We start from the raw sequence: 106,548 nt of genomic DNA on the forward strand, positions 1-106,548 counted from the left end.
GCAGAAGGGGGCGCCTGTCCTGCCTGGATCAGGAGACGACGGTGGAGGGGCCGTTTTCTGCTCAGAGGTAGCAGATGAAAGAATGATCGGCCACACCCAGGGGGCAGGGGTGGTGAGACCCTCGCCACCCGAGGTGTGCAATCCGGGCAGGGAGGTCGCTCCAGGGGCCCAAGGAGACGACACCGGAGGAGTCACCGTCTTGTGGCTTCTCTCTGTCCCCAGCCGCGGAGTCTCCGGCCACCTCCCCAGTCCTGCAGGGCTCAGGTCAGGGCCTTGCCCAAAGACGCCAATCTGAAGCCACTCTGACTACAAGAACCCACTGGGCCTGCAGGTGCGGCCTGGCTGGCTCCACGCGTGCCCGCGGGACCCACCCCTCCAGCAGAGGGCGCACTCGTGTGCCCTTGCTCGCCCGTCTCCCAAACTGGATTAAGAAGCAGGGGCATGAGAGTTTGCTGGGCGCCTGCTCCCCGCCAGGCCCTGGGCTGAGTGCGGGAGAGGCTGTTTGCATCCTGTGTGGTGTGTCCTTTATCCCCAAGTCACCGTGGACCGAGCAACCTAGGGCCCGGGGGTGGTAAGGGGCCTGCCCTCTGCCCTCTGCCCTCCGCCTGGAAGCGGCAGAGCTGGGTCAGTGCACTGTCCCCCAAAGCCCTGCCTGCCAGAACAGGTGGCCCCAGAGCGGGCTCAGCCGCGGGGCGATTCCCCACACTGCGCCTTCTCCAAGCGGCTGGGGAGGGTGAATGGGTCAGAGAAGGCGTCCCGGGCAGGGCCGGGAGCTGCTGCTCCCCAGAGGAGCGGCTGGGCCATCCCTGGTCTGTTCTCTCCACCAGCAAGAGGTCTAGAGAGGTGCCCAGCACACAGCAGGCGCTCATTAAATGCTTCCCAAGCCGCAGGAGAGTGGTCCATTGGACCTGTGTCTGGGAGGGTCTTGAGCCCTTTATTGTGTTTAGCAGGACACAAAAGGACAAGTACAAGGGGGCGATGACCTTGGATGCTCCCTGACCCCCACGCATAGCCCTAAGAGGGAGAGAAGTGGTTTAGGGGCCTGGCACCGGGGGCTGGGGTGGTGGGAGCACAGGGCAGGGTCCTGCCTGCTGGAGGCTGACCGCTTAGGGTCCTGTACCCCAGGCTGCCCCGGGGTAGTGCCCTGGGCGCCTTCCTGGAGGAGGTGGACTTTCTGTTACGCCTTGAAAGGTGAGAAGCAGCAGGGGTGTAAACGCGAATCGGAGAGGCAGCGGGTTGCGCCTCAGCCCCGCCATTCGCGAGTTGGCGGCCTTAGGTGGGTGACCTCTCTTTGGGGCGGTGCGGGACCCCCCCCCCCCCCACCCCGCACAACGCCACCTCGCCTCTCCTCTCCGCGAGAATCTGGGGTCAGGTTGCCGGGACCCGGGGCGGTCGGCATCGGGGTCCCCTTTTGGACGCATGGCGCAGCCCCCGTGCGGGTTGGTCTGGACCTCCCCCAGGCACACCCCGGAATTTTTAGGGGCCCCGGGCTTCCCGCCGTCCGGGGCGGGTGGGGGCTCCAGGCCGCTGCCGCCGCCGCCTCCCCCGCCGGCGTCCCGCGCCTGCAGCTTTCCCCGAAGACATTTGGTGTCAGTATAAGGACGGCTTTCCTACCACGCGGCGCGGCTCGGTCTCGCCGCCGCCGCACGTCCCCGCACCGCCCGGCGGTCGGGCTCCTCCGCAGCCCCCGCCGCGCGCGCAGACCCTGCGCCTGGAGCCCGGGGCCCGAGGCGCGAGCGCAGCTTCGGCGCGCGGGCGGGCGGGCGGGCGGGCGAGGGACGCGGCCCCGACCCCGCGCCCGCGCCCGCGCCCTCCGGGGCCCTCGCTCCGCCACCCCGCGCCCCCGGCCCCGAGCGCCGCGCTCCGCCCGCCGCCGCGCGCTCCAACCCCGGCTAGGTCCGCGGCTGCCCGCGCCGCCGGCTGCTGCCGCCCCTCGCGCGAGCCATGGCCCGGGCCCCCGGGCCCGTAGCCCACCGCCCGCCACCCCGCGCGCCCCAGGGGCTCAGCTGATCCCGAATTGGCGGCGGGGGCGGGGGGCGGCGGCTGGAGGGGCCGGGGTCCCTCCGGGCTACCGGCTTCTGGGGCCGCGTCGCCCCCCAGCGTCTCCGACCTGGACGACCCCCCGCTGCCCTGCCGCGTCCGTGCCAAGGTAGGGGTGCGCTGCGGCGGGGGCGGGGGCTTTCCCGCGGGAGGCGACCGTGGACGGATTTCGGGGCCGGGGCGCGCGCCCAGCAGGTGGGCCCCCCGTGCGTGCCTTGGGGCCGGTGCCGCGAGGGAGGCCGGGAAACTTTGACCGGTCCCCTCTCCCAGGCCACGAAAGTTCTCTCGGTGCCAGCGCCGAAGCCGGCTGAACCAGCGCCGCAGGAATTTATTCAACAAGTCGGGCCGGCGGCGGGGCCCAGCCTGTGTCCGTGGGTCCGTCCCGCGCTGCTGCTGCGGCTCTGCGGACGGCGGGCCCGGGCCCGGGGCGGGGGTCGGCGGCGCGGAGCTGGGTGCGGGGGCGCCGGAGAGCGCGTGGGGAATCCCGGGCTGGCGCAACTTTGCGCCGAGCCCCCTCCCGGGCCGCACGCCGGGCCCGTGGGTGGCCGAGGCCGCGCTGCGGGACGCCAGGCCGGGGTCAGCGCGGGACTCGGGGGTGCCCCGGACGGCCCGCAGCGCTGGGGCTGGTTATGTAATGAGTGTTTGTGATGATTGGGTTTTAATTGTCTCCTGCGTGCAGCGTGTGTGGGCTGTGGGCGCAGGAGGGCTTGGCCGGGGCTGGGAGGGCCTCTTTGGGGGAGGTCAGGATGCCTGGGGGGCGGGGGCTGAGGCGCTGGGCTGTCCCCTGCTGTGTCTTGCTGCGTGCTGGGTGAGGGGTGGGGAGGGGGTCCTGAGCCGGGGTTAGCTTGGGGTCTCAGGAGGCCACTGAGCTATAACCTGGTCTTGGGAGTCAGTTTTGGGCCAGGTGTGTGTGTGTGTGTGTGTATGTGTGAGAGAGAGAGAGAGCGAGAGAGCGAGGGCGTGAGTGAGCCTGCGTGTGTCTGCGTGTGGTGTGTTGGGGTGTGTGTGTGTGTGTGTGTGTGTGTGAGTGTCCCAGGCTGGAGCGCCCAGCTGGCCCCCAGCTGGCGGTCAGTCTGTCCTCTGCCTCCCATGCAGGTCCTGGCACCCCTGTGGGCAGGATGCCCTGCAGCCCGGGTGTGGGCTTGCTTGGGGGAGCCAGGCCCTGCCCATCCTGTCCAGTGGTGTCTTGGCCCGAGGGCTCCCCTCGGCTCCAGGGATCTGCTCCCTGGAACTCGTCCACCCTTCGGGACCAACTTTCCCTCAGGCTCCTGGACCCTGGGCTGGGCTGCGGTCGGGCGGGGGGGAGTGGGGAACCCAAGGCCCTCCCTGTCCCCTTCCCACCTTCTGCCATCACCACGGAGACGAGGGAGGGGAAGCCAGTGGGGACGGGTGACGAAAGGATAGGGTGACGCTGAGCAGGGCCAGAGGCCGGGGCTGACATCCCGAGGGGCGAGGAGAGGGAAGGGACGGGCCCTGGCGATGCCCTGGGCAGGCCTGGCCCTAAGCCCACGCGCCTCCCACCGCCCTGGGGAGCCGGGCCCCACGCAGTGTCCTTCGGCTCCTCGGCTTCTCTGCGCTGCCTCCGCCGGCTCGGGGCACCACCACAGACGGCTAGGGGGAGGGGCTGGAGGCTCCTCCTCCCTGCCTTGGCCGCGTTGCTGCCCCCTCTCCCCTCTGCCCGCCCACCCGCCGCACAGAGCCCTCCCCTTCTCCTGCCCCCATTCCCGGAGCTTCCGCGAGGGCTGGGGGTGCCAGCAGCCCCCTGCGCTGACCCTCCCTTGACCTTGGGTGCGGAGGAGCGGGCGGAGGTCGTGTGAGAGACCCCCCACCCCACCCCGGCCTGTCCCACCCGCTCTCGCTGGCTCTGGACAGCCTGCCCCGCGTGAGTAGTTTCCGGAGGTGCTGGGATGCAGCCTCTGTGCTTCTGGGCCCAGGTTCCACCTGCCCTCCACCCCCCCTCCCCAGCCCTCTCTCGCCTTCGGTGTGCCCCCCCCCCCGCCTCAGCCCTCAGGAGGGGGCTCCCCGGCACCCTGCCCCTGTCCCCAGCCCGTCCCAGTGCGACTAAGGCAAGGGGCCAGGCTCTTGAGCCATTTCTGGGCTGGCGTCTGTCTCCCCATCACTGCCTTGTTCTGATTCCTCAGCCCCCTGCTCCGGGTGCTCACAAACCAAGTCTGGAAGACCCCACTGGGCTGCGGGGCGAGCGAGGGGGGCACCCGCCTGTCTGCGCTCCCCGCTCCCCTGCCTCTCCTCTCTGACCCCTTCCTCCCCTGGCCTCTTTGTTGAACCGGCTTTGCTTCCCGCCTGTCCCTGGGACGCGCCCCTGCCTTAGCACCCTCACCAACCCTGTGCCCCTGGAGTCGGGTGGCTGGGCTCCGTGTCCGGAGACCCCCCCCCCCCGTATCGGCCTGTGCCCTGCCCACCGTGGGCGCGTGGACTATGGGCCTCCGTGAATGGCCGGGCGTGGGTGTCTGTGGGGCTGGGAGCCGCAGACCTGTGGGTGTGTGCCTGTGGCTCTCGGATGGGCGGCTTCCTGGGTCTGAGGATGTGCCGTGGGCCTGTGGGTTCTGTGATCCAGGAAGATGCGGGTTGACTGGCTCCCTGCGGCTGGCAGCCGAACGAGGGAAGCAAACAAGGCTCCTCCTTGTCTCGCCGCCTCCCTCCTTCCCTGAGCACCTACTTGAGTCTTCATTCGCTCTCCCCCCACTGCCTGGCCCGTGTGTGCCCAGCCCTGTGCTGGTCACTGTGGGACACAGATCCGTCCCCTTGGAGCCTCAAGCCTGTAGGAGAGGCCCTGGGCCTCCCCTGGCAGGTGCTTCCTGGGGACACGGCCATGAGTGCTGGCTTCCTCCTGTGCGTGGGAGCGGAGAACGCAGGCTGGGTTGGATCCGAGGCGGTGACACAGGTGTGTGGACACATCTGAGCTGGCACAGGCACACTGGAGCTCGCTGAGCGCGAGGGGAGTGGAAGGTTGTGCCGCAGAGTCCTCTCCGGGGCAGCACCGGCCCTGCCTCCCGGCGTCCTCCGCCCGCAGAGGCCCTGTGTGTGGCTGGGCACCCCTCCTGGACGCTGGCCACGGCCGTGTGGCTACTGACGCATTCTGAGGAATGCATTAGGGTCCCTCTGTGCTGCCCGCTGCCCGTGCTGTTCCCCCCTGGGCTGGGGGCTCGGGCAGCTCCTGTCCCCTGTTGGGACAGAGACACACAAGGCCACGGCCATGCCCTTGAGAGGGAGTCACTTTGCAAGACAACAGCAGCCGATTGGTGCAGACTGAGGATCTTAGAGGACCCCTGGGCGGCTCTTCCGTGCCCGGTGTGGGGCCTCGGACGACGGCAAGGCTGGTTTTGTTCCGTTAGGGAACTGCGCAGATCTCCAGCCCGGTTTGTGAGGGAGCGAACGCAGCCTGTTGGGGCTGTGTGCCGTGGGCCGGGACCCTGGGTCCCTGAGCCAGTGCTCCTCCCGCGGGAACGGGCTCCCTCCCAGCACGCTGCCCCTGATTTGTCAGCCGAGGTGAGACCCAAGGCCCTAATTACTGCAGAGGGAGTAAAACCCATCAGCGAGGCGCCTGCCGGGAGACGCTCAGACACGCGGGTGGGGTGCCAGCGCTTGTCACAGGGCCAGCAGCTGCCGGGGCAGGGACAAGCGGCCATGGCGGGGCACAGACACGTCCAAGGGCACAGGCATCCTGGCCTCGCAGCCCTGCAAACGACGACCTGGAGTCAGGCCACCCAGATCCAAATGGCAGCTCCTTCCCGAAGCAGCTCCTGACCGGAACCTCTGGGTGCCTGAGTTTCCTCATTTGTCGAGTGGATGGGGGCCATGCTGAGGCGCCTGGCGCACCGTGAGGGCTCGCATGCTGTTGCGGTGACTGTGGTTAGCACGGTGGGAGGGGCTCCCGGTCCAGGAAGGTGGCTGATGGGCCCAGGAGCGGCGGGAGAGGGAAGGAGGGAGCCGAGGTTTGTGTCAGGTCACGAACCTGGAGCCTACGTGTCCCGTGGCCGCTCTTTAGGCTGGAGAAGCCGTAGCTACTTGGTTCAGCATTTCTGAGGAGGGCCTGAGGGGCCTGGGGACCCCCGTGCCCCAGCGTGTGCGTGTGTGTCTGCATTCTGTGTGCGCGTGTGAGCGGGGTGTCCGTCTCGGGGGCTCCCAGTCCCACTGAGAGAGGCCTCACCTGCAGCATCAGGCAGGTGACCTGGCTGTCCTACCCCTGTGGCTTCCTTCAATCTGGTCCTTCCCTGGGCCCTGGAAGGTGGGCGGACTCGAGCCTGCCCCGGGGAGGGGGTCCCAGGGAGGCAGACGGTGTGGGATGGTTGAGGGAGCTGGTGACAAGAGGCCCGGGGCAGATGCGGCTCGGGGTGGGCGGGCTGTCTGCAGGGCTGTCATGCGGAAGAGGGAGCAGACAGGGGAGGTTCCCGGGGCTCTGAGCTGCCGGCTGGGAGCTTCCAGGAGGCAGCTCTGCTGAGGACCACCAGATGCAGGCGGAGCCTCGGTTTGTGTGTGGGAGTGGGCGCCATGACGTGCCTCGTGTGAGTGTCTGTGTGTGCATGTGAGCAGGTGTGTGTGTGCGTGTGTGCATGGGACCCTGACCTCTGCTTGTGACTCAGGGTGGTGGTGGATCAGCCTCTTCCGGGGTCCCTTTCTTTCCTGAGGTTCCCTGTCTGAAGCTCTGGCCCTGTGTCCCCGGGATCCTGGGAGCCTGCGCCGCCGGGGCTGCTGGGCGCAGGGGCTGCGCGGAGCCTGGCGTCGGGTGGCGTTGACCAGCCCGGCCACTGCAGGAGGGCTGTGGCCTCACGCTGGAGGCAGGGCAGCCAGGGGCCCCCAGTGCTGTCACATGCCAGCGTGGCTCGGTGTCAGAGCTGGGATTGGACACGGTGCCCGGGCCCTGGAGGGCCACGCCGTAGGTTCCAGGAGGAGCGCAGCCGGTGCTCCCATTCCCTGAGGCTCCGACGGCTGTGAGATGTTCTGATTGTGAGAGTCCCGGTCCTCGCGGTCCCCAGGGAGTCGCTGCTTGTTCTCCCAGCCGCGTGGGAGTTGACAAAGGGGTAACCAAGTTGCTGTGCGAAGCCTGGGGTCCAGGCACCTTCCCTGTCACTGGACGGTCTGTGTTAGGGCTTGGGAGTGGACCGACCTGAGCTGGGACTGCAACTCTTCCCTGTCCCAGCCGAGGGACCTGGGGCACTGCTGGCCTCCTGCGCTGGGAGGGAAGTGAGAACGAGGATGATGTGTGAGCCGTGGGGCTGTGGTGACACAGATCGCGCCCAGAAAGCCCTCTGGTGTTGCCCGATGGCGGTGCTGGTGGTGGTGATGATGGTGAGGATGGTGGTGATGGTGGTGGTGATCATGGTGGTGGTCATGATGGTGATAATGGTAATGGTGATGGTGGTGATGATAGTGATGACAGTAATTTGATGGTGGTGATGGTGATGGTGATGGTGGTGATGGTGATGGTAGTGGTAATGGTGATGGTGGTAGTGGTGATGCTGGTGATGGTGGTGGTGATAGTAATTTGGTGATGGTGATGGTAGTGGTGGTGGTGATGGTGATGGTGGAGATGGTGATGATGGTGGTGATGGTGATGGTGGTGGTGATGGTGGTAGTGATGATGGTGGTGATGGTAATGGTGATGGTGGTGATGATAGTGTTGATAGTAATTTGATGGTGGTGATGGTAGCGATGATGGTAGTGGTGATGGTGATGGTGGTAGTGGTGATGCTGGTGGTGATGCTGGTGATGGTGGTGGTGATGGTGGTGATAGTAATTTGGTGATGGTGATGGTGATGGTAATGGTGGTGGTGATGTGATGGTAGTGATGGTGACAGTAGGGATGGTGATGGTGGTGATGGTGATGATGATAGTGGTGGTGATGATGGTGGTAATGATGTTGGTGATGGTGGTGGTGATAGTGGTGATAGTAATTTGGTGGTAGTGATAGTGGTGTTGGTAGTGATGGTGATGGTGATGGTGGTGGTAGTGTGATGACGGCAATGATGATGGTGGTGGTGGTGGTGATAGCAGAGGGGCGACCTGGCCAGGAGTCCCTGGCCGTGGCATAGCTGGTCCCATGCACGCGGGGGCACCGGCCTTCATGGCCCAGCAGCGGCTTCCCACGCACTTGCATTACGTCGCATCTCCAGGGGCCTGCTGAAACTGAACTTTGCAGAGAGGGAAAGCGGGGCTCCGGGGGCCGGTGCAGTCAGCAAGGGGGCTGTGTGCATTCTAGACACAGCGGGCTCCGCCCCGTTCCTGCTCGTGGCGGCCAGTCCAGTTGCCACACCTCTGCCTGGTGTGGAGGGAGCACTAGGATTAGGTCCTAGGAGCACCTGCCAGAGGAGACTCGGCCCTGGAGGCTCTGAGTGCGAATCCCCTGATGCCGCCCCCCAAATCGAGGCCTCCCCTCTCTGAGTCTGCGTCTGCAGGGGGGGCCCAGGGGCACAGGCAGCTGAGGTCTAGCTGGGCCACAGACACAAGAAAGAAGGGATTCAGGGCTGGCCTCGGGGGCTTTGGCATGGGGAGTGAGTCAGAGGGAGGTGGCCTGGGCAACTGCTGGGCAGCAGGTCCGAGGGTGGAGGCCGGGTGGTGGAGCTGCTGGTGGTCTGGCTGGTGATAGTGTCCAGAGGCCTCTGGTCAGAGGCAGGGACACAGAGAATCTGTTTTGTTCCGGGGCGAGAGAGTGAGTCCTAGGTGGGCCGAGCTGGCGTGTGGTCCCCCAGGCCTGGGCAGCTCTGGGCACCTGTCGGCTGCAGGAGGACTCTGGGGCCAGCGCCAGGTTGACTCTGACCTCTGGTGTGTCCCCTTGTCCATTCTGCACAGCAGCCAGGCCAGGCCACCCCAGGGCTCCTGTCTCCTCCTGGTCCCCCCTTCTGTGTCCCTGCCCCTGCCGCGCCCCCTCCCCGCTCTAACCCCTCATTGGCCCCAGGGCTCCTGTTGCCCCCTCTCTGTGGCTCACGTGGGGCCTGTCACTCTCTGCAGTCCCTGGCTGCTTCACCTCCCAGCACTTTCTTATTCATTTAATCAACAAATATTTACTGAGCACTTAGTATGCTCCATGCACTGGGGATAGGGCAGTGAGTGAAACAAACCATAGTTCCTGTTCTCCTACAGTCCCCCCATCCCGGATTGAGGAGACAGACACCTGGCCATAGAGATAGAAATACATAAATTATGGGGTATGTCTGATGGCGACGAGAGCGATGGAAAAGCGGAGAGGAGCTGACGGCTCGTTCTCCTACATAGCCCGGAGCCTGCTCCCTCCCTGCACATAGTCCAAGCTCACTGACCACATGGGCAGGGAGGGCCTAGGCGGCTGGAGGGGAGCGTGGGACAGCCTGCGGGGAGGTCCGGCTGCCCTCGGACCAAGGAGGTCCACTCCGGCCGGTGCAGCGAGTGGTGGGCCCTGAGGCCGCACAGCAGTGGGCAGACCCAGACCCCCCGTGGAGGGTGTCAGCAGCCCAGGGTGATGGACACGCAGTGGCCGGAGCTTATATAAGGCCGCGTGGCTGGGTTTCTGGAACCAAGAGCAAAACCTGGAGCTCAGGAGAACTCTGGCTCCCTGGCCGGCGGGCGGAGTGGCAGGAAGGACCAGGGAGCCACAGCAGTGGCCCAGAGCAGCAGCTCTGGGCGGCTCGGCTGGGTGGGCGTCAGGGCTGTGGGCCTCATCTCGCATTCCCACTGCCCAGCCTGGCACTGTTGGGCTCCAGGGCTCAGGGCACCCCAGAAGACACAGCTGCAGCGACTGGTAGCCTCCTGGGAGATGTGGGGCTTCTCCCTGCACCCTGCTATGAGCCGGCTTGGCAAGGCCACCACCAGTTGTCACCCAGTGGGTCTGGGGGCTAGGGCTGGGGCTCTGGCCTCTCAGCAGTGCCTGGTTCTGCCCCGGGCTCAGGGTGTGACCTTGTCAGGCCACTTCATTCTCTGGGCCTCCGTGTCTCCATCTGTACAATGGGCTTAACAGCCCTGCTGAGCCGAGCAGGCCTGGACGCGCCTCGAGTGGGAGTCAGGACCGCTGTGTGGCGCGTGGGTCCAGCAGAAGGTGAAAACGCGGGGCTCCCGGATGCAAAGCTAAGAATTTCAAGTCGGTGACAGCGCCGCCGGGGTGACACAGCCGGGAAGCTGGCCCTGACCGTAGTTCGGCTCTGCCACCTCTTGGCCGTGGGTCTGCCCTGTGCCGCCGCTGGGCCTCACTCTCACCTTCTCTGGGCTGTCAGCCCTGGCAGGCGGGGGGTGGGTGGGAGGTCCGTGCGTTGAGGGCTCAGGTGTGCCTTCCTCCGGGAAGCCTGTGGTGATTCCTTCCCGGCTCCAGGGGTCCCACGGTGTCTGATTCCTCAGCGCCCAGCCTTCCGGCTGTAGCATGCATTGTCCTGGCATTATCTGTCTTTGCAATAACCTTCCTCTCTTTGCTTGCAAGTTTTCCTTGCTTTTGATGATGCAATAAATACACAACTCCAGTCTTGTTGGGAAAATAAAAAGGCCGGTCCCAGGGTTGTCCCAAGAAGGGGTTCCTCCCCCCACTCCTCGTTAGCAGAAACCGAGGTCGACCAGATCCACGACCACTGGTTTGGGAGCAGATTCCCCCCGGGGTGTGGCTGGGCCCCCAGCTCCTCCCTGCTGGCTGATCCTGCAGCCTGGGCCCGCCCCCACCACGCACCCCCTGTCTGTCTCCCCAGGGCTCCCTGCTCAGCGCTGACATGGCTGAGAGCGCCTTGCCGCCCTCGTCTGCCGCAGCCCCGGCCGCTGAGCCGGAAGTCACGGAGCAGCCGGGGCCCCGCAGCCCCCCTCCGTCCCCTCCAGGCTTGGAGGAGCCCCTGGATGGAGCCGATCCTGACGTCCCACACCCAGACCTGGCTCCTGTGGCCTTCTTCTGCCTGCGCCAGACCACCAGCCCCCGGAACTGGTGCATCAAGATGGTCTGCAACCCATATCCTTTGCAGGGCCGGCCTTGGCCGGGGGCTGTCTGTGCACGCCGGGGGACCCGAGGCCTGGGTGAGGCTGCTGGGGCCTGGTGGTGGTGAGCGAGCTCGAGGCGCGGAGGTCCGACCATGGAGGACCTGACGCCCACTGATGCGAAGGTTCTGGAAGTTGCTGATGGCTGCGGGGCCGGGCCGGTGGCTGGCAGGCTCGGAGCCCTTGGGTGTGAGCCCAGGTCTGCTGTGGGGCTGGGGGCACAGATAAATCAGAGCCTGAGCCATCCGACGGCGGCGACCACAAGGGTGACGGGAGCAGGGAGGAGGGAGTGAGGGCTGAGCTGTTGCGCCTCCTCACGCCTTCCTGCCTCCCGGGCTCCTGTCCCCGCCCCTCCCGCTCCGTCTGTCCGTGTTGTTCCAGGGCCACGGACTCCTGAGCCTCGCCCGGAACAGAGGTTGCTCTCTGGTGCTTCTGGGAGCCGGGGCGTGCAAGGCGGAAGGGGCTGCGTGTGGCGAGGCCCCGGTGCTGCCTCATCCCCCGTGGGGAGCGGGGGGCGAGTGAGGGTCACCTGAGACGTCCACGCCCACCCATTCCCGAGGGTGGGGCCCCGTGACGTGGCCCCCTCCTAGAGGCCCCCCTCCGAGTGTCCAGCTCACGAACTCGGCCACCCACTCGGCCCTAGCCAGCCCCCTGATGGTTTCTCACCGGCCTGGAGGTCAGAGCCAAGTGCTGACCCAGCCCCGGGCCCACTTCCCACCGCTGTGCTCTTCCAGGCCGTGGTGCCCCCTGCCCAGGGAAGCCTTCTGTGACTCCCCCTCAGGCTCTCTGTTTTCTGGCATGTCTGGTTGTGAATTTATTTATTTATTATATATTTGAAAGGCAGAGTGACGACAGGGTGGCGAGAGAGAGAGAGAGAGAGAGAGAGATCTTCCATCCACGCGTTTACTCCCCAGGTGCCTGCAATGGCCAAGGCTGGGCCAGGCTGAAGCTGGGAGCCGGGGACTCCATCTGGGTCTCCCAGTGGGTGGCAGGAACTTAATTACTTGGGCCCTCATCGGCTGCTTCCCAGGCGCAGTGGCAAGGAGCTGGGCTGGAAGCAGAGCAGCCAGGACTCGAATCTGCACCGGTGCTGGGTGCGGGCGTCACAGGTGGCTGTGCCACAGCGCCACCCGGTGGCTGTGGAATTCCTTCCCCTGATGCTTGCTTCCGGGGCGCTGCCAGGTGACCAGGGCAGGGACCGAGCCTCTCCTGTGCACCGCAGGACCCCAGCCCCGGCTCAGCGGCTGGCGCGTGCTGGGGGCTCCCTGCAGGGTGGTGGGTAGGGGCGTCTGGCTGAGCCCTCACTCAGGAATGGTGGAGAGGGGAGAGGGAGGGGAGGCGGGAGGGCATTGCAGGCTTGGGCAAGAGGGCACTAGAGGCAGGTGGTGCCATGTGGCGGGCAGGCCTGGCCCGCTGTGTGAGGAGCCGGGCTGTCTCCAGGGCAGTGGGGAGCCGCCTGTGGCTTGGACCGTGGAACGGAGCCCGGCCCGAGTGCTGGGGCTTGAGGCTTCCCAGGGCAGGTGGGGGCGGTGGTGAGTCAGCCGCCCGGGATGCCCGGGACGCTGGCGGGGGAGTAGCAGTGCCCGAGCCCTGGCGGTGCTGAGCCCTGGATCTCCGACTCTTGGAAGCCAGGGGGTGCCCCTGGGAGTGGGCGGCGTGCACGGCCGGGTGTCCCTCGGCCGCCCTGTCTGTGAGACGGTTTGGCGGTCTCAGGCGTGGCCAGGGGGTCCTCGTTAGTGGCTGAGTCTCCCCAGCACTCACTCTGGCGCTTGCCCTTGGGATGCAGAGTTGGTGTGGCCTGGGGAGCCCTCCCGGGGGGGCAGTTTTAGGACAGAGTGCTGGGGAGACCCCCAGGGCCAGGAGGGTGGCCAGGCTGCAGAAGGGCCAGGAGACAACAGAACAGAGACAGATCGTGGGGCAGGTCCGGCTCTGCAGCTTGGTGCTGTGTGGCCTTCAGGGAGTCACTTGGCCTCTCTGAGCTGGGTCAGGATGGGGGGTGGTGTTCTGGGCTGGAGGCAGGGGCAGGGCTCAGGCAGAGCTGGCCCGGGGGTGACAGAGAGCCCCGTGGATGAGTTGGTGTTGGTCCTGTCTGCTGTGTGTGGCTTTGGAAGAGGGAGTGGATGGGACGCTGGGCACGGCCAGCCGCACTCGCCGGGGAGGGAGGTCCCCACTGTGGCACAGCAGGCACCCTCAGGCCTGGCTACCACGTCAGCCCCGGGGGCCCCCCTGGTGTGTCACCTTTCTGAGCTGCTGGGCAGTCCCAGGTCACTCGCCTCCACCCTCAGGGCATGTGAGTCGCCCGCCTGGCGCCTGGCGTTGGGGCTGGCCCGGGGAGGGGTCTCTCCACACCAGGAGCTGCTGCGGGACGGGGGCTCCCACAGAGCCCCGTGGCCCGAGGCTGCCGAGGCGGGGCTGGGGGGGGGGTTCAGGTCTCGCTGGGATCCCTGGGATTCAGAAGCGGCAGGGGCTGGACACTCAGGCTGCACACTCAGGGTCTGGGTCCCAGGTCCCAGGTCCCAGGTTCAAGGTTGAGATGCGAGCCGCAGCAAGACTGCAGCATTCTGCCTTGCAGGGAGCCAGCGAGCCTGAGGTCGGGCGGCGGAGCCGGGCTGCAGGGCTGAGGCGCGCGGCTGAGCTGGGGCGGGCGGGGAGGCCCGGGAGCTCAGGAGACCTTGGCGGTCACGGGTGTGGGGGAGTCAGGCTGGCTTTTGGGTTTGGAGACGGGGTGTGGCGGTGCGTCTCAGGGGGTGGGATTGGCCCTGGGGGTGCGGTGGGGTTCAGGCTGTAGGATAGCCGTGTCCTTGGCCGCTGGGAGGGAAGTATTAGTGGTATTAGCCCCTCCATCACCGCGACCCTCTCTGCGTGTGCAAACTGGGCAGAGGGCTGTCCCATGGAGACGGGAGTGGGGCCCCTGTGGATGTCAGGGTTGGCTGAGTGGGAGCAGCCAGGCCGTGGGGGGAGTCCAGCTCTGTCAGCTTCCCTCCCTGTACCCCCCGCCCCCCGCCCAGCGCATCCCCGGTGCCGAGGGGCCCTGGCTCGGAGCCAGCCGCTTTTTGGAGCTTGGTGCTCCCTGACTCAGCTCCTCACCGGGCCCTGAGTCACGTCTGACTCACTGGAGAGCCGGCAGGCTGCCGCGACCCTCGCTGGGTGTCGGGCCTGCTCCTGCCCGGCCTGGGCCTCAGGCCTGTTTGACATGCCGGGGCAGGGGTCGGGGGAGATGGCGTGTTTGACTCATGGCGGGGCGGGGACCTGAGTCAGACCCGGGGGCTGGTTCTGCCCCCTGCTGGCTTGCTGTGTGACCACGGGCTACTTCCTTAACCTCCCTGAGCCTCACCTGTCCAGCAGGGGTGGCACTGGCCTTCCACGGCTACACAGCACGGGAGGCGAAGGGGCGGTGGAGCTTTGTAGACCGGCAGATCGGCCACACTTGCAGTTATCACCACGCCTGTCCTAGAGGTGACCAGGGCCAGGAGGTACAGCTGAGTAAACACGGCTGGCGGTAGATTCGATAGGCCTTGGGGACAGGTCCCTGGATAGAACGTATCACCTTCGGAGCACATTGTCTCCAGGGAAAATCAGATTCAGTCTCTGTTCCTTAGGTGAATCCGTGTGGGTTTTGTCACTGGTGTCCCTGCCCTGGTCACTGCAGACATTGCTAATCAATCATGGCAGCCTCCAGCAGGGTGGCCCTGGCAGCCATGACTAATCCATCAGAAGCCTATTTTCCACCCTAGATGAGACTTCCAGAGCTTTTCCTGAGCCTCAGTCTTCTCATCTCTACAATGGGGAGATTAAAGAGATGACTCCTGCAAGGCATCCCGCAGTGCGTCCCCCCCAGAGGAGGCAGGGACGATCGGGGAGCCGCATTTGCTGTTCCCAGTGCTTTGCCGTGTGATGGCCGTTAACCCTCATAACCACCCAGGGAGGGGGGACGCCCTCATAGATCCATTTCACAGATGAGGAAAGTGAGGCACACAGAGGCTGAGTAGCTTTTATCCAGGGTCGCACAGCCAGGATGTGGCAGAGCTGGGATGAACACCCTGATTTCTCTGAGCCCCCAGGCCTGGCTTTTGTCCAGGCATGGCTGCCACCCAGAACAGAGGGCTTGCTTTGCTGCGGCCAGCAGCCGGGCAGGAGTCCCCGGTCCCCAGCTCTGCGGCAGCCTCTCTGTGGCCTGCCTGGGGCCGTCCCCAGAGGCGGCTGCAGCCCCTCCCCTCCCCAGACTGCTCCGGGCGGAGCCAGGCTCCTGCGGCAGTGGGAGGCAGCCATGCGTGTGGGGCAGCCAGTGGGCTGTGAAGGCCTCCTGGCTGCTCCAGGGAGGCCGGGGTGCCTGCGCCAGCCTGGCCGGGAGGCGGGAGCCACAGCCGCCGAGCGACCTTGGACAAGTCCGCCCCCACTTGTGCCCTCGGTCTCCCTGTCTGTAGGATGGGGAGAGCCGGCAGCGAGGGCTGGAAAGGGCTTCCTGGGCCCCCGTCCCCGCCAGCCCCCTGGGGGCTGTGCTCTGTGCCCCTGGGTCTCACCTGTGCTCCCTGGCTGGGCTCCGGCATGCGTCTGCCGGGGCTGGGGCCGGCAGGTGTTCCGGCATCCACGTGGCCGTCTGGTTCTGGCTGAGCACCTGGCCGAGGCCGCCTTCTCTTGGGCTCGGTGACCTGGGCTGTCGCTGGGCAGGAAGGGGCCGGGGCCGATGGCCTCATCACAGCCGAGTCTTGTGCTGTGGGGGCTCAGCGTGTGCGTCGGGGGTGTGCACGCTCTCCTCTCCCCCAGTCCCGGGAGCCTCACCGAGCCGCCCCCGAGTGTGCCGTGTGCCAGGCACTGGGCGGGGGGTACGGCTGTGGCCATTTTGTCGTGGGGCCGGCACGAGGCGCCTGTGGGTTGTGTGAGACGGGTCGGTGGCCCAGGCACAGGTCCCGGTGCCTTGGGAGGAGGGGACTCAGAGGTGTCCCTGGGACCTGCAGTTCATCATTGCCCTGTGGATGACGGTCTGCTCCTGGCTCCTCCGCTGGCTGGGTGTAGACCAGCCCCGTGCCCTCATCAAACCTCTGTTGGTCCGTCTGTGAAATGGGGGCCACAGAGACCCTGGGTGAGGGGGTTCAGAGGTAGGATGAGCAGGCCGGGCAGGCACAGGCAGGTGCTGGGTGGCAGTGGGGGCTGGCAATGAAGCTGGCAGGGGCCTGGGCGGCCGGGCAGCTGGGCAGCTGGGTAACTGTGTCCTGGCCATGGTCTGAGAGGCCTGGGGACCGCTAGGGTGGGGATGTGCTGTCCCTGGAAGTTGGCAGACGGCGGAGGGGGACCTGGGAATATGGTGTGGGAGCGATGAGGCCACCACTGCTCCCCTGCCGCAGTCATGTAGTCCATCCCCCTGCCTCAGTGCTGCACCACGGGTCTGAGGCCACGGAATGAAGTCCTCTAGAACCCCCTGGAGCATCTCCCTTTAAAAAAAATTGTTATTTTTTATTTGACAGGCAGAGTTAGAGAGAAGAGAGTGGCAATGGCCGGGGCTGGGGCTGGGCCAGGCTGAAGCCAGGAGCCAGGAGCTTCCTCCGGGTCTCCCACGTGGGTTCAGGGGCCCAAGCACTTGGGCATCCTCAGCTGCTTCCCCAGGCGCATAAGCAGGGAGCTGGATGGGAAGTGGAGCAGCCCGGTCTCGAACCAGCGTCCATATGGGATGCCCTGGGGGCTCCTCCTTCATCTGTCCTTGGTCCCTCTTGGCCTGAGCCTTCTCTGCCAGGCAGTGACGGGGGCACCGCCCCTCCTGCCCTCCCCTCACAGTAGAGAGAGCCCTGGACCAGGAGACCGCAGCCCTGCCACCTGGGCCCTGGACCCACCGCCCGCTCCTGCCTCGGGCCTGGGCTTCCTGTGGTTGGTGCGGGAAGTGGAGTTTCTCGGGCTGCGCGCAGGCAGGGCTGTGCAGCCCTCGCCCTGCCTCCTTCACTCCTTAACCGTTTTACTGCTTCTGTGCCCGGAATCATCTCATTTACCTGGACTCGAGGCCCCTGTGGCCACCCTGATTCTCCCCAGCCCAGGCCTGTTTCCTGCGTTTCCTCACTCACTCCTGGGCCTGCACCTGCCGTGCCCTCATCTCCACCCCAGAAGGCCCAGCGTCCACGCCGCCCTCGGACCCCCTACCCCAGCCCTGTGCCAGCCCCTCCCTGCCCTCCACTGGTCCCCGTGGCTCCTCTCCCGGGGCTGGGAGGGCAGGGGGTTCCGAGGAGGGGCGAGGGGCCCTCCCCCTCCAGCCCTGTCCTAACGGCCCCGTCCAGACGGACGCAGGCATTGCTGGAAGCAGCCGCGTGTGTGGGAAATTGTCCTCCTCTCCATCTGGTGTGGAGAAGGTTGTTTTTCTCAGAAATAAAAGTCAGCACCAAGCGCGTCTCCCAGGGTCCGCGGGGTGGCCAGAGTGGACGCTGCACTCTCATTGGCCAGCAGGGCGGGCCAGGTGACCAATCGGAGGAGGCTACCCGGGCCAGGGGGCGGGTCTGACCCCAGGGCTCGGAGATTTCTGTAGAAAGGACCCCTGCAGGTGGGGAGGCAGCCTCTGGCCCAGCCTGGGCACCTTGCTGAAGCCCACCAGGGCGAGGGGGTGCTTGGTTGGGTCTTGCTGCTTGCACTTGACCTGGCGCACCCTGGCGGGGCACTGAAGAGCACCCAGCAGGGATGGGACGTGGGCACGGTCACTCCTGGAGCAGGAGGGAGGATGCCTGGGGGGGGGGCTGGGCGGGAGTTCCTGCTGCTGCTGCTCTCCGTGGATTGGTCACCGAGTGACTCAGTGTGGGGAGGCCCCGCTCTGTGCTGGACAGGGTTCTGACCCCAGGCGAGGCGAGCCCAGGGCTGCTCAGCCATGTCGGGTGGAGCCACAGCGCAGCAGGCCTGGGCACCCAGCGCTGACCGCAGCCTGAGGGAGGAGTCCCCAGTCTGATGGAGGAGGCAGAGTCCACTCTTGAGCGGTGAAATGGGGTACAGGTGGGCAGAACAACCCTTAGGGGACAGCAGGTCCACTCGTCCTGGCTGGAGTGCGGTAGCCTTGGCCGGAGGGAAGGGGGAGACGTAGGGGGGCATCCCGGCTGTGGGAACAGCTGCGTAAAGGGCTCAGCCGAGTGCGGGGTCACTGGGGATGCCGAGAACAGCCTGGGTGTGGGCTGGGGCAGGACAGGGACGGAGGACAAGGACAGGGCACTGGGGCCCAGATTCTGGAGAACTGGGGACAAGGGACCTACTATGTGCAGGGTGCACCGCTTCTTCCTGGCAGCTCAGCCGGCTCGGGACATGGCCCACCTGGCAGACCAGGGGCTGGGAGGTGACCAGCCAGAGTGGCCCTCAGCCTGGGGCGAACCTGGCAGGAGTCTCCTGTCACTGACCCGGAGCTGGAGAACTGGGGGGCAGGGGGCTGGTTGAGGGTGAGGCAGCTGCTCCTGGGGGCCGGGGCTGGCGACGTGATGGGATTTTCTCATCTGTCCTTCCGGGGCGGAAGCTGGCTCTGACCTGCCCCTCACAACCCTGCACGGAGATGGGTGGCCTCGTGTGCTTCTCCCAGGGGAGAAATGGGTGCAGCTTTCTGATCGGTGGCGTGTCTTCCTGCCGGTCTCTCCCCACATCCCTTTCTTTCTTTTTTTTAAAATTTTTTTAATTTTTATTTTTTTTGACAGGCAGAGTGGACAGTGAGAGAGAGAGACAGAGAGAAAGGTCTTCCTTTGCTGTTGGTTCACCCTCCAATGGCCGCCACAGCTGGCGCACCGCGCTGATCCGATGGCAGGAGCCAGGTACTTCTCCTGGTCTCCCATGGGGTGCAGGGCCCAAGGACTTGGGCCATCCTTCACTGCACTCCCGGGCCACAGCAGAGAGCTGGCCTGGAAGAGGGGCAACCGGGACAGAATCCGGCGCCCCGACTAGGACTAGAACCCAGTGTGCCGGCGCCACAAGGCGGAGGATTAGCCTAGTGAGCCGCGGCGCTGGCCCCCCACATCCCTTTCACGATCCATCCCCTTCTGGGTGTGTGCTGTGTGATGCTGGGCAAACAGCCGGGCCCCTCTGAGCGCTGGCTTGCATCCATCGGAGAAAGGAGGGAGGCTTGGCCCACAGTGGGGGAGGGTGGGGGGTGCTGAGCCAGGTGGAGGTGGGGGGGCAGGGTGCCACGGCTGCCCCGTGTCCCTGGCAGGACCCCGCTGTGTCGCCGGAGGGCGCTGAGGGTGGCTCACCATTCCAAGGGCCAGCTTGGTTGGCCCCAGGCCGGTGAGCCCTGCTCTCTGGGTTGGGGAGGGGTGGGGCCGTGTCTGTGGTTGTCAGTGGGGGTGATCTTGCCCCCTGGCCCTCCGGGGACACTGGCAGCGTCTGGGTCATTGTTTGGTGGCCACAACACGGGCGCTGTGCTGCTGCTTTGCAGTGGGGTGAGCCCAGTGTCCTGCAGCACACAGCACATCCACTCCCCGCAGCGTGGCTGGGCCCAGGGTGGAGAGAGCCGGGGCTCGGGCTCTCTGAGGTCAGTGGAGTGTGGGATCGGGCTGTGCGTGTCGGGGGCCCGAGACGAAGCGGGCATCTCTGGGGGAGGCGCAGTCAGGCCCGCCTGTCGTGCCCTGTACCCAGCCACCCACCCGTCTCCCACACAGCAGCCACTCGGCCATCTACCTCGGCTCCCTCATTTGCCTTATCTGCTCATCCATCCGTCCATCCGTCTGCCTGTCCATCCATCTGTCCGTCCATCCATCTGTCTGTCCATCCGTCCATCCGTCACCCACCGAGCTATGTATTTAGCCATGGTTCCATCTCCAGCCACTCCCCTGTCTCCCACCCCTTCCCACCCAACCCCTGCATTCACCTCTCCCGTCCATCTACCCATTCACTGCCTATTGGCCCCTCTACCCCAAAGGCCCATCCGCGCCTCCTAGCTGCTCACTGATCGACCCATGCCCTGTCCAGGTGTGCACTTCTTGAAATGCTGGGTGCTCACTCCCTCCCCCATTTGTCAGGCACCCTGCCACCTGCTGAGTGCATGGAGGTCAGGGACCAGTGTCCTGGAAGGAGAGGGCTCAGCTCTGCCCAGTGCTGCCGGCCCGATGGGCGTGCGTGCAGACGCCTGGTGCCTTGTGTGTGAGTGTGTGCGGTGCACGGGGGCTGAGTCTCCATGTAACTGCACATGCGTGTGCAGGGATGGTTGGTGGAAGACAGGGTCCCCGTGGAGGCTGAGGGACAGTCCCCCTCCCTGTGTCGCCCTCACCCGCCCGTCGGTGTCTGCTCGTGGCCTTGCCTTCGGCCTGGGTGCCCGGAGGCCCTGGGCCAGGTGCCGAGCCAGGCCTCAGTGACGGCGGTGGATAAGGGAGCGATGAGTGATGGGTGCTCCGGGGGAGAGGAGAGGGCTTGCAGGGTGGGAGGGCGGCTGCTTGTTGCCTCCAGGTGACAGGGACCTCACTCCCCGCGGAGGCTGCCGATGCCACTGCAGACAGGGCTCTGAGTGTGAGAGGGACGGCTGAGTCCTGCCCCTGAACGACACAGTCTGTCTGGGGACAAGGGCCTGTGTCCGCCAGTGGCTGCTGGAACGCGGGCCACACAGGGCACTGTGGGCGCCAGCACGAGGCGTCTGTACCCCTGCCTGCACGAGGTGTCTGTACCCCTGCCTGCACGAGGCGTCTACACCCCTGCCTCAGCACTGAGGTGTCTACACCCCTGCCTCGGCACTGTCCCATGGACCCCTGCCGGGGGCTTCTTCCCGGCCGGCAGCCCATTTCCTCCCCACCGCCTCCCCCGTCTGCTGTCCGCGCTGGGCACCGCAGCCCGCTGGGCATCTGGGACTCAGAGACTTGGGCCGGGTCCAGTGAGTTTCCACGTGGTGGGAACACCAGGAAATGGGGTTGGGCCAGGGACAAGGAAGGAGGGGAGGACGCGTGAGCTCACCGCCCTGTCCCCTCCCCGCCCAAAGGGATCACAGCCCACTACGACCCACAACCCAGGAGCAAAACCGGCCAGTGCTGGCGGGGCCCTTGCATGTGGGGATCGGCCCGTGGCTGGAGGTGTGCAAGCAGAGGGAGACCCAGGCCCGCTCGCCCCTAGGGGGCCGCTCACTCGGTGGGCTGGTTTTGGTCCCTGCTCGTGCTGTGTCCTCTTGGGCAAGTGCTGCTGTCTGGGCCTCCCCACTGCAAAGTGGGTGTGATAGTGTTGGCCACACCCATCTCCCACGGCTGCCGTGGGCGTGGTGACCACCGTTGCCCAGGAGGCACTTCCTCCTCCCCCTGCGCCACCCAGTGACCGCTAGCTGAGCTGCTCCACTGAAGGTCGCTTTGTCTGGCCTTGAACTTCATGGGATTCGGAATCATCTGCTCTGGCTTTTACAACTCGAGGAGACTCACCCATGTTGTGGGCGTGTGTCTGTGCAGTTTGTTCTTTTTCTGGGCCGAGTAGTATTCCACCAGCAGATGCTCCCCCCAAGCCGGCTTCTCACCCTCAACACCGATGACATTAGGGGTTTGGGTAATTCTTCACTGCGGGGGTGTGGGCTGCCCTGTGCCTGCTGGGATGTTTCCCAGCGTCCCAGGCCACATCCCACCAGAGGCCAGCTCCTGGCCTGGTCAAGTTGTAACAGCCAAGATGTCCCCAGACACAGGTGTGCCCTAGGGGACAGCTGCACTCCCCGCTGGACTCCCTGCCCTCTGCCTTCTCTTGTTGATGCACCCGTGGTCGGGCTGTTAGCAGCGATACGGCCCGGAGTGTTCCGGACCGTGCCTTTCTGGGGATTTATTTATTTATTTATTTGACAGGCAGAGTTAGACAGAGAGAGAGAGAGAGAGAGAGAAAGGTCTTCCTTTTTCCGTTGGTTCACCCCCCAAGTGGCTGCTACTGCTGGCGTGTTGTGGCCGGCACACGGCGCTGATCCGATGGCAGGAGCCAGGTGCTTCTCCTGGTCTCCCATGGGGTGCAGGGCCCAAGCACCTGGGCCATCCTCCACTGCACTCCCTGGCCACAGCAGAGGGCTGGCCTGGAAGAGGAGCAACCGGGACAGAATCCGACGCCCTGACCGGGACTAGAACCCGGGGTGCCGGCGCCGCAGGCGGAGGATTAGCCTAGTGAGCCGCGGCGCCGGCCCTTCCTGGGGATTTGGGTTAGTGTTTCTCCTGGACACACACCCAGGGCGGCCTGCGTGTGGCTGTTGAGGTCCACACGGCTAAGCTCACCACAGCGACTGCTGTGATGGGTTCATGAGTGAATGAGTGAGTGAATGAGTGAGTGTCCTCTGAAAGCCCCAGGCCCAGAACACAGCGGACGTGCCTCTGTGACGGCAGCACACGGGACACGGTGGCACACATCGCCGCGGAGCCCTGGACTGGGACACACTCAGGCATCTCGGGGCCTCGGTGCGCAGGCCGGGTATACAGCAGGTGCTCCACGGATGCCTGTGGAGCTGGCCCGTGAACTGGGGAGGCCTGCGCTGCTTCCCAGCTCGCGGTCTGGGCGGGGGCAGCCTTAGCCCCTTCCTCCGCTGGGGTTCTTTGGACAGCAGAGATGGACCCTGGGAAATGCATCAGATTTCAGATTTGACAAAAATAAAAACAAACTTGGCCGCCTCTGCCAAGCCCGGCACTCCCGCCCCCACTCCCGGGGACCTGACTGTCAGCCGGCCCGCAGGAGGAGGGCAGTGGTCGCCATGGTAACCGCAGGCCTCTGGCTGGCTCCTGGAGAGGCGGCTGCCCCGAGGGGCCCTCCCTGGGCACCCAGCGTCGGAGGCTGCTCCTCCACGCGGCCACTCTCTGGGAGCTGGCGGGGCGAGGGGACCGGGGGTCAGGGTGCTTCCTGCCGGCCCTCCGTGTGTCTGGGGGCCCCTGTGGCAGACACCCCCTCCCACTGCCTCCTGCTGAGTCGCAGCACAGCAGGGGCCGGAATGTGCCCCCTTTGGGACCTCACTGGATCCTCCCTCAGCAGGGGCACAGCCAGGCTCATCGTGACCCAGGCTGACCTCCCCTGGCCTGGCTGGGGGTGCTCGGGCGGAGACAGGGTGGGCGAGAAGAGAAAGCCAACACTCCATGTGTCCCAGCTCCCAGCCTGCCGGCGGCCGAGCGCGTGGTTGACAACCACGCCCCTGCTGCCCGCCTGACCCTGGACTGGCGCTTGCTGCCTCCGTTTCTTCATCTGTGAAATGGGGGCAGCAGTAGGATCTGCCAGTATGGGGGACTTTGCTGCGGTTCCAGGCCGACCCTGCTCATAACATGCCTGAACAGGTTGGCGGATTTTCGTTTCATTTTTTAAATGTTCATTTATTTATTTGAGAGGCAGAGAGACTTCCATCCCCCGGTTTGTGCCTCAAAGACCCGGCCGGAACCAGGAGCCCAGTCCAGGTCCCCGACGTGGGTGGCTGGATCTCACTGCTTCCGCCATGGCCGCTGCCTCCAGGGCGCACAGCAGCAGGGAGCTGGGACGTGGGCTGGGACGCGGGCCCTCGCCTGCCTAGGGGGTGTGTTTGGAAAGGCGCAGTGAGCGGCACACAGCCAGGCAGACGTCGTCAGGAGGGCCCGTCGCGGCCTCTCTCTGTTCTGCTCCAGGGGAGAGCACGTGATGGGCGGGTGCTGCCCGCGAGGGATTCTCGCTACCGGCCTGGCGAGGTGGCTTTTTTTTTTTTTTTCCCTGAGAAATGTGAGACCCCTGGCCTTGTTGTAAGAGAGGTGGACAGAGAGAGGGGCTCTCTCTGCCGGGTGCCACCTGCCCAAGGGCCGATGGCTGCTGGGCTCCGGGTTCCGGGGCCTCCTGGCTGCGTGCTCGGGGGTTGGCTGTAAAGTTGGAGTGAGATGCTGCATGGCGGGTGATCATGCAAACGAGCTCTCGAGAACACTGGAGGACCCGTAAGAAATGTGTGCGCGCGTTGCCATCATTCCTGTTAACTTGTTGCCTGGCATACAGCAGGCACTCAATGTGTGCTCATTGATAAATGCTTGGCCCCAAGGCCCAGTTCTGAGGACCTTGGGAGGTGTGAGCTGGGCTCCGGGGCTGGGAAGTGGGGGGTGCAGGCCGCTCGGGAGGGCTTCCTGGAGTGGGGTGGGGGCCGAGACGCTGCCGGGGCTCTGCAGCCACCAGGGGCCGTTTGGTGGATTTTCCTGAGGCCTGGCTGCTGGGGCTGGCGTTGCCTGCACAGGCGGCTGCCCGATCGATCGGCTCGCCGTTGATCTCCGTCTGCACCCCTCAGGGCCCTAGACAGTTGGAGACGAGCACCGTGTGGCCATTCCCAGGTGCAGTGTGGCCGTGGCGCTGGGACCCCTGGTGGGGGAGGAGTCTGCTGTGTCGCCTCTGCTCTGGGCCCGCTGGGTGCTTGGGCAGCTCCGTGCCCCTGTGTCTCCCACGGGTGCCTTGGAGGCTCGGCCAGGCTGCTGTGTGACAGAGTGACGCTGACAGGAGGGTGACGTGAGCTGGGAGGGGGCTGGGCCCCGATCGCACGGTCTCAGGTGCCAGGCGGGGGTTTCGAGCCTCCCCGTGGGAGGCAGTGGGGGGGCACTGAAGACGCCCTGCCCTCCCGGGTGGGCACTCGCACTCCCAGATCTACTGTACTGCCCTCTGGGCTGTCTCCCCACCCCCAGGCCGTTCCGGGAGCACCGCTGTGCCAGCCCGTGCTCCCCAGGGGCTCCTCCCGGCTCGTGAGTGATGCTGGGGTGTTTGCCGCTGGGCCTCCCCCCCAGCCTCCTGCCCATCACGCCGTGGCTGCTTCCACTTCAAGGAGGGCTGGCGCCTTTGATCCGGGAGCCTGTGGGGAGCGTGTCAGGAGCTGCGGGCAGTGACGCTGGCTCTGGGCCGGCTTCTGAGCCCCGTGGGCTCTTGGAAGGGGCCCAGGCGCTGCCAACTGGGATTCCGCCGCGGGCCTCGGGGCCGGGGCTGGGGCCGTGCGCTGAGCAGTGCGGAGATGAAAGCTGCTCCCTGCCCCCTCGGGGGACTCCAGGCCGTGGGCGGCTGGACGAGCCGCAGAGGCAGCAGCGCGTGGCAGCTCCCAGTGACAGTCGGGGCTGCTCGTGGGGCCGTGTGACCTTGGGCAAGTCACCTCCCCCTCCCGGCCCGTGTCCTCGTCTGCCCCGGTGCGTTGCGAGAGCTGAGGCCACGTCTGCGGGACACTTGGCGCGTGGTAGGCGTGGCTCCTGCTAGGTTCATTGCTATGATGGGTGCTCCATCAGGAGGGCAGGGAGCGCCCCAGAGGGGAGGGGAGGAGGGTGCTTCCGGGAAGCCTGGAGGCAGCAGTGGGGCTGCCTGGAGGTGGAGCCGGAAGGCGCAGGCGAGGGGGTGCCCGGGACAGCAGGAAGCTCACCGCCCACCAAGGCCGCTGAGAGCCGAGACCCAGGCCGGGGAGCCGCAGGAGGTGTTTGGTTGTTTTAAAGACTTGTGAAAGGCAGAGAGAGAGAGAGAGAGAGAGAGAGAGAAACATGAGAGATCTTCCTTCTGCGGGTTCATTCCCCAAATGGCCCAGCAGCTGGAGCTGGCCAGGTTGAAGCCAGGAGCTTCTCCCGGGTCTCCCACGTGGCTGGCAGGTGCCCAGGCACCCAGGCCGTCCTCCACGGCTTTCCCAGGTGCACCAGCAGGGAGCTGGACGGGAAGCAGAGTGGGCAGGACTCTCCTCTGTGGGATGTGGGCGTCCGAGCTGTGGCTTAACGTCTGAGCCACCGCGTCCGGCGCGCGGAAGGTTTCCACTTACTCGGAGTTGGTTTCAGGCACCTGGCAGGGAGGAGAGGTGCGTGGCGTGGGGACCGGACACTCCCGACTCGTCCCGCCTCGGCCAGTCTGGTCTGATTTCCCTCCGGCTCCTCGCTCCGGCTTCCTGCTGGCGCAGACCCTGGGAGGCAGGGGTGATGGCTCAAGTCGCTGGGTCCCTGCCACCCACGTGGGAGCCCTGGACTGAGTTCCCAGCCCCCATCCTTAGCCCGCTGGCTGTTGTGGGCGTCTGGGGTGTGAGCCAGCAATGGGGAGTGCCCTGTGTCTCACTGTCTCGCAAACACTTAAGAAAAAACCAGGCACTGACCAAGTAGCTTGGGGGCCAGAAGAGCAGGCCGTGGCTTCGTGTGAGCTCTGCCCGTTTCCAGCCCGTGACCTTGGCAGATCTGCTTCTCTTTGGGTCTTAGTTTCCGTCCTGGTAAGTGGGGCCCCTCAGAGGACTGGGGTGGGGGGGGGCGACGCCGGCAGCACGCTCGCCTCGCGTCCGGCATAGCGAGTGCTGGTTGTGGGGGAGGGCAGATTGCAGGGCCCGAGACCAGAGCTGCAGGCACGGGAAGGCTGCAGGAGAGAGACCGGGATGGGCTGAGGCCCCCAGGGCCGGGGGAAGCCACAGGCAGCGTCCAGCAGGCCTGGGGTGACTCTCAGCTCTGGTGCTTCCCCCCTGTGGGACGCTGGAGAGGCTTCTAATTTCCCTGAGCCTCAGTTCTCCTTTTCTGTGAAATGGGCCTGCTGACCTCCCACGGCCCAGGACCCCGGGGGACATCAGGCTCTGGGGAGGCACCTGCTGAGAGCACGCTGAGCTGAAAACCGGCAGGAAGGGCAGCGGGATCAGAGGAGAGGGAGCAGGGCAGGCGGGCGGGGGGTGCTCGCTGGTAATTAGAGCGTTTGAACTTCAAAAAGTTAATTAATGATGAAGCGGCTGCCGGAGTGATGCTCAGACCAGAAGGGGTCCCTGGCAGCGACTGAAATTAATTACAGGCTTTGGCGGGAGAGCGGCAGTGTGTGTGGGGGGGGGGCAGGAAGGAGTGGGGGCCAGGGGGAGGGTCTGGGGGAGGGAGAAGGAGAAGGCAGCATCCCAAGGTGTGCAAGGGCCTGGAGATGCGAGGGAGACTGTTGCCGCGGAAACCAGGTCCAGATCCCGGTAGGCCGGAGGGGCTCGCCACACTCCGGGTGGGGTCTGGCTGGTGCAGCCATGTCCAGGCTGACAGCCGGGGCCCAGGCCCTGGGGTGGAGGCACACGGGAAGCACTGGGTGTCGGAGTTCAGCCAGCAGACACGCGTGGTGTGCAGTTAGTGGCCTGTTACGTCAGGGCTGCCCTGGGGGAGTAGGTTCTGGCAGTGGATGAACACGATGAGCTTGTCGGGATTGGGCGGAGTGACAGGTGCTTGGAGGGAGGTGCGGCCGCGGGAGGGCCTGCAGGGGGAGGCTGGGCGGGGACTCCAGAGGGGGTGACAAGACCCTGGAGCGTCTTGGCAGGGGTCTCCAGGTAGGCAGACAGCGTGTGCGAAGGCCCTGAGCTGGCGTGTGCCTGGGGGCTCTTAAGGAGCCACAGGCGGCAGAGAGGCTGGAGGTGGGTGAGCCACGGCAGCCTGGCTGTGGTGAGGGCCAGGGAGCCGGGCGGGGCGCTGAGCTGGCAGCAGGTGGTTTCAGCCCTCACTGCTGGCCAGTGAGGCCCGGTGGGTCCTCAGCGGGAGCCTCCCGTGGTCAGGAGGTGGACGGGGCTTGCCTGGGGCCCCGAGCGGGTCAGTGCTGACCACACGAGAGCTGCGTGTCTGGTGCAGGAATGCAGGCTGTGTGTGGTGATTTCTGCCAGCGCCTCCCCTCTCGGAGAAGCCAGCGGGGCGGCCTGGAGGTCCACCTGTGAGTCTGACTGCGGGTGCTCATGCTGCCTGCGGCTCGGCCCACGGTACCTTGGATTGCCCTCCCTTCACGGAGACAGATTCAGCCGCGGTGGAGACACAGGCTTGGGTGCCTGAGTAGTCCTTCGCTTTCTCATCCATGTGCTGACCGGGGGGAGGGGGCTGGGGGTGACCCTTCGAGCTCTGACCTCCCTGGTTCTGTGACTGGGCGGGTTGGGAACGGGGAGGGGGGACCGGCCATGCTCTGAGCCTGGGCAGGAGTCAGTCCAGGAGGGAGGGGGTGTTTGTGGGGTCGCTCTCAGCTGTCCAGACTTAGGCTGGCCCCTGGCTAATGGCGCAGAGGGAGTGCCCTGGGCTGGTTTAAGAGGTGGGCTCTGGACCCCTTGGCTGCAGACTTTCTGCCTGAGCGGGCGTGAGGAGGCCGAGCCCACGCTGCCTGGAGCAGGGGTTGGGGTCCGGCCAGCCTCAGCCGCACAGCGGGGCCCTCTGCAGGCTGTGGACGGGGCCTCAGCAGAGCTGGAGGGGGCAGCGGGTTGGGGAGGGGCAAGGTAGTTGGAGAAGGGAGGTGGGGACAGGAAGACGTCAGGGTGGAGCGGCTGGGGGAGCCCAGACCTGCGGGAGGGTCCTGGGGACCTCTGCTTCCTGGGCAGGGCCAGGGGCAGCCTGTGGGGGCTGGGTTTGGCCCTCCCCTGTCTGTTGAGGTGGGGGGGTCGGCTCCAAGGCTTGGAAGACTTGGGCGTTGACCCACTCAGGACCGGGGCGCCTGCCTGCGTCTGTGGCGGCTTTGCCCTTGACCCATGCACGTGGTTCGAGTGTGTCAGCATGCTGGTGATCCTGCTGAACTGCGTGACCCTGGGCATGTACCAGCCGTGCGACGACATGGACTGCCTGACGGACCGCTGCAAGATCCTGCAGGTGAGCCCGCCCCCACGCCCACCCCCACCCCCACCCACGAGCGGCCTGCTCCCCCGCTGTCCTCGTCCTGACCTGTCTCCCTCCAGCCCTCCTCTCCGTGTGGGGGCCTCTGACCCTGTGCAGGCTCCCATCTTCTCTGTCCTGGGCTCCCACCTGCCACGGTACAGGTGCCCTCCTCTGCCGCACCTGCCCTGTCCCCCAGTTCTCTGCAAAAGGGTGAGCGGGCGTCCAGGCGCTCCGCAGCGCGCGTCTCCCTAGGTCCCAGGTGGGGGCCTCGCCCCTGGTATCTGCCAGGAGCCGGTGCAGGCGTGCATACCTGTGGTGCAGGATGCTGGGTCACACCATTTGACAGATGCGGGAACACTCAGTGCCTTCCCCTGGGGAGGGCAGGTCCCCCGGGAGGAATTGTCCCTGCTCTTGGGGCTCCCCAGGACTCTGGTTTCCAAGCAGCCCTGAGCGCAGGGCCCCCGGGACCCTTGTTAAACTCCCAGACCCCTGGGCTGGGCCTCTGGCCTTGGCGATGCCCGTTGGAGCGCCTGGGTTCACTCCCAGCTCCGGCTCCTGACTCCAGCTTCCTGCTAACGCAGACCCTGGGAGGCAGCAGCGACAGCTCAGGTGACTGGGTCCCTGCCACCCACGTGGGAGTGCTGGGTGGAGTTCCTGGCTCCTGGCCTGGTTATTTCAGGCATTTGGGGAATGAACCAGAGGATGGGAACGCTTGCTCTGTCTGCCCATCTGTGTGTCTCTTTGCTTCCTGAATAAATGAACAACAAAACTAACAACAAGAAGTCCAGGCCCCTGGCCCCATCCTGGACTAGCTGGATCCCGACCTTGGGGCGGGTCTGAGTCCAGTGGGTGACAGCCCTCCACCAGCCCCAGGCCCCAGAGGTGCAGAGAGAGCGGTCTGCATGCCCCCGGCCTCAGAGCCCTCAGCCGAGAGTGGGCTGCACCGGACCAGGCCTTGCGGGTTCTGCTCCTGCCCAGCTCTGGTGCCCGCGTCCCCAGCGACACCGTGGCCCTGACCCTGGTCCTGCTCTGCCACCCTCTTGTCCCTGTAGGTCTTCGATGACTTCATCTTCATCTTCTTCGCCATGGAAATGGTGCTCAAGATGGTGGCCCTGGGCATTTTTGGGAAGAAGTGCTACCTCGGGGACACGTGGAACCGCCTGGACTTCTTCATCGTCATGGCAGGGTGAGCGGCTCGCACCGGGACCGTCTCGCTGGCCCGTGGGGCTCTTGGCGCCGGCGAGGCGGCCGTGTGGTGAGGTGGGCTGGCTTGGCTGAATGTCCCTGGTGACGGATGCGCCTTCCTCCCCTCCTGCACTGCCAGCGGATACTGGGGCTGTTTGAGCTAATTTACTGTGTGACCTTGAGAAAGCCACTTAACCCCTCTAAGCCTCTGCTTTCCCATCTGTAAAGTGGGAGGAACCTAATAGCTACCCCAAAAGGAGCACCCGGGAAATGGGAGCTGTTGCTGTTGTCACCCAGATCCCTGAACGTGGCAGACACAGAGCCCAGACTCAGCCCTGACTCCAAACTGCTCCTCTCTGCTGAGACCTGAGCCCCAGTCCCAGAGGCCCGGTGACACCTCAGCCCATGTGCACTGCTGGACCCTGCTCTGTGCCTTGTCCCTGCTTTCCTGGGGCAGAGCCATCCCAGAGGCCACCCAAGCAGGGCTGGCAGGAGCTCCCATTCCGCATCCATGCTGCCACACACGCCGAGGGTGGGAGGGTGGCAGGGGGCAGCCCCGCCCGCTGAGGCCCTGTGCACCTGCTGCGTGATAGATGGGGCTTGGAACGCTGGGGCTGGGGCTCTGGGCTAAGTGCTGTGGTTTGCCTTGGACACAGGAGCCAGACTGAGCCAGGCTGGGGGACTTGGGGACTTTGGTGCTTTCCTGGGTAGGAGGACAAGAAGGCATGGCCCGCAGCCAGGGACGGGCCCACACGGCAGGGGTGAGGCGGGCAGGGGACCAGGCTGGAGGCCGTGCGTGTGTGGGAGAGGATGTATGGGTGCTGTGCGAATACATGCGTGTGTGTGGGTTCACATCTGTGTGCATCCGTGTGCACATGTGTGTGCTTGCGTGGACAGCCCAGCACCTGGCTGAGGTGGGGGCTTGGGGGCGGGGGTCCCCTTGGGGTTTCCAGAGGCGGTGCCCTCCCCTCGGCATCCCTCCCGGGAGCTGCGTTCACTTTCACGGCCACGCTGTCCCCAGCGGTTCGGACCCCACTAGCAGCCAGCCGGTCTCGTGTTTCCCATCACCCCCTTGGTCAAGTTCATGCTAGATCTCTTTTTGGTTTGGCGGGAGGCACCTGCCCGCCCACCCCCGTGTTCTGTGGTCCCGGTGTGCAGGCCGTGGGCGTGGACGGTGCAGTGGTGCAGGGCGGCCCAGGTCTGCTCCTGTTTCTCGGGAGGTGGCCTGCCGTCTCCTGTCTGCAGCCTGCCGGTTTCCTCTTCCCTTAGGAATTCAGACCTCTCTCTGGGCGGGCCTGGGTGGGGCCTTGAGAGCTCAGGTCTTGTGTGTGTGTGTGTGTGTGTGTGTGTGTGTGTTTGTTTCCTCGGCTCAGAAGGAGGCCTGTTGCTTCTCTGCTTCTCTGAATGCATTTCCCATGACATAAGCTTTTTTTTTTTTCTTGAAAGATTGATTTACTTATTTGAAAGGCAGAGTGATAGACAGAGAGAGAGGGAGAGACAGAGAGAGAGGTCTTCCATCCCCAAATGACTGCAATGGCCGGGCTGGGCCAGGCCAAAGTCAAGAGCCAGGAGCTTCTTCCAGGTCTCCCACGTGGGTGCAGGGGCCCAAGCACTTGGGCCGTCCTCCGCTGCTTTCCCAGGCCACAGCAGGGCGCTGGATTGGAAGTGGAGCAGCTGGAACTGGAATTGGCGCTCCTGTGGGATGCTGGTGTCACAGGAGGAGGCTTAAGCTGCTTCACCACAGTGCTGGCCTCCTCCCATGAACTTTTAAAAATTTCTTTATCTGAGAGGCAGAGAGAGAGAGCGAGAGAGAGAGAGAGAGTAAGAACACACAACCATTTGCTGGTTCACTGTCCAGATACCTCAGAGGGCTGGGACTGAGGCAGGAGCGCCATCCAGGTCTCCCATGATGGTGGCAGTGACCCAGCCGCTTGAGCCATGGCCTGCTGCCTCCTCCCGGATCGGAGTGGAAGCCGGATCGGCAGCAGAGCCGGGTGCTCGGATGTGCGCCGCGGGCGTCCCAGCGGGCGTCTTCATCGGCAGCGCAAACACCCAGCCCTCCCTTTGTGCCCCTTTGGTTCTCGCCCTTTCTCTCTGCTCTCTGCTCCCGGAGTTGCTGTCAAGTGGGCCTTCCCCTCCTCTGCCTTCCCCCACGACCTTCGGGAGGGCCTTGCCTGGGTCCCCTCTGCTTCCCGCCCCTCCCCTGCTGCCTGCCCCTGCGTCCCTCCGTCCCCGGGAGCTGCTCGCCCTTGCTTTCCGCTCTCCTCCGAGCAGCTGTGCCTGGGCTTGGTCTCTGGGGCAGACTCTGGTTCCGGAAGTGACCTCGTGGCAAGGTCGCATTTTCAGAAAGTTGCAGGTTGTGACCCTGGCCGGCCGTGGCGTGGATCGCAGATTCAGTGCGCTCCGTGAGGAGGGACCCGGCGGGCGGGCACCCAGGAGGAATTCAGAGAGAGAACTGGAAAGGCAGTGGGCTCGGAGCCAGGGCGCAGCAGCTGTGGCCTGGGGGCTTCTCTGCTGGGTGGACGTCCTGTAGGCCCCTGGCAGGTCCAGACCCACACGTCACCGCGTGATTTCCCAGCATCCACAGCTTGAAGGAGCAGGAAACGGTCGATCAAACCAAGGGGTGGTCTCCTGGGTAAGGAAGCAATGCTAGGACGAGTCTGGGTAACCACTCCAAAATGGCATCGTAAGAAACGCTCCCCGTGCCTTATCCACACTCCGGGTGATTTTTTCCCGGCTCCTGTGGCCCCACTCACTGCCCCCCAGGAGCTGCCCTGTCCTTGGGGGGCCCTGGCTCCCTGTAGCTGACGGATCCCCCCACTCATCTTCCCGAATAAGGACGATGGGGGTGCGAGGGGCTGGCCTGGTGTGGGCAGTGTGGCGGGGCTCAAGAGTGAGGACTTCTCCTGGCATGGGAGGTGGTGGGGAGGGCCTGCCACCGGCATCCTCCCCGGGGTCAGGAGGGCTGGGCGTGGGGCTCCACGCTCGGTTTCCTGCCTTGCTGTCACCCTCTTGAAAATCCTCGGTCATCTGGGTACGAGGGGCCCTGCACTGAGCCCACGGGGTGTGGGTCGTCCTTGGCGGGAGGTCAAGTTCAATGGAGACGGTCTTGCTGCAGTTGTGTGTGTGCCCAGCCCTGCGCCGAGCGCTGGAGACTTGGGATCCAGACCGGCCGCCCCTGACCTCCAGGGCAGAGTCTCGCCCGGTTCCACACCCATGTGAGACCCCCGCCCCTGCCCTGGGCTGCCTGCTTATCCTCCCAGCCCCCCAGGCTTCATGCTATAAATGCCGGTTTCTGAGTCACAGGCCTGACATCCCAAATGTGTTCCCTCCCTTCCTGCCCCTCCCCTTCCCCACATTAGTGAGTCCCTTGAGCTCTGGGGGGTGACATGGGAGCTGTGAGTGGGAAGGTTCCTTAGAGGTCGCAGCCTTGCTGTGTGTGGCAGGCCCGAGACCAGAGGCCAGCCCTGCTGTGTGCTGCCACCGCAGGAGCCCCCTCCTCCCACGGCGACCAGTCTCAAACCGGAACAGCCTGCGCACTAGCAAGTCCTCTCGCTGATGGCCCCATTCATTCACTCAGTCTGCATCTATTGAGCACCTAATGCATACGGGGCCTTGGGCTGAGCAGGAGGGCACGAAGACAGATGAGGCAGCCATGCTGTGATGAAACGGGTCGTCACAGGGGTCAGTGCTGGAGCAAAGCGGGGTCCGGGCCCCGGGGTCATGGGTGAGGGGCCCCCCTTTGATTGGGGGGGTCAGTGTGTGCGGTGCTGAGCAGGAGAGGCTTGGCGCCAAGTCAGGGCTGGCCAGGCAGCGGTGGGGACAAAGATGTCTCGTGGGCCACGTGCAGAGGCCCAGGGGGGCGCTGAGGAAGTTGTGGGGGACTGGAGGGAGGTGTGGGGGCCCCAGGGGCCCTGGTCAGGCAGGGGCCATGGCCGGCCGGGAGCTTTTGACCCGCAGTCTCAGCTCCGGGCTGACTCAGCCGCTGGAAGGCGGCTCCTGTCCTCCTCGAGTCCGGCCCGCGGGTGAGGGGTCCTCAGTCTGCCCACCGCTTATCAAAGAATGGTGTCCCCAGGGGCCTCCCTCGGGGCTGTGTCGGCCCCTGGCCTGAGAACAGGATCCCAATGTCCCAGTGACGGCTTTTGGGATGGGGGACTGGGTGGCCTTGGCCCAGCCAAGTGCAGGAGTGTGGTACTGTCCAGGGGCTGTGCTCCTGCCACCCGCCGGGGTCGCCGTCACCCTCCAAGCCGGGGCTCTCCCATCTTGGAACTAAAAGCAGGTGAATGTTAAAAACCCAGACAGTAAGCTTGTGCATTGCTGCTCTCAATGCTGTCTTGCAGGGACCTCTGGGAGCGCGGATTTAGCCGCTCTCGCTACTTGCGCTCCCCGTGCTGGCTGGGCCGCGGCGCTGAGCCCTGCGGCACATCACCGAGGCTCTCCTGCAGGGCGTGCCCGCGCCTCTTAGGGCACAGACCAGCCCACCTCACCGTCTCATCTAAGCCACACTTTCCGCCTTTGTCCATTAGGAGGTCATGATGTTGCTGTTGAGCTTGAGGTATTCCTGGCCTCTTGCTCGCCCTTGGCGCACTATGCGGGAGATTCCACCTCCTCCCCCAGGTGGAAACACTGACTGGCCACTGCCGGCCCAGGCTGGGCCCCTTGGTTAAAAGCTTCCCCGAGAACCTGACTCCTGGTCTCTGGGGGACTCAGGCCGGAGGCGTCTCCAGAATGAGCCCTTCCCAGGGTGTGGCCTGAGTGGCTCTGCCTCGGATGCGTGTGGGGAACGGCAGCTGAGTCCTTGCAAGCCTCCGCTGGTGTCGGGGTCTCGGGGGCGCCCGGGAGAGGCCTCCGTGTGGCCGGTGGAGCAGCTGAGGGCGGCGGTGCAGATGGTGAGTGGGCAGCCTCCCGCTCCTCAATCGCACGCCCAGCCCTTCACCGCTCGGGGTCCCCTAGGCACCTGTTAGAATGCAGATTTGTGGGCCTCAGCCCAGGGACCTGGACCCTGCAGGTGGGGAAGGGCCTGGCTATCTGCATTTTCTCTGGACGCCCTGATGGCCCTGGTGCAGGTGGCCTGCAGGCTGGGCTTGGCGAGTTGTCTGTTGGCGCCCGCCCAGGGCAGCCCTTCGGCGAGCACTGCAGGGTGATGGTGGCGATGCGGCCATCTGAGAGCCACGGCGGGGCGGGGGAGGCGTTTGGAGGGGGCTCTGGCTCCACCTCTGTGACCAGGACTGAACGCGTCCCACCACAGGTGGCATTCTCTGTGGACAGAACAGCAGCGGCTCCACACACAGGTTTCTGTGGTTACTGGTAGTAGTAACAAAATTGCAGTGACATCAGCCATTCAGCACCTCGGCCAGGGGCTGGTCTGGGGAGCGGACGGGCTCAGGAAGCCGCCTCTCCTGCTGGCCCGCAGGGAACCGCTCCCTTGCCACAGGCTTCTGGAAGCAAAAGCCAGAGCAGGCGCCGCAGGTCAGCCCCAGAAAGACGAGCCGGGCGTGTCCCTGTGCGGTTGCTGGCTGAGTTCCTTTGTCCAAAGTGCCCCCTCCGTGGGACTTGAAGAAAGCAAAGGAAATGGAAGGCTTTTAGGCCTCGTCCGGGGTGTGATGAGTCTAAGGACGTCCCCCGTTGGCAGAGTGCTCGCTGCGGCTTAATCTTGAGTTGAGCTCTGTGTGCGAGAGGCTGCGGCTAAGTTCTGCCTCTCAGCGAGGACGGGCAGTGATGTGCCGAGGTCCCAGGCGGGTCGGGGGCCGCCAGGTCCTGTGCTGTCACGTGCTGGGGGTCCCTGTCCCGAGCGTTTGGCTGCAGGGAATGGCAAATCCATCCCACAGCAGCTCGAGCAAATCCTGGCTGTGTTTTTCTCACACGGCAGAGGTTCTGAGGGTGGTGGCTATGGGCAGTAGCTCTGTAGGGTGGGGGCTGACTCCCTTGTGACTTTCCAGGAGGTTCTTTTGTGGTCACAAGGCGGCTGCTGAGGCCGGGGGTGTCCAGTCGGAGTTGCAGGCTGGCAGGAAGGGTGAAGCGAGGGCCGTGCCAGCCCTGTCTGTCCACCGGGATCAGGACAACGACATTTTCCTTTTCAGACCCCTCCCCTTCCCAGGACACGTGGCCAGAACTGGGTCTCATGGCCCAGGCAGGCAGAAAGCGTCACTGCCCTTGGCCAAACCAACCTAGAGATGTCCCCTGGAGACAGGCCAGATCAGAGGACTCTTAGCACACTGGACACTGGTGTCCTCCGGCCTCGGAATCTCCACCTGCCCTGGTCAAGGCCATGGCTCTCCCACATCTCCAAGGCCCTGGTCACAGCCTTGGACCGCTGTCCGTGCTGGCTCTGCTGAGAAATCTGAAGCCAAGTGCTGACCCGTGCTAGCCCCGCAGAGGCCAGTGCTGCCAGCAGACTCCGCTGTGGCCGGGGAGGCCAGAGGCGCATCCCCGGGGCTGTTTCTGGAAGCCCTTGGAGCCGCCTGCCTCCTGCAGGGCTGTGTGTGTGCTGTGGAGCACCTTGTTGGGCCTGCCCCTGGCTTACCCTGGATTTTACGGGTCTGTCCCCCTCCACGGACAGGGCTGAGGCTAGTCCCACCCCCAAAGCCCCGGAGGCTGGTCCTGGGCCATGCTGGTTGCACCAGGGGAACTGAAGGGCTGGGGTGGGGGTGGTAGGGTATCTGGAGATGTTTTATTTCTCTTTTTTTTTTTTTAAGATTTATTTTATTTATTTGAAAGAATTACACACAGAGAGAAGGAGAGGCAGCGAGAGAGAGAGAGAGAGAGAGAGAGAGGTCTTCCATCCACTGGTTCACTCCCCAGATGGCTGCAACAGCTGGAGCTGCGGCGATCTGAAGCCAGGAGCCAGGAGCTTCTTCTGGGTCTCCTACGCAGGTGCAGGGGCCCAAGCACTTGGGCCATTTTCCACTGCTTTCCCAGGCCACAGCAGAGAGCTGGATCAGAAGTGGAGCAGCCGGGTCTTGAACCGGCGCCCATATGGGATGCCGGCACAGCAGGCAGCCGCTTAGCCACCGCAGCACAGCGCCGGCCCTGGAGCCGTTCTCTTTAAGCTGGGCTGTGTTGGGTAGTTCTGGGCCTGAGAAGGTTCTAGCAGGAACCTCGGTGTGAACTGTGGGGCAGGGCGGGAGGGAAGGCGATGGCCACTGTGCATCCCGTTTCCATGGAAACCCGATGGGCGCTGCCACGAGGGAGGGGGCAGCTGCTCGGCTCTCGCGGTTCCACGGTCCGAGGACGCCTGCTGTCCCTAGGCTAAAAAGCGGAGGGGCCTCTGGTTTCAGGGCCCGCTCGCTGCAGAATCGTCAAAGTTGTCACATCCCACAGCTCGGCCCCTTCCTCTGTGCCGGCCTCATGCCTGCCGACTGTCCCCCGCAGCGGCCACCAGCTCTGGGCCACAGCAGGTCTCCCGCCAGCTCCTGTCCCAGAAATGGAGTCTCCTCGCCTTGGATTGGCTGGCGTGGGTCACGTGCTCTCCCCGTGACCAATCGCTGTAAGCTGGGGTGGTGGTGGTGGTGCAGATTTCTGATTGGCCAGCTCTAGGCCCAGGCCCGCCTTCTGCAGGGTGTGAGGTCAGCCCCAGCCCACCCAGCCTGAGCGGGAGGGTGCACGGGCGACCCTGGACCTGGTTTCCCTCTCGGTCAGGACGGGCGCCCCAGCTGGAGGGAATATGGCCGCCTGGGGCTTTGTCAGCTGTGCCGACTGGGCTGAGCACTTCCGCCCGCGATGACGTCATGCTGCACAATCCGGGGAGTTAGGGTGTTCGCGGACGGTGGCGGGGGGGACTCAGAGTAGCAGCCTGCCCCAGTCCGCTCTGCCTGCGTGGACCAGATCTGGGGCGACTGGTCAGGGGTGGCTGTCCCCAGGGCCCTGCCCTGCCCCACTCCCGACAGGAAGGAGTGTTAACCTTTACGGAGCTCAGAGCGTGCCTGGGGGTCTCTCCCTGGGGCCCCCAGCCCTCAGGAAGCTGGAGCCGAGTGCCCCACCCTCCCAGGCTCGCGCTGATCGCCAGAGCCCTGCCCACCTGCCGGGGCCCCAGAGCTACCCTTGCACGGAAGGCCGAGTTGGAAAGGCTGCTGGGGAACGTGTCCTAAAAATCTCTGCTGTTTCGCTGGGCAGCCTCTCTTCCTCCGGCACCTGCCCAGAGACAGCCCGGGGGTGGACACGTCCGGCCAGTGGGCCGTAGGAGGCCCGTGGAGCCATCTGGCTTTGCCAAGGCTGCGGCAGGCGGGACTTGAAGTCAGTACACCTATAGCAGGCTCGTTTTGAAGTCGATTGTCCTGTGTGGCCCGCGAATGTCGCTGTAAATACCCAGACGGCCTGTGGCAGAAGAAAGGCCCCCAGCCCTGGAAGGAGGCCTGTGGAGTGAGGTCGCCTGGATGGAGGCTTGGGGGGGGGGGCGGTGGCTGCCTGCCTGGGTCTGTCCTGTGGTTTGTCCTTCAACTCTGCAGCCAATGGACCATTCACCCCCAGGTGCCCCCTGAACTCTGAACTTGGCCCGGGTCAAGTGGGCATCCTGTCCTGAGCTTGCGGTCTCCTGGGGCTTGTGTGAGGAGGTTTGGGGGTGACTTGGTTCTTTTGGGCGGCTGTAGGCTGGGTGGCTCTGAATAACAGCGCAGCGCTGGTCCCAGCTCTGGGCTGGCAGGTGCAGGATCCTGCTGGCAGAGGCAGTGTCTGGGTAGGGCCGTTTCTGCATAGACAGGGTCTCTCCCCAAGTTCTCAGATTGACAGGGCCCGGGGCATCCTTTGGCCTCTTTTACAAGGGTGCTGAGCTAATCTTCAGGAGGGCTCCCCGCCTCGTGGCAGAATCGCTTCCCCACGGGCCCTGCCTCCTAACTCCAGCACGGCACCTTGGGGGCAGATCTCAGGGTGCATGGGGGGGGGGGCATAAACATGCAGGCCCCAGCCAGGGGTGAAATGATCCGAGAGACATAAGGAGGTGGCCAGAGTCAAGGTTTAAGGCTACTACACCCTGATTCTCTCCACTCTTCCCTCCCTCCCTCCCTCCCTCCCTCCCTCCCTCCCTCTCTGCGTTAAGCACCTGCTGTGCGTGGCGGGGGTGGGGTGGGGGTCTGGTCACCCACAGGAGCCTGAGTCGTCCCGCTGTGGTTCCCAGTGTCTCAGCAGCCTTTCCGTCAGCTGCAATTTCAATGACATTTGAAGAAGGACCCCGCGGGCCCCTCGCGCAGGTCGCGGCGTCACCCTATTTTTATCCCAGGGATCGTCCCCTGGGCGGGGTATTTCCTGGAAAGATGTTGGATCGCAGACATTCTGTGCTGCTCTTGCCAGCTGTGAGCTTTTTTCCTGGTCTTGTCCCTCGAGTTATTTGCTTAACTGAGCCTGCCTGGGGAGCCTGCCTCGGAGCCAGGCGCTGGGCTGGGTGCTGGGGACCCGATGACGTGGCACACAGGCAGGTGTGCCAGCTCTGCCCGGGGGTGGAGACGCAAAGGGTGCACGGTGCACTCTGGGAGCCAGTGCCGCTCCTGTCCCGGCTTCCTCTTGCAGGTGGGGGGGAGGCCGGGGGGGGGTTAAGCAGGCATGGTGTCGTGGCAGCAAGCAGAACTTGGGTGTAATCATAGCCCACGCTTATTTGGCTCGACACTCTTTTCCGCATTGAGTGTGCCTGGGGCTTGGCCAAGGTCACACGTGCAGCGGCCGCGAGTTGGGATCGGAACCCAGCGCGTGCACTAACCACCGGGCGACCCTGCCTCTGGGGATACTAGTCCTGTACCCCATGCCGCAGGGTACGGCTGTGCTCAGCGGTGACCAGGCCATCTGAGCCTCAGCTTCCTCACGGGCACGGGGCACCAGTGGGGCCGTGGGGAGGTCACCCGAGGGGAGGTGGGGGGGCGCTTGGCAAGCGGGGCGCCCGGGGCAAGCCTTGGCTCCGGGCGCCGGGGGCGGAGGCAGAGCGGGATTTGGGTTCGGCTGGAGGGAGGCGCTCCAGCCATATGGCCAGGATCCTGCCGCTTGCCAGCTCTTGCCTCGGCCTTCCTCTGTTGGCAAAGTCCTCGGGCCACCACGGAGGCAAGGCGGCCATCGGAGCCGCCCGGTTCCAGGGACAGCGCCCCTTCTTCAGTGCCAGCTGCACCCGGAAGCCGGCCCTGAGCCGGTCACGTGGCCAGGCAGGGGGTGGCACCCATGGAGCACCAGGCCTGGGTGCTGAGGCCTCTGTGGGGGTGGGGCAGGCATCGCGGCAGAGCTGGTGCCCACCGTCCCTGCCTGGCCACACGGAGCCCTCCCTCTGCCACCTGCACCTGGGGTGACCTCAGGACGCAAGTGCGCGCTTCACATCGAAATTGCTCACCTGATGAGGCGCCTGGGAGCCGGCAGCAGGGAGTGGGGGGGTTTGTTAATTTTTTTGCTTAGACTTAGCGCTGAAGCTGCGAGATAAAGTAACTGTGTAATTAGGAATTAATTTCTCACACCCAAAAGTGATGTCTTATTTGGGGCCCGAGGGAAGTCAGCCTGGTGGCTTTGCCCCCCCCCCCCGCCCCGGGCCCCTTCTGCACCTCTGGGCCTGCAGTGGGGGTGGGGGACCCAGCTCCCTGCTGTCACCGGGGTGGAGGGGAGGAGGAGGCGGCTCCTGGCGTGTAGAGATTGAGAGGTGTTACCCCAGCCCCCACCATTCTCCGAGTGCCTGCTGGGTGTCGCGAGTCTGAGGGGGAGAGAGGGGCCGCCCTCCCGGGTAGGCAAGCGTCCCCTGCTCCCAGAGGTGGCCGCCTGCTGGCAGCTCCGCACCTCCCCTGACTCCTGCAGCCCCTGCCTCAGCCCCGTGTGGTCGCTCGGGCTCCTGCCCACGGCATCGGCATCGCCTGCACCTGCGCAGCCTCCTCTGTGGTCCCGGGCTGCTGCAAGGGGAATCCGAAGCAGGCGGGAGGTGTGAATGGCGTGCAGAAAGAGCCAAGAGGGGTGGATTCCGTGCTGGTGCGAGGAGTGGGGGAGGGGGAGAGTGAGCACAAGGCCCTGTGCCCAGGCCAGGGGCCAGGGGGCCTCGGGCGTGTGGCGAGCCTGGTGTGGCCCCCAGGATGGGTGGAGTAGAGCAGGGCTGGGGGAGGTGAGCAGAGGGGGGTTGGCTGCGGGTGATGGCGAGGGGCCGAGCCAGTGCTCTGGGCCGGACCTGCCCACGTGGACCTGCTTGGGCTCTGAGGCCTGTGTGTTCCAAGTGCAGGGCCGGGCGTGGCTGCCTCTGCTCCCTTCAGGGGTAGGGGTGAATGGATGGCAGGGGCCAGAGGCCGCTGCTTCTCTCCCAGGGACCCCAACTGGCACCCAGGCTGTCCTGGGACCTGGCCGGGCCTGGCACCCTTCGCTGAGCTGGGAGGTGGCAGACCCAGGCTGTGGCCTCTGGGGGCGCCGTGTGGCTGTGGGACAGCCGTGTGGCAGTGGGACAGGGTGTTGGCGCCAGGCTGGAGGCACAGGGCTGACAGCCTGCACCCAGCCTGGGGCGGCTCAGCCGGGTCAGCCCTGGGAGCCCTCTGCGCATAGTAGGCCTTCAGGAAGCGCGTGCTTTTTGCGGCGGCCTGCCCAGCTGGCGAGCGAGCGTCTGTTCATTTTTGTCATGTGACTTCCTGGGTGGGGCGGCCCCCTGGATAGCACCTGTGGGAGTTCGGCTGCTGAGCCTCTGGGCCCCGGCCTGTGTGGGTGGACCCAGACCTCCCTGAGTCCGGGGAATGGGCAGGCGGGGCAGGGCCCTGGGGGCTCCCTCGCAGGCCCGGGTGTGTGGCCAGTGGGAACGCCTGTGTGTGCCACCCCCGCGGTCTCGTCACATGCGTCTCCCCGGCTGCCTGGAGCTCCTTCTACAAAATAGGAAAGTGACAGTTTGGCTCACCCACACGAGCGCAGGATCCTCACACGGCCCTGAATCTGTCCTCACCCGTGCCGCCCCACCCCCCGCACGCATCCTCTGCCTGCCTGCCGGGCCCTCCCTCCCCTCCCCCCTCCCCCCTCCCCCGGCAGCCCCCAGGTCTCTACTTCTAGTCTTTGCCACTTTCTGGGGTCATTTCCCCTCCACTGACCCTGGGCCCCAGCAGGAGGGAACACAGGGCGTGTGTGCCCTGCGAGGGCTGTGTGGTGCGTGACCTCGTGTGCAAGCAGGGGGTGGAGAGGGCATCCCGGGAGCCTCCGCTCAGTCCCTCCTCCAGCAGCGGGAGGGGCCGCGGCTTCACGGCCACAGGTTTGCAAGCTGGTAGACAAAGCCCTCACTTCCAGCTGACCACGGGTGACACGTGGAACTAGGGGTGGGGGAGCGGCCTGGTGAGCTGTGTGCTGGGGTCAGGCGGGGGCGGCTGGCCTTGGCATGAGCCCCTGTCTTTAAGCAAGGGGCGGGTAGGGAGCAACTGAGCAGGTAGGATCTGCTGTAAATATAGGGGAGCCTAGAGGGGGCCCCAGAGGTCTGCCTTTTGTGGGAGATCTGGGAAGGCTTCCTGGAAGAGGCAGGCTGCTTCCACGGAGCTGTGGGTCTGTTGGAACATGGATTGGGGTGTAGGGTGCTTGGTGGGGCTCCAGGAAAGAGAGCCAGGGCACTGGGTGTGCCTGCCTTTGAGTGCCTGCCCTGCCTGGCTTGGTGCTTCTGACGGTGGAGATGGGATTGAATCCTTTTGGGTGCACCCAGCCTAGGTTGTCAGCTTCCTTGTGGGCTGTGGTGTGAGAAGCTTCCAGAACTGCAGGGTGTCTGAGCAGGACCTGGACGCACAAGTCAGGTTCCCCGGGCAGAGCAGAGGCGGGGCTGGCCTGGCAGCAGGAGGTCCAGGGAGCCCTGGGGGTGGAGCCTCCACGTCCGGGTGTGAGCAGGGGGGGGCAGGGCTGGGGGCGCGGATCTTGGCGCAGGCCGTGATGGGGGGTGGGGGTCACTGCGCTGAGCTGTCTCTCACCCTCTGGTTGCTCAGGCCTCTGTCTGTGCAGAGGGCTTGTGAGACCAGTGCTGGGGCGGCTGATGTCAGCCCAGGGCCCCACAGCACCTGGGACCCCCGCCTGGGGAATGGGCCCAGGGGAGCACTACCTCCCTGTTTCCGGCTCAGGCAGAGGGGCCGCCGTGCTGGGCTCACAGCGGCGCTCGGGGCCTCTGTCCCCGACTCTCCCTGCCCCAGCTGGCACAGTGCAGGGGAACTGGGCCTCCCAGGCAGGTGCCTCCCCGCCCGCCCCTCACACTCCTCCCCTTCCTCCGCAGGATGGTCGAGTACTCCCTGGACCTGCAGAACATCAACCTGTCGGCCATCCGCACCGTGCGTGTCCTGAGGCCCCTCAAAGCCATCAACCGAGTGCCCAGTGAGTCGCCCGCGCCCCACCCCGCTCACTCGCTCCGAGACCGACTGGCGCCCGCTGGGCCCGGCTGGGCCGACGTGGATGTGGCTCTGTCTCAGTGCAGCTCTCGGGCTGGGAGCAGGACCTGAAGGCATTGGAGGTGGCCCCGGTGCCTTGGAGTCCCAGAGAAACCGGGGTGCAGCCTTGGGGGGCCGGCTTTTCAGGGGTGAAATGTTCCGGGGGGGTGGGCTGGGGTCTGGGAGGAAGCAGCTCCTTGGAGCACTTAATGTGGGCAGTGGCTCCCGACTCCTTCATTCCTGCTGATTGACTTTGAACTTGAGCTCTGTCACCCACACTCCCCCACCCATAGGTTCATCCACCTACTCACACGTGTCCACCCATCTATCTGTCCATCCATCCATCCATCCATCCGTCCATCCACCCATCTGTCCGTCCATCCATCCGTCCATCCGTCCATCCTTCCACCCATCCGTCCATCCATCCGTCCTTCCGTCCATGTGTCCACCCTTCCGCCCACCCATCCCTCCGAGTCCACGTCTGGGGCTGTAACAGAACACCTCACGTGGGATAACTGATCCAAACCGCTGCTCTTTAGCTCGCAGTTCTGGCGGCTGTGGTCCGAGAGCACGGGCACTGGCGCCTGGTGACGGCCTCTTGCCTCACGCTAGTGTGGCGGGGACCATCGCCCAGTGAGACGGAGCGAGCCTGGGTCTCTCCAGCGCCATGCACCCTCATCTGATCCAGCCACCTCCCGGAGGTCCCGATGCCCACACGTCTTGTGCACATTCAATGCATCCCTCTACCCACGTGGCGTTCAAGGAGGTCTCCTTGGTCTCTCCCGAGCCCCACGTCCCCCCGTAAGGGAGGTGGGCTGTTTGCACTTTCCCCATGAGCACAGCTGGAGGGCACACCGCCCCCAACCCCCTCCCCTGCCTTGTGTTAGCAGTGAGCTGGGGATGGGGGCAGGAGGGGAGGAGGCAGGCTGCCCACCCAGCCCACCCCCGTGCAGCCTCTCTGCCCTGCGTGCCTGTGGGGCTGGCCTGGCTCTGGCCTTCGGTGTGGGAGCCTGGCAGGCCGTGGGGCCAAGCTCCGGGATCTCTGTGCAGCAAGGTGACAGAGGTGGCCTGGGCTGGCAGGGTCTGGACAGTGCCCTCATTCCTGCTTTGCTCTGAGAGGGCAGGGCGGGGTTCCTGGGTGGTGTCCAGGTTGCACGTGCAGGGTCAGCCCTCCGTGCGCAGCTGGGAGGTCCCAGAGTTGCTGGGGGGCCCGGTGCGGGTGAGTGAGGCGTGCTGAGAGCCATAGCCCTGCAGTTCACTCTCCTGCTCCCACCCCTCCTGCTGCCCTGCGGAGACTTCCTTGGTGGCTGGGAAGAGACACCCAGAGAGGCTATCCCAGGGCAGCGTCTCCATCCTTTCCATCCCCACCAGTCCCGGAAGGCTTCTTCAAGACCCCTGAGTTCAAAACCATCTTCCCCTGTTTATCACATGAGGAAATGGAGGCCAGGCCAAGGTCACACAGGTCAGCGGCAGGGACCAAACCACAGTCCTGGGTTCTACCCAGTGCACCTGCCCCAGCCGCACGTGCCTTCTTGCTCATGCCCTGCCCGCCTTGACCGGACAGCAGGCCAGGATGTGGGCTTCATTCCCGGGGCCTGGGATGGGGGCGGTCAGCAGAGGGGTCAGAGGCTGGCTCTCCAGGGGCTGCAGCTGTGGGGTGGACCAGTGTGACTGATGGGACACGTGAGTGGGGAGGTGGTCTCCGGCGGAGGCAGGATGGACCCCGGCGTGTGTGAGAGTCTGCGTGTCTCCACCGTGGAGCCTGTGTGCATGGTGTGCAGGTGGGTGGTGGGCAGTGTGAGGGTTTGCACCTGGGAAGGTGTGTGCACACGTGTCGGTGAGCACACACGGGCGGGTGAGTGTGTGAGCGTGTGCACGGGAGGCGTGTGTGTATGTGAGTGCATGGAGTTCTGTGCACTCCTGCCAGTGTGTGTGGGCATCCCCCTGATCTGTCTGCTGCGTGTGAGGAGCTGTGGGTGGTGGCCTGTGGGGGTCACTCCCCGTCCTCTCTGGAGGTGGAGGAGGGCAGAGGTCCATCTCCGGAGCTCCCGGAGGCTCCAGCTACGGGCGCTGCGCAGCCCAGAAAGCCCAGAGAGGGGTCGGAGTTCCTCCTCCGGGGCCTCCTTCCGGCTGGCGGCCGTGGCTGCGAGGCCCTGTGAGCCGGGTCAGGGGAGCTGTCCCTGCTGGGGAGCCCAGTCTGCCCCGTAGCCTTGCAGGGCTGCTGGGAGCACTGACCTCCCGGCGGCCAGAGCGGCGGGAGGTGTCCCCTCCTCAGATCTGGAAGTGGCCCAGCGAGGGCGCCTCCTGCAGAGGGGCCTCAGATAAATTCACAGCCGGGAGAAAGGCAGGAGCAGGTGCCTGGCCGCCTGGCGTCACAGGAGACAGCTCCGCCCCCAGGTGCCCTGCCCCCGCCCAGAGCCGCCAGGAATGAATGGGGGGGCAGGGCACGAGAGGTTTGATTGGCTGCCTTTTAATAAACTTATTTATTTGAGAGGCCAGGAGAGAGAGGGAGAGAGATTGGTCTTCCAGCTTCTGGCTCACTTCCCGAATGACTGCAGCAGCCGGGGCGGGGCTGGGCTGGGGCCAGAGCCAGGAGCTGGGACCTCCATCCAGGTCTCTCATGGTTGGAAGGGACCCAGGCACTTGAACCATCACCACGGGCAGGAAGCTGGAGTCAGCAGCGGGAGCCGGAATGCAGCCCAGTTCCTCTGCCATGGGACACGGTGGGGGCTTAGCTGCTAGGCTGAAAATGAGTTTCCCAAAAGCATTCCAAGTCCTCCCAGCCACCCTTACATCCGCGTCTGTCCTGGGTCCGATAGCAGCCTGTAGCTTTCAGTTTCGCCACTAGATGGCGAGCTAGAGAGCTGGTAATAGGCGAAATCAGGTTATGGGTTATTAACTGGCAAGCTGCAGGGTGGGGGTGGTTGCCTGGAATTTACAAAACAGGGGTGAGCTTTTGGTGTAGCCCTGAAGACGGCACTTAGGACGCCTGCATCCCATATCGGAGTGCCTGCGTTCAGGTCCTGGCTCTGCTTCCCATTCCAGCTTCCTGCCAAAGTGCACCCTGGGAGGCAGCAGGTGACAGCTCAAGTATTGGGTTCCTGCCACCCACGTGGGAGACGTGGATCGAGTTTCCAGCTCCTGGCTTCGGCCTGGCCCCAGCCCTAGCTGTTGTGGGCATTTGGGGGAGTGGACCAGGTGGAAGATCTCTCTGTCTCTTTCCAAATAAAAATAGAATACAGGGAAGGCTGCAAAGGCTTAGCACCATCAACCGAGAAGATTCAGTGAGAGGTCAGGAGAGGCAAGCTCTGGTCTCCCGACAGCTCCGGGCCTCAGTCTCCCAGCTTGCACAAAGAGGAGGAGGGGCTGGAGTAGATGGGAGGTCCTCAGCTTTGTCCAGGATGGGGAGGGGGCCCGGAAGGCACAGGGGTCTTCACAGGACTTTGTAAAACTTGTCCGTCCTGCCCTGGCCTCGGATGGGTGAGGGAGGGAGGCAGCATGGAGAGGGGCAGGCAGGAGGGCTGCGCGGCTTCTTTGCTGTGTGGCCGTTCGTAAATCACTGTCCCTTCCTGGGCCTTGGCAAGGTAAGGCGGGGTTCCCTCTAAACACGCCCCATCCCGGCACCAGCCAATCCCAGGCCGGACCCCGCCCACCGATCCCCCCAGCCCTGCAGTGCTTCCCTGAGCCCATTGGCTGAGCCACTTTTCCACCAAAATGAGGACAGTCACTTCCAGCTTCTGGGTGTCCCCCCTCCCCCAGGCGCCGGGAGGCAGACCCCTGGCCTGGTCCCTTCACGCACCCCCAGGCAGGGCCCTTGGGCCAGGCCTGGGCAGGGGCTCGGGGGCAGAGCACCTGCTGGCGGCGCTGTGGATGCCTGCCCAGGAGCTGCAGGCTTGCTCCGCACTGTCAGACCCTGGCTCGAGTGCCAGGGTGGGGACCAGGACCTGGGCGAGCTCCGATTCTCTCAGCACCTCCATTTCTCCCAATGGGTTAACAGTACCAAGTCCCACACGGCAGCAAAGACGGGACGGCGTCCCGTAATGCCAGGCCTCGCGTGTGGCAAGTGACCGCGGGTGTTGCGGGGGGGGGGGCGAGGGCAGAGGGCGGGCGTCGGGGCTGTCTTCTCTGGGGCTGGTTTTGGGAGGTGCTCAGCGAGCCCACAAAGGGGTGGGGAGGCCTCTCCCTGGCAGACAGACCAGCACCTGCCGTGGTGGCACGGAGGGGCCGGGAAGGCGGGGTCCACGTCTTTAGTGATGATGGGCGGTGGCTGGTGGCGGGCTGGTCCCGTGCCTTGCAGGGGCGCCGTGTGAGTTCTCACTTTACAGATGGGGAAACCGACGCAGAGGGGCTGAGTAACTTGCCGAGGCCACGCAGCTGGCTGGGGCCGAGCCGGGATTTGAACCTTTGCCTCTGTGGCCCACTTCACCACCTCTGCGACCGAGGAGGTCCTGCGGCTGTGGTGATGCCTCAGCGCCCTCTCCCCCCCGGCCTGGTCGGCTCCAGACCCTGGAACGCCTCCTGAGGCCGGGGGCTGCACGTTCTCACTGCACTGGCCCTTTGCAGGCTGGGGGGGCTGCGAGCCAGGACAGCACACGGGCGGGCTGGGAGGGTGGTTGGTGCAGCCTGGGCGGCTGCTTGTGCCCTTGGCCTGCTGCCGCCCGCTTCTGCCCAGATTCGTGCTGGGCTGGGGTCGAGGTCACACCGGCCGCACACAGGAGGGACTTGTAAGGTCTCGAGGGGCCTGTTTCTTGGGTGGGGTCTTGGAGTCCGCTCGGAGACCTGGTGTTTCCAGGGGGCCGCGGGGAAGGCGGTGGGGCCACACCAGGGCTCCTTGGCACCCAGAGGGCCCCCCTCGTCCTAAGGGAGAAAGGCCTGGCAGCCCCTCGGGAGGAGGAAGAACGGGAGGAGGAAGAGCGGTGAGGACGCGGAGGGGCCCGGCCTCCCCGGGGTGCCGTCTTCCCGGCAGAGACGGCGTGGGTGGGAGGAGAACATCTGGCCGGAGCATCTGGTGAGAGTTGGAGCTGGGAGCGGGAAGGAGCAGCCAGGGCTGGGGGGGGTGGTGCTGGGCTGGGGGCAGCCCCCCGCCAGGGTCAAGTTCCAAGTTCCGTTCTACAAGTCAGGGGGAAGTACTGCAGACTGGACAGCAGGCCAAAGGAGGGAGCCGCTGTGCACCCACTCATGCTGCCTCCATCAGCCAAAGGGGCCGCCGGGCTGGGGTGGGTGAGGGGATTCCGATGCAGCCGCCGTGGGGGCTCGGCTCTCACCAGGGCAGGGGGCGGGGCAGGCAGTGTCGCACACCCGGAGCTGGTCTCACAGAGGAGGGCGACAGGACGTGGGCAGAGGTGTTTGGGCCACAGCAGGTGGGGGGTGCCTTTGGTGAGCAGGGGCCAGGCTGGTCCCTAGAGTGTGAGCCTGGACAGCCATGGCGTGGGACCCAAGGCCCCTCCTGGGGTGGGGGGGTGCTCCTTGGCCGGGGTGGGTGCCAGGCCCACGTGCGTCCACAGGTCCCTCCCGGCTGGGCAGGGGCCAGCAGCTGTGACCGGGGCAGCCTGGCCGTCTGCTGCCTGGCCGGCCTCCCCGGCGCCCACTGTGCCCCTGATTAGTTGGCATGGACAGTGGCAGGGGCAGCAGACGGCCTCCCCCAGCCGCCCAGCGCCTGCCACTGACCTGGCTGGACCGGACCGGAGAGCACGGAGCTCCGGAGCCAGGCCGCAGCCGTGCCCCCTCCCCCGGCCACCGGCTGTGCCCCCGCACAGAGGCTGGCACCTGCCCGCTGTTTCTACCGGAGCTGGCTACAATGTGGCCACGCTCATCTGGGCTGACAGCTCCTGTCTGCAGAGAGCACCCCAAACCTTGCGGGAGAGGCCCCCCTCGCGGCGCCCGTGGAGCAGACGGGACCCCTTCTGGGCCAGGCCCTCGGGGTGGGGCAGCTCCACCCGTGCCCCCACCCAGCTCCCAGCGTTTGGTGCTTGACACCGCGCACCTGGTGCTCCCAGGCCGGACCCCGAGAAGTGACGAGGCAGTGCCGTGCTGAGGGCCGGGCCCCCAAGTCCGCGTGTCCGGAGGGAGCCCCGTGAGCCCCACGGCCGCTCCGCTGCTCCGCCGCGCAGGCCTCCTCCCGCCCTCCCCACCCCCAAGCCTGGGCTCCGCCTTCCACATCTCTGGAAGCTGCCATGGCACCGCCACCAGCCCCGCCATCTTTGCTGATCCCAGAGGCAGCCGGCAATGCAGGTCCCCTGGAGGGTCTGAGGCGGCCTCGTGCCCGGCTGGGCTCAGACGTCCTGTCCAGGGTCTGTGCCCCCGGTCCTCACCAGGGTGGGGCTTGTCCTGGATGTCCTGGGGGCGCCGGGGTCCTACACCCCTTCTTGGCTGGGTGAGTAGGGTCTGCTGCCCACCAAGGCCCACCTGGAGACCCTAGAAAGCAGAAGAGATGGCGTAGGAGTCAAGGAAGGCAGCCTGGAGGAGGAGGAGGGTTGGCTGGTGCAGGTGTGGGGGCGATGGTGATGTGAGGGCCGTTTGTCCGTCCCCTCCTGTGTCTCCTCCCGCCCTCTACCCCCCGTCCGTCCCCCGCTGTCCTCTGCGTGGTCTCCTTGTCTACCTCCCTCGGTCACGCCTTCTCTTTATCATTGTCTCTGTCTCCTCTCCCTGCCTCCGCCTCGGGCTCCCCCTACAGGTGCCCAGAGCCAGGGGACGCAGCCTAGTGTCACATCCCACGGGTCAGGGCTAATTACTGGGCCGTGGGCATCAAGGGGGGATCAGCCGAGTGTCCCGGGGCCTCCCGACTCCCAGCTCCCTGGCTCACGGGGCCGTGAACTCATTCTCAGGCCATAATTAGCTCCTTAAGCCCCGGCTCTGTGGCCTTCGGGCTCCCTGCCCGCCCAGCGCAGAGGGCTGTGACGCTGAGCTGGCCTCAGCGGCCGAGGGAGGCTGCGGGGGGTGGGGGGGCTACCCGCCCGCAGGTGTCCGGAGCCTCTCGGGACGGCGATACACGGAACAGAAACTGGACGGCAGAGGCCCGGCCGCCTGCAGGGGTGGCCTGGGGCAGCCGGGAGGGGGGGGGCGGGGAGCAGGGCGCTGAGCACCCTGCCTGGCTTTTCTGGGCCAGCCCCCCTCCCCCAGCTGCTGCCTCTTGCCTCTGTCTGGCTTCCAGGATTGCCCCGTCCGGGGGAAGCCTGGAGCTGATGGGGGCTCTGCCCACTCACGGAGCCCAGGGCCTGCCTGCCCGGGCACCCAGCTCAGAGCCCCACGTTCCGCAGGTGCCCTCTGCCGACCCTGGCACAGCTGGCTGCGCCTCCTCCGTGCCTCTGCCCACGCTGGGCCCTCGGCGCCTTCCGCCCTGCAGGCCCTGCCTGGCACGCAGCAAGCATTTGTTAGGTTTGATGAATGAATGAACGAGGGAGGGAGGCACTGGCATGGCCTGTGGCTCGCTCGGGCCAGCTGGATCCCCTGGGATGGGCTCCGAGGGTCCCTGGTGGTGTCTTGCTCCCCGCGTCTGCCCGCCCTGGCTCCCTGTGGGGTGAGGGCCGCGGGGCCCGCTCTTGGTCGGGAGGCAGCCTTCACGGAGCCCCACCGCCTTTCTGACAGGAGCTGGCCTCGTTTCGTGGGGAGGGAAGATGGGGTGGACATGAATTATTGATTGGCAACCAGTGCACAGGTTTCTGATGCAAATACCAAATAGCCACCCTCATTAGTAACCAGCTCGGGGCCACCCCGGGAAGGAACACAAGCCTGGGCGGGGCCACTGTCCTCACTGCCACCCCCCACCTCCCGCTGTCTCCATGACTCGCCACGTCATGTGTTCACGAGCAGTCACTCAACCAGCGTTAGCTGAGCCCGTCTTCTGGGACAGGACCTGCTGGGTTCCGGGGACACTGCAGTGACTCAGACACGGCTCTGGCCCCCAGGAGCTCACAGCCCAGGGGCAGAGACAGGAGGGTGAACTGGGCTAGCTGCAGACTGATGGTTGATGTTGAATGGAGCCTCCTGGGTTGTGGAGTATGCAACCTGTGCAACTGTACATGGCAGCCTAGGCCAGGTCAGAGGGGCTGAGAGTTCCCAGAGCAAGAAGAGAGGGGTGCCTGTACTTGAGACGGGGGTAGGGAAGCACCTGGACGGCTTCACAGAGACAGAAAGCGTCACAGGACTGCGGTGGCGAAACAGGACTTGGCCAGGCACAGCATGGCGGAGAGCACGGAGGTGTGAACCCATTGTTTGTGTAGGGAATCTGCCGGGCACAGGGTACAGGGCCAGAGAGAGGGAGCTAGAGCAGGGGCGTGTGGGGGCCCTCCGGGTCCCCAGTGTGCACCCCTGCTTGGCCCGGCAGCTCCTGCCTCTTCCGGCCGAAGGCGTGGGAGTGGGAGGTTCACGGTGGCGCATGCGCACCACGCGGTTCGTGGCACTTCCTGTGCGGCGTGGCCCCGCCCCCTCTGTGGGCGATGGAGCGCCGGGAGCTGTCACTCCCCCCGGTGACCTGCCAGGACCTCTGTTCCAGAGAGCGGCCGCAGTCAGCACGCGCCCTCTCTTTGGCTCTGGACTTTGCTTGCCCCGCAGAAGTTATTCCAGGCAAGATGGCCCCAGCGGCTCCAGCTGCCCTCTGCCCCGCCTGCCACCCCTGTGGATGGAGCCTCTTTCCCTGTAGCGCCCCTGGGAGCGCCTGGGCTGACTCTCATTGGTCCTGGCGGGGATCACATGCCCACTCTGGACCAATCACTGGGGCTATGGGGAGGGAGCATGCTGATTGGTCAGGTCAGGGTCACGTGATCCCCATGAGGCCGCGTTTTCGGCACCTTGGACAGCGCTGTTGGGCATGAGTCGACGCGACTGGCACTCCGTGGGTTCTTGGTAGTTCGGTGCCTGGGTCGTCTCGCGTGGAGCCTGGAGGGAGGGGGTGGCTTGGAGACAGCAGCTGAGGCCATGTCAGGGGACGCCGTCACTCAGCCTCGGGAGAGGCGGTCGGTTCTCAAAGCTGGCCCTGCACCTGCGGCGGGAGGGCGGGTGTCCTCCACGCGCTCCGTGGGGACGGGAGCTGTGGGGTGCAGCCGAGGAACCCTGGTGGGTGACGCCTGTCCCGGCGGGCGGGGCGGGGACTTGAACCTGGGGCCCTGAGTGAGAGAAGCCCTGCTTTGCTCAGGCTTCCGCTCCCTCCCTGCCAGGTGTTCAGGCCCCCAGGGGCCATCTAGGATGTGGGCAGCCCCCACCCAGCCCACTCCTGTGCCTGCCCGAAGCCCCCCCCCCCCCCCCAGCTCTCCCCACCACCTTCCCTGGGAGTACCAGCCCTTGCTGGCCGGTACTGTTGTGTCTGCACGGCCCGGGGAGCCGCTGACCGCCCTGGGGTTAGGGCATTCAGGACAACCCCGTCAGGCATCTACTGGGCCTCCTTGCATGGACGCTGGGCATCTGAGCTGAGCCAGGGCGGGGTGCTGTGGAAAGGGGATGGGTCTTGGTGTCTGGTTTACATTTTAATTTTATTTGAAAGTCAGAGGGACACACAGATCGTCCATCCTCTGGTCCCCCCGACCCCCAATGCCCGTGACAGCCAGGCTGAGGCCAGGCCGAAGCCAGGAGCCTAAAACTCAGTGTGGGGCTCTCCCATGGGTGGCAGGGGCCTGAGGACTTGAGCCGCCACCTGCCGCCTCCGGAGTGAGGAGGTAAAGCAGGCACTGTGCCGTGGGACGTGGGCGTCGCTGCGCCAAGCGCCTGCGGACACCCTGTTTAAACCCAGACCCTGCCGCCCTGTAGCCCTGTGACCGTGGGTGAGTGGCTTCAGTCCTGGATTCTCCAGTTGCCTCCCGTGGAAAGTGGGGGTGACCTCCCCTAGGTGTCACCAAGCCTGGAGGGTCTCCCGTTTGGGCACAAGCATAAACCGTGCTCCGTCCATGTCCACCCATTCATCTGCAGCCTCGTGGGAGAGTGGGGGCCCAGAGCCATTTCCGTGGCCTCGGGGCAGACGCGGGGGGTCTACTGGGCAGCCACGAGCCGCCGGGAGCCCTGGTCCGTGTCCCGCCTGGCCCCCGCCCGGCCGTGTCTCGCTGACCTCTGCCCGCTGTCTGGCCCCCTCCCCCAGGTATGCGGATCCTGGTGAACCTGCTGCTGGACACGCTGCCCATGCTGGGGAATGTGCTCCTGCTCTGCTTCTTCGTCTTCTTCATCTTCGGCATCATCGGCGTGCAGCTGTGGGCGGGGCTGCTGCGCAACCGCTGCTTCCTGGAGGAGAACTTCACCATGTGAGTGCGCAGCCCCGGGACCGGGCCCTGGCGGCCGGCGCAGCCGGGAAGGGGGAGACGGCAGAGCCCCGGAGCAGCCCCGGGCGTGGCCCGGCAAGGGCGGTCCCGATCACCGCCGCCCCGGGAGCCGGTTGCCAAAGCTGTGCGAGCCCAAATCAAGCTGGGGCTCTTGGGGAGCTGGGTTTCGTGGTGCCCTCGTGCAGGGGGCCCGGGCAGGCCCCCCTCGGTCACAGGCGGGAGCTTCATTCACCCAGGCCTTGCTGTCCCACGCGGCCCTCTCCTGTGTGGTCTGGGGCCGGCCCCTTCTCATTGCTGGAGCTCAGCCCACGAGTCACCGCCTCCTGTACGCCCCCCCCCCCCCCCCGGGCTCGTGCACTGTCCTGTACACCCACCCCCCTGGGCTCGTGCACTGTCCTGTACGCCCAACCCCCCTGGGCTCGTGCACTGTCCTGTAAGCCCACCCCCCCGGGCTCGTGCACTGTCCTGTACACCCCCCCCCCGGGCTCGTGCACTGTCCTGTACGCCCACCCCTGGGCTCGTGCACTGTCCTGTACGCCCACCCCCCCCGGGCTCGTGCACTGTCCTGTACACCCCCCCCCCCCGGGCTCGTGCACTGTCCTGTACACCCCCCCCCCCGGGCTCGTGCACTGTCCTGTACGCCCACCCCCCGGGCTCGTGCACTGTCCTGTACGCCCCCCCCCCGGGCTCGTGCACTGTCCTGTACACCCACCCCCCCAGGCTCGTGCACTGTCCTGTACGCCCACCCCCCCGGGCTCGTGCACTGTCCTGTACGCCCACCCCCCCGGGCTCGTGCACTGTCCTGTACACCACCCCCCCCGGGCTCGTGCACTGTCCTGTACGCCCCCCCCCAGGCTCGTGCACTGTCCTGTACACCCCCCCCCGGGCTCGTGCACTGTCCTGTACGCCCACCCCCCCGGGCTCGTGCACTGTCCTGTACGCCCACCCCCCCGGGCTCGTGCACTGTCCTGTACACCCCCCCCCCGGGCTCGTGCACTGTCCTGTACGCCCACCCCCCCGGGCTCGTGCACTGTCCTGTACACCCCCCCCCCGGGCTCGTGCACTGTCCTGTACGCCCACCCCTGGGCTCGTGCACTGTCCTGTACGCCCACCCCCCCGGGCTCGTGCACTGTCCTGTACGCCCACCCCTGGGCTCGTGCACTGTCCTGTACACCCACCCCCCCGGGCTCGTGCACTGTCCTGTACGCCCACCCCCCCAGGCTCGTGCACTGTCCTGTACACCCCCCCACTACCCCCCCCCCCGGGCTCGTGCACTGTCCTGTACGCCCACCCCCCCAGGCTCGTGCACTGTCCTGTACGCCCACCCCCCTGGGCTCGTGCACTGTCCTGTACGCCCAACCCCCCCCGGGCTCGTGCACTGTCCTGTACACCCCCCCCCCCGGGCTCGTGCACTGTCCTGTACACCCACCCCCCGGGCTCGTGCACTGTCCTGTACGCCCACCCCCCTGGGCTCGTGCACTGTCCTGTACGCCCACCCCCCGGGCTCGTGCACTGTCCTGTACGCCCCCCCCCCCGGGCTCGTGCACTGTCCTGTACGCCCACCCCCCTGGGCTCGTGCACTGTCCTGTACGCCCACCCCCCCCGGGCTCATGCACTGTCCTGTACGCCCACCCCCCTGGGCTCGTGCACTGTCCTGTACGCCCACCCCCCCCGGGCTCGTGCACTGTCCTGTACGCCCACCCCCCTGGGCTCGTGCACTGTCCTGTACGCCCACCCCCCCGGGCTCGTGCACTGTCCTGTACGCCCACCCCCCGGGCTCGTGCACTGTCCTGTACACCCCCCCCCGGGCTCGTGCACTGTCCTGTACGCCCACCCCCCCGGGCTCGTGCACTGTCCTGTACGCCCACCCCCCCGGGCTCGTGCACTGTCCTGTACACCCACCCCCCCAGGCTCGTGCACTGTCCTGTACGCCCACCCCCCGGGCTCGTGCACTGTCCTGTTTGACTTCCTCCCTGGCTCGTGCACTGTCCTGTTTGACTTCCTCCCTGGCTTGCCTCTTTCTAGAGCGGTCTTACATCCCGGCCCATGGGCTCGGGTGCTGGGTGTGTTTACTGGGTCTTTGGGTGCCACTCGAGTGTGAGTTCTGCGTCAGAGCGGGGGCACCTGGCTCATCGTTCTGTCCCCAGGGCCCAGACCAGGGACTGGCACGGCGCCCCGACCGGTTATGCAGTGCGTGTGCGTGTGTGCCTGTGTGATGCCCCCCAGCAGGTTCTGAGTCCCGCCCCCTCGGCCGTGTGCTTCCTGTTGTCAGGCCAGGCTGTGTGAGGGACTCCAGCTCCGTCTGGGCTGTGATGTGGGAGCTGGAGCGAGGGGCAGAGGGTCCCAGGGCCACAGCATCCGGCCCCCTTCCCCCCTTCGGCCTGGGAAGAGTAGAGGTGAATGTCAACACATGTCACCTGAGCTGGAGCCCTTAAGGGAAGAGGGGCGGAGGTGGGGCGGGGCTGGCTGGTCCCCCCCCCCCAAGCTCCCGCTTCCTCCGCTCCGGGCAGGTGGCAGCGCCCTCCATACCCTGCTGGGCTGGGGACAGCCCATGCTGCCTGAGGGGCAGTGGGCCTCGGCTGGGTGGAGAGCAAGGCCAGGCTGTCCCAGGTCTGCGTCCCTCAACGCAGGGAGGGAGGTTTCACCTGAACTCCAGAGGCCTTGTCCAGGAAGCAGAGGGGTTGGTAACCGGGATGGGGCTCTGGGGGAGCCAGGCCGAATCCCGGGCAGGGGCAAAGTCCACAGGCAGCTGGGCCGAGCGCAGCTGGAGGGCCGACAAGGGCCCTTCTCAGGACGGAGCACAGGCGGCCGGGACGGAGGAGGGGTCTCGGGCTGCCGGAGCCCAGCTCTCGCCTGCACACTGGCTCCGAGGCCTGCCGAGGGAAGGGAGGGGCCAGGCCCCCACCGAGCACCCCGCCCCCTCCTGGGCGTCATCCCGCAAGCATGGGCCACTTCCGGGGAGCAGCCTTGGCCTTGGGAGGCTTGTCACTCAAGATCAGCCCACCCTGGAGTGCCAGGGGCTGCTCGGGGCTCCAGGGGTAAACCCCGGGTGAGCCTGTGGGCGTGACGGAGCCCAGAAGGCAGCCGTGGAGCCCGGCTAGTGAGACAGCTGAGGTTTGCCGGGTGCCGCGTGTGCACCAGCGTGATCTTCAGAGCCCCACGAGGGGAGTCTTCTCCCCCACTTGGTCAGGGAGGTGAGGGCGTCTGCCCAAGGGAACGTGGCTGGTAAGTCATGGAGCAGCAGGGGTTGTGGGTAGCCCCGAGGTGGGGTAGGGGATGCACCGGCACTGCAGGTGGCCTTGGCCGTGGTCATGGGAACCGGGCTGGGCTGCCTGATGTCACCTGAGTGCTGATCTGGCACAGACAGGGAGGGCCCAGACACAGTGCCCCCCCATCTCCCTGGTCTAACAGGTGGGGCTGGCAGAGAGCCCCCAGGAGAGAGCAGAGAGGCCAGGTGGGTGGCGGCCACCCAGGCAGGGCTGTGCAGTCTGCTGTCCTCAGCTGCGTGAGCCCAGTGCCCGGGGACCCCAGGACGCCCCTGGCCGACGTTGCCATGGACTGGCAGTCTCCCAGCACTGCGTGTGCTTTTGAGAGCCCTGTGTGTAGGTTTTCAGGAGTGATTAAGTCTAAAAAGCTTGGGATGAAGTATTTGTGATACATAAAGGACTCCAACCCAGAGCAGGCAAAGAACTCAGCCAGTTGATAAAGAGAAAAACGGTCCAGGCGAAAATGGCCAAGCAGATCTGAGCAGGTGCTTTGCTAGGGGAGAGAGCGGCGGCTGATGAGCGCGGGAGGCGTTTCTCGTGGGTAGTCGGCGGGAAGCACACGCTGGGACCTTGTGGGCAGTCGGCGGGAAGCACACGCTGGGACCGTGGGGAGGCGCCAGGGTGCGACGGTGCCCGGGTCACCAGAGCTGTGCAGCCACCCCTCCGGCAGGCTGTTGGGCGGACGGTGCTGAAGCTGAGCCCAGACACACCCCCAGCCCAGCGGGGCTCCTGCGTGCGGCCCCAGGGCAGGCGTGGCTGGTGGCCGCCTGCCCAGTTCCGTGCAGCACGGATCCGTAGCCAGCAGTGCATTCGCACAGGGAGCTGGAAAAGAAGGGACTGCTCCTCCACTGCCTGCGTAGTGCTGCCGGGTGGGGCAGTTGGCACGGTGCCTGCATCCCGGAGCAGAGGCCCTGGGGGCGGGGCTCAGCTCCGCTTCCGAGCCGGCCTCCTGCTGATGCGCCAGGTGGGAGACCCAGCCTGCATTCGGCTTGGTCCAGCCCTGGCGTCTGGGGAGTGAATCAGTGGACGGAAGGTCTGCCTCGCGCTCTCTGCCTTTCATTAAGAATGAAAATAAATAAATACGTAATGAGCGTAGCATCTCCTGTGAAGAGCAGCCCTTGGCTGCAGGCAAGCTCATTTTACGCCGTGTGTTAGCGTTGCTGTTTGTGTCCAAGGTCGCGACAGATCCTGCAGTGTGTGTGTTTTGGGTTCCCACTGGTCCGTATGCGTGTGGTCGGGCTCAGTTTGTTCTCGTTACTTTGTGTGGACATTCAGCGGCCTCAGGACTTCTCTTTGCGGAGAAGCCGGTCTTCCTGCAGTGGGTTGCAGCCGTGTCTGTGTCAGCATCACATGACCTTGTGAATTTTGGCTGGATGTGTGCAGACAGAGCTCCCCTCCACTGGCTCACTCCCCAAATGCCCGCGATGGCCTGCGAACTCCCTGCAGCTCCCAGGATCTGCGCTGCGCAGGAAGCTGAGTGGGGAATCGACCCCAGGCGCCCCCGCGTGGGGTGTGCGTGTCCCAACAGGCGTCTTCACCGAGGCCCAGCGCTCCGCTGGCCGTGTAGGTTGTGGCTGTTGCCCTCGGCAGGGCCCGCGTCCAGGTGGTCTCCCGCCAGCGGCGTGCAGCTGTAGCCCTCCTCCTTCCCCGTGCTCACGATGGTCCACCTTGGAGTGGTCCGTGCGGGGGCGGGGGGCGCTCAGTGACCTCATGGCAGGGTCTGTTTGCCGTGGCCCGGGCTTTGTGCCTGCCTCACTGCACCTGCCGTCGCAGTGCCGCGTGGCGTTAGCAGTCACACTTGCAGGGCGCTCCGCCCCCTGGTCAGCCCGCTCCCTCTCGTCTCCCTCGGACACTCATTGTGACTCTGCTGTTGTTTGGGTGACTCCCAGAGCCGGGGCCCGTGGGCAGCGTCACGGCGGGGTTTGGTTGGGACTGCGGCTGGGCAGGGCAGGCCCTGGGTGTAGAGGAGGAAGCCTACGTCTAGAGGGGAGCGACCTGCCCTGGCCACTGAGGTGGGCAGGGTGGGGTAGAGTTCTCCCCATGCCTGCTGCGTCCCCGAACCTCAACACTTTTTTTTTTTTAAAGATTATTTATTTGCAAAGCAGTCGTGGGGGGAGAGGTTTTCCATCTGCTGGTTCACTCCACAAATGGCCACAATGGCTGGGGCTGGGCCAGGCTGAAGCCAGGAGCCAGGAACTCCATCCAGGTCTCCCACGTGGCTTCAGGAGCCCAAGTACTTGGCCATCCTGCACTGCTTTCCCAGGCACATTAGCAGGGGACTGGATCAGAAGTGGAGCAGCTGGGACTGGAACCTGCGCCCGTGTGGGATGCTGGTGTCCTAGGTGGCGGCCTGACCCCAGTGCCTGCTTGTTGGCCACCTGCTGTGTGCTGAGCAGTGTGCAGGGCCAGGGGTGCAGAGCTGTGTCGCTCACTCTGCCCCAGGGGCCGTGGCCGAGGTGTGGCCAGTGACACTCCCCTGTCCCTTCCCCTCCGTGACAGCCAGGGGGACGTGGCCCTGCCCCCGTACTACCAGCCCGAGGAGGACGACGAGATGCCCTTCATCTGCTCCCTGTCGGGCGACAACGGCATCATGGGCTGCCACGAGATCCCCCCGCTCAAGGAGCAGGGCCGCGAGTGCTGCCTGTCCAAGGACGACGTCTACGACTTCGGGGCGGGGCGCCAGGACCTCAACGCCAGCGGCCTCTGCGTCAACTGGAACCGCTACTACAACGTGTGCCGCACCGGCAGCGCCAACCCCCACAAGGGCGCCATCAACTTCGACAACATCGGCTACGCCTGGATCGTCATCTTCCAGGTGAGGCCGGGTGGGCCGGGGTCAGGCAGGTGCCCGCGCCAGGCGTTTGCCACCTGCGTCGCCGAACCCTGCTGCCTGCTGGCACCAGACAGGTCCTCAGGCCCGTTTTAGAGACGGAGAACTGAGGGTGGCAGACAGGAAGCGTGCTAGTGACTGGAGTGGGAGGACCAGGATTTGAACCCAGCTCTGGGGTCCCAGCAGGGGGTTCTGAGTGCAGAGGAGAGGCAGGGCTGCTGGACAAGGCACGGCCTCACGTGGGGGTGCGGGAGGGGCCATTCCTGGGGGGGTGCCAGGCAGAGAGAGCACCGGCGGCAGGGGTCCCCAGGAGCCTGGCTGGTCTGGAGCGGGTGGGAGGCGTGGTGCCCCTGTCAGTGTGAACGTACCTCACCGCTCCGCCTGCACGCCTGTCCGGGGAGCGGGGCGGCGGGCCTTGGTGCATTGCCTGACCTTTCTGTGCCTCGGTTTTCTCCTCTGTAAAATGGGGGCAGTGACAGTCGCCCGCCCCCGGGTGGAGATGAGGGGAGCAGAGCACTCGGGCCCTGTGCTGTGGGTGCCCTGCCACAGGGCCTCCCGCTGTCCTCAGAAGCCCCCAGGAGGCGGGAGGGCCTTCCCAGGCTGCCCCACACACTTGCCGAGGGGAGCAGCGGGGTCATGGATTCAGAGCCATAGGCCGTGTGCGCTCACTGTCCAGTGGCCGTCCAGCCCGAGAGAGCGGGTGCTTGGGGCTCACGTGCTGGGCGTTTGCCAGAAGCGCACAGAACAGCTGTGCTGGCGTGGCCCCTGTGGTCTGGGAGGGAGTGGGTGTAGGACCGGGTGAAGGGGGGCAGTCCCAGCAGCCCCAGGGCTCCGTTAGCTGAGGCTCAGGGACGGAGGGTGAGTGGCCCAGCTGCTGAGCCAGACCCGGTGCCCAGGGCCCTGCCCCTGCAGCCCGCCTGCCCTGGGGTGGCGGCTGGAGACAGGGTGGGCTCTGGAGTGCCCGGGTGGAGTCCGGGCTCCACTGCGGCTTGGCCGTGTGGCGCCGGGCAAGGCCCTCACCTCTCTGAACCCGTTTGCTTAGCGGTGTGACGGGGCGAGGATGGCTGCTCAGCAGGGGGCCGCCCGCCTCCCTCACGGCCCCTGTGTGGCTGCAGGTGATCACACTGGAAGGCTGGGTGGAGATCATGTACTACGTGATGGACGCCCACTCCTTCTACAACTTCATCTACTTCATCCTGCTCATCATAGTGAGTGTCGGGCAGCCGGGGCTCGTGGGCAAGCTCAGGCCCACGGCCAGGGGCCTGCGGGAGAGCAGGGGCTTCGGGAGTCCCCGGGGAGGTGGCTGGGAGCGGGCAGGAGGGGATGTTTTGAAGCCCAGCCGTCGAGCAGTGATTGGAGGGGCGAAGGTCACTTCCCACTGCCCCGGCCGTGGAAACCCACTGGGTGGCTCCGGCTTGCCTCACACCCACCGCGGGAAACCCAGTCTTCGCTCGACCTCAGCCAAGGTCACAGCCCCCGGAAGGCAGCTTGTCGAGGGTGCCTGCCCACCCATCCTGGGCGCGGGAAGACGCGAGGCTCTGCCGCCGTGGCCTGAGTCCGCTTCTGGGGCTGGGTGTGGAGAGGGGACACTGGCCCCGGTGGGGACCTGGAGGGACTCCCACCCTGCGGGCAACCTGAGCTCCGCTGGCCCCTTCTAGGCCAGCACTGCCCCTCCCCTCCCCTCCCCTCCCCGCCCACCCCACCTCTGCAGTCTCCGACCCCACTGCCGCAGTCCCCAGGTGGCAGGCAGTTCCTTCCAGGAGCCGAGCCGCTCACTCCCCCCGCTGCAAGGCTGGGCTCTCTGGCTTCCTGTGCACGGGACGGGGGGGGGTCAGGATGCGCTGGCAGGTGGCTGAGACACCTGCTGTTGGCTTAGCTCCGTGCCTTCCCAGGGTGGCTGGGGGCCTGGCGCCCCGAGGAGACACCGGTGAGGGAGAGCAGCCGTGCTCGTGTTCGGCCTTGCCATCCGTTGGCTTGTCCATGCATTCATCGAACGTTCGGGCGTGCCTGCCCCGCACCAGGCCCCGGGCTGAATGCTGGGGAGAGAGTGGCGAGTGGCCAGCCCCGGCTGTGCCCTCGAGTGGCGCACAGGCTCGCTGGGGAGGTGGCTGGCAGCAGGCGGCTGCTGTCCTGCATCGCACAACAGAGGGAAGCCTGCGGAGCCGAGGGGGCCCGGGAGGCCCCCGGTCCGGCCTGGAGGAGGGGGTACCAGAGCTGGGCCAGGAGGCCCTGGGGGTCAGCAGGGAAGAGCCTTCTGGAGGGGCTCGGCTCACAGAGGCCCTGCGTCCAGTGAGAGTCCTGCAGGGCGGGGTCACACACCGCGTGGGGTGCTAGAGGAGCCCGCACTTCCCAGGAGGGCGAGGGAGGCTCTGTCTGCTGCCCCCGCGGAATCTGAGTTGTGAACTCACAGCGTGACCCCGGAAGGCTCCTTAGCGCCCAGCTCACGGGGACGTGGGGACCTGGGGACGTGGCAGCTCCTCAGCCCCGTGCCCTGCGGGGTGCCTGCCCCGGGGGAGCTCAGCGGTGCACCTGCTGCTGTCACCACAGCTATGGCTGGGTCCCCGTGGCCCTGTCCCAGGACACTGCTTCTCCAGGGGCTACCAAGGGTCCAGGGAGCAGAGCCTGAAGCACCCTCACAACCCTGGCTGTGCGGGGCCTGGTCTGGGCCGCACGGCTGGTGAGGGCTGCTCACCTTCCGACCCAGTCCCGGTGCTGCTTCTGATTAGAAAACTCTGGGCTTGGTTTGCCATTTTCACAGATGAGGAAGTGGAGGTCCAGAGGCGGCAGGAGCCTGCCTGGGTCACCCCGGCAGCTGTGAGGGAGACAGGGCCGGGTAGCAGTGTCCCAGCCCTCTGCTCCTCCGCACGCCTCACCCTGGCCTGGGCCGGGCTGCCCTCAGATGGGAAAGAGCAGAGCATCCTCTGGCCACAGAGGCAGGGATTTTCCCAGAGTCCTCTGGGACAGGAAGTCCCCACCCCCACCTGCCAGGATCCCAGCCATGCTGAGCTGGAGAGGGATGGGGGGTGGGTGCTGTGTTTTCAAGAACGTACTGGGGGCAACTTTAGCACGATGGCCTGCGGGGAGGGGGCTGAGCCCCGGAGGGCCCTGGTGGTGGAGGACGTGAGGGACGTGACGGGCAGCCTGCCCCACCTCCCCTGCAGGCACAGGCAGTCAGGCCTATCCGAGGGAAGCTTCCTTCTCCCTGGCTGGATGCCCACCTAGGGCAAGGGTCCAGGCCACGAGGTAGACTCAGGTCTTGGGGAGCCACCGGGGGCTGTGGCCTCGGTGCTGAAGTCTGGGGGCCCCGAGGGGAGCAGGGCCTGGAGGCCGGCCCTGCTCGGGCCTGGGGAGCTGCCTGGGCCTCTGCCCACCCTGGGCCAGGCCTCAGCGATCTTCTCTGTCCCCATCTGTGTCTGTGCCTCTCTGTCTCTCTGGGCCCTGCCACCCTCCCCTGCTCCCCTCTGCCATCTCCGACCCGCGCCCCGTGCCCTCCGTTCCTGTCCCCCTGAGCCTGGTCTCACGCTCTCTGGTGTCTCTGTCGTCGTCTCTCTGTCCCTGCTGGCTCTTGTCTGCTCCCTGCTCTGTCCTATGGTGTGTCCTTGCCGCCTCTGCGTCCCTGTCTCCATCGCTGTCTCCTGTCTCCGCCCGCCCCTCTGTCCCTGTCCTCTCCTCCCATTGGTTACAGGTGGGCTCCTTCTTCATGATCAACCTGTGCCTCGTTGTCATAGCGACCCAGTTCTCGGAGACCAAGCAGCGGGAGCACCGGCTGATGCTGGAGCAGCGGCAGCGCTACCTGTCGTCCAGCACCGTGGCCAGCTACGCCGAGCCGGGCGACTGCTACGAGGAGATTTTCCAGTACGTCTGTCACATCCTGCGCAAGGCCAAGCGCCGGGCCCTGGGCCTCTACCAGGCTCTGCGGAGCCGGCGCCAGGCCCTGGGCCCGGGAGCACCAGCCCCCGCCAAGCCCGGGCCCCCGGCGGCGGAGCCCCGGCACTACAGTAAGTGGCCCAGCCGTGTGGCAGCACGCAGTGTGCAGTGTGCCGTGTGCAGGGGGCGCGCCCAGAGGCTCAGAGCACCTCCTCTCGGCTTCCTGCTCCCGTCCCCCTTACAAGCCCCCGGGGACTCCGGGCCCCACTCCTCCCTGCCCTCTGCTTGTCCCGGTCACCTGCCCTGGGATCGCAGGAACTCAGCCTCAGCCTGGGTGGTTCCTTTGCACCCCCATGGGTACACGGATGTGGGCTCTGCCCCTGGGAGCTACACTTGTGAAGGAAGGAGCAGCTGTCTGCCCTAAGTCTTGTGAAGTGAAATTTTGCTCCCCTCTGGGTCGCTGCTGCCGGCCACAGCCAGACTGAGCCACGAGGCCGGGCTCTGGGCACGCAGTGGCCATGGGCCTGCCCCACAAGGCGTGCGTGCTGGGGACCCCGCCACCCTCGGGCCATGCTCCAGCGTGGGTGTTCCTGAGGGTTTGGCCTGGTTCTCAGGCTGGGAAAGGGCCCTCCCGTGTGCTCGTCAGCTCACCTGTGAAGGCAGCACACTGGACAGCGCTGTCCCCAGTTTCCAGGTGGGGAAGCGGACTCCCAAGGAGCCGAGTGCGTCACCTGGAGGGACAGTGTGTTGGCGGCAGGACTCGGTGTCCTGGGATGTCACAGCTGCCAGGGCCACGCTCAGCACCTGCCTCCTGCTGCCATCGCACGGCTCCCTGGGGAGGAGGCTGCCCCTGAGCTGCAGAGTGTGGGGGGCTGTCCCCATGTGTGTCTGAGCACCACGGCTCGTGCAGGACGTGGCTCGGGCCCACCAGGCACGTGGGAGTCAGCCCCCCAGGCCCTGCCCTGCAGCACCCTCCTCGCCCCGCTTCACCCTCTGAGTCTGAGATCGTGGGAAAATGCCACCCACCGTCCACAACGTGTGGACGGGTGGACGTCCATCTTTCTGGAGGGGGCGTGTTTACTTCCAGGCGCTTCCTGACGCCGCCCCCTTCGTGGGAAAGTCCTGGGGGCGCTGCTAGAGGGACGTGGAGCTATGCGCCTCTCCCCTGGCCCGGGCGGAGCGGTGGGGCTGGGCCGGGAGGGGCTCACACCTGCCCTGCGGGGGCTGAGGTGGGACGCCACCCCCACCCCCTCCCCGCCAGGCTTCTGACCGCCCCCCCCCCCCAGTAGCGCAAGCGCCCAAGGGCCTCGCTGGGGGCTTGGGCGGTATCTGGGGAAGAGGGAACACAGGGCAGGTGTCGAAGGCTTCTCTTTCCCGTTAAGGTCACTGGTTTTTGCTGACCGGCACGAAGTGGGTTTGTTCTGGGGAAATACAGGAGACATGAAGGAGGAAGCCCGCGGCCGGGGAGAGGCTGGCGTGCCCCCCTGTGAAACAGCGCAAGACCGGCCCGGGGGTCTCCAAGGAGCCCCAGTGCCTGGGCAGCCGAGGGCATGTGAAGCCCTGCTCCCAGCCCCGCCCTGCCCAACAGGCCCCTCCCACAGGCGGGAGAGCCGAGGGACACGTGGCCATCTTGGCCCCTCTGCCCAGCTCTTTGAGACTCACCCAGGGCCCAGGCTCCTTGGCGGGCTCTGTGAGCGGCTGGGAGCTGCGTGCACACAGGGCAGCCCCTGCTGTGGGTGCCCCTGCCCGCCGGGGACACAGCCCAGACAGCCCCAGAGAAGCCGTCCCAGGGCCTGCAGCCCCTCCAGGCAGACCCTGTGCCCCGGGCAGCGTGGGCGCCTGGTGCGGGCACCCACTCTGCCCTCTGTTTGCTTTTCCAGAGCTGTGCCCGCGCCACAGCCCCCTGGACCCCACGCCCCACACGCTGGTGCAGCCCATCTCTGCCTTGCTGGCCTCTGACCCCACCAGCTGCCCGCGCTGCCAGCATGAGGCAGGCCCGGGCAGCAGCGACTCGGGCCAGGAGGACTCAGGCTCCGGGAGCTCCGGTGGCGGCGGCGATGACGAGGCCGAGGGGGACGGGGCCCGGAGCAGCGAGGACGGGGCCTCGTCGGGCCTGGGCAGGGAGGACGAGGAGGAGCAGGCGGCTGGGGCGGCCCGGCTGTGCGGGGATGTGTGGCGGGAGACGCGGGCCAAGCTGCGGGGCATCGTGGACAGCAAGTACTTCAACCGCGGCATCATGATGGCCATCCTGGTCAACACCGTCAGCATGGGCATCGAGCACCACGAGCAGGCCAGTGCCTCGCGGGCCCGGGGTCTGCGGGGTGTCTGGAGGGCGGCGGGGGCAGGGGATTCGTTCAGCTCCTCCCGAGCAGCTGGGTCTGGACACGGGGCCCCGCTGGTCCCGGTCTGCCCCGGCTTCGCGCCCTCACCTTGCCTCATGAGCCTTCTCCAGTGATCCTTGCAGAAGGTCGCTGGCTGGGCTCCCTATGGCCATCTGCCCAGCACCAGGCCCCTCGGGCCCCGCCCACGGCGCACCCTCCCACCCCTGCTGCCCCAGCGCCTGCCTCCCATGCCAGGGACTCTGGTGGCCTTTGAAGCTGCCCAGGCCTGCATGTGGGGGCGGGGGGGGGGGAGGCACTGCTGGTGGAGTCGAAGGCTGTGCCCCAGCCCCCAGGGGCCACGGAGGTGAGAGTGCAGAGAACTCAAGGGGGTGTGGTGCCTGGGGGAGGGGACAGCTCCTGGGAGGAGTGGGGGGGGATAACGTGGCAGGGCCACAGATGCCCCCAGTCCGTGGGCCACGCCCGGGACGAGTGCAGTCCAGTGTCCATTTGGGTAAACACCGTTTTCTGGCTCCCATTGCCCTCCTGCCCCGAGGGGGACGACCCTCACCTGCCCCTCTGGACAGCAGGCGGTCTTGAGGCCCCGGGCGGGTTTGGAGTTGCCACGCCCTTTCTGCAGAGGCCCCGCCCACTCGGCGCCCCGGGGCCACCCTCTTCCCCTCCTCAGCAGCTCCTCCACTTTACTCAGGTGCGGCCCCTGGGTCTGCGGGTGGGAGCCTCGCAGAGATCTCTGGGGAGGAAGGTCCGGCCAGAGAGGCCCCCAGGGAGCAGCTGGGGCCGGCCCAGGGGCCTTGCTGCGTCACAGCCCCGGCGTGGGCCCTCCCCGTGGTTGGCTGCGGCCAGCTGCTGAGGCCCCTGCAAGCTGCCGTTAAACAGTTGGTGCCTTGACGTGGGCTGCGGAGGGAGCGCTGACCCTGGGAGCAGCTGCGGGCGCCGCAGGTCCGCGGGCGTTGAGAGGCCGGCGTGGCAGCTTGCCGCGGCCCCCCTCCCAGGCCAGTGGGTGCTCCCCCTCCCACTCCTCACTCCCGCCATGTCCTGACCCCGGCCGTGGAGCCGAGGCCGCTGTCACCTGTCACAGGGCTGCCTGCAGCGGGCGGGGAGGGGCTCCTGGCCAGGCAGCCGGCCCTCCTCGGGGTCCTGTCCTGTGGGTCCTTTACGTCCGGGGAATGGGCCACAGTGGGCTGAGCACCTGCTCGTGGGGTGCCCTCAGCCCCCCTCCAGCCGAGGTTGGGGGCTCTCTCTGGCCCCTCCCTCCTGCACACCCTCTGCAGCTGGGCAGGGGGCGCTGGGCCTGCCCCACCTGGCCCCACTCGGCCGAGGGACTGGAGTGGGAGGGGCAGAAGTGGTAAGAGCCTGGCGCGCAGGAGGTGCCGTCAGCAGTCCTCACCCCAGAGGCTCCCGTCGGAGCCGCCCTCCGCCCTCCACAGGGGAAGCTTACCGTCGCTGTCTGGAGCCTCAGAAATTAATTAGTTCAAGAAAAAGTGCGGGGGTGGAAGCATTTTTAAAGTGCGCTTTTTAAAGCGGCCCGGAGTGGCAGCCACTGCTGGCGGCTGTGCGCGGGGCCCGCCCATGGGCCCGCGGGTATTTTTGCTGCGCTCCCTACGCTCCCAGACAGGGCTCGATCCGCCCCCATGTTTATTTCAAGCAGCTCGGGCTGGCTGGGGTGGCACCGCAGAGAGGGGGCCTGGGGCTGCCGAAGCTGGGGGTGGGGGACGCAGGTGGGCAAACAGCACACCCCTCACTGCCTGCCCGCAGCCCCCTCCCCGCCACCGCGGCCTGCAGGGAGCCCTGTGTGCCACGGCGGGGCAGGACAGGAGCCCTGGCCACCCCTGCCTCTCTGGCCCCGCGGCACTGCAGGGAGAGGCCTTGGCTGGCCTGGTGGCCGTGCTGTCTGGGTACTGGGTGGGAGTCCCGGAGAAGGAGGTGGGGCTGGCGCTGTGTGACCAGCAGGTGGGCCAGGCGGCTGGGCAGGCGGAGCCCTTCAGCTGTGGTCACGGTGTCCCTGCCCTGCCTCACCGCAGCCCTGAGGGGCAGGCAGGATGCGTGCGTCCTCCCCACTGGGCAGGGGGGAACCCGAGGCTCCCTGGGTGAAATGGTCAGCGTGGTGACGTGGTGAGCGGTGGGCCGAGAGGCCCAGGAGGCCGGGGCCACTGGGGGCAGTGGAATTGGGGTGGGGCACGGTGGGGGGGGACCATCAGATCGGCTGTTGGAGCTGGCCCACACCAGTCCTGGTCCACGACCCCTGAGCTGGGCAAGGCTGCTCTGCAGCCTGAGATTGGAGGAGGTCACAGTGGAGAATGTAAGGGGAGGGGGAGGGCACAGTGGACATGGGGGGGAGGGCACAGTGACACGGGGAGGGGGAGGTCACGGGGGGAGAGGGGGAGGGCACAGTGAACATGGGGGGAGGGCACAGTGACACGGGGAGGGGGAGGTCACGGGGGGAGAGGGGGAGGGCACAGTGGACACAGGGGAGGGGGAGGGCACAGTGAACATGGGGGGAGGGCACAGTGGACACGGGGGAGGGGGAGGGCACGGGGGGAACGCAGGGGGAGTGAGCAGTGAGTAGGTATCGTGAGGCCAGCAGGGCCAGGACGACCCCAGGCCAGGACGCGGCTGCTGTGTCGGCCATAGGGACCACATTCAAGGCCTCCTCGTTAGCAGATTTTCACTGCAGGCTTGCTGTCCTGTCAGCCCACCCAGCGGACAATTCTGGAAAAGGAAGGGGGGGCGGGTTAGCGGCTGACAGTCCAGTAAAATGGTCTGTATTCAGGGAGGCCTTCCAGGAGGTGGTGACACTGACATGGGTCCTGAGGGGTGAGCCAGAGGGACCAGGGGCAGAGGCCAGGAGCACGGTTTCTCCAAGGACCTTGAGCCCCGGGCAAGTGCAGACTGCCCAGGGGCTGCCAGGCCTGTTCCTTCACAAATGGCCACAGAAGCTCTGCTGGACAGGCCAAGGCCAAGGCGCCTGGGCTGAGGGGGTGGAGCCAGCGGGAGGAGGCCTGGGGTTCGAGGCTGGACTCCAGGACCCTGGGTGGGCACTTGTCTCTGGGCCTCAGTCTGGAACCCAGGACAGTCTTGCACCGTTGGAGGCAGAGGCGAAGCCGTGGCCGGGCCAGGGCAGTGGCGTGTGACTCCTGAAGGGGCCCTGAGCTGGAAGGGCTCCGAGGGGCCCGCGTGGAGGCCCCCCTTATATCTACCCCACAGCGGTGGCCAGAGGCTGGCCCTGCCCCCACTGCCCATCTGCCTCTTGGTGTTTCCTGCCCTTGCGACCTGTTCTTGCACTGGGCGGGTCTGCGCCATCTCCAGCAACCTCTGCTTTCTCTGCCTTCTGTGTGTGTGTGCATGTGCATGTGTGTGCACGCGTGGGTGCATGTGTGTATGCACGTGTGCATATGTGTGTGTATGCATGCGTGTGTGAGTGTTTGTGTGTGTGCGTGTGTGTGCACGTGTGTGTGCGTGTGTGTGCGCGTGTGTGCGTGTCTGTGTGTGTGTCCGTGTGTGTGCACGTGTGTTTATGTGTGTGTGCGTGTGTGCACGTGCGTGTGTGCGTGAGACGTGTGGCTGTGTCCCTGACTCCCATGGTGTCCCCGTGTCCTTTTCTTGGTCCCTCTTTGAGTCTGCATCTGTTTTGCTCTCTCTGCACACCCGAGTCTGCCTCTGGCTCCCTGTGTCTGTGCCCGTCTGTCCATCCTTCAAGCCGTCTCGGCCCCGCCTCTCTCCACGTGCCCTCTCTCCTCGGTCTCTCACACGCGGTGTCTGTGTTCATCTGTTTGTCTCTCGCCCACTGAAACACCCGTCGGAGTGATGGACAGCCCATTAGGAAAGATGAACAGGTGTGCGCCGGCAGGGACACAGCTGCTGCGTGGGCAGGGAGGCAGGCGGTGACCTTTCCCGGAGCGCAGCGGCAGGCGTGCGTGCAGCCTGTGTGGCCAGTACTGGGCGATGGCCGTGATGAGCTGTCAGCTCCAGGGTTTTCGCGTCTGTGACGCGGCTGGGGTGGGCTGGGAGCCTAGTCAGCCCCGGCCCCTCCCCGCTGGGAGCCTCCCCGGGGTGTCTCCCCCTTTGGGACCATTTTGGGAGTGAAATGTAGTTACGGACAGAGGTGGGGCCGCCTCCTCTCCGCTGGGCTGGAGAGGAGTCGGCGCTTTCATTTGATTTTCTGGGCACAGGCAGGAACCTGGCGTTGGGTTATTTTTTTCCTTTTCTGCATTTAATGCTCCCGGAGTCAAAAGTCAGGCTGTGGCTAGGCGGGAGTCAGCTGCCCGGCCTCCGCGGCCTCTGCCTGGACACCACTCTCCTCCCAGTCGCTGGACACCACTCTCTCCTCCCGGTCGCCGGCTCTCCCTGCCAGCTCTTGGGTCTCTGGAGATGTCACTTCTCTCAGGAGTCCACCTGGCTCCACTTGCATCCTGCAGTCAGCGTCCTGGCGTGGTGGTCAGCCTGGGCTGCGGGCAGCGTCTCCCGACGTGGTGGTCAGCCTGGGCTGTGGTCAGTGTCTCCCGGCGTGGTGGTCAGCCTGGGCTGTGGTCAGTGTCTCCCGGCGTGGTGGTCAGCCTGGGCTGTGGTCAGTGTCTCCTGGCGTGGTGGTCAGCCTGGGCTGTGGTCAGTGTCTCCCAGCGTGGTGGTCAGCCTGGTCTGTGGTCACGTGGTCTCCCGGCGTGGTGGTCAGCCTGGTCTGTGGTCACGTGGTCTCCCAGTGTGGTGGTCAACCTGGTCTGTGGTCACGTGGTCTCCCGGCGTGGTGGCCAGCCTGGTCTGTGGTCACGTGGCCTCCCGGCGTGGTGGTAATCCTGGTCTGTGGTCACGTGGTCTCCCGGCATGGTGGTCAGCCTGGTCTGTGGTCACATGGTCTCCCAGCGTGGTTGTTAGCCTGGTCTGTGGTCACGTGGTCTCCTGGCGTGGTTGTCAGCCTGGTCTGAGGGCCCTGTCCCCCAGGGGCAGTGGCTCCCCACTGATGCCCCCCGGCAGCACCACCCAGCGAATGGAGTGAACGGAGGAGTGAGCGGATGGGCTCGGCGTCCTGCAAGGGCAGAGAAGTTCGCGCTGGGTTCAGTGCCCAGCCCAGCCTCGGTTTCCCCATCTGTGAAGAAGGCAGGCTAATCGTGGCCACGCGGGCTACGCTGGCAGTCAGTGCTGTGCTGGTGGCCACTCAGCCAGGGCCACATGGCCAGGGCTCAGCAACGGACCCTTCCTTTCACCGTGGTGAAAACCAGAGGATCCTGGGGCGTGGCCCGAGACCGGTCATCCACCCCTGTCTCACGGACCAGACAGGGCGGGCTCAGCTGGGGGAGTGGCTTGCCCAGGGTTGCACGGCCACTGTCCACACCGGGCCTGCCTGCCTCCCGTACCCCTGGTCACGGCTGATAGCAAGGCCTGTGCCCTGGGATGGTGCCACCCTCAGATACAAACCGCAGTGAACAGTTCCAGGGACAGAAGGGATCTCTGGGGCTGGGGGAGGGGCTGGTCTCCCCCGGGAAGCTGTGACTTTGGGCAGGTCCCTCAGCCTCCCCGGGCCTCCCCTGAGAGCCGCCTTGGGTGCTCTGTGTGCGGGGCTGTGCCTGGTCTCCCCCCTGCGCTGCTCCAGCCCCTGGGTGGCCGCCTCGTCTGCACTTTGGGCATTGTTTTCAGATCCTTGCAGGGTCAGTCCTGGGCCCCCACCCCGTGCTCCACCATCTCAGGGGCCCTGGGCGGCAGAGGCGGGCGGTCCCCAGGGCCACCGTGCAAAGCGGGGAGCTGAGCTCCCCGGTCACAGAGCCAGGGCGAGTGTCCGGAGGGGACCCCCAGCTGCCCTCTGGCCTGACCCGGTCACCCCGCCCACAGCCCGAGGAGCTGACGGACATCCTGGAGATCTGCAACGTGGTGTTCACCAGCATGTTCGCCCTGGAGATGATCCTGAAGCTGGCCGCCTTCGGGCTCTTTGACTACCTGCGCAACCCCTATAACATCTTCGACAGCATCATCGTCATCATCAGGTAGCCCTGCCCCCGCCCGCCCCCCGGGGCAGGGGCGCTAAGGAGGGGGACCTAAAGCTCCGACCCCAGCCAGTACCCCAGTGCGAGCCGGTTGCACGGAGACAGCAAGGGAGAGAAGGTTGGGAGTTAGCAGCGTACATGCCCAGGCTCACGCGCGGAACAGGGGGCGTAGCGGCGGGTCGGAGGCTGCCCTCCCCCCAGAGCGGGGCTGAGCGGGAAGAATCTGCGGAAATAGCCGCGTCCGCGGTCACGTCCGCCGATTGGTCACACTGCTGGTGCGTTCCCCGTGGTTCGTGGTGCACGCTCCCAGCGAGAAGAAGTGCCGCGTGCTGACGGGAGCCGCCTTCCTGGACTTCCGTGTGCTGCGGGCCAAGGGGCCCCCGTGGGAGGGTGTCAGGGACAGAGCCCTGTGTGTGCCTGGTCGGGTGAGTGACCGGAAGCTCTCTGCCCTCTGCCCTCCGGCCTCCCCGCGCCGCCCGGCCAGCATCTGGGAGATCGTGGGGCAGGCGGACGGCGGCCTGTCCGTGCTGCGCACCTTCCGGCTGCTGCGGGTGCTGAAGCTGGTGCGCTTCATGCCGGCGCTGCGGCGCCAGCTCGTGGTGCTCATGAAGACCATGGACAACGTGGCCACCTTCTGCATGCTGCTCATGCTCTTCATCTTCATCTTCAGGTGAGCGGGCGGCCCGGGCGGGACGGGCGCGCTGGGCGGGGCTGGGTGCCCGCCCCTGAGCGCCGCCCCGTGCCTCCCCAGCATCCTCGGGATGCACATCTTCGGCTGCAAGTTCAGCCTGCGCACGGACACGGGAGACACGGTGCCCGACAGGAAGAACTTCGACTCCCTGCTGTGGGCCATCGTCACCGTCTTCCAGGCGAGTGGCGGCCGTGTGTCAGCGTGTGCGGGGAGGCGGGCCTGGCCAGCGGGCTGCGAGGGGCTGGGCTGACCCGCGTCCGCCCCCTGCTCCCCGCACAGATCCTCACCCAGGAGGACTGGAACGTGGTCCTGTACAACGGCATGGCCTCCACCTCGCCCTGGGCCTCCCTCTACTTCGTGGCCCTCATGACCTTCGGCAACTACGTGCTCTTCAACCTGCTGGTGGCCATCCTGGTGGAGGGCTTCCAGGCAGAGGTGACCGTGGGCCCTGCAGAGGAGCACCCTGGGATGCCTGGGCGGGGAGGGGAGGGGGTCGCCAGCGAGGTGGCCCGCTTCCCATCGCAGGAAGTGTGCACATGGAGGCTGCCCCGGGGTGCAGGCCCAGGCCTGGCTCTCGCAGACCCTGCAGCCGCCGGGACTTGGGTTTGCAGCTGCCGCCTCCTCCAGTCTCAGGCTCTCTGGGCGCTGCGGTCAGCAGAGGCGGGGTTTGCAGCCCAGGTGCTCCGTAGCTTCTCACTTCCCATTCCCGAGCCTCAGTTTCCCCGTCTGTAAAATGGGGGTGGAAACACCCAATGGGAACCTCAGAAGGGAGTGAGAAGGGAGAAGCCGAGCTGACCTGCGCCCAACGTGGTGCTGACTTTCAGGGGGACGCCAATCGCTCGTACTCGGACGAGGACCAGAGCTCGTCCAACATGGACGAGTTTGACAAGCTCCCCGAGGGCCTGGACTGCAGCGGAGGTAAGCCAGCCCGGCCCGGAGCCGTCCCCAGCAGTGGGCGAAGGCCGCCCAGCTGCCCCGCAAGCCCAGGCTCCGGGACTGCACATTCCCTGGGGTTTGTTGGCGTTTCTGAGCGAGAGGCGCTGCAGCTTGGCAGAGGGCAGGGACCCGGGTTCCGGGGTTCCGGACGCAGGAGCCGCTGTTGCCCGCCACGGCCCCCGCACGCTGCGGCCTCCTGGGTGGAAGCTCTGGGCCTTAGACCGGGCGTCTCTGGGCAGCTCAGGACAAGTCTCCCCCACCCCCAGCCCAGTGAGGGACAGTCCTGTACCCGTGTGCGATGGTCCAGCACAGAGGCAGGGGCTGCACACACACACAAGCGGCCGAGAGCCCTGCGGCGGGCGTGGACGGGTGCGGCGGGCGTGGATGGGTGTGGCAGGTGTAGACGGGTGTAGTGGGTGTAGACGGGTGTGGCGGGTGTAGACGGGTGTGGCGGGTGTAGACGGGTGTGGCGGGAAGGCTTCGGTCCCGCCCGCGTCTGTTGCTCGCTCTCATGCTGCCTCTGCTGCTCTTCTGTCCTGCCTGTCCTCTGTCCCTCTGTCCCTCTGTCCCTCTGTGTCTCTGTCCCTCTGTCCCTCTGTCCCTCTGTGTCTCCGTCTTCCCCCAGATCCCAAGCTCTTTGCACTCCCCCTGACCCCCAACGGGCACCTGGATCCCAGTCTCCCGCTGGGGGGGCCCCTGGGCCCCGTTGGGGCTGCAGCACCCGCCCCCCGCCTCTCACTGCCGCCAGACCCCATGCTGCTGGCCTTGGAGTCCCGCAAGAGCAGCGTCATGTCCCTGGGGAGGCTGAGCTGTGACCAGCGCTCCCTGGTGAGTCCTGGCGGGGCGCATGGGGGTGCCCCCTGCCGGCGTGGGGTTGTGGAGGCCGCCTGGAGAGAGACACCCACAGGTCAGCCTCTCAGGTGCTGCCGCTGGGGGCACTGTCCAGCCACAGCCAGGCAGGGACCGTGTCTGGGGGACCTGTCCCATGATGCCCAGTGCCAGAGCAGGCCGTGGCGACGAGGGCTGGGTGGATGAGGAAGTGAGTGATGGCGTCCACTGGGCTCTGGTGCAGAGAGCTGGGTCTCCACCCCGCCATGCAGGTGTGCGGGAACGACCTTGGGGTCAGCTAAAGCTGGCCTCTGGCCTCTGCCTGCCTTTCCTGGAGACGCAGTCTCCTTGCCCGGAAATGGGAACACAGCCCTAGCCCGGGACCTCCCCAGGGGGTGGGTGGGGGGCGCTGACGCGAGCCCGCCTCCCCAGTCCAGCTCCCGGAGCTCCTACTACGGGCCGTGGGGTCGCAGCACGGCCTGGGCCAGCCGCCGCTCCAGCTGGTCCAGCCTCAAGCACAGGCCGCCGTCCGCCGAGCACCAGTCTCTGCTCTCTGCCGAGCGCGGCGGTGCCCGGGCCTGCGAGGGTGCCCGGGACGAGGCCCTGCCGCGAGCCGCAACGCCGCACGCCCACCCTGCGCACTACGGCCCCCAGCCGCCGGCGCACCGCCACCGCCGCCACCGCCGGACGCTGTCGCTCGACACCAGGGACTCGGTGGACCTGGCTGAGCTGGTGCCCACCGTGGGCCCCCACCCGCGCGCGGCCTGGAGGGCGGCGGGCCCGGGCCCTGGGCACGAGGACTGCAATGGCCGGGTGCCCAACCTCGCCAAGGACGTCTTCACCAAGATGGATGATGGCCGGGGCGGCGGCGGGGACGATGAGGAGATGGACTACGTGAGCAGAGGGGCTGGGGGGCGTGGCCTGGGGCGGGGCTTCGGTTGCCCACACCTGAGCTGGGCCCGCCCCTGGGAGAGACCCCCTGGGTGCCCCCAGTTTGCTGGGCGGACGGAGCGGGCAGCTCTACGTGGTGCTGACGGAACACGCCTTGCCCTGCTCTGGCCAGACCCTGTGCTTCCGCGTGCGCAAGATGATAGACGTGTACAAGCCGGACTGGTGCGAGGTCCGCGAGGACTGGTCCGTCTACCTCTTCTCCCCGGAGAACAGGTGGGTGGGGCAGGGCTGGGCAGGGCCGGGGCAGGGGTGCTGTGCCGGTGCAGTTGGGGGGGCTCCTCTGGAGGCAGAGGGAAGGAGGGGTGCTGGCGTGGTGTGGGCTCCTCCTGGTGTCCTCCCGGTGCCGGGCACCACGTTGGACAGTAGTCTAGGGCATCGCACCTGGAGGCAGTAGCATTCCGGCAGATGCCCGATGGGTGGGAGCAGTAGCAGAGTGAAGTTGGCACTGTTGCGTGAGCAGAGAGTGGAGGGGGTCACTTCCTCCAGGCCCTCCTGGGCCCCGTGTGTGGGCCCGGGCCTCTGCCTCCATTCCTCAGTGGCCCCGGGACCGTCCCTGCCCAGGTTCCGGGTCCTGTGTCAGACCGTCATCGCCCACAAGCTCTTCGACTACGTCGTCCTGGCCTTCATCTTCCTCAACTGCATCACCATCGCCTTGGAGCGGCCCCAGATCGAGGCCGGCAGCACCGTGAGTGGCCGCAGGCCTGGGGCGGGGCGCGGGGTGAGGCCGAGGGACAGGGCGTGAGCCCCAGGGCGCTCAGCCAGGCCAGGCCGAGCCGGACGGGGAGCTGTGGCCGGAGCTTGTCCTTGGGGGGCCGGGGTGGCCACCCTGCAGGGAGACGTGGGCTGAGCCAGGAGCTGGGCAGCCGGGGTTGGGGGTTCCATGGTGGCTCCCGCTCCTCCAGGAGCGCATCTTCCTCACCGTGTCCAACTACATCTTCACGGCCATCTTCGTGGGCGAGATGACACTGAAGGTAGCCCTGCTCCTCTCGGACCACCCCTGCACCTGAGCCCCAACCCCCACCCCCCTGCAGGTCCTGGGTGGGGGTCCCGGGGCCCAGAGCGGGCAGCAGGCGGGCACGGCGGGCACAGGCTGACAGTGCGGTGGAAGGACCTATGGGAGGCGTGGGCGCAGGGACAGAGTGAGTGCCTGTGAGCTGCGTGGGCCAGGCGTGCCCGGGGAGACCCCAGTGGGATGACCCGACGGGCCTGCCCCTGTCTGGCACCTGCCTCACACCCCCCAGCCCTCCGCCCGCTCCCCCGCCCCTTGCCTGACCGTGCTGACCACAGCCGCGGCGCCAGGTGGTCTCGCTGGGCCTGTACTTCGGCGAGCAGGCGTACCTGCGCAGCAGCTGGAACGTGCTGGACGGCTTCCTCGTCTTCGTGTCCATCATCGACATCGTGGTATCTGTGGCCTCGGCTGGCGGAGCCAAGATCCTGGGGGTCCTGCGGGTCCTGCGGCTGCTGCGCACCTTGCGCCCCCTGCGGTGAGGCCCCGTGCGCCGCCCCAGCGGGGAGAGGCTGCAGGGAGAGGGTGGGAGAGGGAAGGGCAGGGCAGGGCGGAAGGGGGTCCCGGGACGGCTGCCCGCTCTGCGTGTCTCCAGGTGGCTCACGGCCATCCCTGGGTGTCTGTCGTAGCCCAGGACGCAGTGTTGCCCCCAAGGGGACTGGGCACAGTGGGGCGGCGGCAGGTGCCCGGCTGTGTGTGTAGCCCTGCGGCCTGGGGCTCGCCACCTGCTCTGCTGAAGTCTGGGTTACTTGGCTGCCGTCCTCACACCCCAGGGGGCTCAACCCTGGTGGCTCTGGGCTAAATGCGGGGTACCTCAGCCTGGCCGTGGGCTCACCCTGGGCCCTCCCTGTCCCCAGCGTCATCAGCCGGGCTCCGGGCCTGAAGCTGGTGGTGGAGACGCTCATCTCCTCGCTCAAGCCCATCGGCAACATCGTGCTCATCTGCTGCGCCTTCTTCATCATCTTTGGCATCCTGGGGGTGCAGGTGAGGGGTGCCCAGGGCCTGGGGTGGGCTCCAGCCCCTGCCCACCCTCCCCACCCCACCTGTGCTGGCCACCTGGTGACTCAACTGCCAGTGCGGGGAGGGAGACAGACCCGGGTGCGGGTGATGGAGCCCCAGCCCGCCCCTTGGAGCACCGACCTGGCATCCGCCCCCTCCCCAAGCTCTTCAAGGGCAAGTTCTACCACTGCCTGGGCGTGGACACCCGCAACATCACCAACCGCTCTGACTGTGTGGCCGCCAACTACCGCTGGGTGCACCACAAATACAACTTCGACAACCTGGGGCAGGTGAGCGCCACCCAGCTGCCTCTGTGGGCGCCGGCCGTGGGCTGAGCTGACCCTGTGGTTCCTCCTGCCGTGGCCCTGGCCTCACCGCTTTGCGGGGCTCAGAGGAGCTGAGTGCAGCGAGCCCGGCCGGCGCCCGATACTGTCGGTGCCTCCCCGACCCGCAGTTCTGACGTCCTCGGCAGGGGCTTGAGGCTAAGCCAGACCTGGGCGCGTGGCGCAGCTCTGCCACCCCCGTCGGCGTGGCCTCCCCGAGCCCGCTTCCTCACCTGTGAACTGGGAAAAGCAGGCAGTGGCAGCGGTCAGAGTGCGCCAAGCACCTACTGGGGGCCGGGCTCTGGCCCCCGTCACTCCCCGCCCCTCTCCACTGCACCTAGCACACGGCTCCTGCCCGGTTCCCGGCTGGCAGACTTGCCCCCTCTGACAGTGCCCAGGCGAGGGCCGGCGGCTGCCGCCTCCCCAGCACCTCCCTCCTGCCCCCTGCGTCGGCCTCTCTCCTGTGAGCTCACTCCGCAGAGGAGCTGGGGGGCTGCAGGCCTGCGCCTTCCCGCTGCGTGGCCTCAGCCAGAGCCCACTGAAGCCCCCCCGCTGTGGGACCAAGGGGCACCCCCTCTGCTGGGAGAGGAGCCCCGGGGCGGTGACTGGCAGCAGAGGTGGCAGGAAGTGGACGCGGGCACTGTGTTTCCCAGTCCATCACACTGAGGGAGCCGGGGAGCCAGTGAGACCCCTTCTGTGAGCCTGGTCCGGGGCCCGTTCACCCCTGGGTCCTACCCCAGGGCCAGTCCCTGGCTTGGGGGACTTGGTGGCCTTGCCTGAGGCCCTGGGAGGGCACTCAGAGCTGTGAGGAGGGTGCGACCTGGCCTGCAGCCTTCCAGTTGTGCCCCATGGCAGGCTCCTGGCCCCTCTGGGCTTCGGTGTCCCCGCCTGCCCCCGGGACTGTGAGGGCAGCTCCGAGGACAAGAGTGTCCTTCTCCGGCCGGGGAGGGCTGCCGTGTCCCTGCCTCCTTTCTCCTGGCTCCCTGAGTCGGGCACGTGACCCCCTGGGCCCCTCTGAGAGCCTGCTGACCTCCAGTGCCCTGAGCGCCGTAAGAATGCCTGGGGCGGCCACGTCCAAGGCCAGCTCAGGAGTCCTTTAAGTCCCCGCCGTGTGCGAGCGCAGCCGCGGGCCAGGTCACTGTAGAGCTGAGGCTGGAAGCCAGAAGTTGCAGGGGTGTGGCTGGCGCTGGCAGGTCCTCAGGAGAGGTGTGAGGGGGAGGGCCCTGCTCTGGCCCTGGAGGCAGAAGAGTGGAGAGTGGAGGAGGGCGAGGGAGCCCGAGGCGCCGCCTCACCCTGCGCCCTCCCCCTCCCTGCACCCTCCAGGCTCTGATGTCCCTCTTCGTCCTGGCCTCCAAGGACGGCTGGGTGAACATCATGTACAATGGACTGGACGCTGTTGCTGTGGACCAGCAGGTGGGGGTGCTGCGGCCAGGCGAGACCCGGTCAGGGGAGGGGGCGCAGAGTTGGGCCTGGGTCCCTAACGGGGTGCTCAGGGAGGCTTCTGGGTGACGGTGGGCTTGGGAGGGGCCTGGGGGGCCCTGAGAGGCAGCCAGAGCCTGACCTCTGAGAGCAGGGGTCCCCTCTGTGCTAAGCAGGGACTTCAGGCACCGCCCGTGAGCAGGGTTGACCGGGCCAGGCTGTGGGGGTTGGAGGAGGAGGAGCAAGGAGATTGTCTAGGTCAGGACAGGGCCCACTTGGGAAGGAGTCAGGGCTCTGGGGAGTGCCCAGGTGACCTCTGGCTTTTGGACCCACCCGGTAAGACCCTGCAGCTGGAGGTGGGGGTCGGGGGTACAGGGAGAATGAGAGTCTCTTGTCTGTTCTGGCCCCTCACTCCCACCAGCCCATACACATTCCTCCAGGGCCGTGCACCCTCCGCTGGCTGCCTTGTTTCTAGATGGATGGGTGTGCGGGTGGACAGACAGGTGCGTGGGTGTGTGGATGGACAGACAGGTGCATGGGTGTGCGGATGGACAGACAGGTGCGTGGGTGTGCGGATGGACAGACAGGTGCGTGGGTGTGCGGGTGGACAGACAGGTGCGTGGGTGGGCGGGTGGACAGACAGGTGCGTGGGTGTGTGGGTGGACAGACAGGTGCGTGGGGGGGTGGATGGGTGGACAGACGGGTGCGTGGGTGTGCGGATGGACAGACAGGTGCGTGGGTGTGCGGATGGACAGACAGGTGCCTGGATGGGAGGGTGGACAGACAGGTGCGTGGGGGGGTGGGTGGACAGACAGGTGCGTGGGTGTGCGGATGGACAGACAGGTGCGTGGGTGTGCGGATGGACAGACGGGTGAGTGGGGGGGGGTGGACAGACAGGTGCGTGGGTGTGCGGATGGACAGACAGGTGCGTGGGTGGGCGGGTGGACAGACAGGTGCGTGGGTGTGTGGGTGGACAGACAGGTGCGTGGGGGGGTGGATGGGTGGACAGACGGGTGCGTGGGTGTGCGGATGGACAGACGGGTGCGTGGGTGTGCGGATGGACAGACAGGTGCCTGGATGGGAGGGTGGACAGACAGGTGCGTGGGTGTGCGGATGGACAGACAGGTGCGTGGGTGGGCGGGTGGACAGACAGGTGCGTGGGTGTGTGGGTGGACAGACAGGTGCGTGGGTGTGCGGATGGACAGACAGGTGCGTGGGTGGGCGGGTGGACAGACAGGTGCGTGGGTGTGTGGGTGGACAGACAGGTGCGTGGGTGGGCGGATGGACAGACAGGTGCCTGGATGGGCGGGTGGACAGACAGGTGCGTGGGTGGGCGGGTGGACAGACAGGTGCGTGGGTGTGTGGATGGACAGACAGGTGCGTGGGGGGGGTGGATGGGTGGACAGACAGGTGCATGGGTGGGCGGGTGGACAGACAGGTGCGTGGGTGGGCGGGTGGACAGACAAGTGTGTGGGTGTGTGGATGGACACACAGGTGCGTGGGTGTGTGGGTGGACAGACAGGTGTGTGCATGGGTGGATGGACAGACAGGTGTGTGTGGGGGTGGATGGGTGGATAGGTAGATGGCTGTAGCAGTGGATGCTGGGTGGGAGGGTGGGTGGGGGATGGGTGAGTGGACGGATGGACATGTGGATGGATGGGTGGATGGGTGCATGGATGGCGGTGGATGGTGACTAGATGGATATAGGGGGGAGCGGATGGGGGGATACACGGGTGGATGCCTGGTGAGTGAATGGGTGGGAGAGAGCAAGCAGACAGACAGACGTGTGTCCAGGAGGCAGCAGCTGGAGCAGGGGTGTGGGGGGCTCTGGTGAGCACCTCGCCTGGGCCGGCCCAGCATGGGCCCTGCCTCCGTGCCGCCCCACTCAACGCCCGCAGCCGCCCGCGGCCCCCTCAGCCGTGTCTGCCGCCCGCAGCCCGTGACCAACCACAACCCCTGGATGCTGCTGTACTTCATCTCCTTCCTGCTCATCGTCAGCTTCTTCGTGCTCAACATGTTCGTGGGCGTCGTGGTGGAGAACTTCCACAAGTGCCGGCAGCACCAGGAGGCCGAGGAGGCGCGGCGGCGCGAGGAGAAGCGGCTGCGGCGCCTGGAGAAGAAGCGCCGGAGTGAGCGGGGCGGGGGGGGGGGGGGGGGGCTGAGCTGGGGGGGGCGATGCTTCCAGGGCGGGGGGCCCAGTCTCCGAGCTCTTGGTCCCGCCTCCCCGCCACCTCTCCCTCCTGGTGCCCCGTTCCCGTCCCCTCACCGCTCCCCACCCCCCGACCCCCAGAGGCCCAGCGGTTGCCCTACTACGCCACCTACTGCCCCACGCGGCTGCTCATCCACTCGATGTGCACCAGCCACTATCTGGACATCTTCATCACCTTCATCATCTGCCTCAATGTCGTCACCATGTCCCTGGAGCACTACAACCAGCCCACGGTGAGTAGCAGCTCGGGCACGTGGTGAGGGAGGGGTCCCAGCAGGACCCTCCCCAGGGACCGGGTGGGGCAGGGGTCCACTGACAGCAGGGTCTGAGTGACCCTACAGGGGAAGGAGACTCAGGATGACCCTGCCGTTTCGGGGCCTGGGAGGACAGGTGTGTGAGAGGGAAAGGTCAGTGGGGAACAGAGCGAGCGGGCCCAGCCCCGAACAGCAGGTGCTGGTCACCGAGCGCCGGCACTGCACACTTGTAGCTCCAGGCTAACCTCACAGCAGCCCTGCCGCAGGGGCCTTTGTCCAGGTTACAGATGATCAGGTGGAGGCTCAGAGGGCTTAAACACGCTGCCCAGTTACTCAGCCAGACAGTGGAGCCAGCCCGGGGAATGTGGGTCTGTGTTCAGAGCCTCACCTTTGGCCTCCGTTCCCAGCAGACCCAGAGGAGGCTGGGGAAGAGCTCTGGAGGGCAGGACTGGCCAGGGGTAGTCACAGACAGGGTGTGTGCGGGAGGCAGGTGCACAGTGCAGGGGGGAGGAAGTGGAGGGAGCAGAGCCTGCAGCCGAGGATGCGTGTCTCACCGGGGAAGGTGAGCACTGCAGAGGGAGCGTTCGTTACAGGATCGCTAAGTAAACACGAGTGAACGGAATAGTAATTGCACGTATTCATCCTGTCCAGCACTGAGCTCTTGGTGCCTCTCTGAGGCAGCTGCTACTATTTCCCCCGATTCACAGATTAAGAAACCGAGTCCTAGAGGGGGTGAGTACTTGGCCAGTGTCACAGAGTGAGTAAGGAGGAAGTGCTAAGCAGGACTCAAAGCCATGCAGTTCTATTTAAGAGACTTGACCACCATCCCATACTACTTCCAAAAAGGAGCAACTAGGCCAAAGCAGTGGGAATAAAGAATATAAAACCAGTAACATGCATAGAGTGGGATGGAGTGAATACAAGCCGGTACATAGTCATTGCACTAAACGTAAATGGGCCAAATTCTCCTCTTCAAAGGCAGAGGCCAGGCCGCGGGGCCTGGATCATGCTTCTCTTTGCCCCTCGCAGTCCCTGGAGACAGCCCTCAAGTACTGCAACTACATGTTCACCACTGTCTTTGTGCTGGAGGCGGTGCTAAAGCTGGTGGCATTTGGCCTGCGGCGCTTCTTCAAGGACAGGTGAGAGGCTGGGCCTAGCTGGGCAGTGTCGGGTGGACTGCAGGGTGGTGACTTAGTCCTGACTCCTGGGAGCTCCTGGAGCAGCCAGAGGGAGGGACCCAGGAAGCCTCTGGGCACTGATGGCCAGGGTCCCCCTGTGCTGCCTGTTGCCCCAAACAGGAAGTGACTGTTTTCAGGTCCTTCTCAGCTCATCTCTTTGGGTCCTCCATAACCCACAGACAGAGCAGTGCATGTCTTTGCAGAGGGCATGAGAGGCTGGTGGACTGGCCCAGGGCCACACAGAGGGAGCAGGTAGCTCTATAAGCAGCCCTAGGCGTCAGCTCCTTCATGCAGGAGGCCAGAGATGTTTATTCAGCCAGGTCAGCCCCTTGCTTGGGGAGCAGAGGCCGTGGGCAACTGAGCCCACTAAGGGGCGACTAGGGAGGCTGGCTGCCCAGGAGGCAGGGCCTTGAGAGGAGGATGAAGGACTGGGAGGCCCCACAGACAAGGTGTGTCCGAGCCACAGGGCTGCTCCCCGAGTCCCTGTCCTGCCCTCCTCCGTCTGGCCGAGCAGGTGGAACCAGCTGGACCTGGCTATCGTGCTGCTGTCGGTCATGGGCATCACACTGGAGGAGATCGAGATCAACGCGGCCCTGCCCATCAACCCCACCATCATCCGCATCATGCGGGTGCTGCGCATCGCCCGGGGTGAGGGGCGGGCTCAGGCCCGGTGGGCTCCCTGCTGAGCAGGGGGAGGGGTGGGAGGGACGCTGGGATGGGGAGAGGGAGGGGAGGGGACGCTCAGGCCCAGTGGGCTCCCCGCTGAGCAGGGGGAGAGGCTGGGGGAGGCACTGTGGGGGTAAGGGGGCTGCTCAGACCCCGTGGGCTCCCTGCTGAACAGGGAGAGAGGCTAGGAGGGACGCTGGGGTGGGGGGAAGGGAGAGGAGGGGCCGCTCAGGCCCGGTGAGCTCCCTGCTGAGCAGGGGGAGGGGCTGGGGGGCGCTGAGGTGGGAGAGGGAGAGGAGGGGCCGTTCAGGCCCGGTGGGCTCCCTGCTGAGCAGGGGGAGGGGCTGGGGGAGGCACTCTGCGCACGCACGTTCGCCCCCTGTGTGTCCAGGGCCTCTGCAGCCCTCGCGCCCGCCCTGGCTGACAGCTGTGCACGCGCACCTGTGCCCCCACCCCTGCTTCCCTGTCACCAGCCTGCCCACGTGGCCCAGGCAGACTGTGCTGGAAGGGGCCCAGCTGGGAGGGGCTGTGGAAGAAGTCTGGTTCCTGACAGCCCCTCTCAGCGTGCCTGGGCCCCGTCCTCAGCACTCCTCAGTGCCCGCTCTCCTCCCAGAGCCCCCCCCCCGCCCCCCAAGGCCGCCCTCTGGGTCCTTCAAACCCTCCTGCCTCGGTGCTAGGCAGGTGCCCCTTGCCTGACCACCTCCTGCCGTGAGCTGTGGCCTCCCGATGCCGAGGTGCAGGGACTGCGTGGGCAGTGCAGGGCCCTCAGAGGGGAAGGAACGGGGCTCGCGCTGGCCGCCTTTGCCTCGTCCCGATCCGCGGTGTGGCGCCTGCACGCCTTAGCGCCTCGGTCCCCACAGCACGCCCTCGCTCTCCTGCCGTGTTTACGCGGGCTCCAGATGTGCCTGAGCCCGCCCCCATCACCTCGCAGCTGCACCCACGCTCTTGGTGTGTGCACACCCCTGCGGGTCCCCTCTCATGCACGTACACGTGTCCATGGCACTGGGCTGAGTGGGCTGGGCCGGGTCTCGCCCATAGTCCTGAAGCTGCTGAAGATGGCCACGGGGATGCGGGCGCTGCTGGACACCGTGGTACAGGCTCTGCCCCAGGTGAGCGCTGCCTCGTGGCGTCGGTGTCAGGGTGGCCCTGGTGGACGCAGGCCTGGACGTCCCTTCTCCCCAGACTTGCCCGGAGCCAGAAGCCCGTCTCGGGGGAGGCTGTGAGCCAGGGGCTCTGAGGAGTGGGAGGGTCTGTCTCTCCTCTACCTCCTGAGCCGCACCAGATGGTCTGCAGCCCTGTGCAGGCACCCGGGGCCCCATGAGGTGCTCGGGAGCCCCCGGGCCGGGGTGGGGAGGTGACGGGTGCCTCAGCAATGTGGGGAGGGGCAGCAGGGTGCTCCGGAGAGAGGAGGGGGCTGGACAATGAACACTGCCAGGGAAATCTTGGAAGACGGCATGGGGGAGGGGAACTTTGAGCTTGACCCGGAAGGTGGCCGAGTGGATGCAGAGGCTCTGAGTCGGCTTCTCAGGAGGGGCAGCGTGAGATGCTGGCCTGGTGGGCGCCCCGAGGCGCTCGTCCTCCCGAGACAGGGGTGTTGCTGGCCTGGGCTTTCCTGGCAGACGGCGCTGGGTCAGCGCCCAGACTTCCGGTCCACTCCGTGGGAGCCCCCAGGCCTGGGACCGGACTTCTCAGGCCTCAATTTCCTTGCTGGGGCTATGATAGTGCTGTGTCGGAGGGCTCCTGGGAGGGTCCCCGGGGTGGGGGCCTGCTGCACGGCGTGCCCCGCCTCCCTTGCCCCTTGCCTCTCGCCCCTGCTCTGACCTAGCGCTGAGTCGGCACAGGCGCCCAGCAGTGTTTGGAGGTCCCAGCCTCTAGTAGGAGACCCAGGGTGGCAGTGCCCAGTACTGGGTGGCCATGGGGGTGCTTACCCTCAAAATCATTTAGCTGACGCCCATGCTGACGTGTGGACGCGGGACATGCGCTCCGATCCACGTCACGGGCAGTGCGATGAAACCAACGGTCAGCCTCACACAGAGGGAGGAGGCATCAGGGAGGGCTTCTCAGAAGAGGTGCCCCACAGACTCAGTTGTGCGGGGCAGTGTCCTCCTTGCAGAGGGAACAGAATGTGCAAGGGGGCCTCGGGGTCCATCTCCTGTGTGGCAGGCGCCTGAGGGCCGTGTCGCAGCCAGCTTGACACCCGAGGCCCCAGGCAGAGCTGCCTCTTCTGGGGTGGGGGTGGGGGGGCTGCAGCCGCCCGGGGTTAGGTGCCGAGGGCAGCGGAGGGGCGGATCGGGAGGAGGAAGACCACCCTCGGGCCGGCACAACCGCGCCTGGGCCTTCTCGGCCTCTGGGCCCAGGCGGTGCCCTGCAGGCCCTGTGAGTGGCTCCCTGGGGTCGGAGCGTCAGGGCCAAGCAGCCGGGAGCCACACAGGAGCCGGAGCCGCGGGGCCGCCTTCCTGCTCTTGGTGAGCGTCCGCCCGAGGCTCCGGGGGGGACACTTTGCAGGGCGAGAACGTGGGGCAGCCTTGTCCTGTCCGTGGTGGAGTTGGAGGCGGTCTCCAGTGACCGGCAGACTGGAGCCGGGTTTGGGATCTGTGGCGCGTGATCTCCCGCAGGGGCGTGGGGTGTGCTGGCTGGGCTGCCAGTGAGTCCTCCGTGGCCAGCACCACGTCACTGGCCCAACAAGACGAGTCCGTCCCGAGGACTTCCCCGGCCGGCAGAGGACAGAGACAAGGACAGTTACACTTGCATGTGGTCTGCTGGGGAAATCCAGGCAGACTGCGAGGAGGAGGTGGCATCGGTGCCCAGCCCGCCTCCCTTGCTCCATCACCCGGGGAGGCTTACTGACCACACAGGGTGCAGAGGGCAGCGGCCGTGTGCACAGCCCAGCTTCAGGTCCCTGTCCCGTCGTGAGCTGTGTGACTGCACCTCCCAGTCTTGTGTCTTCTCTGGGCGTGGGGATGAGAGAGTCCACGGGCTGCCGTGTGCGGGAGCCAGTGAGTGTGGCGGGCGCGCTAGGAGGTGGGGGGGGGCGTGCCCCCCATGCCGGCCCAGCCCCGTCTCCCCCCGCAGGTGGGCAACCTGGGCCTGCTCTTCATGCTGCTCTTCTTCATCTACGCCGCGCTGGGCGTGGAGCTGTTTGGGAAGCTGGGTGAGCGACTCCCACTCAGGCCCGGCCCGCGGGGGGGGGGGGGGGCATGTACGTGCACGTGTGGGTGCGCGTGTGGGCGCGTGTGGAGGCCCCCCCGGTCACTGCAGTGGGGAGTGAGCTCAGCAGCCCGCACCCCTGCACGGAGTGGGTAGCGCCTGTGAGAGCCACAGGCCGCCTGGCGGCCCAGCCCAGTGCCAGTGGCTGACCTGAGCCGGCGCGGCCCGGCAGGCAGAGGGTGAGCTCTGGACAGGGTTGTCTGTGGGGCTGGCCCTGGCCCGCCTCATCCTCTTCTGCAGGAAGCGCCGGGCCTGCCTGAGGCCGTGCCCCACTGCCCTGAGCCTCAGTCCCTCCCTGGGGGGGGGGGCTGGGTGCAGTCCCCACGCAGCTCTGGGCGGGGGTGGGGAGGCTGGGGGCCGGTGCAGGGCTCTGACCCCGCTGCCCCCTCAGTCTGCAACGAGGAGAACCCGTGCGAGGGCATGAGCCGGCACGCCACCTTCGAGAACTTCGGCATGGCCTTCCTCACGCTCTTCCAGGTCTCCACGGGCGACAACTGGAACGGGATCATGAAGGTACCGGTGGGTGGGCGAGAGAGGGAGGCGAGCCCCGACACGGCCTGCCCAGCACCCCCAGTGCTGCTGCAGTCCTCTCCGGGGCCAGCCTCCGCCCAGCCCAGGGCGGGCCTGGGAATCTGCCCCCCATTGGCTGCCTGGCCAAGGTCGGCAGCGCAGAGGGAGATGAGGCCTGTGCCTCCGGGGCCTGGGCGGGCACGGAGCAGCCTGGCTCTTTCCTCTCTTCCTCGGGCCCCAGGCCGGGCGCTGGGCGGGAGCCTCCTCAGCCCTGGTGGGTGGGGGCTGAGCTGGCGCTAACCCGGGGAGGAGAGGGAGACCCCGGCCGGTGCGGCGTGTGTCCGGAGGCCGGCCAGCCCGGCGGGCGGCGCACGGCGCTCAGGCCTGTCCGTGCCGCGCAGGACACGCTGCGGGACTGCACGCAGGACGAGCGGAGCTGCCTGAGCAGCCTGCAGTTCGTGTCGCCACTCTACTTCGTCAGCTTCGTGCTCACGGCCCAGTTCGTGCTCATCAACGTGGTGGTGGCCGTGCTCATGAAGCACCTGGACGACAGCAACAAGGAGGCGCAGGAGGACGCCGAGATGGACGCCGAGCTCGAGCTGGAGATGGCGCACAGCCTGGGCCCCAGCCCGCGGCCGCCCGCCGGCTCCCCGGGGCTGCCCAGCCGGGGGCCGGCGGTGGGGGGCGCCGGGGCTGAGGCCGAGGGCCGCGTGTGCCGGCGCTGCTACTCCCCGGCCCAGGTGGGCAGGGGCGGGGGCCGGGAGGGCAGCAGGGCCGGGCGGGGCTGGGGGGACCTTGACCAGGTCTCTGTCTGGGCCCCGTCCCGCTCAGCGCCGGCACCGGCTGATGCCGTGACGAGGGGCTCGGGCCCAGCCGTGGGCATAGAGAGCCGCCCGCCCCGCAGCCCCGGGGCCCGGCCGATAATCCCCCTGTCCCTGCCCCGTCCCCGTCCGCCTAGGAGAACCTGTGGCTGGACAGCGTCTCTTTAATCATCAAGGACTCCTTGGAGGGGGAGCTGACCATCATCGACAACCTGTCCGGCTCTGTCTTCCACCACTACTCCTCGCCCGCCGGCCGCGAGAAATGTCATGACGACAAACAGGTCAGCGGCCCCGGGCCCGTGTTGCGGCTGCAGAGCGCGGGGGGCCGGGGGAGGGCCGCTGGCCCTTTCCGTTCCGTGACATGCACGCGGGGGTCACCTCGCCTGCTTTTCCTGAGAGCCGCCACGCCTTGTGCACACAGCGCCTGCTGCAGGCCCGCCCTCGCCCGGCTCAGGGCCTGGCCCAGGCCACTCAGGGGGTCTCCTTGCCTGTGCCTCTGGCTCGCCCTCTCTAGTGCAGGCTCTGGGCTCCTGAGCCTCCCCAGGGCCCCCCAGGCCAGCATCGGGTGACCTCCTGGCCGGGTCTGGGGGAGCCTTCAGCGGGAGGCGGGGGCTGGGCCACCCTTCACCTGGCCCTCGGTGGCCACAGGGCATCCCCTGCCTGTGACGTGCCGCCACGTGTCTGCAGGTGCAGCTGGCCGAGACAGAGGCTTTCTCCCTGAACTCGGACCGGTCCTCGTCCATCCTGCTGGCCGACGACCTGAGTCTGGAGGACCCCGCCGCCTGCCCGCCTGGCCCCAAGGACGGCAAGGTCAGCAGCCCTGGTGGCTCCAGGCCATGCGCTGCGTCCCTGGGGCCTCGGCCCTGCCCACCCCGCCCCTTAGCCGCACGAGGTGGAGCGACCGACGTAGCTGACTGATGCAGCTGACCGACGTGGCTGACCGACGTAGCTGACCAATGTGGCTGACCGATGTGGCTGACCGACGTAGCTGACCAATGTGGCTGACCGACGTGGCTGACCGACAGCAGTGGGGCCCTCGGGTCAGGGCCGTGACTGCCTCCCGTCGCTCCGCTATTTTTAACCCTTCCTCTGGAGTGGGACCCTGGCGGGCCGGCCTCACAGGAGGACGGGGGAGTTGAAAAAGGCACAGGTTCGAGGCCGGCTGCCCCACCTCCCGGGCCTGGAAACGGGGGCTCTGCCTCATCCACATCTCGGGGCCAGGAGAGATGGCAGGGAAGCCGGCCCCGGGGCTGTTTCCCAACTTCTGTCCCCAACGCTGGCTGAGAAGGCCTGGGCAGGGCTGCCCTGGGCTTGTGACCTCAAGGCCAAGGTGTTCCTGCTCCTTGGGAGTGGGGGTGGGAGGGGCAGCTGGGATGGGGACGGGGCCTGAGGTGGGGCGGCCATGGCCGTGCCCGGAGACAGCCTGTGTCCCTGTGGACCCCCGGGCAGCCTGGGCTCGGCGGGGACGGCTCAGGGAGCTGACGTGTCCTCTCCCGCCCACCCCCTCGATGCTCCCACACAGGGCAGCGGGACGCCCACGGTCCGGGGCCTGGCCGTGCTCAGGCAGGGCACAGGGCCAGGGGTGTGAGAGCATCTGCCTCGGAGGGGCCGGCTGGGCAGGGGTCCCCTTGGGCCTCAGCCCTGAGGAATGAGGGGCCCCGGAAGACTCCCGTGGGGCGCCCAGCTCAGTTTGGCTTCTGCCCCGGGCCAGCGACTGTGCCCACCCGTGGCTGTGGAGAGGAGGCCCCTCCTCTGCCCTCTGGGATCTGAGTCAGGAGGGGAGGGAAGGGGGAACGCTGACTGCCCGGGACATCCAGGAGGGCTTCCTGGAGGTGGGGCTGGGGTTTCGTGTAGGATTTGGGAAACAAGAGTTGGCCAGACCGGGGAGCCAGGGGGAGGGCAGCCGGGCAGGGGCGTGGAGGAGCGGTGGTGGGCTCAGCCCTTCTTCCTCGCTTTCCAGCAGGGGGAGCCGGACGCACCCGAGCCCCTGCGTGTGGGGGACCTGGGCGAGTGCTTCTACCCCTTGTCCAAGGCGGCCGTCTGCACGAGTGCTGAGAACTTCCTGTGTGAGATGGAGGCGACCCCTTTCAACCCGGTCCAGTCCTGGCTGAAACACGAGAGCAGCCAAGGTGAGGGGGGCCCGGCACTGCCCCAGCCCTGGCCCCGGGCGGGCGCCCAGGCAGGTGGAGGTTTGCCTGTTTGCGTCCAGACTGCTGTATCCACGGAGAACCGGATGGGTCGCTCAGGGTAGGGGGGACTCAGGCTTGACGCCCCGGTGATAAAAGGTCAGAGCCAACTTGTATCAGGAACCCGGGCTGAGGGGCTTCGTGCTGAGCCTCCCGGGAGCTGTGGGTGCAGAGGAACGCTGCGGATATGCAGGGGAGGTGCGCCCCACGGAGGGCTGGGCTCCCCGCCGTCCTCTGTACGGTGCCAGTGCCGGGGCGGGGCGTTCGTCCCCGGCCCCACCCCCACCTCCTGTCTGTGCTTCGGGCCTGTGGCCGGGGGCCGAGCTGGCCTGTCCATCGCCCCTGGTCCTCTCAGAGGGTGACGATTGCACAGCACCGGCTGGGGAGGGGCACAGATGAGGCGCCCAGCGAGAACAGACGCCATCCCAGGTCTCCCGGGCCTCCTGGGGGCGGGCAGAGTCTCCCGAGGACCCTCCCCGAGCTGTGGCCTCCCACTGGAAGGGACGGCTGGGTGCAGAGCCCTGATTCCCAGAAGCAGCAGCGGGGCGCGAGGTCTGACCCCAGAGCCAGTCCCACCCGGATTCCCCGTCCGTCTCAGCCACTGCCTGCCTTCCCCTTGCATAGTGAGAACAGGGCTTCCGCCAGGGACACGGGGGCTGTCCGGCTGCTCGGTTACGCATCTGAGTCCCCTCCTCATCCCGCCAGGAAGGCCCTGCACCCCCCCCCCCGCCCCCGCACAGCCCAGCCCTGCGTGCTGCCCGGAAGGCCTCCAGCCAGGCCTGGGGGGTCGGCCCCGGGGAGTGGCCCAGCCTGGCAGGCGCTCACTGTGCACCTGCTCCTGGGCTGGGGGTTCTACCGCAGCTTTCTCTGCACCCTGGGTGGGGGCTTCGTGGCTGCTGTACCGCAGGAGACAGGACCCAGCCCAGGGCTGGGACGCGCAGGCCGGCCCCGTCTCTCCCTCGCCCCACAGCGGGGAGGTCCCAGGCCCGTGATCTCGCCGTGTTTGTTGGGGGTCCCTCCCTGACACCCCTGCTCTGTCTCCTCTCCTCCAACAGTGCCCTCGAGCCCCTACCCCCCGGACGCCTCCAGCCCACTGCTGCCCATGCCGGCCGAGTTCTTCCACCCTGCTGTGTCTGCGGGCCAGAAAGGGCAGGAGAAAGTCGCCAGCGCCGGGACCCTCCCCAAGATCGCGCTGCAGGGCTCCTGGGCGTCCCTGCGCTCGCCCAGCGTCCACTGCACCCTCCTGCGGCAGGTGGGGGCCTGGGCTCCAGGGTGCAGCTGGGCAGGCCACGAAGTCAGAGGGCCCTCCCCCCCAGTGCAGGGGGCATGGGGGGTGGGCGCTAAGCTGGAAGGGGCTTTGGGGGCTCCAGTCTGAGGGCTGGGGGGCGGGGATACTGGGGGCTTTGCGGGGTGATGGCCCCAGGGGTCAGGCAGCACTAGGCCAGATGGGGGAGGGGTCCCAGCCGCAGGGTCGGGCCACAGCCCCTCCCCGCCCTGGCACACACAGCAGGAAGGCCCCGCGAGCCCCGCTGTGTTCCTGGGCTGTGCCCGCGCCATCGTGTGTGGGTTCAGGGGCACGGAGCAGAGCAACCCTAGGGCGAAACAAGTGGGTGGAAGGCCCGCGTGCTCCGAAGTGACACCTCTGACGGGAGGCGGGGTGTGGGGCGGGGACGGGGACCCGCGTGGGCGTGGCCTGCGGCTCCACCCGCGGCCCCTGCCGCTCCCCGCAGGCCACCCGCAGCGACACGTCGCTGGACGCCAGCCCCAGCAGCTCGGTGGGCAGCCTGCAGACCACGCTGGAGGACAGCCTGACGCTGAGCGACAGCCCGCGCCGCGTGCTGGGGCCGGCCGCCGCCGCGCCGGGGCCCCGGGCCGGCCTCTCGCCGGCCGCCCGCCGCCGTCTCAGCCTGCGCGGCCGCGGCCTGTTCAGCCTGCGCGGGCTCCGGGCGCACCAGCGCAGCCACAGCAGCGGCGGCTCCACGAGCCCGGGCTGCACGCACCACGACTCCATGGACCCGTCGGACGAGGAGGGCCGCGGCGGCGCGGGCGGCGAGCCCTCGGAGACGCTCAGCAGCCTCTCGCTCGCCTCGCTCTTCTGCGCGCCGGCCGCGCCGCCGCCCCCGCCGCTCGGGCCGCCGGCCGCGCGCAGGTTCGGCAGCACCAGCAGCCTGGCCGCGGGCCCCGGGCGCCCGCACGGCGCTGCCCGCGGCCTGGCCCGGAGCCCCTCGTGGGCCGCGGACCGCAGCAAGGACCCGGCGCGTCCCACGCCGCCGCCGCCCGCGGGCCTGCGCCCCTCGGCGGCCCAGCCGCGGCCGCCCCCCGGCGAGCCGGAGCCGGGCGACGCGGCCAGCACGAGGAAGAGATGAGGGCCCCGCGGGGCCGCCGCCTGCCCCGTCTCACCTCCGTTTACCTCAGGAGCCAGGGAGCAGACAGCAATACTTTGTCCACACCCGGGCCGCCGGCGCGGCCCCGCCGCCTGGCCCGGACCCGCGCAGGCCCCGCGCGCCCGGCGGCCCTTCCGGCGCGCGCACACACACACATATATATGCAGATAGAGAGACAGACACATATATTTATTTATTTTTTTTACTGAGAGATTATGACTTCCAGAAAGTGCTACAGCCGGGGAGCCTGCAGGGCCAGCGGTTTGCTGTGGGCCCGGCCCCAGGCGGAGGTTGTGCGGGTGCGGGGCGCCGCCCGGCTGGCCTGCAGCTTGCGGAGGACCGGCCCGGGAGAGGCCCGAGCCGAGCCGGCGCCCGCGGGCCCTCCGCTGACGGAGAAACGCTGCTACGACCCCGCCCCGGCGGGGCGCCCGTCCTGTCCCCCCACCCCGCCGTCCAGTCGTGTGACGTCTCGTGGACACCCCGTAGTCCCCGGTTAGATGTGGTTCTTTAGCGAAGTCAGCCGCCAGCAGCCGTAGCTTCATAGGGCAGGGGCTTGGGTAGGGGGCGACCCCAAGACCCCGCGGTGGGCCCCGGCCGGCGCGGGTAAAGCGGGTATTTCAGCCTTGAGGAAGGCAGAGGGCAGGAGGGGCGTGGTTAGAGCCGGCCAGGGCAGGCCTGCAGGGTCGCTCCTCCACCTGCTCTGGTGGGGTCTGATCCCGGCCCCCCGCCCCAGTGGCCTGGCCCCTAAGCAGTGGGAGGCACCTGCGGGCCCCGGGACCACCTGCTCCCAGCCAGGTCACCCCGAGACCTGTGTGCTCCCGCTGAGCCCTCCCCGCCCGTCCTGGGTCTAGCTCCCCCGCCCGACACAGTAGCGCTTCCTCCCCTGGGTCCCGCCGGGCGGTTTTTGTGTGCGTGGGTCCGCGTTTGTTTCAGTATTTATTAGACCAGATGCCTGGAGCCAGGTGGAGGCTGGGGCAGTAACGGCGCTTCACGTGGTGGGGAGCAGCCCCCGGGGGCTTCCCAAACCCTGCTCCTCCTCTGGGGGCCCTCCTCCCTGTCCCCAGACCCTGGCTTCACAGAAAGAGGCTTGCAGCGGTGCGGAGGGTGGGCTGCCTGGACGGGCAGTGTCTGGCACAGGGGCTGCAGGGAAGTGGGGACGTGAGTGGCAGGAGCCCACTTCCCCTGGGTGTGCTGGGGCCGACGAGCCTGCAGGTATGTCTGCAGGGCTGTGGACTGCCCGGCCCTGGCCCCTGGGCCTCCCGGGGGCTGAGCTCAGGTGCCGCCGGCCAGCCTCTGTTTTCTGGGCCAGTGTCCCAGGCGTGTGCACTCTGCCCTAGCTGACTGCCCTGATGTCTCCGGGTTCCGAGTGACACGGCACGTTCCAGGTGTGCCTGACTGGAGGCCACTGCTGAGCCGTGTGACCTGCGGTGGGGCCAGGCAGAGGGGAGCGGACGTGCGAGCCGGCCAGAGCAGGGCAGAGTGGAGGGGGGTTCCCAGAGGGCTCACAACCTAATCCCGGACGCTTGGCCTTGTTCCTAGGGACGACAGGTGCAGGGACCAGGTTGCTGGCCAGGGCAAATGGACATGGATTAGGATGGGGCAGGTGTCCCCGCCTCCATCCCCAAACTGGTGGCCTGGGGCTGTGGCCTCCAGCCTGTGCCTGTCCATTACAAAAGCACAAACTTGCCGAACCCAGGGAGCCTGGCCCTGGCCGTGGAGAGGGCGGGGACCCCGCGCTGACACCGCCGCCCGGTGGCGGGGTTCCCTGGGATGGAGGCTGGGGGGCACCTCGGCATCTGCAGGATGTTACATCCAGGTGGGGTGCACCTGCCCCGGCCAACCCCTTCCTCTCTGCTGCCCTGCTCCAGCCCCAGGTGACCCCGGAGGACTGGGAGCCCAGTGTCAGCCTGTCTCCTCCAGCCGCCTTCAGCCCCCTTTGCTGCGATGTAAGGGCTGGGTCGTGGAAGCTGCTGTTTAGCCCAGATACGCATACTCTCCTTGTCTTTGTGCAATACTCAGTGTTCCTGGCAGAGCCAGAGCTGTGCTGGAGCCCAGGGAGGAGGCAGAGGCCACCCCCCCCCAGGAAGCCCTCTGCTGGGCGGCCGCCGTGACACTAACATTCCCAGTCGCTGTACAGTTTCTACGGTGTGAATGAACTTCCCTCCTAGTTGCTGATGGCGCTGGTACCTGCTGGCCCAGATGGCCCGGGCGGAGGAAGCCACAGGGCAGCCACCACCAGTGTTGTTTGAATAAAAACCCAGAAGCCTATTTAGGGAACTGTCGGCGTGTCTCTGCTGCTTTCTCAGCGGGGTGAGGGTCCGGCTGGGCTTCCTCCAGGGGAGGGGTGCCGATGGGCTCCCTGTCCTTGTGCAGGCTGTGGGGACGGCGTGGGAAACTTGGGGCCAGCGGCTCCCCCTTTGTGAGCCTCACTGCTCACCGGCGAGACCCGCTCTGGCTGCGTGGGCTTGGACGGCCCGGCTGGCAGAGGTGCACGCTGGCTCCAGCCGCCTCCAGCCGCCTCCAGCCGCCTCCACCCCAGCAGCAGGAATTCAGCCTCAAGGGGTCCAAGACCTAAGTCTCGCCTTCCCCTGGCCTGTGCCCCTCCCCCTGGCCCCTTCCCCGGCGGGGGGGGGGGGGCACAGCTGGCTTGACCGCCACACCTCCCCCCTCCGCCTGCTGTGGCTTTGGCTTCAGACTCTTGCCTCTCTCCCTGGAGCATCTCTGCTCTCTAGTCCCCTCCCTGCTCAGGGCTCAGCCCCTGGATTGTCACGCCCCCACACGCCCTCTGACCGCCTCCTAGCCCCCCCCCCCCCGCTGCCCCTCAGCTCCCGCCTCCCTGCTGCTTGGCCTCCTGGGAGATCTCTCACCCACTGTGGGGAGAGCGGGCGTGCACTGGTCCCACCCGCTGTGTCCAGTGCTGGCTGCAGCTGGGACCAGTGCTGGGGGCCATAGGCGGGCCCACCCCTTAGTTGAGTGAGTACTTGTTTCATTGGCCCCAGTTCTTTGTAAGCCTGAGCCTGCACCCAGGACCAGGGCCACTCTGGCCTCACCTGTCCCTGTTCCTCTTCTCCTGGCTGACTCACGGCTCAGCTGGAATGTCTCTTCCTCCAGGAAGCCTTCCTGGCTGCCCCATGGCTTTGGTGGGTGCTCCCTCTGGCCCCACGCCTCCCATTGCTCCCCCCACACCAGCCCTTTGTCCCTGGTGACAGTCTGCTGGCCGAGGATACCATCAGACTGTCACAGAAACGCCACCCCTCATCCCAGCCCACAGCCTCGGCAAATGTCAGCCACGTGGCTGTGTGGGAAGCAGAGGGATGTTAATGGCCCCTGACCTCGCATTCATGTCTCCAGCTGAGCAAGCAGGCTCAGAGACGCACATAGGGGACCCAGGGTCACACAGCGAGGAGGGGGGTCACCCCCACTTGTCCCAGGCCTGCCCTGCCTGGGGAGCAGCGCCCAGCCTGGTCGTCTCCCTCTCCCTCACCCGTTAATAATGAGATTAAAAACAGGTTGTTGTCAGGGAGAGAGACTGGCTTAAAAAACAACCTGAGAGCATTTTAAGAGGACGACAAACTTCAGCCATCAGCACTTTTTCTTTAGGCCTGAATTCATGAATTTTAACCACATAAACACAGGCATGTTGGTTATTAATGTATGTACGATTATGCAAACCCGCTATTACGGCTGTAATGAAAATTAGATTCCGACTCGGCAGTGGCACTGGCGTTCCAGGGGGGAGGCGGCCGCGGGCTGCCGGGCCCTCAGATTGCCGTTGCCATGGTGACAGGGCTGCTCTGGGGATCTGTGGACCAGAGGCTGGGCCCGTGGTCCTGTGGGAAGAGGCGGGGGACAGGCCAGGGGCATTGCCGTCTGCTGGGCAGGGGCCAGCTCTGGTCTCAGAGAGGGGACAGTCGCCTGGGAGGGGTTGGGTGGACAGGTGTGCTGTGTTCCCGGCTGCTCCCCACCCCCTCCCAGCCCTTCCCCCATGAGCCTGCCCCCCAGGGAGGCGGCCCTGCCACGTTCCAGTAAATACCAGTTGAGCGCCTATCAGGCACCAGGCCTGCACTGGGTGCTGGGGATACAGCCGTGGCGGGTCCCGTCCGCGGAGCCCGTAATTCAGGGTGGCCGGCAGGTGTGTGATCCGGATGGGCCTGCTGGGAGTGAGTGAGGTGGGGAGGGGGGAGCCTGCAGAGGTTTGCCAGGGGAGACTCCAGGCGCCAGGTCCCATTGAAGCCCAGAGGGGCCTGTGTGTGCGGTGTCTCACGGGCCACTGCCGACATCATGAGGAAGTCATTTGTCGCTTACCTGAAATTTAAATAGAGCGGGGTTTTCTGCGTCTTTCTTTGCTGAATCTGACCGGGCTGTCGGAGGGGGAGTGACGTGCCCGGGGCCTGAGTTCACGGACGCCAGGCGCTGGTCCTCCAGGGGGGCTGCTGGCAGGGGGCAGGGGTGGAGCGAGGCGCAGCGGGTCCACCCTCACCCCCCACCATCCGGTGGCTCCCGTGGCTGGCTTCCTATGCCCACTTCAGCCGGCCTCTGGCATGATGCGTGGGTGCCGCGTGGACTTCACACGGATTGCTTTGCTTCCTGCGTTTTCCCTCTCTCTTTCCCCTCCTGTCTAGCTCACCTCGGCCTGCCTGCTCCCCTGCCTTCCCCCGCCCGCCCCCAGGGACCGGCGAGGTGGGATCTCAAGTCCTGCCGACTTGGTTTCCAGAGGCACCGAGGGGAACTGGGGGAGTTTGCGGGGAGGGAGGGGGGAGAGGGCCTCAGGAGGGAGGGGCATGCCTGCTTGCACCTGTTCTGCTGCCCACCCCCGTCACCCCCCGACCCCGGTCTCCTTTGTCGCTGGCGGGGGTAGAGTGCTCAGGGCAGGTTCTGATCCTGCTGCTACCCCTCCCCGCCAAGGGACCCCAACCCAGGGCGGCCAGGACGAGCCAGGGCTGGCACAGACAGTGAGAGCACCGTGACTCTGCCCCCCGACCTGCCCCGAGGGGACACCCACACAGCACCCCTCTTCTGGGGGGGATGGGAGGGCCTCAGGGCATCAGTCGGGGCAGGAGCGACGGGGGCCCGGCTCGCTGCGTGCTCACCCTGTCTGGGTCTCCATCACTGGAGAGGTGGACCAGCAGCCACACCATGGAGAGCCCTAGGGAGCAGCCCGCATGACTCCCTGGGACCGGCCTCGGCCAGCGAGCCCCTGGGCCCTGGCTCCGAGGGCTACACCAGCGAGCATGGGACAGACGGCCAGGGTCTGGCCTCGGGAGGAGCCTGCAGCCCCCGCCAGCGCCCCACGCAGCAGGGTCCTGGTCCCCGGCCCACTCGGCGGGGAAACAGCCCATACTGTTGGGTGAAGCTGCCCCACCAGGAGAGTTTCCGGGCTCCACACCGACCCGGGCATGTCCTGTCTGTGCGGTGACATTGTGCCCTGTGTCAGGTGAAGGTCTGGACAGGCACGGTGGGGCTCTGATGGAGCCCGTCGCTCCCGGGAGTGGGAGCAGAGTGGGCTGAGGACTTGGCGGGGGGAGGTGGCGCCTTTGTCAACATTCAGCAAACGACTTTCCAGACCCGAGCTTCTCACAGTGGAAGCAGCAAATGCCGAGCACTGGCGGGAGGGCAGGGATGTCCTCGATTTACTGGGAAATCCAGCGAGGATAGGACGGTTGACGGACGGCCAGAGCCGTGGCTAGCTGGGTGGGCGTGTGATCAGGCAGATGTTTTGAAATGTGAATGGCAGGACTCTAGGTAGGAGCACATGGATGTTTGCTAAAAAATCTTTCAACTTTGCTGCGCGTTTGAAAAGTTCACAATCAAATGTCAGGGGAAAAGCACTTATTTGGAGTGCTTAATGGGAAAATGAGAATAAGAGGTACGGTGGTCTCGATGTATTCTTTTAAAGTTTATTTATTTCCAGCTGGTGCCGCGGCTCACTAGGCTAATCCTCCGCCTAGCGGCGCCAGCACACCGGGTTCTAGTCCTGGTCGGGGCGCCGGATTCTGTCCCGGTTGTCCCTCTTCCAGGCCAGCTCTCTGCTGTGGCCAGGGAGTGCAGTGGAGGATGGCCCAAGTGCTTGGGCCCTGCACCCGCATGGGAGACCAGGAGAAGCACCTGGCTCCTGGCTTCGGATCAGCGCGGTGCGCCGGCCGCGGTGGCCATTGGAGGGTGAACCAACGGCAAAGGAAGACCTTTCTCTATGTCTCTCTCTCACTGTCCACTCTGCCTGTCAAAAAAAAAAGTTTATTTTCATTTACATATCATTTTTCATTAACGTTTATTTATTACTCGAAAGAGTGACTGACACGGGGAGAGAGAGAGAGAATCTTCCATCTGCTGGTTCACTCCCCAAATGGCTTCGGCAGCCAGGGCTGGGCCAGGCAGAAGCTGGGGGCCTGGAGCTCCATCCAGGTCTCCCACGTGCGTGGCAGGAGCCTAAGTACTTGGGCGGGCATCATCTGCTGCCTCCAAGGCACACGAGCAGGAAGCTGGGACAGAAGCAGAGCAGCCGAGGCTTGGACGGGTGCTGCGTCGCCCCAGCCAGGTCGTGCACATCACGCACGGTTGGCTGCGTGTGGGGCGCCTGGCGAGGCTCTCTCGCAGGTCCTATCTGGCTTCACGCTGCGGTCACCCCACGAGGAAGCAACGATGGTTCTCAGTTTACAGATGGGGAAACTGAGGCCGGCTGCCTGGCCACACAGCAGCAAGGCTGGGATTCCCCGGGTCTGAGTGCTCAGGAGAGCTGAGCCGTGTGAGTCCGGGGACACGCAGACTCTTGGGTGGGCTCCATTTTGGGGCACTCGGTCGGCACGGATCCCCATCGTAGCGCCAGGCCATTGTGGGTACGGTGGCCGCAGGGCAGGGGGCCGTGCTGTCCCTCTCCTGTGTCCCCTCCCCCCACCCCGCCCCGTGAGGCCAGCCTCTTCCCGGTCTGATACTCAGACGCCTGGTGCGGCTGGGCGGCTTTATCTGGGGCCTGGCTCCCAGAAGTCGGGGCAGAGACCATGCTGCCCCATGGCGCCCCTGGCTCCTGGAGGACCCCATTCTGTGTGCCAGGGAGGAAAAGCCTCAGAGTCCAGACAGGGCCCAGGCCCCTGCTGCCCCGAGGGTCCCCCGGGGAGTGGAAGAGAGGGAGGAGGCCCCCGCACCACACTGCCTCGGGCCATTGTCCATGCTGCCCCTCCCTGGCCGCCATCGCCTCCCCCGCCCGCCCCTCACATCCCACAACAGGTTCGGGGTGACACAGCTCAGGGGGCCCACGAACGGCTTCCGGAAGGGTGGAGCCAGAGCCGGGACTGGGAGCTGGTGGCGCGGGCCCAGGCCTTGTGCATCGAGGACGCCTTCTGATTCCCGCTGTGCCGACCCAGGAGGACAGGATGGGCCACAGGGGTGTGGCGCGCCCTGCCCAGGTCCCTTCCCGGCTCCAGCCAAGAGCGAGCGGCCGACCCCGGGGTCTGCTCCTCCCTGCCAGCAGCGCAGGTCTCCAGGACGCAGTTAAAAATAAACTGCGGGCGGCTGCGGGCTCCTGAGTGCCCCTGACAGCTCGTTAGCGGCTGACCTCTGTCCACCTCGTCCCCGTGGCTCGCGGCGCCTGCCATCCAGGGGCTCAGCTCTGGAGGGGGCGGCCCTGGGGAGCAGGTCTTCTACAGACCCCCCTGAGGCCGGGAGCCGTCCTGGCGGCAGAGAGAGTGGGCTTTGCCCGCTGCACCAGCTCCCAAGGCCTCTGCAGCCGCGATGGGGGTGACGGCAGTGACAGCCATGGCGGCGGTCAGCCCCTCCTCCCGTGGAGGGTTCTGTCCTAGCGAGCCGGGCAGGGCCCCAGCAGCGGCCGATGCATTTCTGAGTGACACCTGCAGGCCCAGGGGCTGGGGGCTGGGGGGCTGGGGGGCGGGGATCCGAGCAGGTGCAGCCCCAACCCCTCCCCCTGCAGCTGAGCACTTCCTGCCGGGAGGCCCTGTCTCCCCAGCACCTGCTCCCACGGCTCCCAGGGACACGCGGGCTCTGGCCGGATGCTGATTTTTTTGGAGGGTGGAGTTGGGCCTGGGAAGGGCTTGGTTGGAAGCGCAGATTCCGGAACGCAGCCTGGCACTTAGTCTGTGCTGCGAGGCCTGGCCCCGGCTGCCCTGTGCCCCCGCTGCACCTACCCAGGGCCTCCCCGCCACCCCCCCAGCCTCTCCACCCTGGGGCCCTGGGGCGCGTGGAGCCCCAGAGGCTGACCCTGGGCTGCCAATCACCGCACAGCAGTGGACTCCACTTCTCCCAGTGCCCCTTGCAGGGAGGCCAGGGCCACCCGTGACCTCTGTGTGCCCCACGGAGAGAAAGGGGTGGTGGTGAGAGAGTGCTGTCACCATGGGACCCGCCACCGTGACTGCAATGGACGCCGGTCACCTCCAAAGACCCCACCCCAGCACCCCCAGCAGGGCCTGGCCAGCGAGGCAATCTCTGGGGAGACACAAACCTGCCGTTCAGGACAGAAACCGACCTCAGCGTGTGGGCCCCGCGGACGGGGCCTCGGGGTGTGGGCCCTGTGGACGGGGCCTCAGCGTGCGGGCCCTGCGGACGGGGCCTCGGGGTGCGGGCTCTGTTTCCATCGTCACCTCCTCAGCACAGAGCAGCTGCTGCCACAGTTGTAGTCCAGTGACCGATCCAGGAGGGACGCTGCGGCCGGGGCCTCTGAATGGGGCTGGAAGGCAGAGAGCTCTCGGGGGCCCTTGTCCACCAAGAAAGCCACGTACGTGCACACCACGCACACATGTACACACATGCATACCACACACATGCGTGCACAACACACACATACACACACACGCACATCAACCCTGATGCACACACAGACACCACACACTGATGCACACAGACACCACACACTGATGCACACACAGACACCACACACACATGCACACACAGACACCACACACTGATGCACACACAGACACCACACACACATGCACACACAGACACCACACACTGCTGCACACGCAGACACCACACCCTGATGCACACACAGACACCACACACACATGCACACACAGACACCACACACACATGCACACACAGACACCACACACTGATGCACACAGACACCACACACTGATGCACACACAGACACCACACACACATGCACACACAGACACCACACACACATGCACACACAGACACCACACACTGATGCACACAGAGACACCACACACACATGCACACACAGACACCACACACTGATGCACACAGACACCACACACACATGCACACACAGACACCACACACTGATGCACACAGACACCACACACTGATGCACACACAGACACCACACACACATGCACACACAGACACCACACACACATGCACACACAGACACCACACACTGATGCACACGCAGACACCACACCCTGATGCACACACAGACACCACACACACATGCACACACAGACACCACACCCTGATGCACACAGACACCACACACACATGCACACACAGACACCACACACTGATGCACACAGACACCACACACTGATGCACACACAGACACCACACACACATGCACACACAGACACCACACACACATGCACACACAGACACCACACACTGATGCACACAGACACCACACACTGATGCACACACAGACACCACACCCTGATGCACACACAGACACCACACACACATGCACACAGACACCACACACACATGCACACACAGACACCACACACTGATGCACACAGACACCACACACACATGCACACAGACACCACACACACATGCACACACAGACACCACACACTGATGCACACACACACCACACACACATGCACACACAGACACCACACACACATGCACACACAGACACCACACACTGATGCACACACAGACACCACACCCTGATGCACACACAGACACCACACACACATGCACACAGACACCACACCCTGATGCATACACAGACACCACACACATGCACACACAGACACCACACACACATGCACACACAGACACCACACCCTGATACACACAGACACCACACCCTGATGCACACACAGACACCACACACACTGATGCACACAGACACCACACACACATGCACACACAGACACCACACACACATGCACACACAGACACCACACACTGCTGCACACACAGACACCACACCCTGATGCACACAGATACCACACCCTGATGCACACACAGACACCACACACTGATGCACACACAGACACCACACCCTGATACACACAGACACCACACCCTGATGCACACACAGACACCACACCCTGATGCACACAGACACCACACACACATGCACACAGACACCACACACACATGCACACAGACACCACACACTGATGCACACACAGACACCACACCCTGATGCACACACAGACACCACACACACATGCACACAGACACCACACCCTGATGCATACACAGACACCACACACATGCACACACAGACACCACACACACATGCACACACAGACACCACACCCTGATACACACAGACACCACACCCTGATGCACACACAGACACCACACACACTGATGCACACAGACACCACACACACATGCACACACAGACACCACACACACATGCACACACAGACACCACACACTGCTGCACACACAGACACCACACCCTGATGCACACAGATACCACACCCTGATGCACACACAGACACCACACACTGATGCACACACAGACACCACACCCTGATACACACAGACACCACACCCTGATGCACACACAGACACCACACCCTGATGCACACAGACACCACACACACATGCACACAGACACCACACACACATGCACACAGACACCACACACTGATGCACACACAGACACCACACCCTGATACACACAGACACCACACCCTGATGCACACAGACACCACACCCTGATGCACACACAGACACCACACACTGATGCACACGCAGACACCACACCCTGATACACACAGACACCACACACACATGCACACACAGACACCACACACACATGCACACACAGACACCACACACACATGCACACACAGACACCACACACTGCTGCACACACAGACACCACACCCTGATGCACACAGATACCACACCCTGATGCACACACAGACACCACACACTGATGCACACACAGACACCACACCCTGATACACACAGACACCACACCCTGATGCACACACAGACACCACACCCTGATGCACACAGACACCACACACACATGCACACAGACACCACACACACATGCACACAGACACCACACACTGATGCACACACAGACACCACACCCTGATGCACACAGATACCACACCCTGATGCACACACAGACACCACACACACATGCACACACAGACACCACACACACATGCACACAGACACCACACACTGATCCACACGCAGACACCACACCCTGATACACACAGACACCACACCCTGATGCACACACAGACACCACACACACATGCACACACAGACACCACACACACATGCACACACAGACACCACACACTGCTGCACACACAGACACCACACCCTGATGCACACAGATACCACACCCTGATGCACACACAGACACCACACACTGATGCACACACAGACACCACACCCTGATACACACAGACACCACACCCTGATGCACACACAGACACCACACCCTGATGCACACAGACACCACACACACATGCACACAGACACCACACACACATGCACACAGACACCACACACTGATGCACACACAGACACCACACCCTGATGCACACAGATACCACACCCTGATGCACACACAGACACCACACACTGATGCACACACAGACACCACACACTGATGCACACACAGACACCACACCCTGATACACACAGACACCACACCCTGATGCACACACAGACACCACACACACATGCACACACAGACACCACACACACATGCACACACAGACACCACACCCTGATACACACAGACACCACACCCTGATGCACACACAGACACCACACCCTGATGCACACAGACACCACACACACATGCACACAGACACCACACACACATGCACACAGACACCACACACTGATGCACACACAGACACCACACCCTGATGCACACAGATACCACACCCTGATGCACACACAGACACCACACACTGATGCACACACAGACACCACACACTGATGCACACACAGACACCACACCCTGATACACACAGACACCACACCCTGATGCACACACAGACACCACACACACATGCACACACAGACACCACACACTGATGCACACAGACACCACACACACATGCACACACAGAAACCACACCCTGATACACACAGACACCACACCCTGATGCACACAGACACCACACACTGATGCACACAGAGACACCACACACTGATGCACACACAGACACCACACACTGATGCACACGCAGACACCACACCCTGATGCACACACAGACACCACACACACATGCACACACAGACACCACACACATGCACATACAGACACCACACACTGATGCACACACAGACACCACACACACATGCACACACAGACACCACACACACATGCACACACAGACACCACACCCTGATGCACACACAGACACCACACACATGCACACACAGACACCACACACACATGCACACACAGACACCACACCCTGATGCACACACAGACACCACACACACATGCACACACAGACACCACACACACATGCACACACAGACACCACACACACATGCACACACAGACACCACACACTGATGCACACACAGACACCACACACTGATGCACACAGATACCACACACTGATGCACACAGACACCACACACACATGCACACACAGACACCACACCCTGATGCACACACAGACACCACACACACATGCACACACAGACACCACACACACATGCACACACAGACACCACACCCTGATGCACACACAGACACCACACACACATGCACACACAGACACCACACACTGATGCACACAGACACCACACCCTGATGCACACACAGACACCACACACACATGCACACAGACACCACACACACATGCACACACAGACACCACACACTGATGCACACAGACACCACACACACATGCACACACAGACACCACACACACATGCACACACAGACACCACACACACATGCACACACAGACACCACACACTGATGCACACAGATACCACACACTGATGCACACAGACACCACACACACATGCACACACAGACACCACACCCTGATGCACACACAGACACCACACACACATGCACACACAGACACCACACACACATGCACACACAGACACCACACACACATGCACACACAGACACCACACACACATGCACACACAGACACCACACACTGATGCACACAGACACCACACACACATGCACACACAGACACCACACACTGATGCACACACAGACACCACACACTGATGCACACAGACACCACACACACATGCACACACAGACACCACACCCTGATGCACACACAGACACCACACCCTGATGCACACACAGACACCACACACACATGCACACACAGACACCACACACACATGCACACACAGACACCACACACACATGCACACACAGACACCACACACTGATGCACACAGACACCACACACACATGCACACACAGACACCACACACTGATGCACACACAGACACCACACACTGATGCACACAGACACCACACACACATGCACACACAGACACCACACCCTGATGCACACACAGACACCACACCCTGATGCACACACAGACACCACACACACATGCACACACAGACACCACACACACATGCACACACAGACACCACACACTGATGCACCCACAGACACCACACACACATGCACACACAGACACCACACACACATGCACACACAGACACCACACACACATGCACACACAGACACCACACACTGATGCACACAGACACCACACACACATGCACACACAGACACCACACACTGATGCACACAGACACCACACACACATGCACACAGACACCACACACACATGCACACACAGACACCACACCCTGATGCACACAGACACCACACCCTGATGCACACACACATGCACACACACACCACACACACATGCACACGCACATGCACACAGCGTTTCCCCTCATGGAGCTGCCGCAGTCTCCCCCTCTTGGCTCTGTGTGCCGGGCTGCGCCGCCCTTGTGCTCTGGTCAAGTCGCGCTCCCCAGGGAGCCCAGGGCCCTCTCCCGAGGCTGGGTCCCGGGCCCCAGCCCTCACCCCTGCAGACCCCAGCTCGCCCGCTCCACTCCACCCTGCAGGCCGTTAGGTCCCCAGGGAGTCCTCCCGCTCCTCCCCCTCTCCGGCTGGGAGCCGCCTGCCCAGCAGGGGACTTCAGCAGGACACGGATCCCCCAATCTCCCATTCCAGGAGAAGGCCCCGGTGACAGGAGAGGTGGCCCCAAGGCCCCCACCCCATCAGCAGGGGGCCTGGCCACCCTCGAGGAGGGACCGGGGTGCTAAAGCCGCCCTGGGGTGCCCAGCAGGTTAAGGAGCTAGGAGGGGAGGGGGCAGAGGCGCCGGGGTG

General features: G+C 65.8%; 1 protein-coding gene across 4 annotated transcripts; it reads left to right on the top strand.

Moving 5' to 3' along the window:
* Positions 1-1,466: 1,466 nt before the first annotated feature.
* CACNA1I (calcium voltage-gated channel subunit alpha1 I) lies at positions 1,467-94,715 on the top strand. 4 transcript variants are annotated; one of them, XM_089307656.1, is made up of 37 exons: positions 1,467-2,149; positions 10,701-10,951; positions 28,301-28,412; positions 29,471-29,604; positions 42,763-42,860; positions 52,977-53,136; positions 58,920-59,235; positions 60,366-60,458; positions 62,936-63,248; positions 64,998-65,407; positions 71,277-71,428; positions 71,913-72,098; positions 72,180-72,297; positions 72,399-72,554; positions 72,944-73,037; positions 73,681-73,883; positions 74,316-74,777; positions 74,947-75,047; positions 75,396-75,519; positions 75,737-75,805; positions 76,134-76,318; positions 76,698-76,824; positions 77,004-77,129; positions 78,486-78,575; positions 80,518-80,710; positions 80,872-81,023; positions 82,074-82,183; positions 82,737-82,870; positions 83,927-83,997; positions 85,961-86,039; positions 86,487-86,608; positions 87,007-87,345; positions 87,564-87,707; positions 88,114-88,236; positions 89,390-89,555; positions 90,668-90,864; positions 91,343-94,715. In XM_089307656.1, exons 2-37 carry the CDS (start codon positions 10,722-10,724, stop codon positions 91,976-91,978), a joined length of 6,525 nt encoding a protein of 2,174 aa, XP_089163782.1. In that variant the 5' UTR covers positions 1,467-2,149; positions 10,701-10,721; the 3' UTR covers positions 91,979-94,715. The 4 variants fall into 4 exon arrangements, with proteins under 4 accessions (XP_089163782.1, XP_089163780.1, XP_089163781.1 ...); XM_089307654.1 differs by lacking the exons at positions 1,467-2,149; positions 10,701-10,951 and having other exon boundaries at positions 28,281-28,412; positions 91,343-94,714; XM_089307655.1 differs by lacking the exons at positions 1,467-2,149; positions 10,701-10,951 and having other exon boundaries at positions 28,281-28,412; positions 87,603-87,707; positions 89,387-89,555; positions 91,343-94,713.
* The last annotated feature ends 11,833 nt before the right edge of the window (positions 94,716-106,548 follow it).

This window comes from Oryctolagus cuniculus, chromosome 11 (assembly GCF_051225735.1).
Source record: "Oryctolagus cuniculus isolate XC-2025 breed Fujian yellow rabbit chromosome 11, ASM5122573v1, whole genome shotgun sequence".
NCBI classification, from domain to species: domain Eukaryota; kingdom Metazoa; phylum Chordata; class Mammalia; order Lagomorpha; family Leporidae; genus Oryctolagus; species Oryctolagus cuniculus.

Excerpts from the sequence above, each read along its gene's own strand:
- CACNA1I (XM_089307656.1), top strand. The coding sequence starts at position 10,722 with ATGGCTGAGAGCGCCTTGCCGCCCTCGTCTGCCGCAGCCCCGGCCGCT. Across the intron at positions 75,806-76,133 it reads TGGGCGAGATGACACTGAAG|GTGGTCTCGCTGGGCCTGTA; the intron begins GTAGCCCTGCTC and ends CCGCGGCGCCAG. Across the intron at positions 76,319-76,697 it reads CGCACCTTGCGCCCCCTGCG|CGTCATCAGCCGGGCTCCGG; the intron begins GTGAGGCCCCGT and ends CCCTGTCCCCAG.